This window comes from Mauremys reevesii, linkage group 21 (assembly GCF_016161935.1).
Source record: "Mauremys reevesii isolate NIE-2019 linkage group 21, ASM1616193v1, whole genome shotgun sequence".
Taxonomy (NCBI): Eukaryota; Metazoa; Chordata; order Testudines; family Geoemydidae; genus Mauremys; species Mauremys reevesii.
Window position 1 is genome coordinate 2,946,437 of NC_052643.1, and position 134,757 is coordinate 3,081,193.

The 134,757-nt window shown below is 52.7% G+C and overlaps 4 protein-coding genes across 7 annotated transcripts in view; all 4 read left to right on the forward strand.

Annotated features, from left to right (window-relative positions):
* The first annotated feature begins 5,371 nt into the window (after window positions 1–5,371).
* Window positions 5,372–61,624, forward strand: PLEKHM2 (pleckstrin homology and RUN domain containing M2). Of its 3 annotated transcripts, none has more exons than XM_039509289.1 (20): window positions 5,372–5,619; window positions 31,151–31,257; window positions 31,860–31,969; window positions 33,446–33,545; window positions 35,493–35,580; window positions 37,537–37,723; window positions 40,273–40,332; window positions 44,745–44,979; window positions 49,498–50,262; window positions 51,033–51,102; window positions 51,582–51,672; window positions 52,111–52,175; window positions 52,732–52,820; window positions 53,856–53,988; window positions 54,518–54,708; window positions 55,498–55,566; window positions 57,544–57,703; window positions 58,640–58,819; window positions 58,911–59,027; window positions 59,900–61,624. In XM_039509289.1, exons 1-20 carry the CDS (start codon window positions 5,560–5,562, stop codon window positions 60,035–60,037), a joined length of 3,015 nt encoding a protein of 1,004 aa, XP_039365223.1. In that variant the 5' UTR covers window positions 5,372–5,559; the 3' UTR covers window positions 60,038–61,624. The 3 variants fall into 3 exon arrangements, with proteins under 3 accessions (XP_039365223.1, XP_039365225.1, XP_039365224.1); XM_039509290.1 differs by having other exon boundaries at window positions 5,374–5,619; window positions 55,501–55,566; XM_039509291.1 differs by lacking the exon at window positions 40,273–40,332.
* A 9,377-nt stretch (window positions 61,625–71,001) lies between these two features.
* Window positions 71,002–87,225, forward strand: SLC25A34 (solute carrier family 25 member 34). Its single transcript, XM_039509276.1, has 5 exons — window positions 71,002–71,481; window positions 75,387–75,452; window positions 77,416–77,568; window positions 80,847–80,981; window positions 85,541–87,225. The coding sequence occupies exons 1-5, from the start codon at window positions 71,062–71,064 to the stop codon at window positions 85,721–85,723; spliced, it is 957 nt and encodes a 318-aa protein (XP_039365210.1). The 5' UTR covers window positions 71,002–71,061; the 3' UTR covers window positions 85,724–87,225.
* Window positions 87,226–92,019: 4,794 nt separating this feature from the next.
* Window positions 92,020–101,075, forward strand: TMEM82 (transmembrane protein 82). The gene is made up of 6 exons (XM_039509275.1): window positions 92,020–92,661; window positions 92,743–92,815; window positions 95,329–95,503; window positions 97,369–97,777; window positions 98,600–98,787; window positions 99,411–101,075. Exons 1-6 carry the CDS (start codon window positions 92,574–92,576, stop codon window positions 99,531–99,533), a joined length of 1,056 nt encoding a protein of 351 aa, XP_039365209.1. The 5' UTR covers window positions 92,020–92,573; the 3' UTR covers window positions 99,534–101,075.
* Window positions 101,076–123,080: 22,005 nt separating this feature from the next.
* Window positions 123,081–134,757, forward strand: part of FBLIM1 (filamin binding LIM protein 1) — a 25,773-nt gene continuing 14,096 nt past the window's right edge. Inside the window, exons 1-2 of one of the 2 annotated variants that reach the window (XM_039508567.1) lie at window positions 123,081–123,139; window positions 132,637–132,752. The gene's annotated coding sequence lies outside the window, so the exon portion shown is untranslated. Of the gene's footprint in view, window positions 123,140–123,221; window positions 123,356–132,636; window positions 132,753–134,757 lie in introns of those variants that run through there. The other variant, XM_039508566.1, reaches the window with a different exon arrangement.

A 134,757-nucleotide genomic window follows, 5' to 3' on the forward strand; every position in this document is an offset into this window, starting at 1 on the left:
TGTAGGGATAAAGTTAGAAAGCCCAAAAGCCATGTAGAGTTGGACCTTGCAAAGGGAATTAAAACCAATAGTAAAAGGTTCTATAGCTATATAAATAAGAAGAAAACAAAGAAAGAAGAAGTGGGACCGCTAAACACTGAGGATGGAGTGGAGGTTAAGGATAATCTATGCATGGCCCAATATCTAAACAAATACTTTGCCTCAGTCTTTAATGAGGAGCTTAGGGATAATGGTAGGATGACAAATAGGAATGAGGATATGGAGGTAGATATTATCACATCCACAAGGTAGAAGCCAAACTCGAACAGCTTAATGGGACAAAATCAGGGGGCCCAGATAATCTTCATCCAAGAATATTAAAGGAACTGGCACATGAAATTGCAAGCCCATTAGTAAGGATTTTTAATGAATCTGTAAACTCAGGGGTTGTACCGTATGACTGGAGAATTGCTAACATAGTTCCTATCTTTAAGAAAGGGAAAAAACGTGATCCAGGCAACTAAAGGCTTGTCATTTTGACATCTGTAGTATGCAAGGTCTTGGAAAAAAATTTGAAGGAAAAAGTAGTCAAGGACATTGAGGTCAATGGTAATTGGGACAAAATACAACATGGTTTTACAAAAGGTAGATTATGCCAAACCAACCTGATCTCCTTCTTTGAGAAGGTAACAGATTTTTTAGACACAGGAAATGCAGTGGATCTAATTTACCTCCATTTCAGTAGGCATTTAATCCGGTTCCACATGGGGAATTATTAGCTAAATTGGAAAAGATGGGGATCAATATGAAAATTGAAAGGTGGATAAGGAACTGGTTAAAGGGGAGACTACAACGGGTCATACTGAAAGATGAATTGTCAGGCTGGAGGGAGGTTACTAGTGGAGTTCCTCAGGGATCGGTTTTGGGACCAATCTTATTTAATCTCTTTATTACTGACCTTGGCACAAAAAATGGGAATGTGCTAATAAAGTCTGTGGATGACATAAAGCTGGGAGGTATTGCCAATACAGAGAAGGACCGGGATATAATACAGGAAGATCTGGATGACCTTGTAAACTGGAGTAAATAATAGGATGAAATTTAATAGTGAAAAGTGCAAGGTCATGCATTTAGGGATTAATAACAAGAACTATTGTTATAAGTGGGGGAGGCATCAGTTGGAAGTAACAGAGGAGGAGAAGGACCTCGGAGTATTGGTTGATCACAGGATGACTATGAGCCGCCAATGTGATATGGCCGTGAAAAAAGCTAATGCGGTTTTAGGATGCATCAGGCGAGGTATTTCCAGTAGAGATAAGGAGATGTTAGTACCGTTATACAAGGCACTGGTGAGACCTCATCTGGAATACTGTGTGCAATTCTGGTCTCCCATGTTTAAGAAGGATGAATTCAAACTGGAACAGGTACAGAGACGGGCTACTAGGATGATCCGAGGAATGGAAAACCTGTCTTATGAAAGGAGACTCAAAGAGCTTGGCTTGTTTAGCCTAACCAAAAGAAGGCTGAGGGGAGATATGATTGCTCTCTATAAATATATCAGAGGGATGAATACCAGGGAGGGAGAGGAATTATTTAAGATCAGTATCAATGTGGACACAAGAACAAATGGATATAAACTGACCATCAGGAAGTTTAGACTTGAAATTAGAAGAAGTTTTCTAACCATCAGAGGAGTAAAGTTCTGGAACAGCCTTCCAAGGGGAGTAGTGGGGGCAAAAGACATACCTGGCTTCAAGACTAAGCTTGATACATTTATGTCGGGGATGGTATGATGGGATAGCCTAATTTAAGCAATTAATTCGTCTTTGACTACTAGCGGTAAATATGCCCAATGGCTTGTGGTGGGATGTTAGATGGGATGGGATCTGAGTTACTACAGAGAATTCTTTCCTGGGTGTCTGGCTGGTGAGTCTTGCCCACATGCTCAGGGTTTAACCGATCACCATATTTGGGGTCAGGAAGGAATTTTCCTCCAGGGCAGATTGGCAGAAGCCCTGGGGGGTTTTCGCCTTCCTCTGCAGCGTGGGGCACGGGTCACTTGCTGGAGGATTCTCTGTACCTTGACGTCTTTAAACCATGATTTGAGGACTTCAATGGCTCAGACACAGGTTTGATACAGGTGTGGGTGGGTGAGAGTCTGTGGCCTGCATTGTGCAGGACAGACTAGATGATCATAATGGTCCCTTCTGACCTTAAAGTCTATGATTCTAAATTAGACTTAGTCTTGCAAGATAAAGGGGAACTGATCACAGAGCTAAAAATTAATGGTAGCCAAGGTACAAGTGATCATGACTTGATCACATTTGTAATGTGCAAACAGAATAAAGTCCAAACCAGTAATATGTATTGTGATGGGGCAAGGCTATAGGAAAGTAGCAAGAAACAGGTATGTTAGCCCCAGGCTAAACAAATCCCTGTTACCATGGTAACCAAATGGCAGTTGCTCCAGCTTAATCAAGACACCTGGGGCCAATTAAGATCCTTCCAGAAGGCAGTGGAGACAGCTAGGTTGATTGGGATACCTGAAGCCAATCAGGGGCTGGCTGAAACTAGTTAAAAGCCTCCGTTAGGCAGGGAAGTGTGCATGTCAGGAGCTGTGGGAGGAAGATGTGCTGTTGGAGAGACTGAGCAGTACACAAGGAAGGAGGCCCTGAGGTAAGAGGGGACTGCTGTGGGGAAGTAGCCAGGGAATTGTATGTGTCCTGTTTCTAAAAGGTCAGCTACCATAGCTGATACTATTAGGGTCCCTGGGCTGGAGCCTGGCATAGAGGGCGGGCCTGGGCTCCCCCCTGATTAATCACTGAGACTGGGAGATAACAGAGATGGTGTGAGGGAGGGTTGCTTCTCCTCACCTCCCTCGCTGGCTTATGATGAAAGTGGCTCAGTAGGCTGTGATCCTTGCCTCTAGAGAGAGTAGGGCTACGTGGAGGGTCACAGTGAGCCTCTGAGGCTAGAGAAATCTGCCAGGAAACACAGGACCCATGGAGACAAGGACAGAGCTTTGTCACAGTATACTTTGTGCTTTAAAAGGGGCCAATTTCACAAAGCTAAAAACAGATATCCTCCAAGTCAGCTGGGAGGAAGAAAGTAATCAGAAAAATGTGAATGATAATTGGGAATTATTTTTAAGAACATTTTACTAAATGACTCAAAAGCCACAATTGTGGAAGAAGGCCTTATTGGTTTAGAGGGGAAGTGAAAGTGTGTGTGTGTGTGTGTGTGTGAATAAAAACAACAAATGGAATAAAGGGAAAGTTGAAAGTAACAAATATATTTCAGAAGCTAGAAGTTGTATTCCTTTGCTTCCCTTCTCAATTTTCTACAATGAGAAATCTATGGTTGGCAGAGTTAAAGACAATAAGAAGGAGTTTTTAAAGTATATTAGGAACAAAACAGAATCCTGGCAGTGGTGTTGGTCCATTACCAGATGGAAATGGTAGAGTTATCAATAACAATGCAGAAAAGGCAGAGATGTCCAATGAATAGTAATGTTCTGTATTTTGGGGGAAAATGGATTATGTAGTCATCATATAATGATAACACTCTTTCCATTCCACTGGTATCTCAGGAGGTTGTTAAACAGCAGCCACTAAAGTTAAACACTTTTAAATCTGCAGGTCCAGATAACTTGCATCTAAGAGTCTTAAAAGAGCTGTCTGAGGTGCTCACTGAACTATTATTGTAGATTTTAAATAAACCTTTGAACACAGCGGAAGTTCCAGAAGACTAGATGAAAGCAAATGTTGTGCCCATACTTAAAAATGGTAAACGGGATGACCCATATAGGCTTATCAGTCTGACATGGCTCCTGCTCAAGATAATATAGCAGCTGATATGGGACTAAATTAATAAAGAATGAAAGGAGGGTAATTAATGCCCCATCAACATGGGTTTACGGAAAACAGAGCCTGTCAAAGGAATTGGAGATGTATAATTTTTTTTAATGAGATTACAAATTTGGTAAGGCATTTGACTTGGTACTGCATGACACTTTCATATCATTCTGGTTTTTTAAATAAAATTAACATTAAATGGATTGAAAGGTAACTACCCGAACGGTCTCAATGTAATTGTAAATGGGGAAACATGAGCGAGCAGGTGCGTTTCTCATAGGGTCCAGGAAGGATCTATTTAACATTCAATGACCTGGAAGAAAACACAAAATCATCACTAATAACATTTGTAGATGACCCAAAAATGGGGGAATAGTAAATAATGAAGAGCACAGATCACTAATACAGAATAATAAACTGGGTGCAAGCAAACAATATGCATTTTAATATACCTAAATGTATACATCCTAAGGAGCAAGAAGGTGGGCCATACTTACAGGACGGGGGGAAGCCATGATTCTGAAAGAGTTGGGGATTATGGTAGATAATCAGCTGAACATGAGCTCCCAGTGCCCCAAAGGGCCCAGGTTATCCTTGGATACATAACCAAGGGAATCTGAGGTAGAGAAGTTATTTTACCGCTGAATTTGGCACTGGTGCAACCACTGCTGGAATATTATGTCCAGTGCTGGTGTCAACAATTCAAGAAGGATGTTGATAAATGGGAAAGATGTGAGTTTCAGCGAAGAGCTATACTAATTATTAAAGGATTAGAACATATGCCTTATGTAAAATAACTGTGAAAATTTTTTAGCTTTAACTATAAGTCATGAACAGGTCACGGGCAATAAACAAAAATTGTGCGTTATTTTATTAAAAATGCCCACCAAGCCCAGGACAACACAGGGTGGGGCTGCCACGGGGCTGGGGCCCATGGCCCCCGCCAAGCCCGGGGCCCCACGGGGCTGGAGCGTATGGTCCCGGCTGCAGCCCCGCCAGGCCCAGGCTGTGCGCCCTCGCCAAGCCCGGGATGCTGTGGGGCTGGGCTGCGTAGCCCCAGCTGCAGCCCCCAGAAGAAGCCAAGGGGCTGGGGCGCAAGGTCTGGCCTCCTGCTCCTGAAGCCCGAGAAGTCCCCGAAGCGGTGACAGCCATGACCTCCCTGACGGGCCGGAGCTCCCGGGGTCCCTCTCTCGGGCTTACCAAAGGGCAGCGGGAGCCTCCCCCGTGACCCCCGAGGGTTTTTCTGAGCGAGGGGTGTAAGGGGCCGGGAGGGGAGCACGGGCCGAGCCAGGCGAACCACAGCCCAAACCAGAGACCGCGGAGAGCTCGGCCCGGGGGTCCCCGCGCCCCCACCCTGCCGAGCCGGGGCCCGGCCCGGGGAAGGGGCTCTCTGCGCCCCGGCAGGGGCCGGCTCTGGCTGGGAGAGGCCGCCGCCTGCCCCCGCCTCTGCCGCCGCGTCTCCCCGCCCTCCAGCTCCAGCCCCGTCACGAGTGCGGCCGCGGCGCTGCGCCGCCTCCCCTGCGCCGGGCCGGGCTCCCCGCACACGGCGGAGCGGGCCGAGGAGCCGGGCCTGCCATGAGCGCGCCGGGGCTCAGCTGAGGGCCGGGCGGGGCAGGGCCCCCCGAGCCGGCAGGACGGAGCCCCGGGCGGCTGGCGGGGAGGCGGCGAGCGGCTGAGGCCGCCGGGCCGGCGCGGGAGGAAGCGAGCGGCCGCCGGGGGCAGCGCCATGGAGCCCGGGGAGGTGAAGGACCGGATCCTGGAGAACATCTCCCTGTCCGTCAAGAAGGTGAGAGCGGCCGGGCCGGGCCGGGCCTCGCCTCCCGCAGCATCCCGGGCCGCTGGCCCCCGCCCTGCCCCCTCCCAGTACCGGCTGCCCCACAGCCGGTGGGGTCAGCTTCGCCCCCCATCGCTGGCCCCTCCCGGTACCGGCTGCCCCACAGCCGGTGGGGTCAGCTTCGCCCCCCATCGCTGGCCCCTCCCGGTACCGGCTGCCCCACAGCTGGTGGGGTCAGCTTCGCCCCCCATCGCTGGCCCCAGTCCCTGTCCCCTCCCGGTGCCGGCTGCCCCACAGCCGGTGGGGTCAGCTTCGCCCCCCATCGCTGGCCCTCGCCCCGGTCCCTGTCCCCTCCCGGTACCGGCTGCCCCACAGTCTGTGGGGTCAGCTTCGCCCCCATCGCTGGCCCCTGCCCCAGTCCCTGTCCCCTCCCGGTACCGGCTGCCCCACAGCCGGTGGGGTCAGCTTTGCCCCCCATTGCTGGCCCTCGCCATCCCCCAGCTCTTACCAAGCCATTTCCCTCCAGGCTGGGCTGGGCTTTGACAGTTCCCAAGTGGGCAGCTTCATCACTGGTGCCAGCAGTGGGGGCGCTGGTGTAGGCAGGACACCCCGGTCAGCCGTGTTTGTAATACCGCCTTGTCCGGCGCTGAGCGGGTGTTAAACGCAGACAAGTGCACTGGGACTCCAGCCCGCGGAGCTGCAGTGGGGTTGGCCGCAGTGGAAATAATTTCCAAACCAACCCCCGGTGTAGACCCAGCCTTGACGTGCACAAGTTATAACAACCCAACCACAGTCAAATAGCAAAAGTCCCAGCTTGGGCTACAACTCAGCCCTCTGGCCACTGCATATGGAGCTCTACTTCCTCCAAGGCATCACTCTCCTCTAGTTGTCAGGTGGCTGTTTTTACAGAGCTTCCTGAATTCGTTGGTGTCTGACTTGGGCCCTCAGTCTCCAGCCTTCCTGTTTTACTCCACAGTGTACGTTAGTGTGAGATCAGAACAGCTAGTTAATCCCCTGCCTGCTGGAAATCAGGTAGCACCCTTCTAGACCCTGACAAGGCCCAGACAGAGATCTGATAATTCACCTTAAGCCTGACCTCCATCATCCTCGGCTCTTCTCGTCCTGGTCTTTCCTGAGCAAGGCTGCTGATCATTCTGAATTGTCATACTGTGTAGCATGGATTTCAATATCAGTAAGAGAGTATTGGATCTCTGGTTTCAAAACAACTCTGAGCCCTCTAGCCATACAGAAAGCTTGCTTTAATATTTCCACCCGTTTGATTTATACAGAATAGCCAGGACTACACCCAGCATGCAAAGGCTGAAACAAATGATGAGTAGGAGTGAGGGAAAGCACCAGTGAAATCTAGGGCCAATAGCTCCAGTGCCTGACTCTGCTGCTCCTCATAACTTCCTAAGCAATAACTTGAAATTGACCTGATGCTTCTTAGTTTTACTGCTTCCTACAGGTTCTGAATAGCAACAGTGAAACCTGACCCGATTTTTGTCAGCTTCACATTGGGAAACCATGGGGCAAGGGCAGAGACACTGGGACGTTCTGCATCAGGGCACATTCAGGTTTCAGAGTAGCAGCCGTGTTAGTCTGTATCCGCAAAAAGAACAGGAGTACTTGTGGCACCTTAGAGACTGGATTGGTCTTGCTTTGAGCAGGGGGTTGGACTAGATACCTCCTGAGGTCCCTTCCAACCCTGATATTCTATGAAATTTATTTGAGCATAAGCTTTCATGGGCTACAGCCCACTTCATCGGATGCATGTAGTGGCTAATACAGTAGGAAGATATATATATATATACACACACAGAGAACATGAAACAATGGGTGTTACCATACACACTCTAACAAGAGTGATCACTTAAGGTGAGCTATTATCACATTCAGTGTGTTATCTTCACAACCATAAGGGCTAGAAAGACAGGGCTTGATTCAGATTTTATACTAGTGTTACTTGCTTGCCTTCAGTAGACTTTTGAGTTTCTCTGGTGTGAAGTCAGAACCAGGCCCTCAAGCTTTTTCAGAACGAAAGTAGCCAGTGAATTGTACAGAAATTGGTATTGGAGGTCCGTTCATTTACCTGGGAGAGCATCCCACTGGCAAGTGGATTTGTCAAGCCCTGGAAAGGAGGCAAGGATACTTCTTTATTCCCCTCCCGCTCAATGAAGTAATTGATGATCATGTGCCAAAGTATCATCAGTAGGTGAAAAATGTAAGGGAGTCAACTTGATTGGAAAGAGTAATTTACAAAGTTACAGCTCATTTAAGAAAAGTGACAGAACATAGACCAGTGGATCACAAGAAGGGCCTTGTTGAGCTCTCTTTTTCAAATCCTGGTGGAAGAATGTTAATTTGCCAAGAGAAGTTGTATCTTAGGTATGTAAAATGAGGGTGGAAATACCACAATGACACAATACCACACTTGTTTGAATGACCAAGCATGGCAATTGTTGGTGTATTTAGCCTGCCAATTCTGCATCATTAAAGGCCAGGAGAGTTTTGCTGTTGACTGCAATGGCACAGGTTCGAGCCCCAAACGTACAGAAGGATGGGCAGAAATTCAGAGTTAAAGAAATGTAAATTGTCGGCTTCATCCTGAGGAGTGCCAAGTGCCCTTGACTCCCACTGACTTGTTGAGAGGGCTCCGCACTGGCCGAATAGGCCCCCACTTGCTGTAACTGAGCAAGAATGCTGTATGTATGACCTTTCTCCTTAATTGGCGGTGTACGACGGGCATTGCCTTTGGGAGTATAGAATTGTCTACTGTTTCAAATCAGGTATCTGGGGGAATTGTGAGTGATGGGTTGATTTACTGTCTGTAGTTTGTCAGCTCTGTCTTCCCTATTAGGTTAATTTTCTGGAGATTATTTGGACATCTTAGTGATATGGATTTCATTGTTTCTCTTTAGCTGCTCCTGCTTCTCTCCCTAGCACCTGGCAGGCCCAAGCAGGCATATGCACCCTACTTCCAGCTTCGAGGGCCATGCTCAAGAAAGGAATTATGTTAATTGTGGCAATTTATGGATTATTGTTTGGTTTTTTTTTAAATGAACATAGGGCTTGCCAAAGCCACAAGGCCATCACTGCTGGGGTCTGAAGATCTCTGCCCAGCCACATGCAGTCAGTGACACCGTGGGCTTCCTCACTGGGTGCCTCAACCCTGGGATAGGTGGGGCACTTTTAGAGGTGACAGAGCAGAGCAGAAATTGCCACTCTGCCATGGTAATCGTATGTACTGGGGCACTGGGTACACACAATACAGTAACAAATGAACGCAGTACAAATGCCTAGATTTCATATATGCTCCTGACCAACCATCAGCTGGTAGCCACGTGCAATCAGTGATGACCTTGGTCACATTCAAACCAGTGATCCAAATGTGTCCCATTATCAGAGTTCTGTGCCATCCTGGTAGCTGTAGGCTCCATTGCAGAGGAGGAATTTGTTATCTGCCTGGCTCAAACTTGGTGGCAGGATGTGGATTCCCAGTGCTGCCACTTTCAAAAGTTAAGAAATCATGAGCAAGGCCCCAAATTGTGGTTTTTGATCCATCTCCAGGCGTGGTGTGACAATGGCAGTGTTGCCTACTTTTGCCGATCCATAACGTGGGTCTGGCCTGTGGTGCAGGAGCTCTCACTGAAAGACCCACCTGAGATCAGATCACACCACTGCCTGACTGGTGCAGGGGGCTTCCTGCTGCTCTCCAAGCTCCCAAGCTGCCCATTTTTAATTCTGTCCCCTCCAGCCCTCTGTCAATTCTCTGCCCCTCAGCCCTGCATCAGTTAAATCTCTGCCACACATCTGCCCTAGACCTACATCAACTGGGCACCCCCTCCAAGCCCCATATCTACCCCTTCCCCCCCAGCAGTCCTGCTTCCCCTGCAGCTGTGGAGACTTTTCACCCCCGGGGCTTGGGAGAAGGGTGAGTGGGGAGGGAGAAGGGCAGCCTCAGTGGTTCTTCACCCCTCCACCAGGCTTTGGGACCAGCTCCAGTGTGGTGTTCTCCTTCTCCCAGGCCTGGTGTTGAAGGGGCTGAGAGGAGGAGGAGGAGAGATCAGCTGACTCATTTCTCATGAGAGGAGTGGGGAGATGGTGGTAGATCTTCCTTCCTCTGCTGGAATCTATCCCTCCACCCCCATCCTGTGGACGTGGTATCTGCTGCTCCCTCTCCTTCCTCTGCCCCTACCCCAAAACTTCTCTCTGCTCCTGGAGGATGAGCTTTGCCTGGATCCTGCAGCTGCTCTGATTGCCTGTTCTTCCCCAGGAGAGAAGTGGTGAAGGCAGCTGTTCAGAGTGGATTTCCTCCTTGGCAGTCTGATGCTGCAGCTTCTGGCTTCAGTGGGAGGCTGCCTGCAGCGGCAGCCCAAGTCCGGGTACTCTGAGTAATATGATGAGAACTGGAACCCACCCTTGAAGGGAGGGCAGTGGGGTGAGATGGCTCAGCGTGCCAGCCTCCATGGCTTATGCTCTCTGGTCTACAGGGCCCGTTCCAGCACAGACTGATTCCTCCCAGTTACATGACATGATTGACTGAACTGACCACATGTACCGTACCATGTGGAGGTTAATGACTGCCTGGAATCTGCCTAGAATTGACATGGTTATCACCTTTATTTTGACAAATGCTGTCTCAGGAGTGGGTGGCAGAGGTTCTGTGGCCTGCAGCATGCAGGAGGTCAGACTGGATCAGTGGTTTTCGAATGCGGGTCGCGACCCAGTTCTGGGTTGCGGAATAGGAGGCAGTGGGTCATGGCAGCTCTGGTCAGCACTGTTGACCAGGCCATTAAAAGTCCCGTTGGCGGTGGGGCCTGGCTAAGTTAGGCTAGTCCCTAACTGTTGTGACACCGTGCTGTGCCCTGGAAGCGGCCAGCAGCAGGTCCAGCTCCTAGGCAGAGGGGCCATGGGGCCGGCTAATGGGAGCTGTGGGGCGCTGCCTGCGGGCAAGAGCTGCGCGGGGCCACTTGTGTGCCTCGGCCTAGGAGCCAGACCTGCTGCTGGCCACTTCCAGGGCACAGTGCAGTCCGCAGTGCCGGGACAGGCAGGAAGCCTGCCTTAGCACCCTGCTGTGCTGCTGACTGGGAGCTGCCCAAGGTAAGCCTGCGCCCCAACCCCATGCCCCAGCCCAGAGCCTGCACCCCCAGCCCAGAGCCCTGCACCCCAAACCCCTCATCCCTGAGCCCACCCCAAACCCAGGGCCCCCTCCTGTACCCCAAACCCCTCATCCCTGGCCCCACCCCAAAGCCTGCACCTCCAGCCCACAGCCCTGACCCCTGCCCTAGCCCAGAGCCCCCTCCCACACCCTGATCCCCTCACCCCGGCCCTGCAGCCCTCACCCCAACCCTCTGCCGCAGCCACACCCCAAATCCCTCATCCACAGCTCCATTGGGTCGCAGGCATCAACACTTTTCTTCAACTGGGTTGCCAGAAAAGAAGTTTGAAAACCCCTGGACTAGATGATTATGAATGTCCCTCCTGACCTTAAAGTCTGTGAGTCTTTGAATCCTCAGCACTTGCTATGTGTTTGCCTTTGTACTGACTATGGTGCGACTTCGCTGTGGCTTTTACTAGCCCTGCAAATGCCGAGCAGCCTCGGCAGCCCAGTGCATGATCTGTGCCTACAGGCCAGCTCAAAAAGGGCTGGGGCTTTTTATAACTTCTTCAGTTGAGACATTTTGTTGACTTACGGTAATAATCTATGGGTAGCAAAGTGCTCTGGTCCCTTCCACTCATGCTGTTGACCTTGGGAGCTAGTATTTTTGTGTATTGTACCAAGAATCCTCTACTGACAAGAGTCATTGAGTGATTTACGCCTCGTTATGACGTCCAGAAGGCTTCACTTGAAACCTCTTGACTTATGAAAAGACCTTACTCTCTTGTAGGCCCCTCACAAAAGGGGAGGTGACTCTAGAGAAAGTGTAGCTTCAAGATGTTTCCTGTACCTTCTGCTGCCCTTTGAAAGAATCACCACCTGGAGTCCATCATCTGTCTGAAGTTTTATTAATGTCAAGCTGCTGCCTACTTATTGTCCATGTTTCATCCATTCTATGTGCATTGTAGCCCAGTTCTTCAGCTGCACCCAAGGTGTGCACAGAGGGGTTGTGCACACGCAAATTCAATCTTCAGCCATTTTTCTGTTCCCCTGATCCTGCACCAGCTGTGTGTTGGCCCAGTCACCTGATGTTAGTTACAGCAGCTGCTAATTGTGCTGCTTGAAGGGAATGTAAATAGGATCACATCCCCTCTCTGCCGGTACTATCCCCTATGCTGGCTGCTAAACCAGCTATATGTCACCAGAGGGTCCTGCTGCACTGGGGTGATCCTCTCATAGCAAGATACACAGCCATTTTGTGCCAGTGGAGTGGTGTGAAACAGCTAAGGATCGGGGCCTCTGAGTCCATCATCAAGGATAACTTCTGCTGTATACAGTCATTAATGTTGTTAACGTTGTCTATCCAGCTAACCATGATGAATGTTGGAAAACAAGAAATAACACATTGTTCCCATCATTCGCAATAAATGTTGCGGAAGGAGAAATATTCCAGGAGAACCTCTTAGTGCAAGTGTAACCCAGGGGTTCTCATGCTTTCTGAAGCCAAAGGCAGCTTGTTAAAAAAACAGTTGGACAATAATTGATGATAAAGGTGCTTACAAATTAGCCATAAATATACCGGGACAGTTCAGATACTTTATATACTCCTTCTAGAAAGTCTCACCAACCCCTAGGAGTGGGAACATGCTCCCCACAGCTTGAGAACTTCTCTTCCAGTCATCCTCCAAGGACATTCACAGGCTTCTAATATTTGTTTGAAGGTTCAGTCGGAAAGACTCTCTGCTAATAATATAGTTCAACACAGATTGCTAAAAGCAAAACTCATCAAAGAATCGCCGCTTATTTCTTCCAAGTATATTTGTCATTTCAGGCGTTCTCTTTTGAAATATCTACTACCGTGTCCTACTGCAGAGGTGATCTTTCAGTCACAAGTGGGTTAAATTATACAGGCATCTAAAATGAAGCCTACTCACTGTATCTGTTAGAGAAAGTTGGGAAGCTCATGGGAACATCTGCGAGTGGAGAAAGCAGCAATGGTATTTTGAACATTTACATAGTTCTGAAGACTGCTGGTGCAAACCTTTTTCATGAAGAGGATGGCTTGTCAGGTGGAATTGTAACTGTATTGCTGTGAATCTGGTACAGTGAACGGTAACTGACATCCTTTGGTCTCACTGCCTCTGACCTACCATGGCTCCTACGCATGATGCCACCGGTCAGCAGTCTTCAGAGTAATCAGGAGAATGGAAACCCATTGTCTGGGATAAAGAAATCGCATTTGAACAGCAAGCTCTTGGCATTCCTTGGCTGTTTCATATTCATTTTAGCTTCAGTCCAGGATATCATATCACCAGACAGATTCAGACAAACGGGAGGGAATTCAGAGAAGAGCAACAAAAATAATCAAGAGGTCTGTAGAGACTGACCTGTGAGGTGACGTTAAGTGTTTAATCTGTATTGTTTGGCTAAGTGATGGCTAACAAGGTGAACTTTGAAGGAAGCAAACACCAAGACTGTAGAAGAATTACTACTTGGTGTGACTAGGAATAGTGGAATGAGAGAGAGAGAAAAACCATCTCTAGCTGCTGGGATTCTGTGAAAGATTCCTTCAGTGCTGATCAGTTTGATGAAAAATCAAAGGCTGCTTCTTTCTGTAAAGAGACATGTTAGTACCTACGTGATTTGCAGAAGCTTGATGTTTAGCCATCTTGATCCGATTTCTTTATTCTAGTTTTACTAGATAGCAGTAACAGACTCCTGAAAACCAATTAGTTTGTTCTAGCAGTGATTTCTGACCTTGCTTGTTTTCTCTCCTGTGGAATCTGTGCCTCTGTTGTGCTGAAGACCTTGTGACTCTGTAACATCGGGAATGCTCTCCATTGCAGTCATGTGCCACCCCTAACTCTTGATCATCTGTATCTGATAAACTGTACCAATGGCAGCTATTCAGACCTGGCTGTCAAGACTAGGGTGTTTTTCAGGCCTTATTTAAGATGCCAACCATGTGTGCGATGACCAGTTAAGAGGCTTCTGTCTAGTACATGCAAACAGGTGTCTCTAGCACAAGTTAAAACCAATCTCCAATTCATGTCTGTCTGCAACAGGGCTGTTTGTATAGATCCAGTGCAAACGATTGGTGCCTGGAGTCGAAGCCGTCTGCCAGAACTAGCATACCTAACCTAAATGAAGTCCCTTGGGTTTGAAAATCCACCTGTGTAGGACACCCTGGAACAGGACAGTTCTAACGGAAGAAAATGACATGGGTGGGGCTCAGGAGAGCTCCTAAGTAGTTGGAGCCTGGACATGAGTAATGAGACGGAGAAGCTGTAAGCTTCAGATTCCACTCTGTTGCTTGAATGCTTAAAAATGTAGGGGCTTTGTGTTCTGTTCCAAGCTGCACAGCTTCTACCCTCTGTGGCTTCAGCACCCTGTAATCAAGGCTCCTGTTCTGGTCCACCATGAACATGCATCTGTCTCTCTCCAGGCTGTTTTGACATCAGTGAAAATTGTTTCTCAGGTGGTAATAAGCTATTCAGGGAAAGCCTGCTAATATGAGAGCAGATATCTGGACAATAGCACTATTGATTAGAGCGCAAGTTGTGTTGGTTACCTCTGTTTCTGGGGTGAGAAATAGAATGCCGGGATCACGGCTTTGTCACATGCTTGTTCTAAGAAATGTTGGGTCCGCTCAGGTGCCCCTGCACCCGGATACCCCAACGTCTCCTGCCTCTGCAAAAGTAAAGGGACTTCAAGTTTTGCACATTTTTCATTTCACAGTCGTCTCTGTGACTCTTGCTGGGAGAAGCGAGTTTGGTTAGAACCCAGAAGATCAGTGGATTGATTGGCTAATTGTGTTGATCTTCAAGAGCAAAATGAGATTCTCCATCTCCCTAGTCAATTGAATCTACCTCAGGAACAGAGTTTCAATAAAACAGACCTGGAATAAGTAGTAACGACAGAGAGGGCATTGCTACAGGAGCTGTTCGCTGATAGAAATACTTGCTAGTCTCTTTGCTGCGGAGCTGGCCAGAGTCGCGTTGCTGCCCTTTGAAATTCACTTCATTTACTATAAAGCTTATTAATGAACATAAGACTGCAAAGAGTTACAAAGGGATCTCACAAAACTGGGTGACTGGGCAACAAAATGGCAGCTGAAATTCAGTGTTGATAAATGCAAAGTAATGCACATTGGAAAACAATCTCAACTATACATACAAAATGATGGGGTCTGAATTAGCTGTTACCACTCAAGAAAGATCTTGGAGTCATTGTGGATAGTTCTCTGAAAACATCCACTCAATGTGCAGCGGCAGGCAAAAAAGCGAACAGAATATTAGGAAAGGGATAGATAATAAGACAGAAAATATCATAATACCTCTGTACAAATCCTTAGCACGCCCACATCTTGAATATTGCGGGCAGTTCTGGGTGCCCCATCTTGGAAAAGATAGATGGGAATTGGAAAAGGTACAGAGAAGGGCAACAAAAATGATTAGGGCTATGGAACAGCTTCCATATGAGGAGAGATAAATAAGACTGGGACTTTTTAGCTTGGAAAAGAGACGACTAAGGGGGGATAGGATAGAGGTCTATAAAATCTTGACTGGTGTGGAGAAAGTAAATAAGGAAGTGTTATTTACTCCTTCACATAACACAAGAACCAGGGGTCACCCAATGAAATTACTAGGCAGCAGGTTTAAAACAAACAAAAGGAAGTGTTTCTTCACACAACGCGCAGTCAACCTGTGGAACTTGTTGCCAGGGGATGTTGTGAAGGCCAAAACTATAACGGGATCCCAAAAAAGAACTAGATACGTTCCTGGAGAATAGGTACATCAATGACTATTAGCAACCCCATGCTCTGACTGTCCCTAGGCTCTGTTTGCCAGAAGCTGGGAGTGGACGACAGGGGAAGGATCACTTTGATTCCGTGTTCTGTTTATTCCCTCTGGGGCACCTGGCATTGGTCGCTGTCCGAAGACGGGATACTGGGCTAGATGGACCTTTGATCTGACCCAGTCTAGCTGCTCTTATGTTTTTAAATTCTACGGCAGGCTGTGCCCACCCCCATTGCTCTGGTTCACCTTCTTCATTCTTCACCTCAACCCCCTCCCTCAGAGCTGCAATTGCTGGGCTTGGTCAATGACTGGGCAACTAACACTGATGCTGGGGCACTAGACGAGTTCTGTACCCCATACTTCATCCCTCATGGAGATCCAGGGTCACTCCTAAACCGTATTCTGCTGTGTTCTCACTGCCAGGGCTGGATTAAGGCAGGGGCTTTAGGGGGCTGCATCCCAGGGCCCCAGCTCAAGGGGGTTCCCGTTAAAATAAATCACAGGCAGCCATCTGCAACTCTGAGCCTCTAAAAGCCCCGCGGCGCAGCGGGGCTCAGGCAGGCTGCCTGCCTGCCATGGCCCCACGCCACTCCCACAAACAGCTGGCTGCTGGCACATCTCTGCGGCCCCTGGCAGGGTGGTGGCTCTTTACGCTGCCCCCGCCCCCCAGCACTTCCCTCATAGCTCCCATTGGCTGGAAACCAGCCAATGGGAGCTACGGGGGTGGCGCTTGGCGTGTGGGCAGCGCATGGAGACAACCCTGTCCCGCTCCCACCAGGGGCCACAGAGACGTGTTAGGAGCCAGCCGCTTCCGGGAGCAGCATGGGGCTATGGCAGGCAGGCAGCCTGGCTGAGCCCTGCTGCTGCGCTGCTGTCCGGGAGCTGCCTGTGATAAGGAAAAGTTATTTACTTATTCCCATAACACAAGAACTAGGGGTCACCAAATGAAATTAATAGGCAGCAGGTTTAAAAAAAAAAAAAAAGGAAGTTCTTCTCGCACAGCAGCAGTCAAACTGGTGGAACTTACCCTGAGGAGGTTGTGGGAGGGCTACTATAAATGTTTAAAAAGGGGACTGATATAAATTCATGGTGGCTAAGTCCATAAATGGCTATTAGCCAGAATGGAATGGTGGTCCTAGCCTCCTAGCCTCTGATGGAGAGGATGGGGATGGAGAGAGAGGAGAGAGATCTTGCCTGTCATTGCCTGTTAGGCACTCCTCAGGGCACCCGCACATGGGCCACTGACGATGGACAGATGCTGGGCTGATGGACCTGACCTTGGACCGTCTTCTTTTCTTCTTTTCTAAGCACCTCCTGGCCAGAGCCTGCACCTCACATCCCCTCCTCCACCTGAGCCCCAGATCAGAATCCCTCTCCTGCACTCCCTCCCACACCCTGCACCTGTTCCTGCACCCCAGTCCCCTGCCCCAGCCCTCTCCTGCACCAGATTCCCTCCCAGGAAAAAGAGTTGTATACCGTGGCCCCACAAAATCGAATAGCCCTGTGCCCACAGGAGAATTAATCCAGCCCTGCTCACTGCCAAGCCCCTGGGCCAGCTGTTAATTGTCATTTTGGTCACATTTGCTAGATTGAGCTTTTCAGACTCTGTTCATAGCAAACTACAGGCTTTAAAAACACATGGTTTCACTTCCACGGCAAAGGCTCCATACCAGTGTGGTCTAGCAGGTGACAGCCCTGCACGGGGTCAGTACATCTGTCACAGTGCTGAGTGAAAGAGCAGACTTGTGGATATGGTGCATCTTACCAATGGCTCACATGTGCCACCAACCTAATTCCCTGGTTATGCTCTTGCTAACGGTTGGAGTATTGTCTGTTCAGAGAAAGCTGCTGGCTCACTATCCTGCTAGCTTGGCTGAAGATGTTATGAGCCCCTCTGGAAGGGGCTGAGAGGTGGGAAATGGAGATAGAAAGAAGCCCAGTGCAATTAAAGTTACATGATCAGCCTCCACTTCCAGTCATTGCACTGATATAAGCGCTTGTTTTGCAATCTTGTTGCAGTAGAATGATTGCTAATCTGGCACATCCCCACTTCAAATCAATGGCCCTGCAAGAACACAGTGGTTAGGAGTAAGAGCTGGCCCAGAGGTGTGGATTGAGTAGCCCTGTCTAGCTGTTTTAATTTGCTTTTTCAGAGTGTTTGTCTTGCCAGAGGATATCTCTGAAGCAGTACTCAGGAATTTCAAACCCAGGTGAGCTGAGCATTCAGCAGCCAGTCAGAGCCAGAGACCACAGTTGAGTCATGAAGGTCTGTTCCACGTGTGGAAGAAATTTCCAAATTCCAGTTTGGTTCTCTTGCTTCCAGTGTGGTTTTTTGTTCTCCTCCCTTATTCCCCCCCCCCCCCCCCCGATCTCCCTGGGTCAGGAAAGTTTCAAAGCTTCTGTCTCTTACTCCTGGGAGAGAATGTGACCTAATGGTTAGAGAAGAGGAGTCTGATGGGAGTCAGAATTTCTGTCCCAAGCTCTGCTATTCATTTTCTGGGAGAGCTTGTACAAATTGCTTAACTTCTCTGAACCTCAGTTATTACATGTGTGAAATGGGAATAGTATTTACCTATCTCACGGGGGCTTCTGGAACTTTTTAACGCCTTAAAAAACATCTTCCGGGCTTGACCAAGACTGCAATGTCATCTGGAGCCGTCCCAAGGCCTGGTATTTATTCATCATCTGTTTTCTCCTGGGAGAGGTGGAAAACCTTCCTTCGTAAGCACCAGTGGTTTCTATGTCACTCAGTCGGTCTCAGGAATAGATGACATTGATGCTAAGGACAGCTACATGCCTTTTGTGGAGTACTTTGGTACCGATATTTCAGAAATTAGGAAGGCAAAAAATACCCATTGATCCTCACCTGCTTCTGTATTATCCATTCTCCATATGCTGCCCCACCTTCCAGCTGATCAGTCCCCAGAAAGGCTTTTGTTACTTCTCATTACAGCAGTTTCCGTGTCTCTCAGTCCTGAAGAGACGTTCTTCAAACTTGCCATTGTGGTCTGGAAGTAGTGAGCACAGCCCACAATCTTTTCTTACTTCTCCATTTGAGCAAAGGCTGCGCTGTATCCAGCTTTTGATGCCTTAAGTCCATGTTCTGTGTTGTTGCAGCCTGTAACATCTACATTCCAGACTTCTGAGGTGGGGGCAGCACCAAAGCTAACTTTGTAGCCAAGGCCAAAAGTTGGAAAGGAGGAGAAATCTTTATAGCTGGGCATCCAGCATTTCAACTCCTTCTGATCTCACCACATGGCAGACTTGGTTTTTCCCATAGGCCTTTTAAACTTTCTCCAGGGTGCTCTAGGCTATGATCTCTCCTGAGGAGCTTTTCCTCCAAAGACCTCGGAATGAAATGACTCATCAAACCAGTCCTCAGCATGAAGTAAACTGAAATGCAGTGCTTTATCCATGAGCTCTCTTGCCTTGCCAGAGGAATGGGGGTAGTGGGAATAGGGCCTCTTCCATTGTACTCAATTTTTGCTCTGTAGTAGAAGAGCAGTAAAAAAGTGGATTGAAAAGCTTCCCACCCACCAAGACTAGAGTTCAAAAGTCAATTTGTTTTTCAAGAGTTGGTGAAGTTACTATAAAACGGTGTAAGGAATGTCCCATCCTGCCCTGAGTCATGCTGAATCTGGCATTGGTGATTGCAGAAGGAATGCACAATCCTCAGCTCAATTCTTGGCTGGTAAATGAAAAATGATTTTCAGTGACATTAGCTCCCCTCTTCTCTGAAGTTGGGTTATGTATGTCCCATCTCCTCTGCACCCCCGTTTACTCAAACAAGTCCCCTATTCGCCATTGGACAAACATTTCTACTGTCCTTTGTTTACAAACGGATCTAAATTTATATCCATATAATTATTTGGAACCTTGAGGGTTTTTTTCTGTCTGGCTCCTCGCCTGGCTGGCAGGTGACATTGTTTTTGTTCGTAAGTGTCGCAGTGACAGCGATCCGACCCTGTTCAGATCACGCTGTGTCCCAGCGCGTGTGAAGCTGAGAAACACCCAGCTGGTAATTGCAGGGATGCCTTTCGGATGTGGACACCATTTACTTTGTCTATAGATAGCTTTGGCTCAGAGCTCATTTGAGCCAGCAGTCTGAACGGAGCGACATCCTGCTCCGTCTCCTGCTTCAGCGTTGCTTATCGTGCTATCAGAGCTGAAGTTACCGGGTTAATTCCGGCATCTGCAGTGTGAATGAACCCAGGGAATGATGAACTGAACTGACGAGCGTGTGTGGGGAGGAGAGAGGTGGCTAAGTGGAAAGGCCATTGAACAATATCTTTGAAGGAAATGCTACCACATTGTCAAAGCTTCCTGGCCTTCCTCCTTGTCCAACTGCTAGTGTCTATATTTAAGTTATCAGCTCAGCCCACAGCTACAGCCACAGGCAGGACATTACTTCACAGGAGCGTCACATGTGAAGGCGTAATTGATCACCACACTCCAAACAGTTTCTTTTGGCCAAGTGGCTAATTAGACTGAGAGGGGTTTGTTTTAAATTGTTCATTTGTGCTTTATAAGGATATTTGCAGGAGACAGCTCAACAGGGCATATAAAATGCACAGAGCTCTTTAAAGCAGGGGTGAGCAATACTGTGCGTCTCGTACAGCACGGAGCACATTGCTGAAGATCTGCAAGCGATAAGTGTCCAGGTTATAGGTGTGGTATTGGTAAGGGCAGGTACTTGGGGCTGGATTGTTGTAGGCTGGTTACACAGGGATGGCACAGAGTTGTTAGGGTTGTTCTGTTTATGTTTTTACGAGGTATACAGGCAGGTGTTTGGAGACACCTTGATGATCATTTTGCTAGCGCTCTTACAGAACCAGGGATGAGTGCTTATAATGATGATTTTCCACCCCGGGCTGTCTCTGGATAATTTTCAGCTGGTGGCGAGCCATGCCCAACCATTTCGTTATCTGATTAGAGCATCCATGTTTCAACCTCTGTTAGCCAAAACTACCTTTAAAGGGTTGTCACTAGCTTGGCTCCCCCCAATCAGTGTGGACATGAGCTAGGTATTAACTAGGTCATAATCCCAAACTAGAGATGACCTCCAGAGGTTGGTCTGTACTGCCATGGGTTGGGTACCATGAGTTTCAGCTAAAATCCTGTTCCACTCCACTTCCTTGATCCTACCACATCCTTTCCCTCAGCTGGCTCCCCCATGCTTTCCGAATTAAATCCACACTTCCCATCCTCCCTTTCAAGGTTCTGTTCAATCCCACCCCTGGCTGTGCCTTTGGTTTCCTTTCTTACTGCCCTCCGGTGCCTTCATTCATTCAAGCCTGCAGCCAAACAGCTTCCTTCACATCCTTTTCCCACTCCCATCTTCAGGCCACTTTCCATGTTGTCTCTGACTCTGGGAGCTCCCTCTTCTAACCCACTGCCCCTGGTGCCCCCCCGAAAACCCCGTGCTTCTGCAAGGCTCACTAGGATTGACCCCCCCTGAGCTAGCCGGGCAGCTGCCCAGCTGTTTGAAAAATAAAACCCTATAATAATCCTAGTAGCTCAGGCCTGTCCTGTCTTGTCTCTTCCTTTAGGCTGGAAGCCCCGTGGACTAGTGGCCACGTGTGCCTTGTGTAGCACCAAGCCCCCGGCTGTGCTTCACTAAGAACTCTGTTCGATGGCTTTTGTGTGCATAATAGATGCTGTCTCCCATCCATTGCACAGTGGTAGCACATTCTGCCGTGTGGAGGGCACCAGTTTTCGGGGGAGGGATAGCTCAGTGGTTTGAGCATTGGCCTGCTAAACCCAGGGTTGTGAGTTCAATCCTTGAGGGGGCCACTTAAGAATCTGGGGCAAAAATTGGTCCTGCTAGTGAAGGCAGGGGGCTGGACTCGATGACCTTTCAAGGTCCCTTCCAGTTCTAGGAGATTGGTATATCTCCAATTATTACCTTACCTTATTACCTTACCTCCAGCTTGACATGGCCTGGAACCGTTGTGGGCTTTGCAATCAGCCCCCAGGGGTGGCAGGGTAGCATCACATCCCTTTGATGATAGGCGTGTGGACTGTGCCCTCCCTCCCAAGTGACTTCTCGTTGCTTTATTTCCTCCTTTCTTAAACCCTCCCAGTGTTGGTCCCATCTCTCAGCTTAGATTGGAAACTCTCTGGGGAAGGAGTCTGGCATCCTTGCCAAGTGCCATGCACATCCATAGTGCTACACAAGTAGTAATCTGGTGACCGTCTCTGCAGCAGCAGCTCTGATGGCTTCTGCCCCATGCTGCCTGCTGGGAGAGGCTTCAGGAATGCAGGCCCAGTCCTCAGGTTGTTTGAAAGAGGGGATGTTCCCCGTTGTTTCTGCAAGATCCAGGTTCCACTAATGTCTAACGCTGAGCAGGTGTGTTCTTCTTGGGGGTTGGGCGGGTCACCCATCCCTTGATGTATCTATGCAGCTGAATTACAGGCACACAGTTCTGTGTCCATTGATCCACAGCGGTCGTGACCACTTCATGCAGTTCCCCGTTATTGACCCCGGAAGCTCTCTCTTGCGGGTCTCCTGCTGGATGTGGTTGGTGTGGAGTTTTTGTGTGCAAAGTTTGGGTTGCATCCCCAGTGCTAACAGCCCAGCAGGCCCTAATTAAAATGGTGTGATTCAGAGGCCCTGAGTCAGCCTTCGGAGGAATCACTGTGTTTGCATGTCTGCTGTGTACAGGCGCCCCACATTCACGGGGCTGGCTGCCGTCACATGACCGTGAGCCTTTCAGCAAAAACAAGTCACACGAGTGCGCCGCCCAGCTCCTGACATTACAGAGGAAAGACTCAGTGCATGCACATGAATTTGCACTAGACTCGCCCCTGACGTCGCTGTAGATTGGATGTGGGTGTGGCAGAATGGTAGCAAAGCAGGGCTTTGTACAGTACAGGGCTACACCCCCTGGACAGAGAGTTATTTTTCTCAGCTAAATATCACAGGCATATGTTTGTGCCCATTCAGTTTGTCGCTAATCCGAGGCTGCACGGGACCCCTTGGTTGTCTGTCAGTTGAGGAGTGCTGGCTTTCAGGGCAGTCTGGCAGATAAGGAAGGGGAGGCTGCATTAGGAATCCTGCTCATCAAAGACTCTTGAGGCACCCAGTGTCAGTTCAAATAGAAACTGCCTTGCTGACTTACTGCGTGGTGCCCATAGGAGCACCAGAAAGCCCAACGCTGTTTTAAGGTGTTGCCAATGGACCATGCTCTGCCACTGTGGTTCAGAAGGCAGGTTCCTCCTCAGTGCAGCTAAAGAAAATGCTGAAGCCCTGTGTCAGAGGATCCTTAAAGAATGCAGGAAGCATGTTGTGAAACTTCTGTTTCTGCTGACGTTACTTCCCCTAGTGGAAACGCTGCAGAAACTCCTTGGAGATGTGTAGAAATCCGGATGAAAAATGCTCAGTGGCCATCACAGTTCAGAGGCAGAAGAGATGATATAATCCTGGGGATTTGCTAGCTGTTTACAAGCAGCAGGACAGTGCGATACAGTTCCCTAAATAAAAAAAGGTTGAGTTCTTGGGACTGCTCTCCAGTGCCATCAACGTAGCAGTGTTGGAGAGTCTCAAGCAGGCTGTAAGCTACGAATGGCGTTGGCTCATTTCTAGCTGTGCAGAAGAAGAACAGGGACGGAAATGGGGAAGGAGGGGAAGAAAATGAGGAAATGCTTAAAATAGTTCAGCCATTTGCTGCTGAGACCTGGATTCCTTCCCAGACATGGGAAATTCCCATAATCGGGACAGTGAGGTGTTCAGGAGCTTTCAGCCAAGGATAATAAACCATCATGACCTTCCAGTGCTAGGTGTACGTACAGAGACTCATTGCAAGATGGGCAGGTGAGGTGAGATGGTCAAGGGAAGAGACATTCCCGACGAAGGTGAGATAAAGATCATCCTTGCCATATGATAGAACCTCTCTGCTGGTGATCTCAAAGCACGTTACAAGCATTGCTAGCTTAATTATACCTCGTGACAGCCCTGTGAGAGAAGCACAAAGTTACATATGTAACAAAACAAAAAATCATGAGTAAGATCCTCTGCTGGGGTAACTCAGCAAAGCTCCATCGATTTCAGTGGAGCGATGCTGATTTCCATCAACTTGTATGGCCTCTGACTCATAGTTGGCTGAAAAATCATATGATAAGACAGCAGAGGACCTGATTTTTTTTGGTTTGCTCAGCATCTGCTCCTTCCGCTTTCTCCAATCAGTAGCAGAGCCAAGAATAAGAGCAGCAGTCCTGGAGGGATATATGTTAGTGTCCTGGAAGGAGACCTGTCAGGACTCCTTGGATTCTACTCCAGCTCCCCCGTGTTGCATGAATTGTACATAGCTGGGATGAGCCACGAACTTCTGCTCTCTAATTATGGGTCTGGCACCAACTTACTCTGTGGCAGGCATTTAACCTCCTTGTGTCTCAGTTCCTCGTCTCTAAAATGGGGAAACGCTTGTACGTTGCGGGATGGAGTATTCCCTAAGCCTGTGCAGTGAGAGTCCCATACTCTGTGGGAGTGAAGTGTTGCTACTAGTGTAGTGGACCTGATAAAGGGAAGCCACTTTGGTAAAGGGAGCAAATGTCCATTTCATGCTTCCAGGGTGTGGCTTATAAATAAAGAGGGAAAACCCGAAGGTGGGGAGTGCGCAGAATCTCCCAGAACGGGGCCTTTTAGGGAGAAACAGCAGAGTCTCCTCCTGTATTCTGTTTAGTAGCAATATAATGAGTTTCCAGGTGGCTTAAATGCAGACTGGAATGAGTCCATAACACCACTTGTTTGGTCAGGAATCCAACACTTTTATTCCCTAAATCAATGAACTCTGTACGTTCTGCTTGTCCCATCCCTGAGCAACCACCTCCCTCAAAGCACGGAGCTGCCATGGATAAATTTGTAGGGCCTATCAGAACCCACCCTGCTTTACATCTGTTGCTAAATGGGACCGTGCCTTTAAATGTGACTTTATTTCTGGCCCTTAGGCCTCCTCACTGTGGGAACGTGTTAAAGCGTTGGCTGTAGATAATGTCTGTCATAGATGTTGAATAACTGAATATTACGCCGTTCATCCCCCACCTTGGAACTGCCTATTAATAGCATAATCTTCCAGAGTATTTTCATCCATCAAAAAGCTGAGAAAATAGGATTAGCTTTATGCCGGGGGGCGGGGGGGAAGGATTTGGAGAAATAAACTGGGATAAAGATTGAAGTGGAGTGTGAGTTCCAGGGGAGTTGAATGGTCTTTTTTCCAAACATGAACGGTGATAGCTTCTTACCACCGCTGTCCTGCTAACACAGACCAGAGCCTGCAGAATGGATCGCGCTTACTGTACAAACTTCCAGAGAAGCCAGCACCTCCTGATTACATTTAAAAGTAATTAAAAAGCTTTGATCCATGTCTCAGTGGCACAGCCTTGTACATGAGTCATTCTGGTGGGGTTGTGGAGCCAGTCCTGCCTGGAGAACTCGCTGCCTTGGAAGGAACAAAGAGAACGACAGCACTAAAAAGCATCTGATTCCACCTGGGATCGAGCCTGTGACTAATCTGAGAACCACACTGGTGGCTTTATGGTGGGTGTCTTAGAATGATTGCGGAGAGCTTTGCTCAGACTGTGCCCAGCTCAGTTGAGAGCACAGAGGACGATACGTTCCCTGCCTCTAGGAGTTTCCATCTAGATTATACAGGACAGACAGACATATGCTGTGTGGTCAGATGAGTCAAGTTTCACGCTTCCATCCTAGGTTGGACTGGCTGCTCCCGGGCACAGCAGGTCTTTCTCCTGCTTGGGGGTAGGATTCCCTGGGTGGGATCAGTTCTACACAGGAAGCCCTTGCTCTGCAGGGCTCTCTTCAGGCCTGGGATGTTGGCCTGAATTCTGTGATTTGTAAGGGAGTCTACAGTGCAGTGGGGTTTTTCCAACGTTGAGAGTCAAGACAGCCCTTCCCCTCCCCACCCCCCATCTACTTTGCTCTGTTACTCCAGCGTAAATCTGTACTAATTCCTGACATTATTTGAGTGAGGCTGGGTTTACACCACTTGGACTGAGAGCAGAATTTGGCCCTGAGTGGGAAGCAACTCCTAATTAATCCAGTAACCATTTTAGATCCTACCAGATTTAAAGCCTCAGCTAAGATCTCACGCTAGAAAAAGCACTTAGAGAGAATCCTGCCCCTTAATCCATACAACCAAGGGCTTGGCTCTAATTACCTGAGCCTGACACTTCACAGCTACTAGCCGCAGCCTGGTGTCTGTCTGTCTAGCTGAGAACAGTGAAGCAGGGGCCACCTTGGCGATAGATCGGAGGACTGCACATTAGATGGGTCTGATGCTGGGACTTGATAAAATTCAGTCCTGGGCCAGTGCTGGAAAGGGGCTGTGTGCCCGAGGGATCAAATGTGGGTTTATGGTCTGCTGTCTTGTAAGCTGTCAGAGCTAGAAACAAATGTTTTTGGCCACTGGAAAGCTGTGACCCGCGGCTATCGCATAAAGCAGCAGGGCCAGCACTTCTAAACCAGCTTCTCTGTTGTGCTCCTGTGGCACCGTTGGGATGGTTAGTGTCTGAAAAGCAGGGGCTTTGTCCGTGTAGAAAATTCTGAGCGCAAACAGGCTGCATTGAGGGCCCCTCAGAACCTTGTCTCAGCGTGTCTCCTGAACTGATAGCGAGGCTAACGGCTAAAATCACACCAGCATTGAAGCTGGGGGTAGAAGAAAGATGATAATCCAGCTGGTTTTTAGCGTTCATTATTAACTCCAAACTGCTACCATTGGTCTGGAAACAGGGATCAGAACGGGAAAGAACGTCAGTGGCTGTGATAGTCTCTCAGAATATGAGAGCTCCTTGTCTTCGGTCAAAGACTGCGTGGGAGGACTCTCCCTCTCTAGATATGACATTGGATGGGCTCCAGTGCTCTTCTGTTTGGGCAGAAGAAACAACATTTGCCATTTGTTGCACTTGATTTCGCAGACCCACAGCATGACCAATCATGTCTTCTGAATTCCAGTTGTCGGCTTCCTAGCCAAGCTAAGCAGGGAGACCTCACTTTAATTCTTCAGGGTCCCTCTTCTCTAGAAACTCTTCAGAGTCTGATGTGATGTAGCTCAGAGTTGGAAAAGGTCACTGCAAACACCTGTAACACATGTGATTCCTTCATTTGTTACCTAGAAATCGTGCTGGTGGGAGTCTGAGGTCGTAAGAATTAGAGGTGATCAAGGCCTATTAGATCATTTTGCCTCATTCCCTAGGAGCCTAGTTCAGGATCACATTGTGCAAATCCCATGGTTCCTCACTAACTACTCCTATAGAACATAGGTAGCATGGTAATGTGCGGCATGTGACTAAGATTAGAATGTAATCAGTAATCCTACTGTATGAATCCTGAGTATGTGTAAGAAATGGCCCCAGATAAGATGCTAAGCCATATGTATAATAGAAGGCTGGCAAGTCAGCGTGTGAGAGAATTAGGATTTAGAGCTAAGGGGATTTCTAGTGTCTCTCAGTATTTTTTGCAAAAACAGAAAAATAATTTACAGTGCACTGCAAGAAATAAAAGGTCTGGGCCCTCTGAGCCGTCAGCTGGGATTCCTTGGCTGGAGCATTCCCATACTGCGGCTGTAGCCTCTCTCCTCGTCTCTACGTTCCCATCCCAGTGAAAGGGCTGCCTGTGAAATTGCCTTCCTGCGTAAGTGCAACGGGAAAAGATAAAGATCCATTATCAGGCCATGAAATCGGATCTTAATGGAACGCGGGGGCTCTTGTTTTATAAGCCCAATTATACAGCACTGTCGGATACCAGTCCGGTGGGGTGATGTTTATCAGCAGCATTCTGTAGTCCAGGGGTTCTCAAACTATTGTCCTGGTGACCCCTTTCACACAGCAGCCTCTGAGTGTGCCCCCCCCATAAATTAAAAACCCTTGTTTATATATTTAACACCATTATAAATGCTGGAGGCAAAGTGGGGTTTGGGGTGGAGGCTGACAGCTCACAACGCCCTATGTAATAACCTCACAACCCCCTGAGGGGTCCCGATCCCCAGTTTGAGAACCCCGGCTGTAGTCCTAGCACGCCATGGGGGAATGCGTGGAGTTCAGCTCCTCGCTAGCGAAGAACCCTTTATCAATATCAAAGACAAACAAGCGTCTGACTTAAGCCAGTAGTAAGTAGTGAGGAAAGGGTTCCTGCCTCTCTCTGTCCTTAATCTCCTCCTGTGATTTTTTTTCATGTTGCTGAGGTCTCTGATCCGTGTCTAATCTTAAAGTACATAATGTGGTGCTGCAATAGCTAGGAACAGCCCTAGCTTTAATGGTCTTGTCTCTTCCCTGTTTACACCGATATCCTGTCTGATCCACTGGTCATTTAGATCCAGTGTGATTATCCAAATGGAGCTCAACTGGATTGGATGTAGTAAAAAGTGTTGATAGCCAATAATAAATAATGTTCTTGTCTAGTTCCTTTCATCTGGTAACCTCAGAATGTCTTTTATGCCTGAAAATGGAGCCTCACGACACGCCTGTGGAGTCGGTGATGATACTCCATTTTATACCTTGGGAAATTGAGACACAGAGTGGGAAGGGGACTTGCCCAAGGCCATATAGTGAGTCTGTGGCAGAGCCAGCAATAGCATCCAGACCCCTTGATTTCATCATTTCAAACTGGTTTTGTAAACTGTGAGCCATGTAAGCATGATTTGGTTTATAAACCCCCTGGAAAAACTGTGTCTAATGGAATCCCCAACATGCCTTTTAACTCCAGTGCAGAGATGTCCAGCAGCATGACTGTTGAGTAACATGTTGAGTTGCATTTTTCTGAAATGAGCGCATGCTTCTGTTTGTTCCTCCCAGTGCTTCAGGGTGCTCTTGAAAACAAGTTGCTGCACCTCTCTGAGCTAGATCTAGGTGTGACTTCTTAAACTGTGGTTTATTAATGCTTTTCTGTAGTGCTTGCTGAGTTTCAAAGGGTGTATTCTGTTGCCTACATGATTGCCAGTGGTGATAGTGTTTAGTGTATGTGAAGATTGGGGTAGAGATGGGCCATAAGCAACACCTTCGATCCAGACACGCAAACGGACTACGTCTGAGCTTTGCGACAGACCTGCTGCTAGGTTTGGAGAACACGCTGAGCAGCCTCCTATGTGTGTGTTTTAATGTGCGTGAGTGGAGGCTGTTGATATCACAGAAGGCGGCTCAGCACCATTCTTTAGCGAGGTGCTTACATCCGCAAGAACAGCGGCTGCTGGTGAGAAATGACAGGATAATCTTTGCTCTGGTAAAAGCTTACGTAGAACCCATCTGACTGTTCGTGTGGGCAGACTGAACTGGAGCTGGGCGCTTAAACCAGGCCGTGGCAGCTGCCATCTGAGTCTCTCTCTTTCCCAAGCCCAGGGCAGTTCTGTGACTAACCAGGAGGCATTGTGGGAGCAGTGCAAATGAGCCTGCCTTTTGAAACCTGTCAGTGCAGAGCCAGCCTCTTGAATCCGATTCTGTTCTTTGCCCGTCTAGCGCATTCGGTGTGGACGATCTCAGAGCACTTTACAGACCTTAAAAACTGAAGTCTCATTACCGCCCTGGGTGGCAGGACATTATCGCCACCCTTGTTTTAAAGATGAGGAAACTGAGGCACAGAGGCAAAATGACTCAACCAAAGTTGCACAGCGAGTCAATCACAAAGCTGGGGATGGAACCCAGATCTCCTGGCTCCTGCCAAAGTCACAAGACCATTCTCTATGCATGTAGGTCAGTCTGAGGCTCAGTACAGCCAATTAGCTGCAATTATACTTTATTTATTATAAAGATGCATGGCCATCTCGTTGCATCTGTGTAATAATAGTAATACTGTGCGCTTCTCCTGGGCCTGTAACTTGGGGGGCCCTGATTGCATCACAAACATTAATGAATTAAACTCCAGCCCCTCCCTGGGTATTATCCCCATTTTATAGATGGGGAAACTGAGGTGGTGATTTGCCAGTGGTCCCCCAGTAAGTCCGTCAGAGCCGGGAACTGAACTCCCAGTCCTGCGCCCTAACCCAAAAGCCCAGCTAGTTGTATAAAAAGGGAGAATTGGATTGATGTCATTACCCTTTGGAGAGATGCTTGGGGAGAGCACGTTACGTTTGAGCAGTTGTCCTAGTGAACGATGAATGTTCGTTTTATCGCACATGCCTGGCTGTGAGAACCGTTGCCTACACATCAGAGTTCCACACGCTGACTTTGTCCGGTGCTGAGCTCTGCTCACACCCCCGATTTCTTTAGTGACTGCCCGGGCAGAAAAGCAGAGGGGACTTCAGCATTGACCAGCAGAGACACGACATCCACACCCAGTGAAGTGCCTGTCTCGCTAGTGTCAGCGCAGCCATACGCGCCAACTCCGTGGGTGCTCCACCCACGGGGAAAAATTGGTGGGTGCAGACCCACCCCAGCTCAACTCTGCCTCCGCCTCCTCTCCTGAGCACGCCGCCGAGTCCTGCTTCTCCCCCCTTCCCTGCCAGCGCTTGTGCCGCGAAACCACTGCGGGGGAGGAGGAGGAACGCAGCGTGCTTGGGGAAGAGGCGGGGCTGGGGCGGGATTTGGGGAGGGGTCCAATAGGGACAGGGAGGGGGCGGAGTTGGGGTTGGGGCAGGGGGGCGCGAGCACCCACCGGCGCCAAGGAAAGTTGGCGCCTGTGAGTGCAGCTCTTGTGAATCCAGTGAAAATTGTTGCCATCTCTCGCTCATGCGCACATATGGCGTCTGCAGAGCAATGTTCTATAGATGCTGTTGTACGTCCATAAGCCATTTCAAGGCCTCCTTTGTGACATTGCGGATAACATCCAGTTCACCTCTGAAGCCATATTTGAGGCACTGCATTCTGATTTGTTGGGTAGTTCGGATGTTCTCACCACAGTCGCAGGAAGCAGAGTCTTTGATTTTCAACTTGTGCATCAAGTAGCCACATCATCCATGGTTGGGTCAGTAATAATATGCTTGTTTGGAACAGTAGATGAGGTCCAGACACTTTGCCATTCCCTGGCTGGATCCAGAGGCCTGGGGAGGTCATAGTGCCATCTCCAAAACCAGGCTGTTAAACAGGCTGTTTGTTCGGTACTTCTCATTAAAAATGTGTAAAGATTGGCCTGTGTTTCCAAGTGCTGATGACTCATAAAGCACTGAAGTGAATGGCTAGTATCCAAAGCATAAGGAATAAATATTTAGACACACATACATGCTGGAAACATGCAATGACAATAAAGAAATATGAATCCTGCTGAGAAATCCCCTTCCCTGTAAAAGCACAGCCCTGCTGGCTGACGTGTGGCACATGTCTCTGTGCCTCTTGGAAAATCGCCTGCCAAACATGTACACATGGGTGCAAGCTGGCGGGTTTTTCAATGTGCTCAGCAAGCCATGGCACAGACCGGAGGAGAGTCTTGCGGTCCATTCTGTCGGCTGTCTGGTAGGGCCCTAAGGCCGTGAGGAGATAGGTGGATGCAACCCCAGTGAAGTCTGATGGAATTGCACTTGTTTGCCCCAGGTCCGAATGTGGCCCTGAAACTGCATATGGGCGAGTTAAGGGCTCGGGGTTTCCTTACGTCAGGGTGGGTCACTGAAGGAATGTATGACTGTGGCCCTAGAGATTGTAATGTAATTGACTGAAATTTGGAGGGTTAGTCCCCTGCTCAGTAGCTGACACCGCCTCTTGTTTTCAGTTGCAGAGTTACTTTGCAGCCTGTGAGGATGAGACCCCAGCAATTAGGAATCATGACAAAGTCCTTCAGCGACTGTGTGAGCACCTGGACCACGCCCTGCTTTATGGGTAAGATCTACCATGCAGTGGGCTGATGCGTTCGGCCGACCTGTGCCCCACCCAAGTTACAGAGCTGGGCTTGAAGAAGGGATGGGTGTTCAGGAAGGGGAACAAATGATTTCATTATGCAGTATCCTAGTGGGATCCCTGGATGCATATTTTGACTACCTGCTTCTAAACCCCCGTGTCAGGGTCATCCTAGCTGGAAAAAAATACTGCAGGGCACCAAGATTAGGGCCCCAATACTTGTTTCCTCCTTTTCAATCTCTTCCTTCTTTTGTCTTTCCCTCACCATTTGAAAGGTCCTGTCCTCGCCTCCTCTCACCTCTCTGAATTTCCTCCCCTTCTCCTCTCTGGTGTTTTATTCAGAACCCGGTGCTTGGGTTTTGAAAAAGTCGTCCCAATTAGGAAACCCTCTGAAGCTCATCCTGTCCCAGCCTGACACTGAGACACCTTGAGTGGTGCTCCTGTGACATGACATTCAAAGTGAGGTGGTTTCCAATATGGACTATGGAGAGCACATCCCTCCCTCCACTCTTTCTAGGCAATAACTTACTTGCTTCAGGGTCTGAAAGCGATGAATTCTTTCCTTTCTGTTTCCATTCCCCCAGGCTGCAAGATCTCTCTTCAGGCTACTGGGTGCTGGTCGTTCACTTCACCCGCAGGGAAGCCATCAAGCAGATAGAAGTCCTGCAACATGTGGCCACCAATTTGGGGCGCAGTGAGTATTTTATTCTTCACCTTCTAGAGCCTTCTTCGCTCTCCATGGGCGAGTCCTAGTTCTGGGAAAGCTGGCATGAGATCCGAGTCGGCTTTAATTGCTGTGCGTGAGATTCTGGTCTGTGCAGGAAGTCAGTGAAGCAGTAGCCACACATGCAATCTCTGAAGCTGGCCCTGTGGTACAGTCAGCAGTCTCCTCCATGTTTGCCTTGTCCAGACCAGGACGTGGGGGGTCGTTGTGTGGTGACCATGGGTCGCACAGGCTGTTTGTTACAGAGCTGTGTAGATGACCTGGAATGAGACAATTTTAATAAGAAATACTGCAAGCCCAGTTACCAGCTGTTAGTGGAATGCCTCAATTCCCCATTTGGATGCTCACAGCTGGGCATAGAAGCCCAGAGATCACTTGGGTCCTAAGACCTGGTTGAAACATGCAAATACAGATTGAGGTATCCAAATGCAGGATTTGGACAGCACCAGCACTGGAAAAGTGGGCTGGGCATGGCAGTAAAGTGTCTCCTGATTGTCCCCTTTTGGGGTTTGCACACAGATCTCATAGTCAGGCTTTTCTGAATCAAAGGTCTGGATGTGACTCTAATGCATCTATGAAACAAACCAGCCAGCCAGGCTGTGGAATTGGCTTGTAGGGGAGATTTTGGCAGGATGGTCCTAGGTGATTTGGATAGGCCCCTCCCATTCTGTCCCAGAAGGTTACTGTGTAACTCCACAGGTACTGAAGCTCCTTTTCCTTTGAGACTGACAGAGGAAATACGATGTGAAATGTGCAGATGTTTTTTGCCCATTATTAAAAGTACATGGGACCTTTTTCACATCAAGGCCAGCTTTGAGCAGGAGTGCTGTCGAGAGCCCCACTGCTCTACCCGCTTAACCCTACTCCCTTCCCACCACTTCCTCCCTACCCCGAGGAGAGGAGAGCAGAGCGCATCCATCATCCTTCAGTGAAATTCACCTCTCTTTCCGCTCACACATTGTCCTCCAGTAGCTCCTGATTGTCTAGTATCCTGATCATTATTTGAAATGATTTAGGGGGTGATTCTTGGTCTGTTAATCCTGCCTGAGCAGTTCATTGTAATTATTCACCATTTGAAATAACAGCTGCTATAGCTTTTGATTGCACTTGTAGGGCACACGGAATTGTTTCTGTTTTGTGATTGGTTGAGCACAGCTCTTTAGATTGTGGCTTCCGCTGCAAACACTCATGATCATGAATCTGAAATTAATTTCCTGCTACTGCTTTCTTAAAATCCCTGCGTCCAGGAACATTCCTGCCAGTGAACTGATTCACTAGACTATTCGTGGCATGTGAATGCAGATGGGGCTTGAACAGCCTCAGCAAACTGGTTTAAGAATATGAATGAATATTTGTAGGTCCGTCCCGTCCCCCCCCCCTGCCCAGTATTTGCCCAGCTCTGGAAAGCAGGGTCTGCTGATAAATAACCTTTGATGCTTGTTTCAGGTCGAGCTTGGCTATACCTGGCCCTCAACGAGAACTCATTGGAGAGCTACTTAAGGCTGTTTCAGGAGAATCTAAGTCTGCTGCATAAGTACTATGTCAAGTGAGTAGTAGCACAGTCCTCCCAGCCCTGCCAGCTGTCTCCTGGGCTCCGCTGCTGGTTACATTTTCCTTTTAGGAAGCTAATCTCCATTTTGCTTGAAACAAACTTGCAGCAAATCAGGTTCCACTTCCTCCCCCAAGATCTTTGGAAATGCTGAGTGCTCGCAACTGGGTTTCTAGGGAAAGGCTTGGCCATAGACCTCAGTTGTGCGGGCACTGGATTGGCTAGTGCTGCAGACGGCATGCTGGGGCACTGTGCTGTCCCAGGCAAAGAGGAAGGTGTGACTGCTCTATGTAAATGTGTCTGCAGCCCTGCCTGGAGCCAGCCGGTGGACCTGCTCATGGACTTTCAGCTGTATGGAGCCAGTCTCTCATGGATGGTGGTGTATGGCTGCATGGCACTTGCTTGTCATGGCCAACTCATCCTTCTAAACATCAACAAAAATCTGAAATATGTTGGAACGTGATTGTCTTTAATAAACTAGGCGACCTATGGCACGCGTGCCGAAGGCGGCATGCCAGCTGATTTTCAGTGGCACTCACACACTGGTCCGGGGGGCTCTGCATTTTAATTTAATTTTAGATGAAGCTTCTTAAACATTTTTAAAACCTTATTTACTTTACATACAACAATAGTTTAGTTATATATTATAGACTTATAGAAAGAGACCTTCTAAAAACGTTAAAATGTATCACTGGCACGTGGAACCTTAAATCAGAGTGAATAAATGAAGACTCGGCACAGCACTTCTGAAAGGTTGCCGACCCCTGAACTAGACAGAGACCAGTAAGGCAGGAATAAGGCATATTCTCTTACTTCCTTTGTTGACATTTGGTAACATTTTTAAAGGTGCATAAGTGACCTTAGGAGGCGAAATCTCTCTGATTTTTCAGTGAGACTCCCAAGGGACTAAATCATTTTTGAAAATCAGACTTAGGCTCCTAAGTCACTCAGGCCCCTTTGAACATTTTACCCATAGCAATTATTACGTAGTTTATGATCCTTGCAGCCTCTCTGTATGTGTTCACAACTGTTTTGGCTACTGCAGGTACCTCCTGAATGTCACACCTGCCTTGTGTTACTGTACTTTGCCTTTCGCTGTCTTGAATGACTCTGACCCATTCTCCTGCCCCCCTCCATAGATGTGCAAAGGACCATAACTGGTTTTATTTTGCAGTGAGGGGCGCTAGAGGGCCTGCCACTTGACCAATGCTTGTGATGAATTTGGTGAGCATGTGGGCTACACATTTAAAAAAGAAAGCTCACCAGCTTCTTGGCTAGTTTGATGCCCTCACTGCAAGTCAAGTAGATGTCTCCTGATAAAAGGTAATAAAAAGGTAATAATTGGAGATATACCAATCTCCTAGAACTGGAAGGGACCTTGGAAGGTCATCTAGTCCAGCCCCCTGCCTTCACTAGCAGGACCAATTTTTGCCCCAGATCCCCCCCTCCCCCCCAATTGAACTCACAACCCTGGGTTTAGCAGGCCAATGCTCAAACCACTGAGCTATCCCTCCCCCCCGATCCTCAGGGTTTGCAAGGAGACTCCCTGTCTGCCTCTTTCATCCAGAGGACAGATGGTTATGGCATGTCCCGAAGGCTGATCTTAACTCAGGAAAGGGCAAATGTCTAAAGGAAGTGCAGCCGGCTGCCTCTCCTGAGCCTTGAGCCTGCAGGGGAAGCGTGCTGCCTTCACAGCCATTCAACCCTGGTTTGCCTCAAGCGCAGATACCAAAGAGAAACCTTGACGTGCTAAAAACAATGCGATCCCACTTCGGCTGTCTGAGTCTCAGGTTGTTTACAGGGTTAGCTCAGGGTCATGTCCTGGAAACCAGATGGGTGGAGAATGTGTTTTGATTTGTAAGATCATGTGCTCGGTGAGGACACTCGCAACGGTTTTGTCTCCATGCCAAAGCTGAACGTTCTTATATTTTATCTGTGTCACAGGAATGCCCTGGTCTGCAGTCATGATCACCTGACCTTGTTCCTGACGCTGGTATCTGGGTTGGAATTCATTCGCTTTGACTTGGATCTGGTGAGAATTACTGTCTTCGCTGATGGATAGAAAGACTGTAGAGCAGGAAAACCCCATGCACCATTTGAAGCTTGGGCCAGCATAATAGTTAATAAACTCTGCCCCTGGCTGTCCGCGGCGCCTGCCAGAGAGATGCACCCTCAGAGTTTCTCTGCTGCAGTAGCTCAGAGAGAGCCCTTGGTCAGAGGCATCATTCAGTTTCACAAGTCAGCACTTCTCCAGTTCTACAAAATACGACATTCTCCGCCCTGGGCACGGCCGGGAGAAGGCAGCATAGGGCTGTCATGTTGGGCAAGGAACAGGTGCTTCTACTAAGGGAAATTTTTGCCAAGCTCTGGCAAAGACTCAGGGCCAGTGCAAGGATGTTTCGCGCCCTAGGCCCTCCCTCCTCCCTGAGCCCTGCAGCAGCTCCCTACCCCACCCTGAGGCGCCCCCCCCCCTGCGGGGGATGCGTGATAGATAAACACGAGCATGAGGGCAGGATGGTAAAAGGCACAACGAATGGGAGAAAGAAATGAAGGGGGGGAGGGCGGAGGTGGATATTTGAATTGGGGGAGGGAGGGAGAGGAGAGATGCTGATGGCGATGAGTTGACATAGGGCCTTGCAGGTGGATCTCAGGTAGTAAAAGACCAATGAAAGTGAGTCCGTGAGGAATTTCCAGGTTGGGGGTTTCTAGGAACCAAACATGTAGGTTCCAAAATCCCTACTTGTGGGGAAAAGTGACTGTAGAACTAGAGGAGCTAGAGCCCATCATGTACATGGACGGAGAGGAAAGAATGGAGGTTGTTCCCCATGCTGTGCTGTTATCTAAGCAGCACTGAGTGTCTGTAGCCACTCAGCTGCCTGTCCACCCTAAAGCAAAGTGTAAAGAACACTAGCCCTGAGGAGAGGAAATGGTCATGATGGCAGATTGTCTATTGACCTGGCTGCGTATGCGTTTAGAATACCATGGCTGCGAAGGTTTCTGTTTCTGTTGTGAGCTTCAGACATGAAGCTACACTGAAGCTTTCACTGAAGTCCATTTGAGGTGTGACGTTTGGTTCACTTTCTCCACTGAGTCTATTTCCATCTGCTACTCTGTGGCTGGCACAGGTTTGCTTCCTGCTGCAGGTTCAATTTCCTGGTGGTGTCCTCTTCCTCCTCCAGTGTCCGGCCAGCGCAAGTGGCCTGCTGCTGGATCAGCAAGTCAGTTTTGTTTCCTTGGCATCTGTGTGCTATAAGAAAAGAGATTGTGTTAGCCAGTGTCAATGACTAGAGTTCCATGTATATGTGTGTGGAAATAGAAATGCGATTAAATCTAAGTCTGGCTTGTATTTCCTAAGGCTCCCTTTGTAGCTCTGCAGTGATGAGAACAAAATATTTGCTAACAGCCTGAGGGATAATGAAGTCATTCAAAGCCAGCAAGGCTTCCTTCTCAGTCAGGGGAGAACTTTTCCAAACAATGGTTCAGTCCCCAGCAGAGACTTAGTCAGATCACGAGCTACTGTACAACCCTAGTCCCCATGCAGGAGTCAAACATCAGGGATGCTTCAAAGGCCAGACCGAGGAGCACTGACAGAGCTGTGGGAAGGGCTGGGCTAGCAGGGGGGTCAGGACTGAGGGGCATTTGCCGACCTCGGTGGGGGAGCCCAGGAGAGGAACAAGAACTGGTCCTGCAGGGTCAGTATTGGTGTGCAATGGTACATCTGTGTGGTGGAAGCTTGCTTGGTGCCGTACACAATTTGCCTGCTACTGGCTAGTGCTTTCAGAGTGAAGTCAAAACAAGGCACTGGAATGTCGTCATCTCTGCTCATCCCTTCGTTTGTTAACCATGCGTAACCAGGTTATTTGCACATCTAATGTCATGTTTGTATTCCACACGGGCGGCCGTGTTAATAATGTCCTCGCTGGCTGAGTTGTCAGAGGAAAGGCTGCGTCTGACGCAGTGACTCTCCTCTCTGTGGCTCTGCTCTCAGGACGCCCCTTACTTGGACCTGGCACCATACATGCCCGATTACTACAAGCCTCAGTATCTGCTGGACTTTGAGGATCGCCTGCCAAGCTCCATCCATGGCTCAGACAGCCTGTCGCTCAACTCCTTCAACTCAGTCACCTCGACCAATCTGGAGTGGGACGACAGTGCCATTGCACCTTCAAGTGAGGGTAAGTGGCTACCCAGGGCAGAGGGGAGGGGTGCATGTGCAGCTTCTGTTTGCACAAGAACCTGAATGCTACAGAAGAATGAGAGAAAAGAGCAATACCCAACCCAGCAGAGGTCTGGTTGGCATCTCTTCTCGCTGGGACTATGATTAAAGCTTTGTAGCTGGGCAACACCCGTGCCTTCCCATATATCCAATAATGTGCTGTCCCATTTGCTGAGAATCCACTAACCCACTGGGCCAGATGAGACGAGCTATGGGAAGGGGTGATAAGGAGCCGACTGTAGTGGCCAGGAGCGGGCCCCTAGTTAGCACTCTGCGCCACCTCAGTCTTGCATGCGGAGGTGTGGCCAGTGGAGACTACAGGTCCCAGCATGCTTTGCTCCATCTTGATCCAAGCTGCCAGATCCTCCTGCCTAGACTGAAGATGTTTTTTTCAACCCACATTTGGCTTTGATGTTTTCTTTGCATCAGGGCACCTTCCAGTTCTTCAGCCTTAAAATTCTCCCAGTGCTACAGGGAGGGACACTCCTTTTTGCAGGAGCTTACTGTTGTTCAGTAGAATTCTCCAGCGGGAAAGGTGGGGCAGTAAGGCTCCGATTTGGTTCAAAGCCCAGAGGATGGACACCCGTCTCCTTGGTTTAATTGCTCCCATAGATCCACCTGACCTTGGGCACTGACTGCAGGGAGGCCAGGCTTGCTTCTCCCTCTTGCAGATTCAACAGCTACCTCTTTCAGGCCTGAAAAGCAAAAGCCAGAGTCTGCTTGAGCATAGGCCTCCTGCTTCAATGTGGCGTTTAGGTCATCGATCTACAGAGGTTCATGTATAACAGTTACACATGCATGGTGGGTTAAATGGACCTGCGAGGGCTGTTCCCAGCTAAGCAAGGGAACTAAAACTCCAAGCATTAGTCTCTTTTTTTTTTTTTTTTTTTTTTAAGCCCTGGGCTTTTTCTCTTGTTCACAAAACAAAATCAGCTGAAAAGCCCTGGGCAATAATTCAGCCAGCTGGCAGGGGACCTTGCCTCAGGCCCTGCGCTGTGGGGCTCTGGATACGGAGTCCGTGATTGGGCCAGCTTGACAGGACTGGGATGACCTTTTCAGTGGCATCTGCCAGTCCCTATTGTCAGTTTGCAAAATAGAAACAAGGGTATTTACAGATTTTAAGGGAGGAGGGTGGCCCAGTCGGGATAAATGTCTTCCAGCTACACACAGCAGTAAAGTTTGCAGCAATTTTAATGAAGTCTTTCCTCCGCTCTCCAGCAGCCTTCCCGACCTCCACAGTACAGCCAGCCTGTTGTTACTGTCGGAAGGCAGTCGGGAGCACTGCTGAAAGCCCCAGCCGGGCAGGGCAGAGGGCAGACTTAGCAGTAATCAGTCCATTCTGTATGGATCTCCAAGCCCTTGTTATACTGGAGACTTGGCCCAGACTGCTGGCTCACAGCGGTCAGGTCTCCACTGTAGGTGTAACCCACCCCCTGCTCTGTCGCCATCCGCAGAACATGGCTGGGTCCCGGGAATACTCTCTTATGGAATGTCCATTCATCTGATATTGCTGTTGTGTGGCCACAGTGGTTAATACGGTGCCCAAATAATCTTAAGGGTTAAATGCAGGAGAAACTCCCAAGAAGCTGGAAGTGTGGTTGAGAAATGGGAACTGGGAATCCCAGCTGCTAGGTGCCGGTTTTGGCTCTGGCACAAATTCACTGCGTGACCCTGGTTAGTGACCGCTCAGCTCTGTGCCTCAGTTTCCTCATCTCTAGACAGGGATAATACTGGCTGTCTCATCCCCCTCCCACAGTGATGTAGGGGACTCAGTAAAATAAAGTTTCCAAAGTGCTTTCAAACCGTTGGCTGGAACGTGCAATCAGCACACACTGTTATTTGCACGGGCTTGCTGCAGGATGTCAGGTGTTGGGTCCTGCGTTCTATATGAGCAGCCCCTATTCCTCTCAGTGGGTTGTTGACTCTGAAGCACAACAATGACAACTGGACATTAACTCACTAACTGTTTCACTGCTGATCATTGTAATAGGAACATCCAGCTACTCTGGGATTGTAGGTGGAGCTTGTTCAGAGGACCAGTTTTTCCCCTTCGTCTAGCCCCTGGCTTTGTAAATGTTACTGAATTAAACATCTCAATACCTCTGGGAGGCAAGTGTAAGTGGGGAAACTGAGGCACAGAGAGGGTAAGTAATCACCAAGCTGATCCCTCAAGTCATTGGTGGAGCTGGGGTTGGAATTCCTGGCCCCCAGCCCAGTGCACATGCCATTAGGCTATGCTACACCAATCATCCGTTTTCCAATTTTAACTTTACAACCCCTAGCGTAATGGGGCCCCGATCTCTGAGGGGGGCCGTAGAAGCTACTTTAATACAAACACCGGTGATTAGTAAGGGTGACTCCCTTTTACATACATGTTTCCTAACCAGTTTCTCATTCTTTTCAGATGATTATTTTGTTTACCCCTCACTGTTCACATGCTCCCCATGTCCCCCATCCCTCCTGACTACTTGTGTTTCTAATCCTCCGTTTTATCCCTCATTTTTGTAGATTATGATTTTGGAGATGTCTTTCCTGCAGTGCCGTCCATACCCAGCTCAGCCTGGGAAGGTGGGACATAGTCATCTGTTACCATGTTTCTCTCTTCTGCATCCTTTCCATACCAAGCTTGCTGCATGCAGTTGATTTTTGTAAAATAAGAACGAATATTCTAATCTTGATGGAATTCTGTAGCAGCAGAAACAAGCTCTGTGTTGAATGGATCTTCTGACCGCAGAGTTGGAGTCAGATATTGTGTCACCTACTCTGTATGCTTGTGTGTGAGGTTTCCCTCCAGTTAGCGAGTGCCCCACAGAGATTCTGACATTACTGTAAGTCAGAGAACGTTGTGACTGTTTCTCCTGAGTCTTGCACCTGGCGCATGTGTCTGACCGATGGTTTTAAGATACTCCGCTCAGGACACTTGGAGCTGAAGTTTCTATCAAGTGAAATTGAATTTGTTTAATAAAATGATTAATATATTATGGGAGCTGGATTAATAAGGGAATCTTTTTACCAGACTAATAACGAAACCTGTTAAATGAAACTGACACACAGATCAGGGAACATCCCAACTGTCTATCAGGTAGTTATAAACTAAAGTACCAAAGCATTCCTTCTCAGTATACAGCTGTATATTTCCTTCATGTGGTAAAGAGCAGATGTGTTGATGAGCAGGTGTGTTCCTGGATGTTGCAAGAGATCTACATTCATAAATTACCCAACAGGATATTGAAAATGGCTTCTGATGGAATTTTACTTTAAATAGAATTTTTGTTCATTTTTAAGTAAGGTTTTTTCCCCCCACCCTCCCCCTCCCCTTCACAGATCTTGACTTGGGCTTCCCTCCTGGGTTAAAATATCTATCAAAGCCATAACCTTCAGCTAATGGCCTTATTTCGTTTGGTCATTGTTCCCCTTTTTAACCCTGGCTGTCAGCAATCTCTAATTCTTAGAGTAAAGGGCACATCTCCATTTTATAGAAATCTGTTCTTCTTTCTCTGCATGGAATACATCATCTCCACTCACAGAAAGACACGACTAGACAGCTCTGTGTATTGTTCATATATAATTGGATTAGGAAATCTGTCTTCTTTACTCATGGAGGAAATATACGTATATATTTTCTATCATTTCTACCTAAAAGCTTGGTAGATTCCTTCAGCTGAAATTGTTTTGTATTATCATCATCAAACCGATACCTCATATAGCATTTTGGTAAAGATCTGCTTGAATTCCATTAGGATGGCTTTTGGTCTCTAACGTTCTCTCCTCTCTATAAACTTTCTCTCTCTCTCCAAGCACAAGAGACACTCTTTGGTTTTCAGAGCACACTAAGTAGCCGAAAACAAAAAAAACACTGAACCTTTTCCTGTTGCAGTCACATGTGGTTAACACCGGGACTGGCCTAGCTCTGGAGTTCTCTGCAGCCAGGGTACTAACAGCATCTGCTATTCTGACCATTCCTGGAAAGAGTGGAATGAAATAATCTGTATGTGTTTCCTCACAGCCACTGTTCCCTCCAGCACTTCCTACCGAGGGGTCCTGGACCTGTGATTTCCCCCTTCCCCCCCCACCCCAAGCCAATGTTCCCCCCCACCTCTACCCACAGCAGCTCCTGCTGGGAGAGGCTGTGAGCTTTCTTTAGCCATAATGTTTTGATTGGGCCCTTTGGTTACCATGGATGGAAGAAATTAGGTTTGATGCAGCTGTGGATTGCTGGACAGGGGATATTGGACAGCACCCCTGGTGGCTGGCTTTGGTGTTGGTGTGTATTAGGTGGGCCTGGTGCTGTACGTATTATCAATTATTATTGTCATGTCATCCCCCCTTTCCTCCCTACCCCCAGCCAGGCAGCATCCAGAGTGTCATTTTATGGCAAGCCTGATTGGCTGTTGAGAGGTTGTGATTAATTCTGGTGTTTCATACCAATATAACAATGGTGTTTGTTCCCTAAACTTGTAAATACACTTTGAAAATGCAGAGAATATTAATTTCATTTTAAAAATAAGAAACAATGGGCTACTTAGTAGTCTGTGTTGTTGCGTGGGCTGTGGTTTAATCCTCCTTACTGTGCGAGATCTGTGCTGCTTCTATGAGCAATTTCCATTCATGACACTATAACACAGCCCCAGCTGTGCAGTCTGATCCTTGGGGGCATGGCGCCACCCATGGGGGTCAGATTGCAAGGTTGGGCCCTATATCATAAGGATCCGATTTTGCAGTACTGATCAAACCTCACTGCAATAACTCTGCTTGCATCAAAAAGACCCTTCTCTCCTACCTTAGCTTACTAAATGGATTTCTAGCCATATACATAAAAATCAAACTGTTAAGAATTTGTACCCCTCCTTTCACCCTTCCTCATTTAAATGGACCCTGTTAGAATAAAACCCTGTATTTTAGACCAAACCAAATAACCTTATTGGTAACAAATTAGGTGGCTGAAATTGAAATAGAACTTAGTCATTTAATTTTTCTGTTTTACTCAATTTGGATGGTGAAAATTAGGGTGACCAGATAGCAAGTGTGAAAAATCGGGACGGGGGTGGGGGTAATAGGAACCAAAAATCGGGACTGTCCCTATAAAATTGGACATGTGGTGACCCTAGTGAAAATAGACCAGTCAGTTTTACTTTTGCATCTAGTCAGTTTCACTTTCACTGTGGTTTCATATCTGTCACTGATATGACAGGGCAATGCTTAAATTTAAACAAACACCGTTTCAAAATTAATATTCACAAACCATCTCTTAACATTGGATTTTATAAACACCTGTTTGTTTTCCTAATGCAAAACCTACCTGTCAAGTGTAAATTACTGGACAGAGTCTCTTAATTCTGTTAAGCGTAGCAGGCTATTGTTTCTGTTTCTTGATTTGCTGAGCCCAATGCTTTAGATTGTGGCTTCCACTGCAAACACTCGTGATCATGAATCTGAAATTAATTTCCTGCTAACATTTCCTTAAAATCCCTGCTTGCAGGAACATTGATAGATTCTTATCTGGCCTGAGACTATCTGTCTAAAGGGCATGGTAATGTTCCTTTACCTGACTCGATTTTGTGGACAGATAACCCTGAGCGAGAATTGCACGAGTCCACAAATCAGTATCTTCTGTCCATTACCACTAACATCGGCCCAGCCGGTTGTACTAAGACTTCTCTGTGTCATTTCTTCTCTCTTGCTGCTAGGTGAGTGATGTATTTCTCTGCCCACACCTCAGGCTCCTTTGTTTATTGTCTATCAGGAGGAAAGTAGAATCTGCTGTAACGGTCTATCCACTGCAATCTCAGAACTTCTCTTGCCAGGAGCTCTCTGCTTTGGAAAAGGGAGTCTGCGCATTAATGGAACCTGAGCTCCATAGGGAAACAGCAGCTAAATCCACCGCTACCCCTTAGTGGAGTACTGGGTGCCCCTGCTCGGATAGTTTTTCTGAACTATTTCTCTGATTTCTCATCAGAAACTTGGTGAAGTTAATGAAGCTCTTCTTTCTAGGGGTCTTTAAATCACCAGACCTATAAGAACAGAAGGATAATTTCTTTACTGGTTGGCCCTGGTTTGCAGTTACTGTGCTACCAGCATTGGTCACATCAGTCTTGGACCCAGTCAGTGTTGCTCCGTAAGCAGGGGTGGTGGTGGTGAACAATGCAAGATATTCAAACCACAGCAGCTCCTCTGGCCCCTGCCATCCCTGGGTTTTCTGCACGGCAGCTCAGAGAGCAGCTGTGGCTTGGTCCTGAAGAAGCCAGTGTAATTAATTGATGCTATTCAGGTCTTCCTCTCACACGTGCCCAGCTTACGAGGGAAGCTTTGCACTTCTCCAGCACTGCCTGTGTATGTTTGCATGACCCTCCTCCCACTGCACCCGCGTTCTGAGCCCATTGAGGCTAGAGGCAAATGGCACCTTGGTCAGGCAAAAACATCCTCTGATTCCAGTGTCTGCAGGTTGTTTCCCCCCGTGTCCAGTGGGTGTTTCTGAACCTCCTGCAGGCAGCTGCCATTTACTGAGGAGCACAATGGAACTGAGGCCTGATTTTTCTCTATTGCCTCGCCTGTGATGTACCAGTGCGGACAGGCCCTCCTGTACCAGGAGCTCCCATCAGACTGCAATCCTGTTCGACGGCTGCCTAGACAGGCACTGTCTGAACATTAAACTTCTGTTTTCAGGCATTACTTCCCATTTGCTGGGAAAGGCCGACTGACACTGGTTCCGTCTGTGGCACTGGGCTCTCTCCTGCCTGCCCCACGTATGCCCTCTCCCTACTGAGTGCCCGCTGCCTGCAGGAGACTCCCGAATGCTGATCCCAATGAGCAATTTGATTAGCAAGTCAGAGTGGTGCTCTGGGCCAGGACCTTTCAGAGTCTGCATTGCGCGCCATGCGTGCAGCCTCGCTCTATCCAGGTCCAGAAGCTCAGTGAGGAATTCCTGCTCCCGTAATAGCAGCTGACTGGGGTCCTGGTTTTTCCCCTCTCCTCTTTCCCAGACGGAGACCTAACAGACACTCTCAGCTGCCCGCACTCCGTGGCCTCTGATCTGAATGGCAGCAAGTCTTCCATGAAGAGTCCGACGCAGCGCTACAATCCCTTCAACGAGGAAAAGGCTGAAGCGCTGTCCTCCGCAGAAACCACCCCTGCGCACACCGCCTCCCTGGAGAGGATGGACACCACGACGGAAGGCACAGACCAGCTGGAGAGTGGCACGGAGCTGGAAGTCATCAGGTCGGTGCCATGCCTCCCAAACACAAGGAGAGGGTCTGCAAGCTAGTTGTGGGAGGGAGCCGGCATTTGCCATGTGCTCTCACTTGGACAACAGGGGGGTTATTGCTGGAACTGGGAGCCCGGCAGGCAGAGATTCTGGGTTCTTGTTTCATATCTCCGGGGCCAGACTTTCCAACGTGCTCAGCACCCATCAACGCCCATTGTTCTCAGTGGGGGACGAGGCAGCATTTCTCCATTGTTCTCAATGGGAACTGCCAGGTGCAGAGGCCTCTCTTGAAAATCTGGCCTTCGAATTTTAAAAAATGGATGCTATAGCGTGGGGAACAGAATGGAATATCGTCAAACGAGAGCCACAGTTGTGGTCCCCTGGGACTGACATTCCGATCCTTGAGCATGCAGGGCTGGCACTAAGAAAACAATCCTTTTCAGACTGATTTCATACGTATTAGCTGCTTTTTATTCTCGCTGCCCAGCTCAGGTACATCTCCCGTATTACCCTCAGCACAGCACCCTGCATTTAGCTTGGTGCATATCAGCTGTTTCCTGGTGCAGGATCTGAACCTTCTAGGTCTCCCCCATCCTCTTCCTGCTAATGGCATCAGTTGATTCATTCCTTCACTCAAGGCTGCCAGGCCTCTTCCCCGATGGCCTCGAGATGCCTGACCAGCCTAGAAACAAACCCCATGAAGGACATCAGTCGGTGGAGGCTGGTTATATGCCACCCCCTTGGTAGGCTGATGAAGATGCCGTGTGCAGGGTGGCCTTGGCACAGTCTGACCTGTGGCTAGGAAAGTCCATCTGGTGAGAACTGTAGATTTCTAGGCACAAGCTGATTTGCTGTAGATGCAGCAGATCTTGTTCCTCCAGCCCCGGGGCAGCTGGCTGACAATTTATCAGCAGCAGAGAAGCCACATGCCGTTTTAAACGTTTATCCTTTAAATCTGCACACCTGTATTGCGTTCTTGGCCTGTGAATGTCTGATGGGGGGGTTACTGTTTGATAGCGCCTCTCTCCAGAGCAACCCCCAAGTGATGCTCCTGGCACGCAGCGAGAGCCGCGGGCTCTCCAGTGATCACAGGACCTCGGTTTAGTTTCTCATCAGAAAGTCAGTACTTCCAAGAGCCCAGCGAGGGCATTGATTGAGAGCAGACTGAAGGGGAGGGTGCCCCTACTGAACCACTAACCCCCCCTTGCAGTAATACCCTGGGTTCTCCCCAGAAGTCTCTTGTCCCTGTTCAGCCTGCGGTGTCCCAACCTGGTGCATGTCCAGCTCCCTGATAGCTGGGGGAAAGGGCAGTGGTCTCACAGAAGCAAAGAAACAGCTGCTGCTTCTGACCTGCCAGGCTTTCTCCAACGCTGGGAGGCCAGTGAGAGGGTTCGGATTGCATTCTGCTTTCTCTGGGGAACCTCCCTACGCTCAGCACCCAGCCAATGGGAACAGGATAATAGGTGTTCTGGCCCTTACGAGCAGCAACCCTGACTTTGAGCCTGTTCATGTCTGTGGCAGGAGCACCCAGAACGCCACCTTCCACACTTGTATGGGAACCGCAGTGTCCAGAGTGTCTGGAACTAGAAAAAGGATCAGTGTGGTGGGTGTACTGCTCCCTCTACTGGCAGCTAGAGGCACTCCACATTTATGTTGAATTTCCTCCATAAACTGGCACCTTAGAGTAGAGGGGGGCAAACGACGGCCCGCAGGCCCCTTCCCTCTGGCCCCCGAGCTCCGGCCAGGGAGCGGGGTCAGGACAGGCTTGCGGTAGATCCAGCCCAGCGTGGTGAGTGGGGCCGAAGCTGGCCCCTGGACCTTCCCCGCCCGCTCCGTCACAGTTCCCCCAGCACCTGGGCAGCGCGGCTGCGGCTCTGACCGGGCGGCACAGCCATAGCGCTGCCGGACCTGGTGCTCCAGGGGGCGGGGAGCAGGGGAGGTTCCGTGGGGGGGCGAGGAACAGGGAGGATTGCAGGGGGGCAGTCAAGGGGCCTGGGCCCTGCTGCTGGGGACAGGGGCAGAGCAAGCCAGGGCCCCCCTCTACCCCCAGCATGTTTGGCCCATCCCCAGCAGCCAAGCCCAGACAGGGAGCGAGCCCTGCCCGACTGCCAGGGAGAGCAGCCAAACGAGCAGGGGAAACGCACAGGGAAAGGACTGAGCCCCTCTTTCCCCCACCCCACAGGTAACGTGGGGCCGGGAGAGCAGGGAGGGTTGGACAGGGGCGGGAGTCCCGGGGCAGTCGGGGCAGAGAGCAGGGATGTTTGGATAGGATGCGGGAGTCCTGGGGGGCAGTCAGGGGTGGGGAGCAGGGGGGTTGGATGGGGGTGGAGGTTCTGGGGGGCTGGATAGGGGGCAGGGGCCAGGCCATGCTTTGCTGTGTGGAAGTAGACAATAATGATCAACAACGGCATCTTGTTTATACATATTCCTTCTGATATCTTCCTTTTCTCAGCAGTTCCTGCTACAGTCTGTGTTCCATTCTTATCTAACCCAGGGTCGAAAAACAGCATCTCTTACAGCTTTTTCCCCACTCGCTTTCCACTTGCCCAGGCCCGGCCTTGAAATCTCGCGTTATTAGAGCTAGTGTTAGCTGACTCTTGCTCTGTTCCTAGAAACTAAGATGTCTGCATTCAAATTCCCTTTATCCTTTTCTCTACTTCCACAGCTGTTTGGGGAGGCATAACCTCCCCCGGCCTTCCCTACCCGGCCCTCCAGACAATTTCTGTACCCGATGTGGCCCACCCCTGCCTTAGAGACTAACACATTTATTTGGGCATAAGCTTTTGTGGGCTAAAACCCACTTCATCAGATGCAAGGAGTGAAAAATACAGTAGCAGGTATAAATACACAACATGTGAAAAGATGGGAGTTGCCTTACCAAGGTGGGGGGAGGGGGTCAGTGCTAATGAGGCCAATTAACTTAGGGTGGATGTGGCCCATTCCCAACAGTTGACAAGAAGCCACATCCACCATGATTGAATTGGCCTCGTTAGCATTACAAAAAGTAATTTTCCCTCTGTTGATATTCACCCCTTCTTGTCAACAGTTGGAACTCATAGAATATCAGGGTTGGAAAAGACCTCAGGAGGTATCTAGTCCAACCCCCTGCTCAAAGCAGGACCAATCCCCAACTAAATCATCCCAGCCAGGGCTTTGTCAAGCTGGGCCTTAAACCTCTAAGGATGGAGATTCTACCATCTCCCTAGGTAACCCATTCCAGTGCTTCACCATCCTCCTAGTGAAATAGTGTTTCCTAATATCCAGCCTAGACCTCCCCCACTGCAACTTGAGACCATTGCTCCTTGTTCTGTCATCTGCTACCACTGAGAACAGCCAAGCTCCATCCTCTTTGGAACCCCCCCTTCAGGTCATTGAAGGCTGCTATCAAATCCCCCCTCACTCTTCTGCAGACTAAATAACCCCAGTTCCCTCAGCCTCTCCTCGTAAGTCATGTGCTCCAGCCCCCTGATCATTTTCATTGCCCACTGCTGGAGTATCTCCAATTTGTCCACATCCTTCTTGTAGTGTGGGGACCAAAACGGGGCACAGTACTCTAGGTGTGGCCTTACCAGTGCTGAATAGAGGGGAATAATCACTTCCCTCGATCTGCTGGCAGTGCTCCTACTAATGCAGCCCAATATGCCATTGGCCTTCAGTTAGGGTGGAAGTGGCCTCGTTAGCACTGACCCCCCACGTGGTAAGGCAACTCCCATTTATACCTGCCATCTGTATTTTCCACTCCATGCACGGCTGCCCCTCTGAAACCTGATTCCACAAACTGGAAACCAGCTCTAATTGCCATGGTTTTGTCCAGTGGATTTGAGACCATTCAAAGTCCTTCTCAGTGTCAGCTCATGGTACCTCCTGCTCCCAGTGGAGGGCATGAAAGAAGCTGCTTTGAACTGGAGATGGCTCTTCACTTCCCGGCTCCCCATTTCAGATTGACGGGGAATTAAACCCTCTCCCTTGTCAGAACACTGGTCCCCACGAATGTCACATTTTCTGCCTTTCTCGAGAGGCCTGGCATGGAGACAGGGAATATTTTGAATGCAAGTAGAGAGGCTGCAACAAATCCGATGGGCTCGCCGGAGGCAGGGAAGTCCAGTGCTTAGAACAGGCCGAACGAGAGTCGGGAGACTTGGATTCTTTCTGCCACTGACTCTCACCTAGTGTCCTTGGACAAGTCACATAACCTTTTTGCCTCCGTTTCCCCATCTGTAGCAGGAACTAATACTTCCAAGCTGACAGGAGTGTTGTGCAGCTTCAGTTAATGGCAGCAGGGGGCAGTGTGGTTCTTGGGTGAAAGGTGCAGTGCGTGTGCATCTGAATCTGTATCCTGTTCAGCTCTGAAAATACACCCCTGGGCTTTTCTCCTCTAGCCCATTGTTTGTGCAGTAGAAAAACTACCCCGCTCATATGAGGAATTACCTGGTGCGCAAGAGGGAGACCCAGGGAGTCCAGGGTTCCCTCCCCTGGGCACAGAGGGCAAGGTTAGGCTCTGGTAACATCAGTGCAGGTTTCTCCCCTTGCAGATTAGCTAAAAAGAAGAAAACCGGCAAGAAAAAGAAGGTGAAATTGGAGGAAATGGCGAACCCCCCTGCCCCCAGTGCCACAGAGGCTGGCGGGGACAGTGGCCCGAATAGACTGAGCGAAGGAGCTGAGCTGAAGACAGACAGCAGGCCGCCCTCTCCAGCGGGCCAGGAGAGGCCAGGAGAGAGCAGCAAGCACTCGGCCCTGAGCCAGCTGGGCCTGCGGATCCCAGAGATGAAGGACACCTCCATGGAGAGCGTGGGGCAGCCACTGAGCAAAGTGATCGACAGACTGAACGGGCAGCTGGACCCCAGCGGCTGGAACTGCCCCGTCGAGCCCCCCGATCAGTCCTTTCGGCCTGGCATGCCAGGGGAGTCCCCGGATGGGCCGCCCTCTGGCAGCTATAGTGAGGGGATTTCCACCCCCATGGACTTCTACCGCTTTACCGTCGAGAGTCCAAACTCTCCTGTGCCAGGTGGTGGCAACCATGACTCTGCAGGGGCTGGCCAACCGCCACATGTTCCTGGTAGCCCTGAGACTGCTGGACAAGAGGAAGAAGGAGGAGAGGGAGAAACAGCTGGGGCGGTAGAGAACGCTCAGGAGGAGGCAGATAAAACCCAAGCCAGCGAAACGGAAACTGGCCACCCGGAGGCGCTCAGCAGGCTGAAAGGAGACCAGCCCAGTCCCTCTCTGAGCAGCGCTGATGACTCGGGGGTGGAGGAGGGGCAGGGCAGCCCGTCGGAAATGGCCCATCCATCGGAGTTCAGGTAAGGCGGAGGGGAAGGAGGTGTCTTTGCAGCAGCCCAGCTCCGACTCTGAGGAGCTCTGGGTGGGACCCGGAAAGCAGCAACATGGGGAATGGCTCTCGGGATAAAGGTTCCCCTCCATGGGCGAGGCGAGAAGAGAAGCTGTGGGTGACAGTTTCTCCCCTCCTTAGTCTGAAAGAGCTGGGAGTCGGGGGGGATTTTCGGGCAGGGTGGGGTCTGCCTTGTGGAATTGGGGGTTTCTGTCAGAGTTGGCTCCTTTTAGCTGGCGTTTGCCATTGGCTTTGTCTGGGTGCTGAGATTGGGGTGTTGAAATGATTGACTAGGGTGCCTAGGGCAGGGATAGAGGCCTTGATATGAACTGAACAGAGTAACCCATAAAGCAGGGGAGTCCCAGGTTTCCCCTCTGGGAAGGCAGGCCCTTATGGGGAGTGCAGGCTAGGCTGGGGGTGGGGCACAGGAGGTAGGACGGGGGTGGAGGGGGGGCAAGAATAGCTGCCTTACCCTGTATAGTCACTGCTCCAGTGGGTGGCCACCTGGCCACATCCCCTGCCGGCCCTTGGCACAGTGGCCACAGAAGCAGCTCGCAGGTGAGTGGCAGGTTCAGAGCTGAGCTCACCCCAGGACTCCAGAGCTTGTAGTGCGACCTCGTCATCCCACTGCATGCAGGGACCTGAGAGTGTCCACCACGGCATCTCTGGGCTGCACTCGGGGCCCCTGAGATTTGTCTCCCTGCATATCAAACCCTCCTTCCCACTTCTCTCCTCACTCAGGGTGGATAACAACCATCTATTGCTGCTGATGATCCATGTCTTCCGGGAGAATGAGGAACAGCTGTTCAGGGTAAGTCTGGCCACGTGGAGGCAAACCCTGGCAGCAGCTGTGGTGTCGAATGTGGGTTATTGAAGGCTGAGAAGGAGGCATTGGCATCTGGGAACTGGTGGGTTCCTCTCCGTACGTATTCCTTATCTGTCCGGCAGGTCCCATCTACACTAGGAAGGCTGCTGTGGTGCTGGGCTGAGTAATAATACCATTAGTGCATGGCCCAGTTATACCACGTCTGCCTTGTGGAGTAGGTGAGACCAGACCGGGGCATTTCAATGGCTGTGGCGCAGTCCGGGGGCACGGTTGTTACACGGGTTGGTCTCATCTGGGCTAGAGAACCAAAGTGCACGTTAGCCATGTTGGAGGCCACCGCATGCTGCCCAGATCCCGAAGCTCGTAGCTGTGCACAGTGGAGGTGGAATTGTGGCCCGGCTGCGTTGTGAGCCGCGAGCTGGGAGCTCTGTTCTTTATGAGGCGTCTCTCTCCTTTTCTCACAGATGATCCGAATGAGCACCGGGCACATGGAGGGGAATCTTCAGCTGCTCTATGTCCTGCTGACGGACTGTTACGTTTACCTGATCCGGAAAGGTATCCCATCCCAGGGGCCTCTCTAAATTACCTTCCTGGGAGGCACCGTGGAGGCTGGCAGGGGGCTTTGGGTTCAGCAGGGCGTTTACCTGTAGACGTATTGTGAGGGTGGCGTGTGGAGTACATGCCCCACAGGTTCATACACAACCAGCTGGCTCCAGGACAGTCGTAATGCTACTTCTCAGCTGTTGGGGGAACCAGAGAGGTGCAGACCTGCTTAGGTAACAGGCACTGTACCTCACCAGCTAGTCTGCCAGGGACAACCCTTCTGGCCCCTGGAAGTCCAGATCCCTCCTCCTCCTGCTCCTCAGAATCCCTGGGCTGCTAGCTCTGCAGACTGAGCTACTGCTGCTAGGCGGTGGGCGAGATCTGGGTGAATCTCTGTACTGCGTTTTGGGAGTGTCCTCCCCACCTGCTCATACACCTGTCCTGTGCTAGGAGCAGCAGAAAAGCCATACTTGGTGGAGGAGACCGTTTCGTACAATGAGCTAGACTACATCTCGGTGAGTCCAGGCTGCGCTCACAGCAGCTCAGCCAGGCCTGTCGCTCGCAGGGCGCAGCAATGCGCTGGGGAAAGCAGAGGAGATGTGCAGGAAAACGCCTCTTGCTTTGCTTGGCTTTTCCAGTCCCGGGGTCTGTCCCTCCTTCTCTCGCTGTTGGGACGTGAGAGCATCACAGAGGTACCAAGAGGGGCTTTGTGCCACTCGGAAGCAGCAATTCCCGATGGAGTCAGGAGCGGCTGGAGGATGCTGAAGAGCGAATCTTCCATGGCCGGGAGGTTTGCAGCCTCAATGCCAGCGACTTAACTGGGGGCGCAGAGGGAAGCGCCTTTGCCTCCTCAGCCCTCTGGTGCCACCTGTACCTGCCAACATCATCCCGTCCCAGCTGTTGCTCTGTCACTTGGGCTCCAACACAGCCCCCGCTGCTGGCTCCCCCTATGGCGTTTAGCCAGTAGTACATCGGCCTGTCCAGGGCGCGTTGGTGCCTTTCCAAAGCCTTGTCCCATCCTGCTCCTCAGCCTCCCTAATGAGCCTCCCTAATTGTGTGTTACCACGGCAGGTTGGCCTGGATCAGCAGACAGTGACGCTGGTCTGCACCAACCGTCGGAAGCAGTTCCTGCTGGACACCGCTGATGTGGCCCTTACAGAGTAAGCGAGACTGGAGAGCGCAGACGGGTTGCTCTTTCCATGTGCCTGGGGCTGTTTCTCGGCCACTTCCCTTAGATCTGTGAAATGACTTGTGCAGCAAATGCGAGTGATTCTAATGAAGGGCAGCGTTGGGGGCGGGGCTGGATCTCACAACCGCTCTCTCGTTGTTGTTTAAAAGTCCCAGGGCTCTTGCTCAGATTTGAGGGTTGGTTTAACTACAACAGTTTAGCCCCAGAAACGGTTTGACTTTGATTGCATTAAAAGTTGTGAAATGCTCCCAACGGCTCCCTCTGCTGGTTGACGTGGTGCTGTCTGCAGGGCCTGCTGCTTTAAATACCCCTCGATGCACTGCTTGCGTGTGTTTGGTTCCCAAGACCCACTGGGGCGACCGTGTTTTGCTGTGAATGGCTTTGCCTGTTCTTACTGCAGAAGGAAGGTTTGACATCAGCCTTCCCCCCCATGATCAGGCTGTGACTGACCGGCCCCAAACAGAACAGGGATGAGGACAAATTGTCGGGTTTTGAGTTCCCTGGCAAATCTGCAGCTCTGCTCTCAGTGTTGGGCCAGGGAGAAGGTGGCTTGTGCCCTCTTGGACTCTTTAGGCCCCATGTGACCTCTTAGGCAGCACTCTGGACTGCTCTCTCCTAAGCCAGCCGACATGTTCTCTGTTTTCCTTCCCAGTGGGTTACTTCAACAGGGCTTTGTAAGTTCCGGGCCCTGAGAGGAGCGTTGTCAGGCTCCTTCCCAGGGATCAGCGGCTTCAAAGCTTCCATTTCCTTGGACTCTTACTTTATATCAAGACCCTTTAGCGCCTTCGGGCCCCCATCCTGCAGTTGGAGCCATGTAGGTTGTACCTTGTGAGCCCCCTGTGATATCGGTAGGGGGCATGGGTCTGCCCCGGCGGACCTGATTGCAGGATTGAGTCTGCACTGTCCTTTCTGAGCTGACATCCCAGCCTTCCTTGTGAATTGTGCTCCAGAGGGGGGCGAGTCCGAGAGGTGACCTCAGCCAAGATCTCCGTTCCCCCTCCCCCAGGTTCTTCCTGGTCTCCTTGAAGTCAGCCATGGTCAAAGGGTGCCGAGAGCCACCGTACCCAAGTATCCTCACCGACGCCACCATGGAGAAGCTGGCGCTGGCCAAGTTTGTGGCCCAGGAGTCAAAGTGCGAGGTGAGGTGGGAATTAGGGGCGTCTGGAAATATTTTCTTCACTGACGTCTCTTCTTATCCACGCACCTTCTGCAGAGAGGGGCTTCTTATTGGGCTCCTGTGCTCTGCTCTGCAGTGCCCTCTTCTGCACAGTTCGGTTAATGCCTGTGGGATCAGTCCTCGCCGCCTGTCCCTGTTGTGGTCTGTTTGCTGCTCCACACCACCCCAGAGGTGGCTGCAGTTTCAGCAGCGGGGTCCTTCAGTGTCCCATCTGTCCCGCAGAGGGCTGGTCTGAGTTCAGTTGTTAGGAGCTGTATGGCGACGCTCCGCTGGAAGGTGCTCTGCCATGTGTGCCATGTAGTCCCTGGCAGGAGCGATTCTCTGACTTGCTGCCCAGTCCTTTTCTGACCAGGCCCTTAAGGCTCTCAGCCAGTCCTGGAGATGTGACTCCTGTGGTACGGGCTCCCCGCCGCTGCCCTGGGATTAGCCCTGTTGCTGTTAGGCCTGGGAGATTGGTAACACTTTGCTCGGTCTGCCTGTCTCTCTCCCAGGCTTCCAATGTGCTCGTGCGCTTCTATGGCCTCGTTCACTGGGAGGACCCCATGGATGAGGCATTGGGACCGGCCCCTTCCCTTTACACGTCTCCCGAGAACTCGGTCACTAAAGAAGGCATCCTGCATTACAAGGCTGGGACCTCGTACCTGGGGAAGGAGCACTGGAAGACCTGCTTTGTGGTGCTCAGGTGGGGGCTGGGACTACATTTACAGGTCTGGGGTGTGGAGTGCTGAGGGAAGGCAGTGCAGTGGGAAAGCCTCATTGCCTGGTACGAACGGCCTTGGCTAGGGGAGCCTGGACACCCTGGGGCGAGTTCAGGATGGAAAGACACCGACCGTCAGCCCTTATTGACCTTAGCAGATTGGCACCATAATACAGGGCTAACTTTTATCCAGGAGCAGGAGTGGGCCTTCTCCACACCCCTCACACCTTCAGATCTCCCCCGCAGCTGCTAGATCGGGTGTTGTTTGGAGCCCACTATTGTTTCTGCTCCAGTAAAGCCAAGTGACCCCTCGGGGCAGAGCCAGAGCTGGGACTTGAGTCCAGTCCTGGTCGCTCATAGCAGCAGCCCTGGGAGCTAAGCCCTGGGACCAGCCTGCACATGATGTAAATGATACTCTTCTTGCTGCCCTGTTAATGCTGTACCATGAGAGCTAGAGATAGAGAGGACCCCACAGATCATTGATCCTGAAGCCCAGGATAAAGTCCCCTCATGGAGACTGTATCCAGTATCCAGGTGCAGAGCTGACCTGTGCTTCCTTAGCTCAGGGACACGGCTACAGCTACAGCCAGCCTTTCGTAGCATCCGTGTGGCTCAGTCCCGTCCCAGCCTGTGCTGTGCTACCAGCAGGAATCCAGTGTCTAGCAGGGAGGGAAGTTTCTATGACAGCTGCTGGGCTAAAGCGTGGGCAGGTTTGTGGTGCTGGTCAGGCAGCGCTAGCTGAGTTATCTACTTTTGTCTTGTGTTTCCAATCAGCAGCAATGGGATCTTATACCAGTATCCAGACCGCACCGACATTCTCCCTCTGCTCTCCGTGAACATGGGGTAAGTGGGCATTAAGCATGTTCGCTGGGGTGCGGTACTGTAGCAACGTTCCTCTCCCTACTGAAGTTGTACTGCCGTAGGCAGCTGATCGTGTCACTTGGTCTCATTAGAACTGACCTGCAGAGCGAGCTAGCGTGTGCTTGTACTCAGCATACACATCCCTTCCAGTAGACACCTGTTACGCCTCGGCACCTCCCCGTCTCTCTCCCCAGGAGAAGGCAGCAGCCCACATTTAACCTGAAGCGGAGAGCGGTGGATGATCTTGGATGATTGGTAATGAGCCGGAGCCTTTCACCTGTACTTCACCGGTGGAGATCCCCCAGCAGCAGGGATAGAACGTCAGTGAGATCTGAGGGGCATTTGGCCCTGTGTGAAATGAGTTGGGAGGCAGATCTCAGGCCAGTCCCTAATGTGCAGGGGTCTGTGCTCCGCATCAGAGACCACCATTACAGACAGCCTCAGGCCGAAGGTTGGATGAGCCATGGAGACTGGACTCTCCCTCCTCCCCCCGAGGTCCCTGCAGGTTGGGGCTGAGGTACATAAGCTCGGCAAGATGAGGCCACTTGCACAGTACTGGAGATAAAGGACTCCATCCATTTCCCAGGACTGTTGATCCAGCGCGAAGATCGTTTGAAGCATACGTCTGCTGGGGATAACTAGACAGGAATTCCCCAGCCGTTGGCAGGCTGTTAGCAGTGATCCCAGGGTGCAGAGATCGGTCGCTCTCTGCTGAGACCTGGCTGAAATACAACACGGCAGAAACTTTTCCCTTTCTGTGTTAAGTCAAATTTGGTTGGGATCTGGGAGTCAGGACTCCTGGGTTCCATTCCTGGCTCTGCCACCGACTCCTTGTGTAACCTTGAACAAGTCACTTAGTGCCTCGGTTTCCCCATTAATCAAAAGTGGGTTATTGTTTGAAACTTTAGGCCTAAGCATGTGCACAGGTGCCTGTGAAATCCGGGGGAGCCGCAACCCGTATCTGAGAGCAGAGTATTCCCGTTAGCAACGCTGTGTGCTTTGAGGGCTGGTCAGGACAGGAATTCCATCCTCTGACAGCAGAGCATGTGACTGGAGGCTTGTTTATGTCCTGCCTGTTTTACATGCCCCAGTCCCTGGTGTCTGACCCAAATGAAATACACCAGACTGCCGCAGTGCACAGCAAACCCAGAATCCAGGTTCTAGACCATAGTGATTAGAACCAACACGCCGACTTGCACCTGGGAGAGCCAGTGCTGTTCACAGGGCCCGGGGGTGCTGGACTCACCGAGCACTGAGCTTGCATTCTGTGCCGCCTGAAGCCTTGCGCAGTCTTCACAGGCAGCCCTGACCAGAGAGTGTTGCGCTAACCCAACGGGAGGTGGCAAAGGTCTGGGGTGATGGTGAGACCAGCGACGCCACGGGATGCTGCAGACTCTGAGCTCCCTAGAGACCGGCCAAGGCAGGCCTGAGTCCTTGCTGCTAGCTGGGCGGCCGAGCTGTCAGAGGGTTATAATTACCCTGGGATTGGGAGCTTCTTGGGCAACAAGTGCTGCAATGGTACATCCACCCCGCCACCCCCAACCGACATTCCCTCCATCCACTCCAGTCCAAGCCTCAGCCAGCCCGTCATCAGCCTGGCCCCCGTTTTGGCCAGACACCGAGAAAGCCAGGAATCGACAAGGCCGAGATCAGGAGCCGTATGTCAGAGCTAAGAATCAGCACAGCCCCAACACCTCCCGGGCACTTCCAGTGGCTTCTCGTGTGCATTGGAGTGGGGGGAGGGGCAGAACAAAACCCAGAATCACCCCCACACGAGGGGTCCTCTGGCTGACGGAAGGTGAGGAGCCTCAGCCTGTGAGAGGAGCATCTGTAACACCTGGTGATGTTGGGGCACGTCCTGCCCTCCCTGGAGCAGTGTGCCCAGACGCATGGTGGATCTGGGCCCTTGGCTCTCCTACCTTGTGGTCGTCTCTGATCTCTGCTTTCTGATCTTTTCAGGGGGGAGCAGTGTGGCGGGTGCCGGCGATCGAACACCACAGATCGCCCCCACTCCTTCCAGGTGATCCTGACCGACCGCCCTTCCCTGGAGCTCAGCGCTGAGAACGAAGAGGAGATGGCAGACTGGATGCAGTACTTGTGCCAGGCCGTCTCCAAAGGGGTGAGCAGGTCCCCATGCGCTCGCTGATCGGTGTGCGGCACGAGGCCACTTTGCATCGTGCCAGGCCACGATCCATTTTCCTGACCCTGAATGGAAACCTGCCAGCCAATGAAACCTTTGTGTCGCACTCTGCAGTTAGCGTGCAAGGGGCGGGGGGGGGCGCTGCGGTCCAGGAGCATCATCCTCTCTAAACTACACACAGTTTTGTCCATCTGCTTCACATCCATCCCATGTGTAAAGGAGCCAGGCTCCCCGGCCCCCTCCCTGGGGGTTCGTTGGAACCCCCCTGATTGTAGTTGATAATTCTGAAGCAGAACCCTCTGGGGTCACTTTCCATATTGGCGCAGTGCATGGTCCTCGGTCCCAGGTTTGTAAAGTGACTCTGCCGGGAAGGAGACCGGGCTCAGGAGAGGCTGGGGGCTCAGTCTCTGGGGCAAGGAAGCAGCTGGTGAATCAACCACTGCTTCCCCCTCAGCCAACAGAGCGGCACTGGCGTCGAAGCTCATCTGTCTGCTCAGCCACTTGGCCAGCCCCTCCCCAGAGCAGCTGAGCACTGGCCTTTGTAGGGCCTCTGCGACTGGACCAAAGGGGCAGCTCGCAAGGAGCCTTAAGATAAATAATGAGGCAGGGCCTTGTGCACAGCCCAGGATTTGAAGCTGCAGAGGTGACCTGGAGTAGGATCTTGGAGAATGGGCCAATGGAGAGCAGGCAAGATCCTCCGCTGGCGTAGATCAGTGCGGCTCCAGTGAAGTCAGTGGAGCTGCACTCATTTAAACCAGTTGTGGCTCTGGGCCAGGCAGCGTCTTCTATCTCAGACGCACACAGCAGCGTCTGGAGAGAGACCTCTGCACGTACGTTGAGGCTGGATGAGAAGCAGAGAATTGTGTCCTGCAGCCAGCAGGGTGACTGGTTCTAATGGTTTACCCCCCCCCCCAGGTTATCCCCCAGGGCGTGGTCCCTACGCCCTGCATCCCCTGCTGCCTTGTCATAACCGACGAGAAGGCCTTCACCTGCCACGAGGACTGCCAGACGAGCTTCTTCCGCTCGCTCGCCACCGTGCAGCTGCCGGACGTGGCCGCCGTCTCTACGGAACCCGGCAAGGAGTACTGTATCATCGTGAGTGTGGGCGCGTGCCTGGGCCTGACTGCCATACGGGAGGGGAGCTTGCTCCAGTGAGTAACTGCTGTGCCTCTCTGTTGGCATTTAGGAGTTTGCTCGGGATCGCCACCAGTTCCTGCCCCCCTGGGTCCTGTACTTTAGTTGCACTACGGAGCTGGAGAGGTTCCTCGTGGCGCTGAGCACCGTGTGGAGAAATATCTACCAGGTAAACAAGCCCAAGGCAGCACCAGCTCGTTGTTCGCAGGGTGAGCTGCCTGCTCCGGCATCCCTAGCTGGGTTCGGAGGCCCGATTCAGGGACGGGGTGGGGCTGTCTGGCCTTGCAGAGGTTGGCCTGCCTCTGCCTACAGCTGGGTCAGGTTCAGACTCTCGGCCTCCGGGCTTAGGGCGGGAGAGCAGCAAAGATCCACTTAGCCTGCTGGATCGACACAGCCCCCATTCCTGCCTTCTGCGGGCCGGGTTTGGGGGCTGCGGGGAGAGCTGGGTGCCTGCTGAGGGGGCAGCAACCGAGTGGTGTGCCCAGGGGAGCAATGGGCAGTACCCACCGCTGGGGATGTCACATGGCTTTCCTCACTGGAGGCTGCAGCTCACAGCTGGCATTGGAGACAAATCAGCTGTGATGTGTGTCCCGGGTCCAGTGGGAATTGGACACTAATTTACACCATCTAGTGTCTGCTCAAAACAGGCTCTGTCCAGGGATAACAGTGGGGGCTGTGGGGACCCAGAACCGGAATGGCAGCGAGTGCCACAGGCCAAGAGTGAGGGGCATTGGGGTGAAGACTGGAATAGCAGGGAGGGCTGCAGGGCAGGCGGGAGAGGCGTCAGGAGAGTTTGGGAGGAAGCTAACCGTGACCTAACCCCTCCGCCACTCTGCCAGTGCTGTTAGTCCTGCTCTTTCACAGACACTAGTTCGTCTGTAGAGCCAGAGCGGTTCGTGGTGGTGGCAGGTTCCTCAAACGGCCATGTGCCGCCCACATCCTGGGCAGTAACCCCGGGGTTCCTCGAGCCTGACGCAGCCCCTCGCTGCGTTACAATCTCTGCCACTCCACTGCAGTGACCTGTGGCTCTGCGTGTTCCAGGTTGATCTCCAGCACAAGGCTATCCAAGAAGCCTCAGTCAAGAAGAAATGCGAGGATGCCTTGAGCCTGATCCACAGCACCTGGCAGCGCAGTGACAGCCTGTGCCGTGGCCGGGCCTCTCGGGACCCCTGGTGTTAACAGAGGGAAAGACACAACCTACCCACCCTGACACTAACTCTGCGGGGCAATCCTGTCCCTTTCCCGGTGCAGGCAAGCGGACTCTCTTTAGCACAAGCTTACGTTCTCCTTGGCAGTGTTTGAACTCGCTGCAAGCCCGGGGTTCCCAGTGCTGTCCCTCTAGCTGGGAACGTACGAGTGAATATCCTAGATCGGCCGAGCGCTGCCTCTCAGCGGTTGCAATGGCGGCGCTTGTGCTTGTTGAACGGAAGCCTTCACGCTGCACCGTGGTACGTCGCTTCTCTGCTGCGTCGCAGCGGGACCATACGGTACCAGGCCCACAGCGTGGGGACTGCACTGGAGATGCGGGAGCTTCATCTAGATCAAACACCATGCGTGGACACCTGCATCAGTGTTTTGTGCAGAGGGCCTTGCAGAGACTCTGGCCGGGTCACCCAGCTGCCTCCGGGCAAGTGACTCTCTCTTTAAAGGAATAATCACCTAATATTAATGAGGGCGGGGTGGGTCTGGGCAGGGTGTTCGCTCGTTGCATCATTGGACACCAGACTGGGTCCAAGCGCTTGTACTGACTAGTTGTTCATTTTAGAACACGTTAGGTTGTAAATGTGGTGAGACTGGAACACTAACTAGCTGCTGCGCATGTTTTATCCTTGCTAATACAATCGCAAACTAATGCACTGCTTCACCTCAAGGGGGGCTCACCCCCCCCCCCAACACCTCTCCTTGACCATGTGTGAGCTGCATGTGCTGGGTCTTCTCTGCCCAGGAGATCTCTCTGGTATTAATCCATCTCTGCCCAGGGCACATAACCTGTCCCATCACAGCCCTACCAAGCCGCAGCAAGAAACAAAGATGTAGCTCGGGTGGAAGAAGTTGCTAGCTCAGTTTTTGGGCTGCAGTCTTGGGTTCCTGGGTCTGATCTGATGTCTAAAAGGGGAGAGAACGGGAGAAGCTGGAGTGAAGGGTTGTGCTTGATCCAAAATTAACCCTCTTCTGGAAGCACAAGCAGCGTGTTCAGCATCAGAGATGTTGGCTGTTGGTATGTAGGCCCCTCTCTCTTCCCCCCCACTTGCCCACTGGCTGCTGCTGGAGTCGTTAGGAGATTTGACAAAGGTGAGGGGGAGTGTGGGAAATATTGAAGCAAATCCAGGCAACGTAATGTGGGAGGAGCAGAGAGATTTAGACACATGGGGATCGAGAATTTCAGAGTATTCTGGAGGATTTAGACAAATGCCTTCCATTCATTTAATTGAAACGTGTCTAAATCTCCTGGATTGCTTTGCAAATCTCAACTTTGAGAGAGGCGGTACAAATATTGGAGTGGCGGGGGGGGGGAGAAGAGGGATCTATTAACCCTTTGTGTGCAAAAGCAAATCCCTATGGTCTGGGGCCATGTAAGGTAACAGCAATTATCCACTATGGAGAGTGGTTTGGGGCTTTTATTTGTTTGGGGATTTTTTAAAAAAGTTGGGAGACCTAATGTAATATATATTCATGGGGCCTTTTTTCCAGGAGGTGAACTATGTGACTGAATGTACGTGTATATACATCTGCTTCCTCTGCCCCAGAATAAATACTCATTGGTAACTCGGTGTCTGCCCTGCTGACTTCTAGCGAGCTGGAATTCGCTCGTTGGCAGCTGGTTTTCCTCTGTGGCTCGCTCTAAACCATCATGGGTAATCTATGGGCCAAGATCCCAGTCAGTCTGGGGCCTGAGGCTGGTCCCGTTGCTGGGAGGAGTGAAGGGCTTTGAGAACCAAGCAGTGGGGTGTTGAAGACGGACAGTTTGCCGTGAAGGGCTCTGCCCACAGACTGAAACCGGAGACCCTGAGCCATACAAGGAATCGTGAAAAGAAAAATCCCTGCCTCCTGTTACTGTGCTTAGCTGGACTCCCCGGCGCGTGACCTAGGCTCTGTCTGCGCTGGATTGGTGCACGGCTTCCTAGACCTGACAGACCCTGGGGTGCATGCAGGTCTGTCAGGGTAAGGGTGCTTCCTACTGGCACAACGCAGAAAGGGGCACCCGCTGACCGGGTAGAACTAGGCACCTGTGTCTGCACGAGGGGTTGTGCTGGAAAAACAATCACACTCCTGACCGACGGGGAGAGCAGGCCTTGGACTAGACCTTCTGGGTGTTTGTAACGGTGCCAGTGGATTGACAGCTCACACAGCTGCTTCATCAGTGTTTGACCCTCGCTCGGCCTCAGGTGAAGCAAGCCCAAGAAATGGCTCCATTCGCATTCCTGGTCGTGTGAGTTAATGTGGTTTGGCGATTGGCTAACAAGCATCACAGCCTGGCCAGGAGCTATAGACTAGGTGCAGCGCTAGATACATCCAGCTGGCTGGGTGTGGGGAGAAATTCCCTTTTATTGGCTATTTTTCTCCTTCCCCCCTCCCCCATCCTATTTGTTGTGCCAATCTCTGGCCCAGCCCCTGAGTGAATCACTCTGTTGCGTTCGGGCCGCGGGCCAAGGGGTAACAGATTTTCCTGAATCCAGCCACGTGTTTTGCTTTGGGTGGTTTTATGAGACAGGCGTTTAACCTCTTCTCAGAGCACGAGCACTGGCAGCTCATTTCGGATCGCACAGACGTTGCAAATTGGCCCTCGCTCCCTCTCACGCTGCAGATTAACCTTCACCCAATTACACTCCCTCCGTCTGCCCAGATTCCTGCTTCATTTGGGCCTGGCTACAGCTCAGGGTCTGGACTGTCTCTCTTGGCATCTGCTCCAGTGACCGCTGGTTTGTGCTCCTGAGCTTGCTCTACTTCTCCTGGGGGGTCTCAGAGCTAAGGGCAGAGCAGGGTGGCCCTGGCTGGTGAGGACTTTGACCTGGGTTTGAGTCCCTACTCTGCCACAGACTCACTGTGTGGCCTTTGGCCAGTCACTTGGGCCCAGATCCTCAGACGTATTTAGGTACTGGTGATTTCAGTGGAAGTTAGGTACCTCAATACCTTTGATGACCTGGGCCTTAATAATAATTGCCCTGCCCTGCCTCCCAGGGGGCTGAGGGGATAAATACACTTGAGATTGTGAGGTGCCCACATACTGTGGTGATGGGGGAGATGTTCCCTCCCCCAGAGAGAGACGTATGCTCAGCAGAGACGTATTGACGAGACACGTGGCTCCCTCTGGCAAGAAGGGAAAGGGGAATTGATCTGGACCCTTTGATCACCCCCAGTCTGCCTGGTTAAGGGGTGTTTGGAGCTCCCAGTGTTCCCCTCCTGTCCTCTCCAGGAATGCAGGGAACTGGGCCATTGCTCCCCGCTGACCACCGGGGCACTACGGTAACATCCCGGATTAACCCTTTCCACCCTGACTCCTGGGAGGGCGGCTATGAAAGGTGGGAGAGTTTAGGGTTTCTAGCAGGAATGGCCCCCTCTCTGATTTTGGGGGGCAGGCCCCTGACCCCAGCCCTGATTCTGGGTTATGCAGTCACTGATGGTGTCTTTGAGGGGGCTCCATGTTTGTCTGCTCTGTGGGCCGTGTCCAGGATTCATTGGGGGCAGGAGTCTGGGAGGGATGGGGGAGGGGTGATATCAAGTCTGAATTGAAAGTCAGCTGGGTGAGGTAACAGACAAACATTCTCCTCCGCTGGGAGCTGGTGATCAATTTACCAGCTTGTACTATTAGTCACGTACCCACCCACGGGGCCTGGGAAGTGACCGGACTCAAATAAGGGACCATATGCACCTGCCGGCTAAGGCAGAGGCCTGGGAATTAGAACATCTGTGGGCTCCTCCTGGCTCTGCGCTGCTTTAGTGACCCATGGGCAGGTCTCTTCCCCTCGCTGTGCGTCAGTTTCCCCATCGGTATAATGAGGATGACACGGACCCCGCAGGCATGCTGAGAGGATTAAAGGGAGGTTCTGCTCTGTAAAGTGACTGCAGAAATGCGCAGGGCTTCAGCGAGCGCTGTGCGTGCAGCTTCCTGTGCTTAGCGGGTGGGAAACAACCGTATCGTTCCACCTGGCTGATCAGCCGTCCCCAGAAGATGACCCTCCCTTCCCTGAATTCTCTTCCGTCCCTGGACAGCTGGCATCTGAGCAATGACGGGATACATGGATGGAATCACATGTTGGTTCTGGCCTAGAATTGTCCTGTTCTTGGCATGCTAATCAGGTAACCGCAGCCCAGAGCCACAGCCGCAGTTAAGGTTCTAGGTCCCCTTGATTTCAAGGGAAGTTGGGAGCCCCAGAACCTTTGGGGATCTGGGCCCAAGCCTTTTCTCCTTCCGAAATGAGGCTGTTTTGCAAGAGTCCCTCAGCCATGGGACATGCTGCTTCCCAAATCCCCTCAAGTGGTTCCATCTTTTACTAGCCGATGTTCATCATGTCATAGTCCCGGCAGAGGAGCAGCCCAGCACGGGGGGAGATCGTGAAAGTTATAAATGGCCCTTAGCAGCCTGCCCCCTATTGACTCAGTGAGAATTAGGTGCCTACCTTTGATTAGCTTCCCTGCTGGTGTGGGCATGCTCAGGAGGAGGGACCCCCACCAGCTGGCATCTAAAAACAAGCGTGAGGCGCAGGATGGATACCAACCCCTGCCCTTTGGAGTTTGGGCCACTAGTCTTCAGAACCCCACCCTGGTTGGCAGCCCAGCTTCTCCCGTTAGATCGTAGGGAACATGGAATTGATCCAGACCAGAACCCCTCTTGAACTCGGATCAGAGCTCACCCTGTCACCAGCGGTGGGTGACTGGAGGCAGGGGCTGCTATTTTCATGCCATTTCTCTGCCCTTTGGAAGGTGCAGCCGACTCTGGAATGTGCCGGGTGTGGGGACAAGGGTATTACTAGAAACAGCTGCAGGGCAAAGCACAATCCAGCCTGCTGCTCCCTAGGAGTCTGCAGCTGTAACCCTGCAGGCGCTCACCTGGAAGGCAAAGCGCCTCGGAGCTGGATGAACTAATGCCCCGAACTCTCCTAAATGGCCACAGCACCAGGAGAATGCAGCGACTGAGCCACTCCTCCCGCGTCCCCATCTGTGATGTGAGGATTTAAAGCACAGATGGCGCCTGGGCGCAGGATCTGTGAAGTGTGGAATTCAAATTCCCAGCCAGTAAGAGATCCCCCAGGAGCCAGTGACCCTCTGCCCTGTTTTACTGTATTTCAGTGTCCTGGGGTGCACCACTGTAAGGAGAGGGCGGCTCTGTGTTTAGCAAACAGTTAAGGACCAGTTAAAGGGTCACCCCATGAAATTACTAGGCAGCAGGTTTAAAATAACAAAAGGCAGTATTTCTTAACACCACGCAGTCAGCCTGTGGAATTCCTTGCCAGGGGATCTTGTGAAGGCCAAAACTATATAGCAGGGTTCAAAAAAGAACTAGCTAAGTTCCTGGAGGCTGGGTGGGTCTATCAATAACTATTAGCCAAGATGCTATGGGACACAACCTCGTGCTCCAGGACCAGGTGCTCCTAAAACTCCAACTACCAGAAGTATCTGGTACCAATCACTGTCAGAAGATGGGATACTGGGTCAGATGGACCAATGGTCTGACCCACTGTGGTTGTTCCTATGTAAAATGGCTTTCCGGGGACACCCTCGTGTGGACTGAATGATATTCGCAACCACCACTGGGGTCTGCACTCACACCAGACTAACTTCACAGATGTCTGTGCATTCACGCCTGCGTTACACTGGTGCTTGTGAGAAGAGACTCAGGTCCCATGAGAGGTAGTGTGGCTTAGTGGATAGAGCCCTGGGCTGGGATATGGGGTCTAATCCCAGCTCTGGCACTGACCTGCTGCGTGACCTTAGGCAAGTCACTTCCCTGCTTGGTGCCTCGGTTTCTCCATCTGTGTAGTAGGGATAATGTTCCCGAGCACTGTAGAGCACTTTGAGAGCGACTGATGCAATGCAATAGATAAGAGTTAGGGGTTGTTATTAGAAGCCTGGAAACAGCACCTACTACAATGGGCCCTGACTGGGGTCTTTAGGTCAGTAGTTCTCAACCAGGGGTAGGTGTGCCCCTGGGGTACGCAGAGGTACATCAACTCATCTACAGATTTGCCTCATTTTACAACAGGCTACATAAAAAACTCTAGCGAAGTCCGTACAAACTAAAATTTCATGCAGACAAGGACTTGTTTATACTGCTCTGTATCCTGTACACTGAAATCTAAGTACAATATTTATATTCCAATTGATTTATTTTATAATTACATGGTTAAAAATGGAGAATGTAGGCAATTTTTCAGTCATAGTGTGCTGTGCCACTGTATTTTTGTCTGATTTTGTAAGCAAGTAGTTTTTAAGTGAGGTGAAACTTGGGGTACACAAGAGAAATCAGACTCCAGAAAGGGGTACAGTCGTCTGGAAAGGTTTAGTCACTGCATTAGGTGATAGGAACACTGGCTGCAGTGACAGGAGCCAGTCTGCGGCAGTAGCAGACATGGGGACCACTGGGCTTTAGTCGCACAGAGCTGGGCCTGGCTTCAAGGGGATCTGTCACCAGAGACAACAGGGCAAGCCCAGTAGAACTAGAGAGAGCCTGACTCTGGCGCTAAGGCCTTGAGCATGGAAGTCCATAAGGAGGTTGGTGATCTCTGGTGTCTGCGTCTTCTCCCAGGGAGTGCTGTATGTGTGGGGATGTCTTCCCCCCGCTGCCCATCACGCTCTGTCAGACATCAGCAAACGGACCCTCATGGAACAAAAGACCCGACTCGGCCTTGTGCATTCCTGGCTAGCAATGGGGAAGGAGCTGCCAGGGGCAGAGAGGCTGCCGCTCTCCCAGCTCAGGGCTGGGTTTGGGAGCTCATGTCCGGGCACAGCTCAGGGGCTGTGGTGTGTAGATTAATGTTCCTAATCGCCCCCAGCAATACTCACCCTGGACCCCTGCACTGCCCACAGGCCAAGTGCCAAGAGGGGCTCCGCCAGGACCAGGGCTCAGGCACAGATACAAAGGTAGCCACTAGCCAGGCAACACGATTGCTCAGGAGACCAAGGCTATTTCCCGGGAGTGTTGGCTTCCCTGCAGCTTGGCCTTTGCTTTCCCATGTCCTGTATTTGTTTCAAGGGCATTTGTCTATCAGGTGTCGCAGCCGCTGGCTCCCTGACGGGCACATCCAGCCAATAAAGCCCCATCAGCCATTGCCCTCGCAGGACGGATTCTGTTTGTTCAGTGCTTTGCGTTTATAAGTGCAAAGTATGATGAGGTAGATTCAAGTGATGGGGCTAAACACTACAGTGAGTGGGGCTATATCAATGCCTCAGGCAGAGCGAGCTGGAGGCTGCCGGAGGGGAGACGGGGTGAGCAGGACTTGCCGAACAAGCGCACGACAAACCAATCCGTTTCTGACTCACGCCTAGGGCCACGGGTCACGTGCTGTTTACTTCCCCAGTGCACGTTCCCTCCCCCCCGCCCGTGCCATTGTAAAGCTATTACAGGAGCGCTGGTGCATTGCTCAGCTCTGGTGGGGCAGAGCCTATTTGCTAACAGCTGGGGGGGGTCAAGGACCTGCTATCCCATGGGACAGACCATAGACCTGCGGGGCTGGTGGGGATCTTGAGCATGCACCAAGTCCAGCCCCCGGCACGGGTGCAGCTCTTGTTGTTTTTGCTTTGCTGGCCTGGCTGAGGTCGGGAAGGCTTGTTTGCCATGACAGCAACTTGTGTCTGGCAACCGCCACGTCCTGCATGTGCAGCAGCTGCTGTGTATGTGTTGGGGGGTGGGAGCCCAGCCAGGGACCTAGGTGCTAGCAAATGTTCCTCCAGCTGGGGGCCACACGTGGGAAAAGCCTTCGGCCTGACGGAGACCTGCCCCAAGGAGCTTTGGCCCTGTGTGCTCCAGGCAGCCGTTGTGCTACAGGGCAGCTGAGCAGCGAGCTGTAAACAGGGCTCTCAGGAAACACGGCCCCAAATCGAAAGCCCAGCCCGAGACTGAGCTCCAGCTGGGTTAGGTGACACAGGGGGGAGCAAGGGTGAGAAAGTGCCAAACCACCACCAGGACAGAGGCTAGGGACACCATTCCTTACGCATCCTGGCTAAGAGCCATTAATGGACTTGACCTCCATGAATTTATCTAGCTCTCTTTTAAACCCTATTCTAGTCCTAGCCTTCACAACCTCCTCAGGCAAGGAGTTCCACAGGTTGACTGTGCGCTGTGTGAAGAAGAACTTCCTTTTATTTGTTTTAAACCTGCTGCCCATTAATTTCATTTGGGGCCCCTAGTTCTTATATTATGGAAACAAGTAAATAATTTTTCCTTATTCACTTTCTGCACCCCACTCATGATTTTATAGACCTCTGTCATATCCCCCCATGTCTCCTCTTTTCCAAGCTGAAAAGTCCTAGCCTCTTTAATCTCTCCTCATATGGGACCCGTTCCAAACCCCTAATCATTTTAATTGCCCTTCTCTGAACCTTTTCTAATGCTAGTATATCTTTTTTGAGATGAGGAGACCACATCTGTATGCAGTATTCGAGATGTCGGCATACCATGGATTTATATAAGGGCAATAAAATATTCTCTGTCTTATTCTCTATCCCTTTTTTAATGATTCCTAACATCCTGTTTGCTTTTTTGACCGCCTCTGCACACTGCGTGGACGTCTTCAGAGAACTATCCAGGATGACTCCAAGATCTCTTTCCTGATTAGTTGTAGCTAAATTAGCCCCCATCATATTGTATGTATAGTTGGGGCTATTTTTTCCAATGTGCATTACTTTACATTTATCCACATTAAATTTCATTTGCCATTTTGTTGCCCAATCACTTAGTTTTGTGAGATCTTTTTGAAGTTCTTCACAGTCTGCTTTGGTCTTAACTATCTTGAGCAGTTTAGTATCATCTGCAAACTTTGCTACCTCACTGTTTACCCCTTTGTCCAGGTCATTTCTGAATAAGTTGAATAGGATTGGTCTGAGGACTGACCCTTGGGGAACACCACTAGTTACCCCTCTCCATTCTGAAAATTTACTATTTATTCCTACCCTTTGTTCCCTGTCCTTTAACCAGTTCTCAATCCATGAAAGGACCTTCCCTCTTATCCCATGACAACTTAATTTACATAAGAGCCTTTGGTGAGGGACCTTGTCAAAGGCTTTCTGGAAATCTAAGTACACTATGTCCACTGGATCCCCCTTGTCCACATGTTTGTTGACCCCTTCAAAGAACTCTAATAGATTAGTAAGACACTATTTCCCTTTACAGAAACCATGTTGACTTTTGCCCAACAAGTTATGTTCTTCTATGTGTCTGACAATTTTATTCTTGACTATCGTTTCAACTAATTTGCTTGGCACTGCCGTTAGACTTACCGGTCTCTAATTGCCAGGATCACCTCTAGAGCCCTTTTTAAATATTGGCATTACATTAGCTATCTTCCAGTCATTGGGTACAGAAGCTGATTTAAAGGACAGGTTACAAACCATAGTTAATAGTTCTGCAATTTCTTATTTGAATTCTTTCAGAACTCTTGGGTGAATGCCATCTGGTCCCGGTGACTTGTTAATGTTGAGTTTATCAATTAATTCCAAAACCACCTCTAGTGACACTTCCATCTGTGACAATTCCTCAGATTTGTCACCTACAAAGGATGGCTCAGGTTTGGGAATCTCCCTAACATCCTCAGCCATGAAGACTGCCCCGCCAGGGGCTTTGAAATATTTACCAGAGCTCAGCTTCAGCTGAATTAAATCCCTGCCATCACTACTCTCCTCCCACCACCCTTTGCTTCTCTATGTAGTACAGCCAGGCTGGGTGAGAGGGCTTCTCTTTTGCAGTCCCTACTGGCTGGATCAGCCTCGCCATGTGTCTCTGCCTGAGTAACACTCCAGCTCCTTTTGCATTTCACCTAAAACATTCTCCTGGTCTGACAGCTCATCCTCTTGCCAATGGACTGGGGGAGCGTTAGCAAGAAGTAAGCTCTGGTGAGGAACTGGCTCCTGGGAGGGATGGCTCAGTGGTTTGAGTATTGGCCTGTTAAACCCAGGGTTGTAAGTTCAATTCTTGAGGGGGCCATTTAGGGATCTAGGGCAAAAATCAGTACTTGGTCCTGCTAGTGAAGACAGGGGGCTAGACTCAATGACCTTCCAGCTCTATGAGATACCTATACCTCCATGTATTACTATTATAACCCTCTACAGCCCAAGTGAGTACCTAGGAGGTGACCAGGCAATTCCCAGGGCCAATCATAGCACGAATGCAGCATGTGCAGCCAGCATGAACAGTGAGGGTCAAAAATACCTTGCCAGGCAGCAGCTCAGATCCTCTTACTCAAGATCAGTTTACACCATGGATGCCAAGAATCGGGCCAGTGCTTTCTAAGGCAGCCTGGTTCCTGAATCACCGGCACTGGGTGGGCCTGCGTAGTATAAGGGGCCACCTGAGTGCCCACCTCAGCTGTGCCCATCATAGCAGGGTCACGCCCAGGAAACCTGCACCCCCATCATGCCCCAATAGACTGGGTCACCCCAGGGGAGCCTGAACTCTGACTGTCTCCCACACACCAGGTCACCTTGGAGGAGCCCACACACTGACTGTGCCCTGTTCAATGGGTCACCCTGCACTTTGCACTGCGAATGCCAAGTCACCTCAGGGGATCCCATACCCCAACTATCCCCATTCACTGTGTCACCCTGTACCTCGACTGTGCCACGTACACTGGGTCACCTCAGGGGATCCTGTACCCCAACTATCCCCATTCAGGGGGTCACCCCATTTCCCCCACACTCTGCGGGTGCCCCCTTCAATGGGTCACCCTGTACCCCCCGCAGCTGTGCCCCTGCACACAGGGTCACACCCGGCCTCCCCCCCCCCCGTAACCCCAGAGCAGCCCCCCGGCTGTGCCCCCTCCCGCGGCGGCTCCCACCCCCCCGTCCCGGCGGTGGGTGCCCTGGTGGAGGGAGGGAGCCCCCGGGCCGGCCGCGGGGCGTGTGCGGGGCAGGCCCGGCCCTGATTGGCCGGGGGCGGGGCCGGGCCGCAGCCGCGGGGGCCGGGGCAGTGCCAGGAGCGAGCCGCTCGCCCTGCGCGCCTGGGGCTGCTGCCCCGCGGGGCCGGGCTCGTAGCGGGGCCCCGGGTCTCGGCCATGGAGCGCGCCCGCCCGCCGCCCGCCGCCCCGGTCCCGATCCGGATCCCGATCCCGCCACACGTGGACCTGGTGCTGGGCGCCGCGAGCTGCTGCCTGGCCTGTGTCTTCACCAACCCGCTGGAGGTGGTGAAGACGCGGCTGCAGCTGCAGGGGGAGCTGCGGCCGCGGGGCACCTACCGCCGGCACTACCGCGGGGTGCTGCGGGCGCTGGGCGCGGTGCGCCGGGCCGACGGGCTGCGGGGGCTGCAGAAGGGGCTGGCGGCCGGGCTGCTCTACCAGGGGCTGATGAACGGGGTCCGCTTCTACTGCTACTCGCACGCCGAGGACCGCGGGCTCACGCAGCAGCCCGGCGGGACCGTCGCGGCCGGGGCCATCGCGGGGGCGCTGGGCGCGTTTGTGGGCAGCCCGGCTTATCTGGTGAGTACCCGCCGCAGGCAGCCCCGCCGGGCCCCCGGCCTCCCCCGCGGGCTGGGTGCGGGGCAGCCGCTCGCTGGTGCCGCCCGGCGCTCCTCGTTCCCTCCCGCACGGTCACCTGCAGGCAGGATCCCCTCCCGAGCACCTGTTGGGCTGCGAAACCAAAACCGCTGCCGCGGCCGGCTCCAGAGGGGGCTGCATGTCAGTGCTGGGGGAAGCGATACGCCTGCTGGCGTGTTTGGAGCCCTGGCCCTCTGCGCAGATGCTGTGGCAACCTCCGCTGCTGCGGTGTTTGCTGGAGGAATTCTGGCCCTGTGCCCCCCAGCCTGAGTTAGGGGGAAGGCAGGTGGCTGGTTGGGGCGAGGAGGGGACACGGCTCGGGGTCACTGCAGTGGCAGCTCCATGCATTGCCCCCTCAAAGCGGAAGAGTGGTGGGATTCTCCAGAAGGGCTGAGGTGGGGGCTGCACTGCAGGGGGTGGCTCTTGGGGGGGCAGCTGGGATGCGCTGGTCACACGGTACCAGGCTAGTACCAAGCTGATATCCCAGGAGACCAAACTAGATATCGGGCCACATCTCTTCAGGGAGCACTGTCACGCGTGGCCATTCAGCCGCAAGCTGGTAGCTCTGTCTGCCCCCCCTGGCTCTGGGTGGAGGATCACCCCCAAAACAGAGACTCTTGGTCTGGAATGTATCGGCCCCAGTTCCATTTTGCATGGAGATTCCGGGCTTGTTTGAACCCCAAGTGCAACCGTGGGTGAAACTGATGCAAATGCTCGCACAAACCCCGCCCTGCCAAAGCCCCAGAGCTGTGCGGGGGCAGCAGTGGCTCCCGGTCACACCAGCTGTCAACATTGGAGAAGGGCGGGAATCTCGCCAACGGGCCTAGAAACAAAACAAACCCCTCTGAGCCCACAGAACAGACCAGAAACAGAAGGGGGAGGGGAGGTTAATATTTGAGACTGACCCAGTACCTCAGTACGATGGTCTTTGAGAAAGTAGTACCACCCCGCCCCATAGATACACAAGGGAGGGCTAGAATTTAACAGGAGCTGGCTGGACCCGTTCTCCTGCAAAAAGGTTTTAACTGTATCCTTGTCTCTGCTGCTGGAAAAGCTCATATGCTTCCGGAGAGGAGCGTGGGGCCCCCCCTGCTTATGATTTCCCTTCGACAGAAGTGGCAGCTCCCATCCGGATAGCACCAGGGGCTCTAATGAGAGAAAGTGGGTCAGCGGAAGGGGGTGGGGGGAGACGAGGGCTCCTGCCACCTGTAAAAGTTGTTATGAACGTGCCTCGTGTGTCAGCGTCGTTCAGCGGGTGGCCTCCAGTGACATTTCTGGGTCATTACGGATCCTGTTCCCAGCCTGGCCTGGGGTCCCTGTGAAGCACCTGGTTTATGGCCCTCTTCCCAGCCTTGCCTGTATGAAGAATTCCCAGAGCGCCCCCCGCAGCAGTGCCAGAGTGACGGCTCACCCCACGGGGCCTGCAGGGGACTATAGCTGGGAGAGCAGCTGGCTGACTCTTCTGGCCCGCACCTGCCCGTCCCTGTCAGCCCATCTCTGTGCTGCTGGAGGGGCTGGAGTGTTCACAGAACAGTTTGGGTGGGGTGGGTTCCATGGGCCAATGAGTTCTGGAGGAGACTTGCAGCGCCCCGGACACCTGGGTTCGATCTTAATAAGGTCGGGGGAGGGTTGGTCGTGGCAAGTCCCTTTCCGTGCACCTCGCAAATCTGGTATGTTCTCTGCCGGGCAGACCTGGGAGTGAGCTAGGCTGAAGCACAGCAGGTCACAGCAGAGGGGCCTCTGTCGGACTGGGGGCAGACTAGGGAGACTGCGGGTCAGGATTGAGGGGCGTTAGTAGAACTGTAGGGGAGAACCCAAGACACAAGCAGAGGGGCTGTGGTAGGACTGAGGGGCTTGGTGTAGCTGCAGTGGACAGCTCAGGACTGGACCAGCCAGGGTTCTGTGGGTCAGGCCTGGGGACACTGGCAGAGTTAGGGTGTGTGGGGAAAACAGATAAGAGAAACCGTTCAGCCTGGGGGAAATGCTCTGGATGGGGATGGAAGGGTTATGAGAGTTGTGGCCCATGGGCACACAGCTGCTCAGTCTGGATGGTGGCTTGGGAACAGCGTCTGAGCTCAGCTGAGATGCTGCATTGGGGTGTCTGCCCTGGGGCTGCCACGGTCGCTCCCGTGAAGCCCGACCTTTATCCATCCCTCTAAAGTGGATGTTCGTTGGGCTCTGGAGAGGAGGAGAGACCGGGGCTTGACAGCTGGAAGGGAAGAAAACAACAGTGCTCAAAGTCTGAACGGGAGCCAGGCGGAGACTCATGCAACCCCGCCCCCAGCTCCTCTCTGCTGGGGTGAGTGCTGAGGGGCCAGGCAGGCTTACAAAGAGGCAAATTGTTCATTCTCCCCAGGTGCCTGAGCTCCCCCGGGACCCTTTCCCCCTAGCTCTATAGGATGCTTTGCAGCCCGCAAATCAGTCTCATTAGACACGAACCCAGGCAGGTGGAGGAAGGGTGAGTGCGGATGGTGGGGTTATATTTTTGCCCCTCCTCGGCTCTGATTTCGGAATCACATCTGCTGAGCTCACAGTAATTGTGAGGCAATCAAATGCCATCTGCTTTTGCCAAAAGAAAATCAAAGCTGGGAGTGGACAGAGCCCCACTCGCTGGCTTAGCAGAGGGAACGTGTGCTATCGGGTGAGTCTGGGGAAGTAAATTCCTTCCCTGGTAATAAACCCACGTGACCCTTCAGCGGTGCCAGTTGGTCACCAGTCAACTGATCCAAAAGCCACTTTAATATCACTAGATCACAAGCTCTTGGTTGGTTTTGAGCATGTCAGGAAGGGGGTCAGCTGAATGGGCATAAGGGTTTCTCTAGAGCGTTTCATCCTGGAGGATCCTAGGGGCATGTACAGGAATCGCTTCACCCACTACTGTAAATGCAGCCATCTCTGGGGTGGGCTGTGGTAGCTGTTTAACAGCGCACAGCAACGTGATACAGCTGCTGAGGAGAGGAAGTGAATGAAAGCACAGGGGTATTCAGGGAGGTGAAATGTACTTAACCAAAGCGGAATTTGGCCACAACACTGGGGCTCATACCTCCTAAGCTAACAGGTAGACACCTAAAGTTAGGCTCCCAAATCCATGTTTAGGTGCCAAATTAAGTGACCTGATTTTTAAAAGCGCTGATCCCCCAGCACCTCCCATTGATGCTGCTGGATGCTCAGTACTCGACAAGCACCATGCTGGGGCTTAAAGACTCTGAGGGAACAGCGCTGCCTACTGGAACCCCAACACCATTTCCAGCAGCTCCCCTGCTCCTCCTCAGAGGTCTGACCCGGCTCAGCGTAGGAGCCGAGGACCTGTGACATGGATCAGACCAGGGGTCCAGTTACTCTAATGTCCCTTCCCAGCACCAGCTGCTTCAGACGACGATGCAATAAACCCCGTAGTGGACCCGTGGAGGGTAAATTAGAGAAGAAACTTCCTGCCAGTCAAGTTATACTCTTGTGAGGGGAGCATAGGCAGCCCAGGGGTGGTCGGGGGGGAGGATGCTGGCTCCCAATGTGGGTCACAGCAGTAGTGGCACTTGGATCGTTGGCAGCAGAGAACTTCAATGGGAGGGTCTCCTGGACTTGATCTCCGTGATGAGGCTGGGTGGGGCCCATGGAGGGTGGGTGCCCGGTTTTTTCCCCCATCACTAGGACAGGTTGCAAGTTGGGGCCTGGATCTTCACTCCCTTGCACTGGAAGAGACTAGGAGGAGCAGGAGTGGGGTGACTCCTGCCGTCCACTGGGGCCTGAGCCAGCCCCACCACATGGGTATCTAACTTGCTATGAGGGGCTGGGTGCAGCCTGGCAACTTGCTCCTTTCTAACCTGGTGAATTCCCTTTAATCGTGACAGGTCAAAACGCATCTGCAAGCCCAGACGGTGGCAGCCATGGCTGTGGGGCATCAGCACAAGCACCAGGTGAGCAGAGGGTTCGGGGATCTGCCCCGTCTTCCCTGGAGCAGTGGTTAACGCTGGTGGTAGGATGAGGAGTGCTGTGTGCACAGGACACTGCGGGGACTGCGTGGCTGTGCTGGGTGTCGAGTGGGCGTTGTGTTTATGTCAGTGTTGGGATTCGAGGGTGAGCTGCAGCTGGGTCTCTCTCGGCCCCTCTTTTTAAATGGCTACAACACCCCCGCTTTACACATCATATTACCGCCCTGACCCCCCTGGCTCTGAGTCGGGGTATAGAATTCTCTCTGGATCTTGTGACCAGTGTGAACTTGTGGTGCCTCCGGGCAGCTTGATCAAAGTCAAGTTTGGTTTATTGGTTCACAGAAATTTAACAAGCAAAGAGAAACAGGTTTAAAATAATAACAGTCTAAACGCGTTCTGTCACCTGACCTGAGCCTCTCCTTGCCAGTAGGTTCCACGTAAGGCACCCAGCTGTGGGGAGACAGGTTGCATCTTATAATGGCTGCATCTTGGATAGTCTGTCACCCCATCAGTATCTCTGCCCCCTGAAATCACAGGTTGTCTTTTTATCCCTTCCACAACCCAGTCCCACCTGGTGATCCCCTGTGGTTTTGTGCTTGGCACCTGAACCTGGCCAGACTAGTTTCTGCATTTCTCCAGACTTTCTGCTCTTTGCACAGTAGCTTCTTGGTGGTGTCCCACTGAGCACCGGGGGATTGATTCTGTCTTCAGCCACTGTCCATGGGTTCTGCAGGATTTAACCCTTAGCTGCCTTTTAGCCAGCAACACCTCAGCATCCAAACCCACAGAGATTATGTGCAGATATATTAGAGTCGTAAACATTGATACAGAGAATTCCTATGTTCTCCACAGTAGGAGGATATGCAAAGGGGGTCTGAATGTATAGCACTATGGGGGCTGTGTGTGTGCGTGCATGTGAGATGAGTGTGTGCATGTGTGGTTTTTTGTGTAGTAAATCCAAGTGGGCCTGCATGGATGTGTAAGTTTGCCATGCCGTGCATATTGGGTCCCTGTGTGCACATCTAGTGGAAATGCCTGGGTGCCCATGAGAACGGCCAGGGCAGTGGATGTGTGCGCCTGAGTGTGATGTGTGGCAGATGGATACATGGATGTGACATGAACGGTGCATGTGTGTGCATGTGTCCATGACACATGTGGTGAATGTGTGACATGTAGCAGCACATGCTGTCTGGCCTGGGACATGAAGGACCCTCGCACCTGAGTGGAACAGGGAACCACTGGGTTTTCATGCCTGTTCCCCTGGAACGCACTGGTCCTGTTCCCTCCGGGGGGCCCCCTTTGTCGAGGCTCCTGCTGCTGCCTTGCTCTGTACACAGTGACTCACTCCCATTAATGCTCCTGCAGATGACGACACTGAGTGTTTTTCAACAAGAAAGTTGCTGAATGGGAGGAACGGGCCTGGGCGGGCGAGGTCGGCGGGGCGGATTGTTGTCATGGGCCATTTGCTGTTGGGGACTCTGGTGACGCTGGCTCCACCAGGCTGTTTGTGTTTCTCTGCGCGGCAGCCACACGGAGCAGGTTCCAAAGTCCTCGGCACTTTTACTGGCTCCACTCCTAGGGGCGGTGGAAGCAAAGGTCTCCTCACGGGCTGTAGGTCCAGGGTGGCCAGGACACTCTGTACGTGTCTGTCCCAGGCTGCGGGGCGTAGCCACGAACTATGTAAGGGGACTATGTATGTGGAATCCTGGGACTGCCCCGCTTATCTCAGGTACTAATTTACAGGCACATCCTCTGCCAGGCTGCGTTCTTGGCACAGGCTCGCTCAGGTGGCCGTTAGCTACATCAGAGCCGCTGACTGGATGCAGCAGGCCCTGCCCACTGGGGTACTGGATCGACCCAGAGGTTCCCCCCGTCCTCCCAGAGATCCCTAAATCCTCCTGTTTTGTGCCACTCTAATATCCCCTCACCTGTCTGATTCTCTGCCTAGGGCGTCTCCAATGCCTTTGAGACCATCTACAGGAAGCAGGGGCTCGTGGGCCTGTGGCGGGGTGTGAACGGCGCTGTGCCTCGCGTCATGGTGGGCTCTGCGGTGCAGTTGGCCACCTTTGCGTCAGCCAAAGAGTGGGTCGAGAAGCTCCAGGTGAGCAGTGGTGGGAGGGGCTGCTGGGCCCTAAGGGGTGAGAGATGGGCAGGGCCATGGGGCCTGGCTCTGGAGTAGTGTTGCCAACTTTCTAATTGCAGAAAACCGAACACCCTTCCCTTGCCCTGCCCCGCTCTGAGGCCCCGTCCCCACCCCACCCCTTCTCTCAGGCCTCGCCCACACTCACTCCATTCCACACCCCCCGCCCCCTCCGTCGCTCGCTCATTTTCACTGGGCTGGGTCAGGGGGTTGAGGTGCAGGCTCCATCTGGGGGTGCAGGCTCTGGGGTGGGGCCAGAAATGAGGGGTTCTGGGTGTGGGAGGGGGCTCCAGGCTCAGGCAGGGCGTTGGGATGCAGGAGGGAGAGAGGGCTCTGGGCTGGGGGTGCAGGCTTTGGGGTGGGGCCGGCAATGAGGGGTTCAGAGTGCAGGAGGGGGCTCAGGGCTGTGGCAGGGAGTCTGGGGTATGGGCTCCAGGCATCGCTCACCTCAGGCAGCCCTGGCATTTCCCGGGGACAGAGGAAGTCCACGCGGCTCCCGGGAAGCAGTGGCATGTCTCTCCAGCTCCTAGGCGGAGGGGCAGCCAGTGGGGTCTGTGTGCTGCCCCCACAGCTCCCATTGGCTGTGGTTCCCCCATCTGTCCCCCCGGCTGTCCCTCCACCTAGGAGCTGTGTGGAGCTGGGCATGTAGCCTGCCTTAGCCCTGCTGCAGCCAACCAGACTTTAAGCGGCCCAGTCAGGGGTGCTTATCAGAGCTGCCAGGGTCCCTTTTCAACCAGGCCCTCCGATCGAAAACCGGATGCCCCCTCTCTTGATTTATTAAATACAAAAATAGGATTTAAGTGGTTCCAAGTAATAACAGACAGAACAAAGTGAATTACCAAGCAAAATTAAAATAAAACACGCAAGTCTAAACCTAATACAGTAAGAAAGTGATTACAGATGAAATCTCACCCTCAGAGATGTTCCAGGAAGCTTCTTTTACAGACTAGCCTCCTTCTAGTCTGGGTCCAGCAATCACTCACACCCCCGTGGTTACTGTCCTTTGTTCCAGTTTCTTTCAGGTATCATTTGGGGGTGGAGAGGCTCTCTTGAGCCAGCTGAAGACAAAATGGAGGGGTCTCCCAGGGGTTTAAATAGACTTTCTCTTGTGGGTGGACACCCCTCCATCCCCCTGTGTAGAATCCAGCTACGAAATGGAGTTTTGGAGCCACATGGGCAAGTCACATGTCCATGCATGACTCAGAACGGACAGGTAGCAGCCATTGTTCACATGCTCCCTTGAACGTCCTCAAGTAGATTTCTTATGTGGATTGGAGCCTTCTAAGATCCATCGTCCGTTAAGTGTTTCTTGATTGGGCACCTAACTTGTAAATTCCTTTCTAAAGAAGTTGCCCAAATCTCTTACTAAGGCTACTTAAAATCAAACAGTACACAGCCAATATTCATAAGTTTGAATACAACAATGACACATGCATACAAATAGGATGAATAGATTCAGTAGATCATAACCTTTGCGGAGATATGTTACATGGCATATGTAGCATAAAACATATTCCAGTTATGTCATATTTACATTCATAAGCATATTTCCATAAGCGGTGTGGGGGGCAGCATCACAGTGGACCTCTAAGGCCTGTCATTTAAGACAAGCAGCCACGAAGCTGCAGCCTGGTTTCCGGGGCCATCTGTGTCCCAAGGTCCCTGGTCCAGTCACTTGCAGTATCTCTTCAGAGATGATGTTCATGCCGGGGCTCCCCACCCAGGGCTCCCCCTGCTTTAGATCCCCAAGACGGAATCTGTCCTTTGTGCGTGGATGCAGCCACCCCCGTGGAGTGACCCCACTCCTGGGAGGCAAACTCAGGGCTCCAGTGGGGCAGTGCAGAGCGCCACCTGCTGAGCCAGGCAGCTTCTTATTCATTCATCCAGGCTCTGCAGACAGTGGGGTTCAGGGAAGGAAAGGCAGCCGCCGGCAGGGGAAATCTCTGTTCTGGCTCCCTCTGTTGTAGGAACGCCACAGCTGTCTTCCTTGCAACCGATTCATTCTCGTGGTACACAGAAATAGCCCACGACACACACGAGCTCCCCTGCTGTGCACGCTCCAGGATGGACTGGTGGGAGCCAGGGCTGGTGTCAGTTTCACATCGGTCTTTGTTCCCTTAGAGACAGTGGTGCCTATTCCCCATATCAGGTCTGACTCAGGCCTTCATGACCAGCAAAGCAAGCAGCTGCTGGGCTGCCAGGAAGGCCAGGGGGCTGTCAGATTTAACCCCCCAGCCCCGCTCCAACTCCCCAGGAGTGGGGGTGGGTGGGTGAGGCTGTCTCATAGCCTGCCCTCCCCCCCGCTGGCCACTCAGGAGCCTCCCAGACTGACAGGCCGGCTCTGCTCCTAATGTAACTCAGAACAACACAGCGCTCCTGTCCTCGAGTCGATCCCTCCCCAGCCCTCGGCGCTGACTCCGTGCTTTCCCACCACGAGATCAACAGGGCTCTGGTGCGGGCGAACGTGCAGGGAGGCAAGCGGAACTGACGCGCCGCTTAAAACGTGCTTTATCCTGGCTGGCTTTTTGCCTGGATCATCAAAGCTAAAAATAACAGTGGGGCCGGGTGAGCGGGTGGGGGCAGGCCTGCTGCTCTCAGCCCACAGAAAGCTAAACAGCTGCCTGAAGAGGACACCTAGAGGGCTGGGCCATCTCCCCTCATGCTGTCAGTGCCAGTCGCTGCTTTAACGGGCCCGTCTGCTGCCCCCTAGGGGCTGGAAATTAATTGCACCTCTGTGTCTCTAGAGACGGGTTCTCAGGCACACGTGGATCAGCATTTCGTCATCCTTGTGGTTCAGGATTCGGATCCAGGGCTCCAGTTCAGCCCATTAGAGAGATGGGGGGAAACCAGCAAAGTTTGGGGCGGATCAGGCTCAGCTTTTGAACACCTCAAGGTTCAAAGGGGTGGGTGGAGCGTCAGATTCAAGGGTTTGGTTCGACCCATGGCACAGAAGGGAGCATTTGTGAAATTTGGAGCCAGCTTCATGTTTCTGGCCCTGCCCAGGAGCTCAGGGGTGTCTGGATTTGGGTTAGGGCCTGGGGCTTTCCCCACCCTCAGTGGGCATGGTGGGTCACCTCGAGGAGTGCTGGATCCCTAGACAGCCTCATCTTCCCCCCACGTTTACCTGGCCTCCTCCCTGCACACGCGCGTCATCTCCGTTGCTCTGGTGATGGTGACGTTCTCGTTCTCATGGCAACGCTGGTGCAGGGGATGAGTCTAACTGGTCCCCTGTCTGGCAGTGGTTCAAGGAGGGCAGCTGGATGGTGGCCTTGGCGGGAGGCATGATCAGCAGCGTGGCGGTGGCCGTGGCGATGACTCCCTTCGATGTGGTCAGCACCAGGCTCTATAACCAGCCCGTGGATGAGCGGGGCATGGTAAGTATGTCCCGCAGGTGGGAGGCCAGGTCCCCATTTACTGATGGCAGGGCTGTCCAGGCAGGCTGCCGAAGAGCTGGGCTTGGATCCCAGAGGTTCCCGGCTCGCCGCCCTGTGCTCAGTCCACTAGGCCGTGCTACCTGGAGCATCTTCATGTGCACCAGTCTACTGAACGCGCCCAACTTCACAGCATGGAAAAGCAAAATCCGCACCATGCTGCTCAAGGCCAGGCACAGGCAGCCAGCCCCGGACTAAACCAACACCCACCTCCTAGCTGCTATATGCCAGCCCCACAGCGAGTGACCAGCTGAGCCATGCACCCTCCTGAGCCCGGCTGGACTAATGGGGCAGTGAATCCCAGAACGGTGGGGCCTCCTTGGAGATCACCCTGCTGACAGCTCCCTGGGCTTCCAGTGCAGGGCTGCTCATTTGAGCATCTCTGCTCAGCTGACCTTTGCTGAGGTGGGGCCTGGCTGCTGGGAGACCCAACCCATAGAAGGGCTCCACAGATCAGAGTCGACAGTTTTCCACCCAGACGCCGGTGCAGACGGGGGAGAATAGTTGGGAAAGCCTCCTGAAGCTGGCTGCACCCACGTTCGGCACTAGCTGAGGAGCATGTGTCCGTGTATGTTGCAGTAGTCCAGCCTGAGAGCTCACAAGGACGTGAGAACCCTTGCGAGCTCCAGATACAGGGTGAACGGTTCCCAGTGGAGATGGAGGAGACCTGGTGGCATTTGGCCCCGTCTCGTCCACAAAAGTGCAACATCTCGCAGGTTTTCATTTGAAAAGAAAGGACCCAGATTCTGCCCTCAGTTACTCCGGCGCATCAATACTCCGGCGCAGGCTGGTCAGTCTCACTTTGGGGTAACTGGCAACACAGTCTGGCTCGTTAATGGCGCTGTTATTGAACCATGGTGTTTCAATACTTTATCTGTTTCAATGCAAAACCCACCCTTTTGTGAAAAAGGTGCGTCAAGCTGCCCTGGTGGCTCCAGAGAGTGAGTGCCAACCTCAGGGCAGACTGCTAAGAACCAGGGCACAAACTCCAAACTGGTTGTGAGTCCTATACCTACAATTCTCAAGCGTCAACTGCTCAGACACTGTAACAACCTGACCATGGAGTCACAGACAGTCCCCTTGGGTACGCTGATCTATCTTGCCACCCAAGTAAGCCTGCCTTTGTGATAGATGGCCCCCTACAGTGGATGATAGGGGTTACAGTGGACGAGAAGCTGGATATGAGTCAATAGTGCGCCCTTGTTGCCAAGAAGGCTAACGGCATTTTGGGCTGTATAAGTAGGGGCATTGCCAGCAGATCGAGGGATGTGATCATTCCCCTCTATTCGACATTGGTGAGGCCTCATCTGGAGTACTGTGTCCAGTTTTGGGCCCCACACTACAAGAAGGATGTGGAAAAATTGGAAAGAGTCCAGCGGAGGGCAATAAAAATGATTAGGGGGCTGGAGCACATGACTTATGAGGAGAGGCTGAGGGAACTGGGATTGTTTAGTCTGCAGAAGAGAAGAATGAGGGGGGATTTGATAGCTGCTTTCAACTACCTGAAGGGGAGGTTCAAAGAGGATGGATCTAGACTGTTCTCAGTGGTACCTGATGACAGAACAAGGAGTAATGGTCTCAAGTTGCAGTGGGGGAGGTCTAGGTTGGATATTAGGAAAAACTTTTTCACTCAGAGAGTGGTGAAGCACTGGAATGGGTTACCTAGGGAGGTGGTGGACTCTCCTTCCTTAGAGGTTTTTAAGGCCCGGCTTGACAAAGCCCTGGCTGGGATGATTTAGTTGGGAATTGGTCCTGCTTTGAGCAGGGGGTTGGACTAGATACCTCCTGAGGTCCCTTCCAACCCTGATATTCTATGATTCTACACCAAAAATCACTACAAGATTCAGGTTATTCCCAGTCCCAAAGGACCAGTCACTTACTCCAGGTCAGTTGCACCTTAGATCTCATACCAAAGACAACGCTTGTAGACAATCCTGTAATAAACAATCTGAGGATTTACTAACCTGGACAAGAAAATAGGAGAGTTACTTACAGGGTTAAAGCAGACACATACAAATGAGTTACAGTCTTAAGTTTCAAAAGGTAATAGAAGCTTCTATAATAAGCAGGCTTTGTGTGTCCGTTAGGGCTAACCCATGGCAAACACTGGGCATCTTTTGCTTATGCTTAGAATTCCTTGCTCCTTAGCATAAAAAACACAAGTTTCTCCTCGTTAGGGCTTTTTATTCCTTCCCCGCTTCTGCTCCAAGTTGCAAATTCAGCTGGTGGAAGGAATTCAGTTACAAGTCTCCTCCTCGGGAGCGGGAAGGGGCCTGGATCTTCACTCTCTTGCACTGGAAGAGACTAGGAGGAACGGGATGTCCTCTGATGTTCCACAATGCTTTGCCTGGCGTTGATGGGCCTCTTTCGTTGGGCAGGAGCCAACACCTGTTGGAAACTAGTATTTCACATTCGTTAATGCTTCTCTCCTGCCTGATGACTTACAGCTACACGGCAAACGTTCTAATGGGGGATACAGATATTGTGAGATGAATGCAGGCAACTACTTACAAGCATTTCATAAAGTCTAAAGACATTTCTATAACTCTAACACCTATTTTAACAATACTGGCACACAGAGGAACCAGACTGGTATGTGTTTGTCACTGTTCCATTGAGACCTAGGGGCCGTGCGCTGCAAGCGTCACGGGCTGTTATTTGGGAGTGGGGAGGCGGGGGGACTACAAAATAGAACCGCTTGTGCCTCAATTTTTCCATCAGTAAAATGGGGCTAAGTAGTGTTGGCTTCCCCCAAACCGACTAGTGTGAGGACTAATTAACCACTGTCTGCAGCACTTGGAGATCCTCACAGAAGGGGCTCAGAGCATTGTGAATTATTCTGTTTATTGAGCTCTTGGGGGAGGGAGGGGAAGTTTTCAGTAGTGCTCAGCATTAACATTAACAGTGCTCTTCTGAAAATCTGGCCTGGCTTGGATGTTAAAGCCGGAGAAAAGCAGGAGTAGGGAGGCAGGGTTACCTCTGATTACAGCATTTGACCATTCCTGGAGCCTCTGGCCGGTTCTGGTGTCCACACAGCGAAAAGGATGTTGACAAATTGCCGAGGGTCAGAAAGATGCCACAGGAATGCTCTGAAGTCTGGGAAACTAGTGAGAGATGAGAGAAGCTCTGGCGGTTTCATTTCACGAGAGACGGTGAAGAGGTGACTCGATCGCAGTCCGCGTGACTACGTGGGGAAGGGATTTAGAACATAAGAACATAAGAAAGGCCGTACCGGGTCAGACCAAAGGTCCATCTAGCCCAGTATCTGTCTACCGACAGTGGCCAATGCCAGGTGCCCCTGAGGGAGTGAACCTAACAGGCAATGATCAAGTGATCTCTCTCCTGCCATCCATCTCCATCCTCTGACGAACAGAGGCTAGGGACACCATTCTTACCCATCCTGGCTAATAGCCATTTATGGACTTAGCCACCATGAATTTATCCAGTCCCCTTTTAAACATTGTTATAGTCCTAGCCTTCACAACCTCCTCAGGTAAGGAGTTCCACAAGTTGACTGTGCGCTGCGTGAAGAAGAACTTCCTTTAATTTGTTTTAAACCTGCTGCCTATTAATTTCATTTGGTGACCCCTAGTTCTTGTATTATGGGAATAAGTAAATAACTTTTCCTTATCCACTTTCTCAACATCACTCATGATTTTATATACCTCTATCATGTCCCCCCTTAGTCTTCTCTTTTCCAAACTGAAGAGTCCTAGCCTCTTTAATCTTTCCTCATATGGGACCCTCTCTAAACCCCTAATCATTTTAGTTGCTCTTTTCTGAACCTTTTCTAGTCCTAGAATATCTTTTTTGAGGTGAGGAGACCACATCTGTACACAGTATTCGAGATGTGGGCGTACCATGGATTTATATAAGGGCAATAATATATTCTCAGTCTTATTCTCTATCCCCTTTTTAATGATTCCTAACATCCTGTTTGCTTTTTTGACCGCCTCTGCACACTGCGTGGACATCTTCAGAGAACTATCCACGATAACTCCAAGATCTTTTTCCTGACTCGTTGTAGCTAAATTAGCCCCCATCATGTTGTATGTATAGTTGGGGTTATTTTTTCCAATGTGCATTACTTTACATTTATCCACATTAAATTTCTGGCTCTTTTAATCTAGCAGAAAAAGACAATGAGATGCAGTGGCTGGAAGCTGAAGCTAGACAGACTAGAAATAAGGTGCTTGTTACTAACAGGGAGGAATTAATCCTTGGGAGTGGTGGAGTCTCCAGCACTCGGAGTCTGTCACTCAGCACTGGATGTCTTCCTAAATGAGAGGCTGTAGCTCAGCCAGAAGTTATGAGCTTGCTGCAGCCATTAGTGGCAGGTTCTCTGGCCTGTCTCAGACGGGAGCCTGATTAGATGGTCATTGTGGTCCTTGCTGGCCTTACAATCAGTGAGTGAGTTACCATAGCATGTATATTAAACGGGAGCGGAGTCGTGTGTGTGCTGGGGCAGGTTTTTGATGCCTCTCCGTGTCTCCTGTCCCCAGGGGCAGCACTACCGAGGGCTCCTCGACTGCTTTGTGCAGATCTCCAGGAAAGAGGGCGTCCTGGCTCTGTACAAAGGGATCGGTCCTGCCTACCTCCGCCTGGGGCCTCACACCATCCTCAGCCTGCTCTTCTGGGACGAGCTCAGGAAGCTCACCTACCGCCACCAGCAGCATGGAGTTTAAGCCCCTGCGGCCACGTGGGCAGATCCTGCCACGAGATCACCTGCGCGTGGACTCGGGGGTCTCTCCGCCAGCCTGATGGGACCAGAAGCGGGGGATGGGGGATACGGCAGTATAGGAACCCAGGCAGTCAGCTCAGGACTTTCAGGGGGTGCTGAAATCCCCCAGATTTGTAGGGTTTCAGGAGAGAGGAGCTCTGTCTCCAACTCCACTGCCTACAATGGGTTCCCACCTGCAGCCACCCTTCAGAGCGAGAGCGGGCTTCCATCCAGGAGCGCTGGCCAGCTGCTGTGGAGGGAGAGGGAGCTGTCCTCTGCGTGTGCCTGGGAGCCAGGAGGTCTGCGTTCTGATCCCAGCTCTGACACAGACTCCCTACTGGGGCCTTGGGCAAGCCCATGTCCCCGCTCTGTGCCTCAGTTTCCCCATCTGTGACATGGGGATCTTCCTAGGTGCCTCCTCAGAGGGCAGTTGTGAGGATTAAACGACCTGACATTCTGCAAAGTGCTTTGATGCTGTAAAGAGCTGGGTAGATACATGTGCCAGGTGGATTCTTGCCAGGTAAACTTGGCCTTCGAAGGACTTAAGGGACCCAGTGCCGTTCCTAAGCGTCGTTCAAGGAGGTGTTCCCCGGTGCAGGCCTTGGCCTTCTTCCCTGAGTAAATCGCATTTAACCCATTGTACCAGGAGCTGCTGCAGGGAAGGGTGGACTGTCACGGACAGAGTACAAAGATTTCAGCCTGGAGGCAAATCCTGCAGCAGAGCGGCGGTGCCGGAGCAGTCTGTCCTGCAGAGCACGTACCCAGCAACGCACAGTCCCAGCATGGTGCCAGCCTGGGTTGCCCATGCACTGTGCCCATCCCTGTCTCGCGAGAAGTTCCAGGCGCTCAGACACCAGGCACGGCACAGGCACCAAAATCAGCCGGAAGCAAAGTGGTGAGAGGCAAGGGTGGGAGGCAGGCCTGGGTTTCACGGTGAATTTGATTTGCTAGTTTGGGGTTAACTTTTGGCACTTGCTTCTCCTGCCCTTGTAAGGCAGGAACCGCCCCCGCACAAATCACCACCTCCCCCCAGCCCTGCTCAGCCAGGTTCCAGCGATGATTCCCCCCAGATTCCTCCCAGCTCTGCTCAGCCCGGCTGCACCCAGAGGTGCAGGCTGCGCTCGGTGTTCCAAGGTCCTTGCACGCAGCTGGGGGCAGATGCTGTGCCACAGACCGGGTCACTGGGGCCTGCTCCTGCCCTCCCCGGGGGCAAGCAGGAGAACATCTCCCTGAGCAGGGGGGACGTCTAAGTCCCGGGCTCTGACCGTTGGGGCCTGCCACATCTCTAAGCCTTAATCTCACCCTGCCCTAGTGCCCGGCAGGCGCTGGGTGCCACTGAGACAGTGCTGCCCGCTCTGGGCAGGGGTCACCAGCTCAGCATTCGCTTCTACTCAGCAGATGCTGGAACCTGAGCCCCAGCTCCGGGCCGCTTGCCGCAATCAAATAAAAGATTTTTTTCTACTTTCTTATTTTTACATCTCTCCAGCGGGTTTTTATTTTGCTGCTGAACCAGGTTCCTTCCCTCTTCCCCGTGCCAACCACCTGCTTCTGCTGGGAGTACGGTGCCCAAATCACCCCGCATCACCCCCACCTCAGTGTGCTGCCAGTGAACACGGTTGGGGGAGGGAGATTTGGGGATGGGCCTCCTGGCTGGACATTTCAGGTACCAGCAAGTTTGAACCGATGCAGGGGCAACTCTGGTTTTGCCACGGGAACGTGGCAGCAGTGGGCTCTCCCTGTACCCTCACACCCAGAAAAGGAGATGAGATCACTGCATCAGTAAGGAGCTGGGAGCTCTCGTGACAGATTTCGATTCCTCCCACCCTTGGGCCAGCACTGCCAAAAAAAACCCTCCCCAGATGGCACCAACCACCCCGGCTCAAACCGCCCCCCTCCCCAGACGATACCCACCCCCAAGATACCAGGGCTGCCCTCGCACTTGGCCTTCAGAGGGGCACTAGGATGGGGTGCAGGCTGGGAGCTGAGCTTTGGAGAATCTGGCCCTTAGCAGAGTCAACTTTAACAATCACCCCGAGACCTGCTCTGAGCAGGGGGAGCCGAGGGGCCGGTAAACTGCAGTCAGCCCGTGGGTCCTGCCTGCACAGCTTCCCCAGCCACTGTAGCTGCCCATGAACACAGTACGGCTCATTGCCCCCCTCTAGTGGCTAGACTTGTGCCTAGAGATTTATGGGGGTGCTACTACCTGGAAACAATCAGCTCAGGCAGTAAAGCTGTAGGCGTTCGCTGGGGGGCCCCAGGCTCAACCCCCGCTGGCAAAGCCCAGCCACGGGAGATTGTTAGAAATACGCCAGTGCGTACAAGGCTTAACGACTGCACCGGCACTAGAGAACTGAGCTGCACTGCAAGGCCCTGCGGCGCAGGGTTGGCAGTTAGCCAGGCAGGTCTGGGGACACTTTTGCTCCACCCCCCTGTACTTGCCCTGTATGGGAGCAGCAGGCACCCTGCCCTGTGGCCCGAGAGCAGACCCTGCTCATTCTGGCTCCTGCGGCGGCACCGGGAACAGGGATTCTGCAACTGGGATTTAGTGATCAGGTCCCCTGCATGAGCCAGACTTGAATCCAGCTCCCCCACTGCCGGGGTAAACAGCAGGAATGACAAGTATCTGGGGGTAGCCGTGTTAGTCTCTATCCACAAAACCAACAAGGAGTCTGGTGACAGATTTATTTGGGCATGAGCTTTCGTGGGTAAAAGGTTTTTTACCTGTGAAAGCTTATGCCCAAATAAATCTGTTAGTCTTTAAGGTGCCACCGGACTCCTTGTTTTAGCAGTAATGACGTATCTCTGGCTCTTGCTGTCCAGAAGGGACCCTAGCTGGCTGACTGTATATTTTTGCGGGGGGAGAAGGAGGTGATCAAATCCAGAGGGGTGCTCCAGAGGAAAGCACAAAAGAACCAGTGCAATGAACCGGGCCCATCAGAGCAAGGCCAGGCACTGAGCCCCTTGCTGGGGAAGTGGAAGGGCAGAGCCTGGACTTTGGTGTGTGAACAGGGCAGAGCCATGCAGACAGCACAGGAGTGCAAAGCCAGAGAGCAGCAGAACTGGGCAGGGAGCAGCCATCTGTGGGGCACGGAGATCGGTGCTGGAAACATGGTGCCCGCCAGGGGCCGCTTAAGATGTTCTGCCACCCACACCTTTAGAAATTAGCATCTCCCCGGCACCTCCCCTGCTGCCGCTACCACCGCTCCCAGACCTGGTGCTGCTGGGTTGGAGGCTGACAGGTCAGACCCTGGCCTGGGGCTGCACCGGCCACTGTGCCCCAGTGACAGATGCCGGGATGAACTGGGCCAGGCCAGGATGAAAACCCCCCTCGGCCTTATCCTAGGCCCTGCAAGCCACTGAGCCCTCTGGGTAGACAATACCCTCACCCAGGGCTGCCCTGCCCAATGGCCCTTTCCAGGCAAGTCGGCGCCAGCTGCCCAGGGCCCAAGAGGGGAGCGGGGGACCCCGCCTGTTGCAGATGAGCACCTCGCTGTCTGGTTCATAGCCAGGACACGGTGGCAGCGCCCCCAGAGCCCAGACACCATGGAGCTGAAGCAGGAGCTGGGGTGCCCAGGCAGCAGAGCCCATGGGGGCTGGGCACTGACATGGAGCCAGGTGGAGACCCAGCTGCACTCACGGTGCTGCCAGAAGCAGCCCTGAGCTGCTCAGCGCCTGAGCCCCGGCCTTACCTGTGCTGGGGGCGGGGAGCACCCGGGGAAGGGGCGGGGGGGGCTGCTTCCTGCTCCTCAGAGCCCCAGCTGGCAGCTGAACCTGCCCTCAGGCAGCCCCACCCTTCATCCCTTGCACCAAGCTGCTGCCCTAGGCACCTGCCAGTCGGCCTCAGGTGCCCGTGCCAGGCTGCACATGCAGCCGGCCAATGCCAGTAGTGGCAGCAGGGTAGGCACTGCCAGGCATTTGTAACCCACTGGGAGTGTGTTACGGGCCCCTCGGGGCAGACCCACAGGGGTTAGGCATCGCTCGCAGCCCCAGCTGTGGCTCACGTTGTAGACGCTTGTGCTTTCAGCTCTGGAGAGCCCTAGTTCAATCCCAGGCACGTCGGTGTGAGTGTTCACGCAGGGGCTGGGATCCCATTTCCAGCCCCGCGCGCCAGGCACTAAACCGGTTGCTGGCCCTGCGACCAGGCCTAGCTCACCTGGGTCCCTGTGGACTCCTGCTGCCACCTACTGGGGACATGCAGGAAATGTGACCAATGATACTTCATTGGCACCATCCCTCCATGTGCCCAGCTCCACTCGTATAGAGCCCAGCTCTGCAGGAAGGGGCATGGCCCATAGACTCACCCCCGGGTGCCCTGCCCTGACACCACCAGTGAGTGGTGCAGACCCCCCCCCAATTCAGTGCTGGGTTTCCCCTCTGAATGGGCCCTGGGGCTAGCCCTAGATGGGTTGCTGCTCTAGCCAGCCCCCCCTCCCCTCTGAAAGTTGGGGGAGGGGGAGTACTCTGAAAAGGCCAGGACCATCCCTGATTGGCCTCCAGCTAGTGGGAGGGGGCTGGGCTAGAGGTGCTTAAAATTATGATGCTTTAGGTGGCTGCTTATGTGGCCAACACCCATATCACGCCATGAGTAGCCCCATCCACTCCCTGCCCCGTCTGTCAAGCACCCAGCTTGTCCCGTCTAACCCCCCCACCCCCCAAAACACCCCATCCCTCCAAATGTATCCCCCTGCACCAGCAGGAAGTCTTGCAGGACAGACACCCTTCCAGGCATCCCAGGGGCAGCTGGGCTGTACGACCATGGATGTGGGCTGGAACAGACCAGGGCCAGTGCAAGGATGTTTCGCGCCCTAGGCGAAACTTCCACCTTGCGCCCTCCCCCATCCCCAAGCCCCCGCCCAGCGGTGCCCCCACAACAACTCCCCCTCCGCTCTGAGACGCCACCCCTTGCAGCAGCTCCCCACCCCCCACCCTGAGGCACCCCCTCAAGCCCAGCTCACCCCTGGCCCACCTCCTCCGAGCACGCCATCGCCGCTTCACTTCTCTCACCTCCCAGGCTTGCGGTACAAATCAGCTTAGGCGCCGTAAGCCTGGGAGGCGGGAGAAGTGAAGCAGCCACGGCGTGCTCGGGGAGGAGGCAGGGCAGGGTTGAGCTGGGGCGCGGAGCTCCCCTGTGTTCCCCCCCCTTACTTGCTGCAGGCGGCCGTCCCTGCGCTCCCCTGCCCCAGCTCCCTCCACCTAAATGCCAGCGGCGACCGGGGCAGCCAAAGATCCGGCTGCCGCGGTCGCTGCCGAAGAAAATGGCGCCCCCCAAATGCTAGCGCCCTAGGCGACCGCCTAGGTCGCCTAAATGGTTGCACCGGCCCTGGAGCAGACCTACCCAGCACCAAGAATAACTGACACAAACAATTAACCCTCCTGCCCCCAACAGCTCCATGTGCCATAAGGGATGGTGGGGCACTATCCAAGCTGCATGGAGCTGCAGGAAGAGATGACACCTGGCCTCTAGGTGCTCTCGAGGGTTTGCAGGCAGGACTGCGCCTGCCCTGCGAGCATTGGGGAGGGTTTCCAATAGCAGGGAGCGAGGTGGGGCAGATCTGGGCTCCTGCCCCCAAAGGTGCTCTGCTCTCCTAACCCTAAAACCCAGCTGACTATGATTTGAAGCATGTTCCACTCACGTGCTCTACCATTAGGCTCAGCCAGCAATGAGCCCTGCACGGTGCACGGCTGTTGGCATTGACCCACACAGAGCTAATCACAGGAGCGGGGCCTTCAGAGTGCAGCTCTGAAGGGGTTAAAGTCTCAGGGCATCACAGTAATCACTGGTTACTTTAACTAAGTACCAACAAGTCCCTTTCCCTCAGTGTCTGGCCACACTGCCCGAAAAAAAGGGGGGTTAATTCAAACACCCAAATGCCATTGTGACCAAAAACTGACTGAGAAATGTTATATTGGACCATTCACACCTTCCACCCTGTGGCGGGGACATGTAAACGGAGGGTGGTTCTTTGCCATCTTCTTCTCCACATAGATCCCACCTGGCTCCTTAGAAATACCCAGACAGAAGAGAGCTGAAGAAAGGGGATGAGGGAGACAGAGACCAGCTTTTCCTCTAGTTTCTCTCCCATGTATTGTCTGCCGCCCCCACGCTTACATTGATTAACTACACAGATGGGGGGCGGGGTCAGGCTTAAAATTACTTTAAGAAAAGAACCAGTATTTTGCCCCTAGGTGAGCACCAAAACCTGAGATGATACAACCCAAAAGGGGGGTTTTAAATCTGGTACTTTTCCATGTTTTGGCTCTTTCTGTTTCATGCTCAGAGTGGGGGTGGGTCAGTTTTCATGCACTAATAACAATATCAAGTACAAAAGGAGAGTTTTAATCAGAGGGTCCGGGAGCACTTTAGAAAGGAGGGCAAGCAGCATTTGCTGCATTTTACACATGGGGAAACTGAGGCACAAGCAGCAAAATAACTTGCCCACTATCACAGGCTTTGAATTGGTAGCAGAACCCAGCACAGAACCCAGCTTCTCCCCTCCATGTTGCCACTGGGCCAGGCTGCCTTAGGCTAGCAAAACACTGCTAGTTCTTTAGCTCAGCCGCAGAACTAACTTGCCTGGCTGGGTCCCTTTAACACAGGAATTCCAGGCACCCTTGTGAAGAGCCCTTCCCACTCCCCCAGCCCTCTCTGGCCAGCTGATTGCAGGCAGGGCACATGGAGAATGATTTACCAGCACCCTAGCCCCCTCCTGGTGCCTCTTATCAAACTCCTCTCTGCAGACCTTTGAGACTGACATCAGCCAGGCAGAGCCCAGCTCCCCACACCTGATTCCAAGCCCGCTCAGAGTTGGTGGAAAATGTTCTCCTTTGAGTTCCTGGCCTCCTGGCTCCCCAGCTTCCCCAGCTTGGCCTGGGGTTCCACCCTGCTGGACTCTCTCTTGCAAGGTGAGTTTAGCCCTTTACTAGCTGCCCCCTCTGGTCTCCTTGGCTTCCCCAGGACCCACCTGGCTCTTTTCTCCCCTGCAGGGCTGATAGGAGCCTGTGCTGTGTCTGTCCTCTGCACCCTGGTGAAGATTTATCTCTACATCCAGTGTCTGAAGTAAGTGGGGGAGGAATCGCTCCTCCCAACAAAAATGATTCCCTGAGCAGCTTTGATTTCCGCCAAGCCCTTTCTCCCTGCCCCCGGGTCCTGCTGCCCGGCGGGTTCAGTTGAGATGGGCACACGCGCTGCTTGAGTGCCACCTGGTGAAGAATGGACTCTGACGCCGGGCATTGAAATCCAGGCGGGTCGCAGCTCGCTGGCCGGCAGCGTGACCCTGCTGGGCTGTCTGGAATGGCAGGTTCTGGCCCCTGCTGGGCTCCTGCCAGTCTCCTGGGCCTGGCGGAGGAAAAGCTATTTGAGTCTCTAGCTCCTTTTCCTTGGGTAGAGCCTTGGATCTGATTGCAAAGATTAACGGGCATCTGGGGCTAGGCTGCCCCCTGGCCCTGTCCCTCCCTCCCCCCCCCCCGCTGTTTACTAGCCTATACAACAAGGGCGTGACACACTTCATGCCTTGTGTAGGCCCAGCTCAGTGCAAACATCCCTCTGCCCCCCCTCCCCTCCCCCGATCCCTGTGTGCTGCCCCGTCATCCCCTTCTACTACAGGGACTCCCTGCAATCCCCCTGCTCCTCCCTCATGCCAGGGGCACAGGGTGTCCCCCTCCCCCATAAAATTGTCTCTCTGCCCTGCATGCCAGGGGCTCCCTGTACCCACATTCCCTCTTCCCCATACCCATGGCTCTGTGGGCCTCCCTTCCCCCCTCCAGCCCATTATTAATTCCTTCTGTCTGGGCACTGAGGGGTCATTCTGGGGGTCAGCATGTTAGCCTCTATGGGGAGGATGGGCAGGGCTGGGCTGGGGTGACGCTGAATGGCATTAATGGCTGCCCCCCACCAGCTCTTTGAGCTGTAGAGGATTGCAAGCCTGGCTGAAGCTGCTGGCTCTGCCAACCATGTGCCAGGGTCTCCCCACTTCCCCCTTTTGGTTTTTCTGATCACACCCACCAATCAATAGCGTTCTGCCCAGTGATGCCTAGAACATTCCCTGGCTTTTGGAATTGATCAGACACGGCCTTCCAAAGTTACTGCGTTACAAACACATGTTCAGAACCTCTCTTGGCTCAGCCAATGTGTCAGATCAGGTGTATCCCAACGGATCAGCTCCCTGGCTGGCCCCGAAGGCTGCCTCTGGGGGCCAGCAGGGGCCAGCTACTAGTTACACTTGGGGAAGGGGGGGAAGATTGGCCAAAAAAGAAGTCTTTGTGCCCCACCCCGCAATGCACAGGCCACTCTTAAGGTTGCCAATTTTGGTTGGCGTTAATCCTGGAGGTTTCATTGCATGAAATGAATCCTGGCTGGTTGGCAACCTCTGCTGGTCGAGCTGCTCAGCCCTCTCTGAGAGGGACCCACTAGCGCCCCTGTGCTGGGAATTGGGTGTCTCTAGGTGTCTATGGGGGTGCACCCCAGAGCCTTTGCCTGCCACACAGGGAGGAGAAAGCACCAAGCTACCCTTGCACGGAGGGGCTGTAGCCTATTCAACCCAGCCCCAGCTGCTTGTGGAAGGGGTCCCTTCCCTTTCTCCTTGCTCCAGCCTACCCCAACGTCCTCCACCCCAACACTGCTCAGGGCAGACCTGCCACCTCAAAAGCCAAAGGGGAACACCCCCCTCCCTGGCCCTGAACCCACCACAGAGTGGACCTGCTCTCCCCCATGGCCAGAGCCCAGGAGATGATCTGTGAGGGACAGCTGCCAGGGGGGCTGGGACAGGGGACCCGGTGTAGGTTGAAGAGCTCTAGGAGAATGGGTGGGTAGCTGGGGTGGGGGAAAGGTCTGGAACTGGGTTTCTTCAGGATTATTATTTACTTTCTGGCTGAGGGGGCCTCTTGTGTGGCCAAAATTCTAGAGTCGCTGCCCGTCAGGTGGAGCCAACCCTGGGCAGCTTCGTGTGCCTGGATCTCTTGGGTCAGACCCGAAGACCCACGAGTCCCGCTGCTCTGTGAAGATCTCCTGCCCCTCGTTCAAAGTGTATGGCCGAGGCCTGGTGTCTTTGACTCAAGCTCCTCTCCCCAGAGTCAGCTGCATCTCGCTGGGGCTGGATGTGCATAGCTGGCCTTTGTGCATAAACTAGAGCAGACGGGTAACACTTTGGGATCCTGAGCTGCTGTGGTAGTTATTAGCTGCTTTGGATGGAGGACTTGGGGAGCAGGGGGCATCCTCCAGGCAGGAGAGGGGCCTGGATGGACCTAAGGAGAAAGCAAGAAAAGCTGCTCTTGGTTGGAGTAATGGGGGGAGTCGGGCCCCTTGGGGCTTGATCCTGCAGATGCTCTGTTTCCACTGAAACCAATGGACCTTCCCACACTCTGGCACTGCACGGAAGGGTGAGTTACCAGAATCTGGCTACAGGGCTGGGCCCTCAGTCCAGCTGCTCCATTTCTTTGAGGGTGAAGGTGGTTTAAGGTTAGCTGCCTGGGGCCCGGACTTCCCCTAATGCAGCAGGAGGGAGGGATTCCCCAGCACCCCGAGGACTGATCCTGAGCCAGCTGTGCCCTGAGCCTGTGTCTCTCTGTTCCCAGTGACCCGGACAGGCAGAAGGAGAAGGAGATCATCCGCTCCCAATGGTCCCTGCTGGATCACATCCACCTCCTTCTACTGACGTTGATCTTCACGGTGGTTGGGTATCGCGTGGCTGCTTTGGTGGTGCTGGAGTTTTCCCTCAGGGCTGTGTCTATGCTGCTGTCCCTGAATAAGGTGAGTTGCCACCTCTGGGTAAGGGCCTGTGTAATAATCTCCTGATACTCTCTGTAGTCATGTATGAGCCATTGTTGGGACCGGACCAGGAGGGTGGATTCCTGATGTATAGTCTAGTGCAGTGTAGTAATAACTCACAGCTCTGACAGGACACTTTCCTTCAGTAGATCTCAAAATGCTTAATAAAGGAGATCTGTGTCATTTATCCCCGTTTTACAGAAGGGGAGACTGAGGCAGAGTGGAGTAGGGACTTGCCCAAAGTCACACAGAGCCAGGAATAGAACCCAGGTCTCATGAGTACCAGTTTAGTGCGCTATTCACTAGGCCACACTGTGCATGGTTCTCTATCTTCCATTTGCCTGTAATATTCCTGCCCCAGGGAGTGTCCAGCCCTAGTTGATGACCTGATGAAGGCTGGAGTCTATGAACACCCCTGCGACTGGCCTGAGGGAGGTGCTGCAGAGCTGACTTCTCCAGACCTCGCTGGTCTGAGGACCAAGAGACTAGAGCCAGGAGTCAAACGTTGATCTGCTGAGTGGCAGCCCAAGGCAGCGGTTTTCAAACTGCGGAATGGAAGGCACTAGGTCCTGGCAGCTCTGGTCAGCACCGTCGACCGGGCCATTAAAAGGCCTGTGGTGCCTGGCTAAGGCAGGCTAGTCCCTACCTGTTGTGACACCGCGCTGCACCCTGGAAGCTGCCAGCAGCAGGTCCAGCTCCTAGGCGGTGGGGCCATGGGGCTCCGTGCGCTGCCCCCACCTCGAGCACTGGCTCCACATTCCCATTGGCTGGTTCCCAGAAGCTAGGGGGGCAGCACCTGCGCCTGCTGCTGGCTGCTTCCGGAGCGCAGTGCAGTCCGCAGTGCCAGGACAGGCGGGAAGCCTGCCTTTGCACCCCGGCTGCGCCACTGACCAGGAGCAGCTGGAGGTAACCCCACGCCCCAATCTCCTGCCCCAGCCCTATGCCCCTCCTGCACCCCAACCCCCTCATCCCTGGCTCCACCCTAGTCTTCACCCCCAGCCCAGAGCCCTGACCCCCCTCCTGCACCCCTGCCCCAGCCCTGAGCCGCCCCAAACCCAGAGACCCCTCCTGCACCCCAAACCCCAGCCCTGAGCCCCCCCCAAACCCAGAGATCCCTCCTGCACCCCAAACCCCTCATCCCCAGCTCCGTTGGGCTGTGGGCATCAACAATTTTCTTCAACAGGGTTGCCAGAAAAAAAAGGTTGAAAACCCCTGGCCTAGGGTCCTAGCTGCTGGACCACCCTTCCTGGGCAGAGTCAGATGACACGTGATTAGACGCATGTGTAGGCCCAGAGGTTTTGCTCATCAGACCGTCCTGTGTCTGGGCTGCTGTGGGATGGGAGAACCTACCGGGGTTGGGAGCTCCTCGTTTTTACCAGTGCTCCTCCGCCCGAGGGTCTGCAGCTCATGAAACCTCAAGGCAGAGGCCTACGAAGTCCTAACTTCTGGCCACAGGCCACGTGGGGTGTGGATGTGGAGGAGAGGACAGGCAAAGGGATGTTGTGCCAGACATTCGAGGGCAGCAGGGAAGGAGCTACCTGTCCTGGGGCAGTCCCTTAGCTCAGGTGGTAGGTGGGTAGCTGAAGGAGCAGCGCCCTGGTCCCAGCGCTGCACAATGTGAACCACACGCAGCTGTCTTGTTACACCACCATTATCTTAGCTGCAGTGTAACATTATCCGCCCCAAGTTGGCGGCTGCTCTCTGACGTCTTGAGTGGTTTCCATTTGCTGTGCCGGGGAATTAGACCAGCCGCTGAATTTTAGGCTCTGCCTCGAGCAACGTGTATCAATAGCCGTCCCACGGGCATGCAGCTAACGTGCTGCATCTCCAACGCTCTGCTTCCGCAGGGGGCCCACAGCAGCCAGTTGTACCTGCTGTGCCAGTACTCCCTGGGGTGCGGCATCTCCTGCAGCCTCAGCTACCTCCTGGAGGGAGCTCCCCACCGCAGCTGCAACCTGCTCCTCAGCTTGGGCCTGGCCGGCCTGATCACCTGCTACGTCTGGAGGCTGGCCCGGCACGTCTGCACCATGTACGAGCTGCACAGCAAGGAGCGCTACTGCGGGGTCTGCATCTTCCTGCTCACCACCTGGCACGGCATCCCCACCCTGCTCTGCAACGCCCTCAAGATCACCTTCGTGGTGGCTGACCTGGCCGCTGTCGCGCTGATCAACAGGGATTTCCTCACCACCTCGGAGGCCGTACGCTTCTGGACGCCGCTCACCATCTGCTACACCCTGCTGGTCATCTACATGCAAGGTGAGGTCCCCGTGGCAGCTCGGAAACCAGCTGATCTCCTTCCTGGCCAGATGCTCCCAAGGCCCCTAGGTTTCTTTGGCAAGGGGATTTGCTTTGTGCACTTCCAGGCAAGACGGAGGAACCCCCTGGTCTTATTCGTGGGGACTAACCGCTCAAAACGGGACCTTTAAACGGAGCCCTCCCAATGAGCAAGTCCAGCCGTTGGACGCAGGACACGGGGTCGAGCTGCCCACCAGCGTATGATCAGCCCATGGGAGCTTGTTCTGTTTTGCGCTTCGTTGGTGGAGCGAGTGTGGTGGGCGGGAATGTTTGGAACCAGAATGGGATCGAATTCTCTCCTGCTGCTCGTGTAGTTCTGGTAGCGCTCAGGCGTGTTTCTCATTGTCCTGGGAACTGTTCCCACCACCTCGAGCCACAGATTATAAATCCCGAAGTGACCGCTGTGATCCTCTCCTCTGACCTCCTGCCTAGCTCAGGTCATAGGCCTCCAATGCCTGCGATCCATTCTCCAATTTCTGCCAAGGGCGGAGATCTGGACTGTCCCGGGCAGCAGCTCAGGAACATGGCTTCCTGCAGCCCTGCCCTGGAGGCAGAACAGACGCTACTCTTCTGTTCTTAGCATGCTAGTTTGATCGAAGCTAGTGCAGATATGTCTGCCCAAGCTGGGAGTTACACCTCCAGCGCCAGTGTAGCTGTATCCAATGTCTTAGGAAGGGACCATTTTCCTGGCCATAGCAGCCACGTGATGTGGCCGAAGTTGCTGCCCAAGCCCAAAGGGAGGGTAGGAAATGGTTCATGCTGTGACCGTTTTGTTCCTGGCAGAGGAGCAGAGGCATAACCCCAGCGAGCAGATGGTCTATCAGACAGTGTTTGTGAGGATGGGAGGCTTGCTCATCCTCCTAATGACGGTGGGCCGGTGGATGGACATCGTGAACATCTTCATCTCGCTGGTGGGTGAGATCTGGTGCCTGGTTCGGGCAGGAATCATGCTGGACATCTGCCGGGCGCAGGTGAGACTGCCCACGTACCTTACGCGCATGCTGCACCTGGGGGAGTACGAGGGAGGCTATAATGGTCTCCTGTGTTCCTCGGGGCAAATCCAGCCCTGCCCTGTGCAATCTAACCTCCGAGGGACTGTGAGTCGGCTTGCAAGGGCAGAACTGTTCCACTGCCCTGGAAATCTCAGGAGAGTCTGCTTGGTGCTCACATGATGGGCTCTGGGCCTCACCGACTCTGAGTGGGAGAGGGAGGAATTGTGGAAGTGAGGGGAGAGGAGAAGGATGTTTAGCACAGCGGGTCGACGGGAACGAGGCTGGGTAGCTAAGGGGCTGCCATGGAGGCAGGAGGATGAAGCCGGCAAGGGCCCAGTTCTCTGGGGTGGAATGACACTGACTCCAGCAGAGACCTGGGCCCCGAGTGTCGGAGGGAGACAGGTGGCAGCTCCTCAGGGCACTCCTGTCCGGGGAGTGGGCAGCCCAGCGAGAGCCCGAGAGAGCTCCTGGCTATGGGCGCAGGTAGCTGCCCGTTGGCTTGTGCCTGATGCTGCTCGGGCAGGCCGTGAGTGCGGGCTCGTGGCTGGAGAGGCTGTTCGCTGTCTAATATTTGTGGGGGGGGGGGGGTTGCTTCTCCACAGGATTTTTCTCAAAGGTTCCCAGAACTCAGTTCCAGGCAGCCCCAGCCTAGGCCTGAGCCCCAAAGCAGAAAATTCAGCTCAGTGACCAAGTCCCCAAGTGGAGAGGCCGGAGCCGAGAGCTGAGGAGGAGGCTGCCGTGTTCCAGGATGGCGAGAAAGGCAAAGCCCCAGCGACCGGGACTGAACGGTGACATTTTAAGCTCCAGGCCATGCCGGCTGACGCGGCTTAATTCACAGGCCGTACGTCCTCCAGTAGCAAACCAGCCGCGGGGGCGATCTGCTGAGGACGTTCTCAATGGACAGTTGACTGCACAGTCCCAGGTTAACTGTCTAGATGACTCTTTGCTCCCCTCAACCCCCCACCCCAAACACACTGTGGTTGGTCGATGTAAACTGGTCCCTGGAAATGGGGAGGCCCCATATCGCCCTCCGGGCTGCATCACATACTGGAGAATGGGAAACCCTTCCCCCACCGCCCCTGGATTTTAAAGGTTTCACTTTCCCTGCTGGCTCTTTCCAGATCGTCTCTAGCTTGCCCCGACCAGCAGCTCCCGGGTGCTAGTGATCCCAGCCTCTCCCGGCGCCTGAGCTTGCAGTGCTCGTGTCAGGAGCCAGCTGTCCCTGGATCAACCCCAAAGCCAAGTGTCTTGCCCACTGAACTGCTGCATAAGGCCAGTTATGGAGGTGGGTGGCGGGAGGAGCTTGGTCAAAGCCAGACGGGGTTGCTGCTGTCTGAGGTTTTGGTGGCCTAGTGGAATGAGTTGGTGGCCAGCTGGATCCATGCACAGGTGTCCCCACTGCCTGACTCACAATCCCCATCGGCCCCCTGCTCACAGCCGCCAGAGAGTGAATGGGCATGGGCCTTGCTGTCCTCCTGATTGTCCCTTCAAGTCAGGGCTGAGGCCACTTGGCAGGGGAGACAAGCTGGGGGATGGAGGGCCAGGGCTGTTAATCCAGCACCTACTGTAAAGAATTCACTCTTACTTCATTGCCAAGGAAATACCCCTCCTCACGGGGGGTTGGTGCAGTGGGGGCTCCCTCTCATCTCACAGCAGCAGGCAAGGCCTCCCCTCCATGTGCACTTCCTCAGCGTCCCTGGGGGCCAGGGGCTGGGGTGTCACTCAGTGCCCCTTAGCATCTAGCTGTCCCGGGGGCACAGAGCCATTCCCCTGTAGCCTGTTCCTCCAGGGCTCTGAAGAGGACGAGCCTGCAGCTGGGCTGGATGTTTGGTAGCAGGAGCTGGCTCAGCTGGACGGGATCACTGAATTGCTGCCTTCGTGTGAGGCTGGAGCCGACCTTGAAATCGAGCAGCCCATGATGGGACAGTCCGGACCTCCTGCTCCAGATCTGCCTCATCCCCCTGGGCCATGGGTTTGCTCTGTCCCATTCAGGCTCCCTCTGACCTTGCACTAGCCTCTCCTTCAGAACCCTTCGGCCACATGCTCTGGGGCTGTGACTGCAATGAGCGCCTGGGTTGGGCTCCGGACACCATCCCAGAATGAGATGAGAGGCGCGGTGCCCGTCAGCTTCCCTGTCTAGTGAGTTAGGTGGAAGAAGGGAATCCATGGACTTTTGTACTGTCAATTGTGTGGCCATACGTGAGAATAAAGTGTTTAAAACACACTGAGCTGGAGGGTGCGTGGCTAGAGCCCCGTCCCTCATTACTGCGCTTCTGACTGTTTATCGCTGTCCTTGGGGAGGGTCCTGACCTGATCAGTGGCAACTGAAGTGACAGGAAATGTTTGGAGCTACGTGGCCTGATGTGCTTCAATCTTCTCTTCACTCCCCACCAGCCTGCTCTGCCCCTGCCCTCCTCCCACCCAACTGAGTGGAAGGGATGGCTCAGTGGTTTGAGCATTGGCCTGCTAAACCCAGGGTTGTGAGTTCAGTCCTTGAGGGGGCCACTTAATGATCTGGGGCAAAATCAGTACTTGGTCCTGCTAGTGAAGGCAGGGGGCTGGACTCGATGACCCTTCGGGGTCCCTTCCAGTTCTGAGATACAAATATATATGGAGATATGCCTATCTCACTAGCTTTGGTCTATCCAGCCAAGTAAGATGATGGGTAAAGGTAACATCAGGGGCCAGAACAACACACCAGTTCTTGGGCTCCTGCCTTCCACATCAGGTGAGGGTGCTGCAGAACTATTTCCACTGCTGCTGCCACCTGCTGTAAACCAGGACTGGAGAGGGAACAGACTCCAGGAGCAGGCGGCTGAGTAGATAGTGCTGGCAAGCCTGGCCCTGACTGATGGGCCTCATGGGGGCTGTGAAATTTTGTGGGGAGTTAATGTCTTGGCTGGGAGAGAAGCTTAAATAAAAAATCGTCTTCTCTTAAGTGGTGCTGGAGGGCTCCCGCTCCCTGTCTGGAAGGGTTATGGGGGTGATTTTATTTTAACCCAAGACAGCTTGATTTGCTCATTTTACACATGCACGCCCCGCCCCAGTCCAAAGCCCGGCCGCATCATGTTTCTCCAGCAGGGATCAGCAACGGGGAGATTTTGGCCCTAAAACCTTCGGGCTGGGATCTCCCTGCTCTTCACCAGCCCGTGGGAGCAGGTGCTACTGGCCTCGTTGCACATGGGGACGCTGAGGAACAGAGAGTTTGTGACCTTACCAAGAGTTGGGGGCGGAGCTTGGAACTGGCCTCAGGCTCCTGCCTCCTACGACTGTACCCTGCCCCCCTGCCCCCTTGCTGTCCCCGGGAGGGTACTGTCCCAACGACTAAGGAATGGGTCAATTCAAGGGCCTGAACTACAAGGAACAGCCCCACTCAGCCTCTCGAGCCTGTGAAATCCAGGGTGAAAACTTACCTCCCTCTGTGCTCACTGCACCACCCAGCGCTGTGAAGTTCGGCTGGGTGCAGGGCCAGCCACGGCAGGGTCCCACGATGCAGGGCCCACGTTCCCGCAGAATCACAACCTGCATCTTACAGCTGGAGCAGCGGCTTGCCGCAGGCCGCACAAGGCAAAGGCAGCCGTGGAACCCAGAGGCCTATTACAGGCTTTAGCTGCAGGGACCATCTTCCCCTTCAAAGCCCCCTGCTCCTGGAACAACTTGCCCTGCTGTGGATCCATGCCCTGCCGATGGCTCTGCGCCCCCAGTTCCCCCCTCCTTTGTGCCCGTGGCCAGGTAGAAGGAGGAGAGGGAGGATGACGATGAGCCCATGGGCACAGGCAGGTGTTCCCAGACTGAGGGGAGCTGAGGAGGGGCTGGGGGAGCAGTAGCTAGGGGGCTTGTAACAGGGAGGGGAGCTTGTGGGTTGTAAAGTGCTATCACCACCTGGTATCAGCGCCACCCCAGTCACTACTGCATCCCCCGGCCCACTTCCTGCAGCCACCCTGCTACTGAGGCCCCCACCAGTGACTGTATCTCTGGTGGGCATCACCCTTCCAGTGGGGTTCTGAGCACTGGCTGGCCAGGATGTAGCCCCTGGCTCTGAGTGCTGGGATCAGCTGGTTCTCCCGCAAATGCAGAGCAGGGATCTAGGCCAACCAGCCGGCCACAGGGTGTCACTGTTGCTATTCACATGTCCCAGCAAAGGGCTGCGTCAGCAGCTGCTGGCTGGGAATGAACCTGGGCACGAACAGATCCAAGCTGGACTTGCTGTCGAGTGATGCCAATGCAGAGTGGCAGCGCAGGCCCTGGGGGGGCTCCCCCACAGGTCTATGGTGCTGTCAGCCCAGCCCCCCTCTGCTGCTGATTCCCCTCAGCCTGCATCAACTTGTCACATCTGCTCCTCTGACAGCAGCATGTGCAGCTTGCGGGGCTGGCAGCACAGCTGGCCAGCTGCAGAGGGGGTGGGCTGAGGATCCCCCTCATCACGATGAAGAGCAGCGTTTGCAGCAATTCCCACTCAGCCTTAGAAAGCCATGGGGGGACCTTGGGAAATTTGGGAATTGTGCCCAGCTCTCTTCATGGGCACTGACAGCTCTCCCCGTGTCCCCCGGGGGCTGGCAGGAATCCCTGCTCTAACACCGAACAGCGGGCATCCCAGGCTCGCCTCCAGGGCCTGTAGCTACCCGCTGCAGAACAGCGCCCTGCCAGCGTAATACTGACGGCAACATTCCTTCCCCAACCCGCACCCTGCCCGGACTTGTGCCTACACACGAAGGCGCGGGCTGGTGGGTGAAAGGCCTTAAAGGAGGCTGCAGTCATTATGACGGAAATGGCTTTGCTTTTCTGTTCCTGTCAATGTTTGACTTTATATCCCCTGCCAGCTCACCTAGTCCTGTGCACATGCACGGCTTCTCGCATCTGAGGAGCTCAAAGCATTTTTATCCCTGTCTTACTGATGGGGAAATTGAGGCACAATGTAATGACATGACTTGCCCAAGTTCACCCAGGGAGCCTGTGGCATAGCTGAGGCTAGAATCCAGGTCTCCTATATGCCAGTCTGTTCTGGCGCCTAGACTGATCCAGCCCATACGTCACTGGTAACATACAATGTCTTTCTTCTAACAGCCCTGGACTCAGGAGGTGTGTTTGGATCTGGCCCAGACTCCAGGAGTGGACTAACGCTGAATCAGGGTGAGAGGTCTGCATTGAGATCCAAAGGAGCCAAAAAGCTCGCAAGCGCATCTCATGAAATTTCAGCTCAGACAGGTGGAAAATGTCCTAAGAGGCACTGAAGAAAATATTGCAAGATTTGCCAGCCTGAATGGTGGGGCTCTTGGGAGCTCCACTGTCCTACTGGGATTTCTGCCACCTTGGGACAAAGGTACCGAGAACGACAGCACCTGACCTGTAGCTGTAAAACAGGCCCCTTCTGCTGCTGGTTCAAACCTGAATTCAATGCCGTAGGAGCAGGTTCAGATCCAGGGACTTGATTCCATAAACGCCAGCATATCCTGACATGCCACGTGGTTTGGAGTGAAGGGTCCGGTCCACTACTGCTTTTTTAAAGGCAAGATTAGAGATGTTTGGTAACCCACTGTCTCTTTAAGAAGTGCAAGGGTCATGTGATTGCCAGTAGACACACGCCCCTTTGAGGCCCATAAAAACCGAGACCCTGTGTAGCTACTTTAAGAGGAGTGCTGGGCCTGCAGTGTAGAAACGCTGCAATTGCTCTGGTGTGGAGAGGTGAGAAATGCTGCTTTACCTAGCAGCATGGTTAGTGGAGCCGGATGGAAAATGGGGGTGGATAAGTTGATTAGTGGCAGGAAGTTGAATACCAAAAATTCTGGCCAAAATCCAAAATATTTTGGTTTTTAGAAATGTTGCCCCATGGGAAACATTGTTGTAGGTCAGGTGCCTAATACTCCTATCCCCCTCTGTAGGCTACGTTCCCTGGTTGGACTATGTTTCCCATGATACACCCTGGTCTCCCCTCTTGGAGAAGTCACCTAGTGTGTCATGGAGAGTCCCTGGCTATGGTGCAACATGGGAGATGTAGTTCATCCAGGAGCCTGGCCCATAGTGGAAAATGGAGACATGAGGCAACTGAACTACAATTCCCATGAGGCACTGGGATAGCATTGTCCAATTGAAATATTTCTGGGTTTATACAAAATATTTTGGTATTGGGGTGATCAGGGGTTTGTTTGTTTTTTTTCCAAAATAAATTTGTTTTGTGGAAAACAGACACCTATTGTGAAAAATGCATTTGTTGAAATCCCAGTTTTCTGTCAAAATAACCATTTAGGTGGTAAAATTTTCAAACAGCCCTAATGGTTGGTTTTTGATGTGCATTCACCATAAGCAAAAATGATGTGTTTGCTGTTTAGCAGAAGCTAAATGAATCATAGAATCATAGAATTTATGATCAGAAGGGACCATTATGATCATCTAGTCTGACCTCCCGCAAGATGCAGGCCACAAAAGCTGAGCCACCCACGCCTGAAATAATTCTCTCCCTTGACTCAGCTGTTGAAGTCCCCAAATCCTGATTTAAAGACTTCAAGTAGCAGATAATCCTCCAGCAAGCGACCTCTGCCCCATGCTGCGGAGGAAGGCGAAAAACCTCCAGGGCCACTGCCAATCTACCCTGGAGGAAAATTCCTTCCCAACCCCAAATATAGCGATCAGCTGAACCCTGAGCATGCGGGCAAGACTCTCGAGCCAGACACTCAGGAAAAAGACTTTCAATATCCCAACATTGACCCTCGGTACTAATTACCAGTGGTGGCACGTTATTGACCTATTGACTAAATCACGTTATCCTATCAAACCATTCCCTCCATAAACTTATCAAGCTTAATCTTAAAGCCAGAGAGGTCCTTCGCCCCCACTGTTTCCCTCGGTAGGCTGTTCCAGAATTTCACTCCCCTAATGGTTAGAAACCTTCGTCTAATTTCAAGCCTAAACTTCCCGACTGCCAATTTATATCCATTTGTTCTCGTGTCCACATTAGTACTGAGCTGAAATAATTCCTCTCCCTCCCTGGTATTTATCCCTCCGATATATTTAAAGAGAGCAATCATATCTCCTCTCAACCTTCGTTTGGTTAAGGAAAACAAACCAAGCTCCTCAAGTCTCCTTTCATACGACAGGCTTTCCATTCCTCGGATCATTCTAGTGGCCCTTCTTTGTACCCGTTCCAGTTTGAATTCATCCTTCTTAAACATGGGAGACCAAAACTGCACACAGTACTCCAAATGAGGTCTCACCAACGCCTTGTATAACGGGACTAGCACCTCCTTATCTCTACTAGAAATATCTCGCCTAATGCATCCCAAGACCGCATTAGCTTTTTTAACGGCCACATCACATTGCCGACTCATAGTCATCCTACGATCAACCAGGACTCCTAGGTCCTTCTCCTCTTTCGTTACTTCCAACTGGTGTGTCCCCAGCTTATAACTAAAATTCCTGTTAGTCATCCCTAAATGCACTTCTCACTATTGAATTTCATCCTATTACTAATACTCCAGTTTACAAGGTCATCCAAATCTCCCTGGAGGATATCCCGATCCTTTTCCGAATTGGCAATACCTCCCAACTTGGTGTCATCCGCAAACTTTATCAGCCCACTCCTACTTTTGGTTCCGAGGTCAGTGATAAATAGATTGAATAAAATCGGACCCAAAACCGAACCTTGAGGAACTCCACTGGTAACCCCCCTCCAACCCGACAGATCACCTTTCAATACGACCCGCTGCAGTCTCCCCTTTAACCAGTTCCTTATCCACCTCTGGATTTTCATTTCGATCTCCATCTTTTCCAATTTAACCAGTAATTCTTCATGCGGTACCATATCAAACGCCTTACTGAAATCAAGATATATTAGATCCACCGCATTTCCCTTGTCTAAAAAATCTGTTACTTTCTCAAAGAAGGAGATCAGGTTGGTTTGGCACGATCTACCTTTCGTAAAACCATGTTGTAATTTGTCCCAATTGCCATTGACCTCAAGGTCCATAACTACTCTCTCCTTTAATATTTTTTCCATGACTTTACATACTACAGATGTTAAACTAACAGGCCTGTAGTTACCCGGGTCACTTTTTTTCCCCTTCTTGAAAATAGGAACTATATTAGCTAATCTCCAGTCAAACGGTACAACCCCCGAGTTTAGAGATTCATTAAAAATTATCGCTAACGGGCTTGCAATTTCACTCGCCAATTCCTTTAATATTCTAGGATGAAGATTATCCGGCCGCCTGATTTACTACCGTTAAGCTGTTCAAGTTTGGCTTCTACCTCGGATACTGTAATTTCCAACCCCGCACCTTCATTCCCATCAGTCACTCTGCCACTATTCCTAAGCCCTTCATTAGCCTCATTAAAGACTGAGGCAAAATATTCGTTTAGATATTGTGCCATGCCTGGCTTATCCTTAATCTCCACTCCGTTTACAGTTTTAAGCAGTCCCACTTCTTCTTTCTTGGTTTTCTTCCTATTTATATGGCTAAAAAACCTTTTACTATTGGTTTTAATTCCCTTCGCAAGGTCCATCTCTACCTGGCTTTTGGCCTTTCTCACTGCATCCCTACACCCTCTGACCTCAATAAGATAGGTTTCTTTGCTGATCCCTCCCATCTTCCACTCCTTGTACGCTTTCTGTTTCTGTTAACGGCTGGGGCCTCAGCTGCTGCATTCGTAGGGAGGTGATAATACTTGTCCCCCTGTGAGATCCATAGATGGATTGCACTGGAGAAGTGCTAAGGACTTAGGGTAACCAGAGAGCAGATGTGGAAAATAAGAAAAAGACCCAAAAATCGTGACTGTCCCTATAAAATCAGGACATCTGGTCACCCTATAAGGACTTGACTCTGGCTGGAGCCCTAGACAGCAGGTCAAGTTAGTTCCTGTTTTTAGTGGCCCGTGTGTTTCCTGTGCCCCTGAGCGTGACCTCTCTGCTTCCCAAGCCAAGAGCAGCGAGCGGATGCTGACACCACAGCCCTTTCTTCCGGTGCAGCGAAAGCTTTGGCACGGGTGCAAGTAAACTCCACTCCTGTAGCGGCAGCGCAGGAAGCGCCTGCTATTGTAGCCACTTACCAGAAGTGCCACTGAGTTAACTTGCAGAAGGCTCTGAAATGGAAACGTCGTAAACCACCAGAGCGGTGACTGTGCTGTGGAAACAGATTTACGCCAGGGATGGCTTGGGCTCCTGGTGTCAGGTTTTTTTATTATTAATAATAATCCCTTGCTCTCGTATAGCTCTCAAAGCGCTTTACAAAGGAAGAAAGGATCATTATCCCCATTATACAGATGAAGAAACTGAGGCATAGAGGGGCAGTGACTCGCCCAACGTCACCTAGCAGGCCAGTGGCAGAGGTGGGAATAAAACCCAGCTCTCCTGAGTCCCAGGGCAGTGCTCTAACCACTAGCACACACAGTCACTGTCTAAAAAGTTTTAAATCTATGAGAGCACTTTTTAAAATGTAAGCTGAGCTTTGCAGCTCATAACCTGATTCCAGCAGTCGGAGCTTTACAAAAACCGCTATATCTCAGGAGAGCTAGCTCCACTGTGTTTTCATCCCTCATGTGGATGTCATAACTGTTAAATAAAAGCCTCCTGCATAAACCCAAAATAACCCGACTCCTCAACAGTACAACACTTCTCACCCCAAGACCACAAGAAGGGAGATGGTAAAGATTACTTGATGATAATGCCTGCAGCTGTAATTTTCACTCCATGCAGCTGAAGAAGTGAGGTTTTTTTACCCATGGAAGCTTATGCCCAAATAAATCCATTTAAGGTGCCACTGGACTCCTCATTTTTGTGGATACAGACTAAGACAGCCACCCCCCGATTCCTGATTACTTGATTTGAGCCTGGGCTAGGAATAGCAGTTGAAAGAGAGAGAGAGGGAATTGAGCTGTGCCTGCAAGATCCTCAAAAGCCTCGATACAGAGACACGCTTCCCTCGGGAAATGTCAGCTTGCCCTGGGCAGTCCGAGAGCGCAGACTCATTCACGTGCAATTGGATGGCGCACGTAGCCAGAGCAGACTTACTCAGGATAGTCGGAGATAGCAGCTTTGGGTCACACATGGTCCATCCTCGCACGCCTCCTCGTGCAATGTCATGTTGGTGTGAACTCAGGCCTCCTCTGCTGTAAGGGGCATTGGGACTGTGAACGGCAGGTGGTGTGATCACGCCACCTGCTGGTGGAGGCCCATTGGTGTGGAAAGATGGTGGGAGAAACCTACAGGCTGGCAAGTTACTGCATAAAAAAGTAGTTCTTACTCCAGTGATCTGTTCCTTGCCTATACTCGGATGCATAACTCCCCGTTTTATTTCTGTGAGCCCTGCAGAAGCCAGCGCACTGCTGGGAAAGTGGCCTTTCAGTTCCTATCATTTATCCCTGTGCTAACAGGCTGGTGGTAATGGGATTGCAGGGGTGTCATTGTTGGGGGTTTTACCCTCATGCATCCACTGTGTCCCGTGTTTGTTCATTAGCATCCTCGGCTGCAGCTAGTCCACCCACTGCAATGGCTAGTCCCAAAGATACTGTACACCAGAAATCAGGGATCAAAGACATGGGGAAATTCTAGCAAAGCAAATCCGGGCTCTGCAGCAGCATTTGCGAAGCAGGTAGTAAAGATACTGCGTTACCACTGTATGGGAGTGGGACAGAGGAGTGAAATAAGCCAGCAAATGAAGGAGCGAAATACCAGGCTGTCGGGGAGAATCACGCCCAAGGGGGGATGAAGACGCGGTAACTGCGCCGGTGGAAATACCAGCAGGCCCGCATGGCGTGCCCTCTCCAAAGCAGGAATGTACAGGAGCCAGCCCTTTCTGCCAGTGTAATCCATGCTAACAGAGCGGCTGTTCACCCCTCTAGTGGCTGGGCCATGCATAGGGGTTTACGGGTCTGCTACTGCCCCTGAGCTAAAGGGCCTGTTCCTTTGAGCCCAAGCAGTAAAGGTTTGCGGTTTGAAATATCGGGCTCTCTGCAGGGCTAACTGTGGGGAGGGTTGTCTGGTCTGTGCCTTGCAGGAAGTCAGATAAGAGAATCTAATGGTTCCTTCCGGCCTTGAAATCTGTGACTCTAAAACAGGATGTCCTGGGTTCACAACCTGCGGATGACCTGAGCGTGGGGAAGGGAGCAGTGCAGGCTTCACTGCATGTCCCTGAGCCATCCAGCCAGTGCAGGGAGGTGCTGTGTACTGCATCTTACTGTTGCTTTGAAAAGGATATGGGCTCACTGCCCACCAGTGCTTGCTAATGGCTCTGTCAATGCAGGGAGCCTGGCCAGAACCTCTCCATGATGCTTAGCAGGTGCTCCAGGCTTCGGAGCCGGCGATCCGCATTCTGGGGGCGGACCCTCCTTTCACTCTTCTGCCACTCCTGCACTTTTTGATTTTCATTACTTGAATGCTGCATTACTGGTCTCCCATGTTTAAGAAGGATGAGTTCAAACTGGAACAGGTTCAGGGAAGGGCTACTAGGAGATCCGAGGAATGGAAAACCTGTCTTATGAAAGGAGACTCAAAGAGCTTGGCTTGTTTAGCCCTAACCAAAAGAAGGCTGAGGGGAGATATGATTGCTCTCTATAAATATATCAGACGAATAGATACCAGGGAGAGAGAGGAATTATTTAAGCTCAGTACCAATGTGGACACAAGAACAAATGGATATAAACTGACCATCAGGAAGTTTAGACTTGAAATTAGATGAAGGTTTCTAACCATCAGAGAAGTAAAGTTCTGGAACAGCCTCCCAAGGGGAGCAGTGGGGGCAAAAGACATATCTGGCTTCAAGACTAAACTTGATAAGTTGAGGGGATGGTATCATTGGATAGCCTAATTTTGGCAATTAATTCATCTTTGACTACTAGCAGTAAATATGCCCAATGGCTTGTGATGGGATGTTAGATGGGGTGAGATCTGAGTTACTACAGAGAATTCTTTCCTGGGTGCTGGCTGGTGAGTCTTGCCCACATGCTCAGGGTTTAACTGATCGCCATATTTGGGGTCAGGAAGGAATTTTCCTCTAGGGCAGATTGGCAGAAGCCCTGGGGGGGTTTCGCCTTCCTCTGCAGCGTGGGGCACGGGTCACTTGCTGGAAGGTTCTCTGCACCTTGAAGTCTTTAAACCATGATTTGAGGACTTCAGTGGCTCAGACACAGGTTTGATACAGGAGTTAGTGGGTGAGATTCTGTGGCCTGCGTTGTGCAGGAGGTCAGACTAGATGATCATAGTGGTCCCTTCTGATCTTAAAGTCTATGATTCTATGATTTAGCAGATCTCCCTCCTAGAGCTATGCCAGGAAAACATCCTGCTGCACAGCTGTCTGGGGAGAGGGAGATTGCACAGGCCTGCATCTTCCTCTGAGCATCTCAGACCTTGCTTTGCATCTCAGCAGAAAGGCGGTGGCTCCATAGCGCAGCGCTGCCCTGTGCTCAGGCAGTGGCTCGGAGGGCGAGTGCCCCCTCTTGACCTTCTGCTTCACACAGATTCTCAGAGGACATCTCCCATCCAAGCGCTGGCCCTGTTCAGTACAGCAGATCCAATGGCCTCATGGCACCAGAGGTGAAAGTAAGCTGGTACGCGCTGGTACGGAGGACCGGTAAGAAAAGGAGACTGACTGAGAGAGGGAAAGAGAAGCCTGCTCCCTGCATAAGAATAGTTTAAACTCAGCTGTTCCCTGATGGTTCAGCCCCCAGGGCTTGGTTTCTGGCCTCCTTGTTAATTTCACTCACAGTAGCTGGGGGGAGGGGGTCGAGGGGACGGTGTGTTTGACCATGGCAGGGGCAGTCCCTGTCTGCCCCCGGGATGAGGGGATCTCTCCTACTAATATACACAACAAATACAAGCTTTTGGCTGCACAGCTTAAATCCTGAGCTAATAAAAGCAGGTGGAAGGGGAAAACTCACTGTCACATTGGTTTCTCGTCTCCTCCCTCCCCCTCCTCCAGCCAGGCTGCAGACAAGGCTCTGAATTCCTCCCTATTCTCCCCAGCAGGGGTTTTCCTCTAGGCTCTAGCTTGCAGTAGACTGGCTGAGATGCCTGCTATTGCTGCCTGCAAAAGAACAGTTTAAACTCAGCTGTTCCCTGTGCAGTTCAGTGTCCAGAGTTAGGAGCTGTTTCTGGCATCCTTGTTAATTTCACTCCCAGTTGTTGTTGGGTGTGTGTGACCATGGCAGGGGCAGTTCTTTTCTGCCCCCAGGATGAGGGGATCTCCTAAACACAATCAAAATCAGGAGCCGTTTCCAAGTTCAAATCTATCCCATTCCCTCCCCAGCAGAGGATCATGGTTGTGATGTCCAAACTGCTTGCAGATCCTCTTTGAAATGTTATTGTTTAAAAAACAACACAAAAAACATGGAGAACATGGTGGAAAGATGTGTCATGATGATTAGGGTTTATTTTGGGCAAAGCAATTTTGCTAAAGCAACTAAAGATTTACAGGGAAAGCAAATAGCCCCCAGAGACAAAACCACAAAGGGATTGGAGGAGAAAACTGAATATTCAGCAAAATTATTGTGCCTCCTTTGAAAGAAATAGTAGTTTTCATTCCAATCCACCCTCTTTCTATATTGATTTAAACACCTGAAATGTCCTTAGGACAGCGGGTGGAATCTCCGATCTCTTTTTGTTTTGTCCTGCCTGCAGAGTGCACAGGCTGAAATTGATAAAACTTTCTTTAAATATCTTGTATATTTCATGAAGGCTATTCCAGTTGTCCTTCATTCACCCCTGACTTTCCCTTCCTCTCCTCCTCCCCGGCTCCCTCCCTGGCTGGCTGGCTGTGGTTTTTGCCTTGGTTACTTACTCCTTGGCAGACCCAGCCCAGCAGCACCTGCTGGCTCTCTGCAGGCAGCAGCCCACAGGGGCCGATTGCTGGGGTCGCTGCTGGTCGGTGGCAGGCTGCAGCTGCATTGTTTGTGACACATTCATACACATACACATACATACAGTCACAAACAATGCAGCTGCAGCCTGCTGCCGACTGCCCCGACCCCAGCAACCGGCCCCTACTATTGTATTTTAATAGTATTGGAGATCCCCTCATCCAGGGGGCAGAAAAGAACTGCCCCTGCCATGGTCACACACAGCTTCCCCCCCCTCCCCCTCAACACCTGGGAGTGAAATTAACAAAGATGCCAGAAACCTCTCTTAACCCTGGGGGCTGAACCATCAGGGAACAACTGAGTTTAAACTGTTCTTATACAGGAGGCAGTCTCCCTGCTGCAAGCTAGAGGGAAGCCTCTGCAGCAGTTGCTGAGTGCCAGGCAGGGAGAAAGCACAGAGCCTAGCATCGGCAGCCTGACTGGAGGAGAGGGAGGGAAGACACAGAGAAAAATGTGACAGTGAGTTTTCACTTTTTCAGGCTTATTCCAATAGTAAAGTTTTATTACAGACAGTCCTGGTAGTAGTAATAGTAGCTTTATTTTCTCTCTCTATGTCATGCAATGGGAGGGATCCATGAAGTACGTAGGAGAGGTGGGTGGATTGCCAGCGATTGGACCATATGGTTAAGAAATGTAAATTACTTTCACCCCTGCCCAAACCCCAGGGTTCCCAGCCGCCTCTGCAGCTGGTAGCTCCGGGGTTATTTAAAGGGTCTGGCTCCTAGCTTCAGCCGAATCCCTGAGCCCTTTAAATCCTGATTTAAAAGCCCCAGGATTTAAAGGCCCCACCTCTTCCAATAGAGGCCACGCCTCTTCCAGTTGAGGCCCCTCCCCCTCCACAGGACTCTGGAGTACCGGTAAGTCCTTTAAGTTACTTTCACCCCTGCACGGCACCACCTACCCCTGGGGAGAACTGGGGAAAACTCTTCAACCAAAACTTTTTCAGCCAAAAGTGCAGATTTGGTGACCCCAAAACACTTAACAAATTCACATCTGTTTTGACTGGGGGGGAAAAAGAAACATCCCCCCCCCATCCCCAAATTCCAGAATCAATCAAATTTTAAAAATTTCAATTCAAAGTGTCTGCTTTGAAATGCTCATTGTTTCTTTAAAGTTTAAAACCTGCTCAACATCTAAACAAAACGTTTTGTTCAACTCAAACAATTTTTTTTTTTTAACTTTTGACTTGCCAAAAAAATCTACATTTTTCTTTTTGGTTTTGAGTAGCCAGTGAACCAAGAAGTCCATGACGTGCCCAGTCCTACCTGCAGTGCCTTCTTTCCTTATGGGCTCCGGACCTGCCGCAGAACCAAACTTTTGGCTTCCCTTGACCTCATCACTGTCACCAGAGACAAGAATCGAGCCCCATGGGAACTGGCTGCTCCTAACCAGACCGAGTTGATTCTGGCAGCCATAGAGGTGACTAATCTAGTGTCAACAGCTGACACAGTTCAGCTCCCCTCCAGCTGCATCCTGTCAAAACCCCGGCAAAGAAAACCAATCGGCAGCCGCTGCAGGAACAATGCAAAGTCGGGCAGGAGGAAGCGGGGGCCCAGGCTGGGTCCAGTTCAGTTACCACAGTGTAAACCAACAGCCAAGGAGACTGTGCTCTGAGCTGGCCCCAGCAGGCGTGAGAGCAGATTAGGGTGCCCCTTGCACAGCGCAGAGCTCACCAGGGGATTTGTCAGAGACCAAAGGTTTTGGTGGTGTCGTAACTTGAGCTGCAACCGGGAGGGCGGCCCCTTCACAAACTTGCCCTAGGAGAGGAAGGTTTCTTCCTGGGTGTGGTTTGGAACCCCCTGCATTAGCACTCGCAGCCCCGTTAGTTCTATCTGACCCCCCTTGCCATGGATCTGAGTGCCCCGATCTGTATCCTGCGAGCCAGGGCGGGACTATTATCCCCAGGGGGAACTGAGGCACACAGACTAAGTGACTTGCCCAGGGTCATACAGGAAGTCTGTGGCAAAGCAGGGACTTGCACCTGGCTGTGACCACTGACCCATCCTTCCTTGTGAACTGACGTTAAGCAGCAACGTGAGACGTGGTGTTACAACAGCCAAAAGCCCCGACTCAGCCCTGAGCTGTTAGTGAATGAAACCAGGGTCCGTTCACTGGCTGGGGAAAATAAACCTTCCTCTGGCTCAGCTGCTTCCTTTGCTGGGCACAGACCGAGCCGGGGAGCGGTAGAAATAACACTTCATGAGCCTGTATTTCAAAACACCATCTATGGCCTTTGTTTCCCCATGTTAATTCCGCCAGCCCGCACTCAGCTACGCTCACTGCAGTTACTGCTGGGGCAGGACCCTGTGGTCAGGAGAGAAAAGGGAAACCTAGACGCTTCGGAGCAGGAAATCCAGCACCTTTAGCTTGACTCGGCTTCCGCCGCTCGTGCCTGCGGCTAGCGCTGCAGGGCCCTGCGCTGATGCCTGTCGCCGAGGGCTCCACGCGTCACGCCTGCTCTCCTTGTGTCCCTCAGGCATACAAACCCATCCCGGCCACGTTCACGTCCCCTGCCGCTGCCTCCTCCTCGGGGATCTTGCCTCTCGGAAGAGCAGGCTGGGGTGCCGTGGTCTCAGCCTCTGGCAGCAGAAAGGGTTAATCTGTCCCTGCCAGTATCCACCAGGGCCCACAGGGAGGCAGGGCAGGGAACAGCCTGTTTTCCTGCCGGAAGCATAAGCTCCTTGGCCAGATGGCAGAGCTCCGACCCCAGACTCGCCGCACTACACTGGAGTAGCTTCAGCTCCCTCTCAAGCACGTTCACCTGGGCAGGCTGCAGGGGACCCAGCTCCCGGCCAAACCAAGGCCCGGAGCAAGCGAGAGGTCCAGGCCTGCCCAGCTGGGAGGTGCAGCCGGAGGGAGGCTCCTGGCTGGCTGAACGCCCGGCCGGGATCACTGGATTAGAGAGGTGAGGAAGAGGAGGGCTGCTGCAGCTCTGTGGGTCAGACGAGGCTTTAGTCATTGAGTGCATTGTCCTGGCCTCCTAGCATGACCTCCCCGTCCCACTCCCAACCCGTGGTAACGCAGTGTCTTTACTACCTGCTTCACGAATGCCGCTGCTGAGCATGGAATCCCCATTTCAGTGGGGGTGAAATCCTGGCCCCTGCGACGCCAGTGGCCCAGGGGCCGCCCAGGCAGTGGGGCCGGGGGGGGTGCAGGGGCAGACATGGCATGGGGAGTGACGCACCATGGAGCGACAGCCCTCACGTGAGCATGGGCCGGAGCAGGGCTGGCCTTGGCGCCCATCCCGAAGGAGCAGGTCTGTAGCCAGGTGGGCAGAGCGATCCAGTGCGGGCTCTCACCCCCAGTGAGGGGGCAGGGGGAGCTGAGGGCTGGACTTCGGGGCCCAGCTGCACCGGCTCGCAGGGTGGGGCCAGCTACTGGCAGAGGCTGAGGGAGCCCAGAACTCACCTTTTGTTTTACCCTTTCCCTGCTCGCTGGAGCAGGCGCGTTCTCCCCCCTGCCCCGGCTCCCTCCGCCGCTCCTGCTCCGGGGGGAGCCCAGGCCCAGGGATGCAGGCAGCGTGCTGGGTCTTGCAGGAACCTCCAGCAGCTCAGAGGAAACCAGCGTCTCCTCAAAGGAGACAAAGAAACTGACCGTGCACAGGAACCAGACGCCTGAGTTCCCGGCTCAGGAGCGCTAACCCCAGGGGTGTCTGAGCACAGCACAGCACAGCAGGCACTTACTGCTTGTGCGTTGACATGGACACAGGTAGTGATTCTGGGCATGGAGCGCTCTCCTGATCTCTTCCCCCCATGCACAGGCTTAGACGGGGCTGCTGGGTTTCCCCTCTGCCTTGCATGTGGTTGTGGCTTAGCTGTTAGCAGGGCTGTCTGAGAACAGATGCAAACACTCAATCAGCTGCCCCAGTCATCCTGCCGGGGAAGCCCTCTGCCCACTCCCTCCCCCCTCAATTACAACTGGTTCTTAAAGGGAGGCTGCTGCAGGAGGGGGAGGGGCACTACAATTTGCACTCCCTTTAAATGCTCCTGTGGTCCGTTTGGAATGATCCCACCCCCTCGTGTCTAACCAGCAGCCCAGACTGTCTCTCCCATTAGCATCCGCTTCGGAGAGGCTATTGCAAATATGGAGCCAAATCCAGCATGTGAGTCTCGAGCAAATCTCCCGGTGCTGTCAGGAGGAAGCGTGACGCTGAGTGAGGACTGAAGGGTTTGGCCTTTGAGGGTAAAAAAATCTCCTGGCAGCACAAGAATGAGCTGGCGGGACGCGCCTAGCTGGGGGGATGCGCCTTTGACTTCGAGAGCTGTTGTTTCTCACCAGTCAGTGCGATTGCTGGCTGCAGACGGGGGCTCTGACGGGCGGCTGCTCACAGGGCAGCCCGGGGTGAGGGACGGCGGATGGGCTTTTAGCCTACACGCATTCGCCAACACGCTGCAGAGACGGTCCCCGAGCCCGTCCGGTCAGACCAGAGAAGTGTTGATGGGAAATCGGCAGCTCTGCAGGGGACATGCTGATGCCATGTTGGATTTGTATTTAGGGAACCTAATCTAAATTTCCAAGAGCCCCAAGTGCTGCCTGCAGCCAGCCTTGTCCCAGCAGACAGGACTGGAATTGCCCCATTACCCATCAGTCCCCTCATCCTCAGCCACCTGCTCTGGCTTTCTAGACATCTCTCCCCCTGCTCCCTCCCCTCCTGTTCTGTTCTGGGAGGTTACACCACACTCCTCCCCAAAATGCTGTACTCCGGGGAGCGCTCAGACTCAACCTCCGCATTATCCCAGCTTACGCTGCTTTATAAGTACCCTGTTCTGGCCAGTGGCACCCCTGGAGCACCCATCCTCTGACCCCTTTACTGGCTTCCTGCTTAGTCACCCTCCATTACCTTCCCTGGCTTTCTGTCCATCCCCTCCCCATCATCCTCTGTCACCTTCCCTGGCTTCCGGTCCATCCCTAGCCACCTCCTGCGCCACCTTCTCTTGGCTTCCTGCAGATCTCCTTTAAAGCTGTCCCTCTCTGTGGACTCGCTCAGCTGTCCCATGACTGTCTGCAGCTGGGTCGCTCTCCCTTGGGCTACTCCTATCTGGAATGGCCTCACACACACCGCCCCTGCCTCCTCACTGAGTCACTTCCTTCGGGCTGCCTCTCACTGCGAAGCATTTTGCGGTGCTGCGTGTTACTGATGTGAGGATAACGTCTTGTACGGCACTGGGTACGCTTGCTAATCCAGCCCCGTTAGAGCTGCCAATTCCAGATCAGAACCATGGTCCCTTGAGACCAATATCTCCCCTGCAAGCGTGGCTGAGACCTGATGCTGCACAGCAGAGCAGGGCAAAGAGTAAACAGCCAAACCTTCCTGCCTCACGCATATTTTTGCTAAACCAATATGCTTAGCTCAGCTGGGGCTCTGCACTGTGGCTGTCCACCTGGGTGCCCATCACCTGAGCTATCTCGGCAGTGAATGCATTGCTATAGTCAGCCCACTCCCAGCCCCAAACAGGTTACAGCCAAAACCCACAAGCCAGAGAATGGGCAGGAGAGGAAACTAGTGAAGTGACTCACCCAAGGTCACACAGCAGGTCAGTAGCAGAGCTGGGATTAGGCTTTAGGTTTTCTAAAGGCCAGGCCAGGACCCTATTGACTGGCCCACACCCCTTCCTAAACAAGCTTGTTATCCCACTGTGATGGGTTGGGTCACAGAAACCCCCTTGGGACTGTCACCTGATGTGCTGGGACTACCTCTGAGCCCGTTTTCCCTGGCAGCTTGGGACTCCAGTACGTTGGCTTGTTTGAGCCAGACATGCCAGCCTGCTGCAAACACAGACCCAGGTCTGAACCACGTCTCTCACGAACTGCAGGCTTAACTGAAAGCAGCTTAAGAAGTGCCCCTGTCTCCAACATCCAGATACCCAGCTCCGAATGGGATCCAAACCCCAAATAAATCCATTTTACTCTGTATTAAGCTTATACAGGGTACACTCATAAATTGTTCACCTTCTATAACACTGATAGAGAGAGATGCACAGCTGTTTGCTCCCTCAGGAATTAATACTTGCTCTGGGTTAATTAATAAGTAAAAGGTGATTTTATTAAATATAAAAAGTAGGATTTAAGTGGGTCCAAGTAATAACAGACGGAACAAAGTGAATTACCAAGCAAAATAAAATAAAACATGCAAGTCTAAGCCTAATACAGCAAGAAACTAAATGCAGGTAAATCTCACCCTCAGAGATGTTCCACTAAGCTTCTTTGACAGACTAGACTCCTTCCTAGTCCGGGTCCAGCAATCACTCACCCCCCTGTAGTTACTGTCCTTTGTTCCAGTTTCTTTCAGGCATCTCTTTGGGGTGAAGAGGCCATCTCTTGAGGCAGCTGAAAACCCAAATGGAGGGATTTCCAGGGGGTTATATAGTCTCTCTCTTGTGGAGTTTTGGAGTCACATGGGCAAGTCACATCTGCATGCATGACTCAGTTCCCTACAGGCCAAGTCATTGCCCGCATATCAGCCCGAAGGTTCCCAGGAAAGCTCAGCTGTGGATTGGCGTCTATCAATGTCCATTGTTAGCCAAGTACTTCCATTGACTTGCATAACTCCTTCACACTATGTTGACCAAATCTGCCTTATGTGCTTTCTACAGCAAACACTTTAAATACAAGCATAGAGCCAACACTCATAACTTCAGATATAAAAATGATACATGCCTACGAATAGGATGAATACATGCAGTAGAACATAACCTAGCATAAAACATATCCCAGTTACGCCATATTTACAATGATAGGCATATTTCTATAAAGCATTATGGGGTGCAACATCACACCCACCCAGTCTGTTTGCATGGAAGGACCATGCTGACCCTCAGCTGGAGGACAGACTAACTCAAAGCCTTTTTCAGGCACTCATTAATGAATGAACCCTCCTGACAGGTGCACCAGGGTAGAGCTGGCCCAGCCGCCCAGCACTCCAGGGCTGGTCCCCGCGGCCACACCACTCAGTGATTACTTCAGTGGGAACCACTGCAGCACACAGACTAGCAGCATGTGAACCCGGGCGGCACCCTGACGCCTGCAGGAGCTGATCCGTTCAGCCTCCGTTATCTCACTCCTGAGGATATTAGTTAAAATCACCAGCACCTGTTGAAAACAGTGCCAGTATTCGGTTCAATTGCCCTGTACACACATGCCCCTGAGCTATCCCCGCTCATTTCCCCGACTCACCACCTGCCCCAGGGCCGTACTCACCAGGGCTGGCGCTGGTTGGTCCCAAGGAGACGTGAGCGCGTAGTGCTTACAACTTGTGTGGATCAAAGGGGGTGAGTTCAGGATCTTAAGTTTCTACTTGTCGTGAATACACTGACAACGGTACCTCTGTGTAGTGTATCTTCAGCAGCTGGAAATGCGGATGGAAACCCACCCGCCCTCCATGGCCACCCCAGCAGAATGGCTGAGCCAGCTAAGGAGAAGAAGGAAGAGGACTAGAGAAGACATGTCCCAAGAGATCCTGCAAGTCTCCACTGCTTCACATAACGAGCACAGGGCTGGGAGGTTCACCCTTGCAGACAACATGGACGGGGCAGAGCGGAGAGGAGAAAGGAGAAGGAGAGGGATGTGCAGCAGGCACTACTTGCGCTTCTCAGGCAGCAGACAGACATGCTGCTGACTCTGGTGGACCTGCAAGTTCAACAGTCCTGTGCCCACCTCCCTCTGCCGCCCATGGGCTGGTGACCCGGCTGTTGGGGGAGGCTACCCCCGACCCTTCCCCCTGTGCCCACGGCCCCAACCCTCCCCATCTGCCCCCTCCCCTGCAGGAGCCCAGAGCACCCCCACTGCAGCCCCTGGCCCCAGCCAGGCTGCATGGCCGCGGGGACCAGTCCTGGAGTGCTGGGCGGCTGGGCCATCTCCAGCCCCAGTGTGCCGGGTAGCGCGGCCCCAGCACCATCTGCCAAGTCCCTGCGGGAGGCAGGCCAGCCAGCCTGGGCCAGCCAGGGCAGAGCGCTGGGAACTGCAGGAGGGGGCCTGGCCTGGGGGCAGAGCATGGGCAGGGCCATGCTAGGCTGTTTGGAGAGGCACAGCCTCTCGCTGCCTACGATGCCCACCTGCCATGCTGCAGCCCCTAGAGACCTGCATATCGGGACCTCCCCTACATTCCATGGGACGTCCAGGGCTGCTGCACAACTCCTACCACTCCGCCCTGGGGGGGAGTACAGACAGTCACAGCCGCACATATGCCAACCGTGTCTTTCACAGTTCAGCATATGTGCATCTGAAATAGAAATGACTAGTTTTTCCCCTTAATTTATTACGTTATAAATGTTTTTCTATCCACATTGTTATGCAATAAAAACGTGGTTTTGGAAACATAATTCATCTTTATTAGTTCACAGCCTATGCTGGCTGGCACTGATGTCATTCACAGACAGCATCGATTGGCAATGTTATATTACTGCACACACAGCACTCACCCAAGGGGTCAAGGCCAAGCAGAGCACACAACAGCAACACACACCACTCTGACTCCCTGCACCGAATAGCTCTGCACTGAGCTCTTCTTTGTGCCTGGCTGGTCAAAATCAGCAGGCAGCCACTTCACCGCCACCTTCCACCCTGGTGGAAACTTTTCTCCCTTTCCTTCACAGCTATTATGCAGGATCCAGCAGGCAGCTACAACCATTGGACCTTTTTTTTCCCACTGACGTCAATCTCATAAGTAGACAGCACCAGCAACCCTTCAGCCAACCAGAGGCACATTCAACTCTCACTCTGCTCTCACCCGCTCCGCCTGTAGTTGAATCTCTCCTTGGTGCTGTTGAGGTAGCTGGTATGAGCTGTGGGAGCAAGGGGTAGGCTGGGTTTCCCGGGATCACCATTGGCATTTCAGCCTTGCCAGTGGTAATCCTCCAGTCAGGAAAGAAAGTCCCTGCGTGCAGCTTTCTGAACAGTCTTGTGTTCTTAAAGCAGGCACATCACTCACCTTCCCTGACCAGCCCCCATTGGTGTTAGTAAAGCCTCCCTGGTGATCCAGCAGCCCTTTCTGTTGATGCACTCTGTGGCAAGGTGCTCTGGTGCTAAAATAGGGATATGCATGCCAGCTATCGCCCCACTGCAGTTTGGGAACCTCACTGCTGCAAAGCCAACCATGTCCTGCACAGTGCCCAGAGTCACACTCCTGCGCAGCAGGAGGCAATTCATGGCCCTGCACACTTGCACCGCAACAGCCCCTGCGGTGGATTTCCTGACTCCAGTCGGTAATCTGGCATTGCAAGTTTCCACAGTGCGATTGCAGCTCTCATTTTGGCATTGCTGTGGCTGGGGCAAATCTGCACGCAGATCCAGGAATGAGACCTTGCACATCTGCAAGTTCTGCAGCCATCGCTCGTCATTCTGTACGACAATGTGATCCCACCAGTCAGTGCTTGTTTCTCGGGACGGGAACCAGCACTCCACCAACGGAAGCTGCTCCGTGAACACCGCAAACAACCGTGAATTGTTTCTTTCTATGTCCCACAGCAATCTAGCCTCCAGGAAATCATCGTGTTCCTGCAGCTTCCCTTGCAGCTCTGCAAATACTGCAGGATCAGGCACCCTGGGCTCGCAATGCTCAGCACAACAGTGAAGAGTTGTGTGGGATCCATGGTTCTGTCGCAGATGGTGGATAGCAAGAAGGACACACGGGTTTGTATGGGTGATTTTGAACAGAGGTGCAAAACATTATGGAATGCAGATGAAATTATGGGATGGAGAACACTGCATTATGGGAAATTGAGCCCATGTTCCCAGTCACCCCTGGGTGACTTGTTTCGGCCCCATGAGGCATAGTAAAACCTTCTCAAAACACCCTGTGCTACAGTGGTGATGAATTACCCAGTGGGATAGCCACCCCCAGTGCACCGCTCTCTGCATCAGTACCAACGCTCCTAGCGAGGACGTGCACTGCAGACACAAGGAGTGCAGTGTGGATGTGCACAAGTGATGTAATAACTGCAGAGACTGTATGTCACTTAGCTGGACATAATTTCAAACTCTAGAACTGTCAAATCAATTAGGAATTGACGTAGAAGACAAACTGACATCAGCCTGCTGAAAACTGAAATACCTGTCCAGGAGCCTCTGGCACTAACTTAATGGAAGTGGTTTAAAATCACACCTTTGTGCAACTTTCTCATGTAGATCTCTCCTTAGATCTTGGGTGGGGGGAAGGGAGGGGATTAATGCCCCTCTCCCTTCCCCCCAGCTCTGCCCCAATGAATCACCCTTGGTGCCTGCATGGAGCCTTTTCTTTGCCAGCCCCTGTCCAGCCCAGCCCCCTAAACCCCCAAACCTCCGGGATTGAAAATGAAACGGATCCAAAGAGCGAAACAAAGGAACCAGGTGGCGAGCGCGTCTGGGGAGCGGCGGGAGGGAAGGAGCCCGCTGGGGGGGTGGCGCCGCGGTGCAGGGGGCGTGGGGCGCGGGGGGACGCGCCGCGGGTGGGCAGGTGAAGGACGGGCCGGCCGGTTTCCTGCGCAATTCCCCACGCAGCCGATCACCTTTTATGGTAAAGCGGCGGGCGAGGAAGGGGGCGGGGGTAGGCTGCGGGGAAGGGGCGATGATGTCAGTGGGGCGGCTCTGCCTTGGCTCCCCGACCCCCCGCGGGAGGCGCGGCCGGGCAGGAGCGCCAGGGGCCGCGGGCAGCCGTGCGCCGCGCAGCGCCAGGGACCGGCCCCGGCGCACGCAGCCTGGAGGGAGCCCGGGCAGCCGCCCGCCGGCCCAGGTGAGGGGGACAATGGGAGCCGGGCTGGGGCGGGGCTTGGCCCCCCTCGGCCGCCTCCCGGCCTTGGCAGGGGCCGCAGGGCACCCGGCCAGGGACCCACCCGAGCGGGGACCCACCCGGCGCGCCAGGGCGCAGCGCGGGCAGATGGAGAGGCCGCGGGTGGGGCTGATCGGAGCGGGGCAGCGCCGGGGGGGGGCGAGCGCTCCCGTCTAGACTCTAGGAAAGCGGCCGGGAGTTGGGGGGGCGGTTACTCGCCAGGGGGCTGGGCAGGACCCCCCCGGGCTGTGTTTATTGTAGGACCCCTTTGTCTAACCCTTTGTTTTTCAGATCTGCGCATTGCCCCAGCCAGGGGATATTGCTGGAGTGCCTGGCGGGGTGGCAGGCTCCTGTCTCAGCGCCCCCGGATTGGGGGGGGAGGCTGTGTGGCACAGGGTGGGGGGCGGTCTCTAGGTGGCTGTCCTCACCCAGCGGGAGGCACTGGAGGTGATATTATGGCGTCACTGCCACCAGGGGTGGCTCTAGCCATTTCGCCGCCCCAAGCAGGGCGGCATGCCGCGGGAGACGCTCTGCCGGTCGCCGGTCCCGCGGCTCCGGTGGACCTTCCGCAGGCACCCCGGGGGGAGGTCCACCCGAGCCGCCTGCCGCCCTCCCGGCGACCGGCAGAGCGCCCCCCGCGGCATGCCGCCCCAAGCACGCGCTTGGCGTACTGGGGTCTGGAGCCGCCCCTGGTCACTGCTTGGGTGCAGCTCAAAGATCATCTAGTCCATTCCCCCCCAGCACACACACTGGTGAGGCAGAGGTAGGAGCCGTCTGTAATCCCCATCCAGTGCCTGGGGAGTGCGGGGCTAGGGGACAGCTGCTTTACATGGGCTGTTGGATTAACTAGATGCTGTGTCTGGGGGGCTCAGCTGTCCCATTCCAGCCCGCACTGGAGGGGCTGCTGAAGACGCTGGACATGCTGCTGCGACTGTCGTGAAGCGTGCGCCGGAGGCAGGTGTTAGCTCCCCGGGCTCTTGGGGCCTGTGCACCTGAGCACGGCTGTCCGTGCTAGGAGCTGATCACTGGGCAGGCTGAACGCGCCCACTGTGCTGTAATAACTGCTCCCGGGGCACAGCGGGCACTGACCAGTGGCAGGAGACAGGCTTCCTTCCCAGGCTAGGAGGACCCCAGCAGAGCCAGCACAGCCTCCTAAGATACCCCTTGGTTGTTGGTCCGGAGTCCCTGTTGGGTTGGAGACCTATAACACGTCCAATCACTGCATTAGACCCCATCTAAACAGCAGCTGTAGGGAGCTAATAGGCTGGGCTCTGTGGGCTCCCTCCCTCCTTTAGGGGGGCTGGTAACCTTCTGACCCGCCTGCCTGCTTGGTATCTGATTCCCCCAGGAAGGAGGGGACGTTTGAGCTCTGCAATGAGGAATGTAACCAGCACATGGTTCATATTCGTCCCTCGGTGCCCTGCATGCGCTGTCCCGCCAGCCTAGCCGTTCAGTAGCCAAGGGCCAGCTTGGCTTGTTAGGGAGAAATCTGATGGCTGCCAAGGCGAGGGTTTAAGCAGTTGGGTGGAGGCTGGCCATGAGATAGTCTTCAATAACCTTAGTTTGCTTTCAGGGACTCTCCCGGAGGTAAGAGCCTCACCCTTCTTTCCCCACCTTAATCAGGTGCTTAGTCACAGGAGCCTTTAACACACAATCACTGTGTAACTAATCTCTAGATAAGATACATATCTGGTACCATTGCCTTGGTATCTGAGCACCTCCCCCTCTCCAGGGGATTTAGCCTCACACACCCCTGCAAGGCCAGGCAGGGCTGTTATCCCTGTTGTACAGAGAGGAAACTGAGGCACAGCTCCACCAAGGGATTTAGATGCTTACCTCCCACTGGCTTGCCCAAGGTCCCACAGGCAGTCTGTAGCAGAGCAGGAAATTGAACATTGGTCTCTCAAGTCCCAGGCTAGTACCCAAGCTGCTGGGCCATCCTTCCCAAGTTATTGGGGGTTTGTGTGATAAATTGTGGGAGGGCCCCACCTCTCCTGTGAATGCTGGTATTCCAGCAGCAGGGCACGTTGCATGGGGGTTGGAGGGGAGGGATTCAGGATAAGGACTCTGTGGGAAGGGAGGTCTGTTTCCAGCCACACACAGACGCTTAGGCGCCCTGATGCAATGTGATGGGTGCCAGTATGAGAACATGGGCAGACGGACTGTGGGTGGAGGGGGGCAGTGGCTGGTTTTTAATGCTAGGGATCACGAGCACACGGGCCCTGCCTTGGCCTAGGATGTCGAGTTGTATTGACTGACTCCCCTCTGAGGCTGAGCACAAGTATTTATCCCCGGTACCGATGGGGACGAGTACAGGCTCTTTCTGCTCTAGCTGCAGGGGCTATTCCAGTATTATTGGAGCAGCCGACCGCAGCCAGGCAAAATCATCAGTGGCAGGAGACTCCACTTTTCTTGTGCCTTGTTTATTCCTGAAAGGCAAAGCAGAAAAGTCTGGGGAGGCCCGAGTGTTTTGTTCCATTCCTCTCTCGGTTTCCTTTGAGAATAAATGCCAGATGCAGTTTTTGCCCCTGGGGGCTGGGCTGGGCACCGTATAAACATGGTTCCAGATGAAGTGGTTTCCAGCCTAGCTTGGCCAGTCACTAAGGGAGGAGCTGTACAATCCAGCGCTCCATCCCGTGCCCTCGGCGCCAGAACTGATTGGTGTGCAGAACCGTTGTTATGACATGAAGGTGCTGCAAATGGTGGTTGGGGCAGGCAGGCACCGGAATGTCGGGTACTCTGGGAATGCGTGAGTGGCCACCTAGTGCTAGGCCCTACAGGATAGGTGCTTCAAGACTCCCAGAATGCACTGGTTCAGCCATGGTTGCAAAGGTGTGGACGCACCAAAAGGGTTATGTCAAGCAGGAACCTGCTAGACCATCGGAAGGACCAGCGGCACCACCAGCTGCTTCCTGCGTCTGATGCCCCTGCTATGGTTTCTGGCCTTAGCATAGGCTCACCCTGCGACGGAGCATAGTGGCTTGTAAGGGTTAACCAGCTAGGTTTGCTCGGTGGGTGGAGGGCAGTTAGGAATTCTGTAACCAGCTGCACTCGGCCTTGGGAGTGCCAGTGGCCAGGTTTAGTTGCAGCTCCTGGGTCGATCCCTGAATAACATGAAAAAAATCCCTTTTTATAGTTGCTGCAATTTCCAGCCCTTGGATGCTGCTGCCAGCCGCTGCAATCGTCCCTCCGCAGCCGGCTCCGTGCACCTCTGCTCCTGCCGACGAGCAGTGTGACCTCATGAGCCCGGTTGCAACGCCGCTCACTCAGATTTGGCCCAATTTGCGTGAGTGGCATTGTCACCTAGTGCCTCAGGTCACAACGCCAGGGCACCCTTTCCAGGCTGTTCTTGTCGGTGGGGAACAGGTGCCTGGAGCTGGCTGTGGATCGGCTGGTCCCTGCTAGTGGCATCAGCATCCAAGGGCTGGAGGTTGGCCTGGTAGTGAGCTGGATGGGGGCCGGGGGAGCCTGTGCCACCACCGCTGGGACAGGAGTGCCCGGTCCATGCACTCCTGCCCCCTCCAGGCTGCAATGACAACTCCCTCCTGGGGAACCCTGGGGGCAGGGAGCAGGGCTGGATGTGGGGCAGAAAGAGGAGAGCAGGGCAGGGCATAGGGATTTCTATTCTGTCATTTGAGGTATTTTTTTAACATAAATGTACTAAAAAGAAATAAAAGCACATATTTCACGGGTAACATGAAATAACCTGAAATTCTCCCCCCAAAACTGAAAATTTACAAAAGATAGAAGGAATTTCCGGGGGGTCACTGCTTGTCTCTCCCAAGCAGCCAGCCTGAGACCCCCGACAGTGGAGCCCGAGGTTGGTCAGGTCTGGTAAGAGCCTAAATGAAACCCAGCGGCCAGGAAGAGGGGAGATGTGGGCCTGTACCTCTTTTATTGAGCTGGAAGCCTGGGTGCGGTTACAGGAACGTGGTTGTTGTCAGACTGGATCACAACCAAGGTCCATCTAGCCCAGTGTGCTGCTTCCAACAGTGGCCAGCAGCCAAGGTGGGACAATCCACCCCTCACTTAGTCTCATCCTGGTCTCCAATAGCTAGATTGGTTTGGAGCTCTGTCCACACAGCCAGATGGCACTATGGAGCGGGAGCGGTGCAGGCCCTGCATCCCATGCTAGTTCCCCATCTCACGGGGCTGGCTCTCTGAGGGGAATGTGATTCCTGGGGACTGGCCCAGCCAGAAAGGACCCTAGGACCCTGCTCCAGCCTGAGCCAAGATGTCTACACAGCAATGGAACAGCCCTGCAAGCCCGAGTTGGCCAGCACGGGCCAGCCACGGGTGTCTAGTTGCTGTGTAGACAGACCCTCTGTGTCTCAGTCCTCCTCTTAGTAAATGGGGGGAATCCCTCCTGCGGAGGGTGATGGGCGTATTAAGCAGCGCACCGTGCATGTCGGATGCACTCGGTGAGACCCCCGGCGGAAGGCAGAGCAGGGGCTTGCACCTGGGTTTGCTATATCCCAGATGAGGGCCTTAAACATGGGGCTGTTGGCTATTCTGGGGTGTCTCGCTCTTGTTTTGTGCCCCAAAACTTGGAAGATCTCATTTTCGTTCCCAAGCAAAACACAAACAAGTTTGGAAACCTCAGCAGGTTTTGTAAGCTGGGTGGTTGCTGTTTATTTTCCAGCGAACCCTAGCATCAGTTCTCGTCACTTTCAGCGGTGCTGTGGGCAGCCAGGGTGGGGCCCACACAAAGGTGAAGGCCCCAGCTTTAAACAGAGCCAATGGCTCTTGGTGCTTCACTGCTGGGGTGTCTGACTTGAGGCTCCTGAGGGCTGGTGAGATCCCAGCACTCCAGGTGCGAGCCTCTGAAAAACCCGCCCCAAGGTGTCTCCTATTGGACACCAGGAATCAGTGGCTACCCTAGAAAATGTGGTTGACCCAAAGCTGCAGCGACACAGCTGGGATTAGAACTCAGAGTTCCTGTCTCCCAGGCCTGTGCGCGGGCTAGTCAGATGGGAGACAGCAGAACGGTCATGAGGTGAAACATCATCTCCCCAGGGTCTGGGCTCAGACCTGAGTCAGCGCCCAGGCTTACGATGCAGCGTAGGTGTGCTCTGAGTGTAGCGCTCACCCATTGGACGGAGATCTAGCTGACCCTGAAGAAAAGCTTGGCTTGCTGTGCTAGGATCAAAGTCCCTGGCAGCCTCCATGCGGCGCAGAGGTTGAGCTGTCTGCACAGCTGTCAACATCTGCCAAGCAGCGAATCTCTCTCTAGCGTTTAAGGAAATGTGTGTGTATCCTTCTTAAGAAACTCAATTTAATCATTTCCCCCAAGAGAAATTCCTGTGGCATGTGAATAAAAACAAACTGGCCTGAATTCCCTTCCCACCCATTCCGACTGCAGGGACTAGAGGAGATGATGTGTTGGCTTCAAGGGGGCAGGAGTGCAGTGGGCACGTTTGCCTCTTTGCTTTAAACAGGGGCATTAAAATCTCTGGATTATGTTGTGTGTAAAAACATACGCGTGTGTGTGTCTGTGTGTGCACACGCACGTTGTGGATATCTTCAAACAAATCTGAAAAAGCCTTTGTCATCTCTGGATCATTTGCTAAATTCGGGGAGGCTGGTAATCTTTCCACAGCACCCCCTTTGCAAGCAGCCTTTAAGTAGGAGTGGAACATATGTCCAGTTTTAGGCCCCTTTACTGGAGTCAAGCAGTGTAAGGTGTCTTAGATTGGGGTGCCCAGCGTGAGACACCTAGGTCCTGACTTTCATAGGTGTTCACCATCCGCGGCGCCCAATGACTCAGGTGTTGGTCCTCGCGCTCTGGAAATTGGGTCAGGACTGTCTGAAGTTGGACGACCGAAATTGGAGGGACCCTTGAAAATTCAGGCCTCTAAAACTAGCGATGAACCAAATCTGGAACCTTGCACCCCTTTGGAATTTCAGTGTGTGTGTTTGGAGGCAAATCCTTGGATCCACGCCCACTCTTATCATCTGGTGTCCAGGTTGGACCCAGAGACCCGTTTTCTAGTTCTGGGACTGCAATGCGTCTGGGAAGGATTTCACCCAGGCAGCCAGTTCAGGCTGAGTTGCATCAGCTGCTGAGAAGGTCTGTGCCACTGAACATGAACCTGACCCCTAGCCTTGACTGGGCCTCAGGCCCTGAACTGGAGTCCAGTGCTAGCATGGGTCTGGACACTGTCTCTTCGGCCCCTCACTGATCCTATACAATGGCCATCTAATTCAGTAACTGTAACGAGCTTTGGGCTGACGGGGAATACATCAACCTGTCCTCTCCATGATGCTGCTTGGTAAAGGCCAGACAGACCTTTCCCCGTCTTTTTATTAATTTGTGATCCCACGGTGGGACTTGCTACAGACCAGCAGAGATGACTAGCTGTCTGATCAAAGATAATCCCGTGAGTTCGAACGAACCACCCTCCCTCCCTGCCATCCATCCCCCTGCAGCTAAAGGATCCTGGCATCAGAACAAAGTGCTGATGGATTTTATCGCATGTAGCTGTATCACTGGTTCAAGTCCAGCCCGGGTGGGTAGTGACTGAAAGTCTTCACCGTCTGATGGCTCCACACAGGTGAACCAGGGAATCCATGGAGAGGTGGCCAGGACGGATGCCAGCGTGTGGGCTTGGCTCACGCCCCATCCAGGGAAGGAGCCAGAGCCAGGGCCCCCCAGGCGGCTGGGTAAGGGAGCTAACAGCCTGACGTTCCCCTAATCCCTAACTCTGGGCCGGAAGGCTGTACAGACCCCGAGCCTTTCATCTTTCCCACCACAGCCGCAGGGGGATCGTAAGTGGGGAGGTTTCTGCCCTGTTCTCTCTACCTGGAAAATGACTTCCTGGCCTGGGAACAGCCCCGGGCTTATTGGGAATGTTCCTGGGAATGTTTTAAGGAGGCTTGTCCACCAGTGCCCCTGTGGGATCGCAGGCAAGCGGCTTCCTCTCTCTGCCGGTGTCCACGGGTGGTGCCGTTTGCCTCTCTCCCGGGGGCATGTGTCCACGCGTGCTGTGAGTTGCATGGATGGAAGCTGCTAGAGGTGGGCAGGGGAGTCTAAGGGCAGCACCAAGGGCTCTGGATCTTTCCTGTTAAGGCTGCACAATGGGGCAGTTCCCTCTTCTGTGGGCCTGGTCCCATGGCTGCCCCCAACCCCCACAGTCTGCTCCTCCCAGCTCTCCTGGCGGGGCTGGGAGTTCAGGTATAGGAGGGTGTGTGGTCTAGTGGTTAGAGCAGGGGCCTGGCAGTGAGACGTCCTGAGTTTCACTCCCAGCCTTGCTGCTGACTGGCAGTGTGATCTTGCCCAAGTCGCATCCGCCTCTCTGGGCTTCAGTTTCCCCATTTGTCAAAGGTAAAAAATACATTCTGACTTCACCGAGTTGGGCGGGAGGGAGGCCTAATTAATTACTGTTTTGTGAAAGGCTCTGAGATTCTCCTGTGCGAGATGCCAAGAAAGTCCAGATCATTCTCCGTTTCATCGCACCTTGATCCCGCAGCCACAGATTAATGCGCATGTTCACAAGTGTCCAGTTACTCAGGGGCGTAAGGATTTGCAGGATCGGTGCCCTAGTTTCTCCAGAAAGGGCTGGTAGGCTCTGTGGTCCCAATCCGCCCATCCTAATTCCAGTTCATCCTGCTCACTGAAATGAATCTGCCAAACCGAGCCCCGTCTCAACAGCTCTTCAGTACGCGCAGGAAAGGGCAGGGGGATTATGTTGTCTTGGGGTTTTTTCTTTTGAGTGAAAATAAAGGAAAGGAAACATGAGAGGTGATATTAAAATATAACACGCTGATGGACAAAGGGCTTGTTTAAAGCCCATGAAAGGAGCCAAGTGCAGAGCTAGGGACCTCCTCCCATGGCCCGGTGTGACACACGGCTTGCACACGCGTGGCTCCGCAGCACGTATGGTCTGTATAGTCACCAGCTGCTCAGAGGTGAAGAGGGGGAGGGGGATTCTGCCTTAAAGAGACATGATCCAGATAAACAGTCAAAGGTTTAAAACAACTTGGACAATGCCTGAGATGGCTCAGACTAGAATCAGCCCCCCGTGTCCCGCCCTGAGCGCCACGCCATGGAACCAACACTTCCCAGTTTCCGTTCCATCCGGGACGCTGGTGGGCTGCTCTTCTGCGCTTGGCTCTGCTTGGAACCGTGCGTGAGCCGTGCCCGCCGAGTGGAGCACCCGTCCGACGGCCTCTGGTGGGGGCTGGGCCTCCTGCAGATTAACGAGCCTGGCTCCGGGAGTCCTCCTGCTGCTGATCCATTGAGGGGCATCACGTTACAAGTGAGATTAGACTGTCCATCTCTCCTGGGCTGCCCTTTCTCCTGCTCAGCTCCAGTTGTTTTGGGTCCCTGTTCTAACGGGGAAGGTTTACATTTGAATGTGACTTGCAAAGGGCTTGTGCCTATCCGCTGCTTCTTTACAGGGGATGAAGAAACCCCGACAGGGTTTTATTTAAGGCCCCAGCACCCCCATTTGAGTTTAACATTAGAAAGTCTATTCATGTTTAGCCTAGAAGTCTCCATGGTGGCTGGAGTACAGGGGGACCCAATGTCCCGATTTTATAGGGACAGACCTGATATTTGGGGCTTTTTTTTTATATAGGCACCTACTACCCTGCACCCCCTGTCCCGATTGTTCCCACTTGCTGTCTGGTGACCCTACTGGAGTAGGAGTGAAATGAGGACATTGTAAGAGCGAAGAAAGCGAAAGCTGAGCTCTTGAGAAGAGAGGACTTTTCATCAGACCCTTGAAAACTCTGTTTTCGCTAACGTCTGTTTCATGTATATGACCAATTAGCACTTTGGAGAAAGGAAGCCGTGGTTAAAGATGTGATCCCTCTACTCGAATTAAAGTCCAGCCTTTGAGATGGCCAACAGATTCTCCAGAACAAAACTGTTCCAGGCTTTCTATTTCTTTTTCCATAATAAAGGCAAAAATTCCAATTAAAAACTATTTCCGTAAGTCATCTACAAGTCCCACCCACTCCCCTTTTTATTGAAATAAATAAAATTAAATAAATCCTGAAACTATTATAACTCTCTTTATACAGAACTGAATGTCCCTTTAGTTCTGCATGTCCCAGCTACCGATGGTTTACATCAAGGGGTGTCATCCATTTTGAAATAGGATTCTAGAGGAAACCTGTCTCTTTAACATTAGGTCCATCTCTTCTGAGGAAGTTTATATGGTTCATAAGCATCAGGGCTGGGATTTCTGTTCACATCTGCCCAGCACTGATTATAACTGGCTGTGCCTTTTCCCCAACAGGCTCTGTTCTGGACTGACCACAGCCGCTACTGACATCACTGCGCCTAGTGCATGCTGGGAAGGCAGCTGCTTCAGGAGAGGAATTTTGCCAACTTGTCAGAGGAAAATAAAACCTGGTAAGAAACTAAAAATGTATTTCAAATTCCTGCTCCGTGTGGTTAGCAGAACGTCCGTCTGGGCTGGCTAAGGCGTCTGGCTGTATTTTTGAAATACGTGGGCCAGGTTCTGGCCCCGACTCTGGCTGTCTTCGGCCACTCCAGCCATGCAAAGCAGAGGGAAAACCAGCAGAAGCAGGTACCTAGGCATTCACTCTGACTACTGGCAAGTCACTGACTCTCTGTCTTGCGTCTCCATGTTAATAATGCCATATGAGAGGTACAAGGCAGTCTTACTGCATTTCCCTAGTGCTCTTCACTGGGGATCTCAAAGCACTATCCAAAAAAACACTAGTGAATTGAGCCTCACAGATCTCTCGCCAGGAGACGGGTAAGTATCATTCCCCCATTTTACAGATGGGGAAACTGAGGCATAGATGGGTGGGGGCAGGGAGAAGGGACTTGCCCAAGGTCACACACAGAGTCCAGAGCTGGGAAGAGAGTCCAGCTCTCTTGACATCTTGGCTTTTAGCCCTTGGCCTCTGCTGCCTCCCTCTTGTGAATCATGTTTTGCTCAGGTGAAAGGTGCTCTAGAGATGCAAAGTCTCCAGCTACCTGTTCCAGCGCTCAGCGCTTGGGGCCACCCATGTGCTCCTGAAGATCACCGGAAGAGGAGGCTTGTGTGGGTCAAAGAGCTCCTACTGTAACCAAGCTATCAGCCCAGTCAACAAAGGAGCCTTTCATCACATCGCCTGCTCACTGTTTGATCTTCCGAGGGCCGAATTTCCTTTGGAGAGCTCAAAGGAAAATTCCCCCGCCCTTTCTGTGCACTTTACCGTATCAGTGCACTGAATTAACCTGGCCGAGAAACTGGTTTACATAAGCGCGGGCCTCCCCATGCTCTCATGGCTCTGTCTCCCCCTCCATCACACAGCCTCGCTGCTTTCAGTTGCCCCCGATTAGATGCAATGGCTTATCCTCTCGTTAACTCATGGGGATCGATTTCCAGCACGGCATACAAGGGGGGTTTAGCCCAACGGCTTCTGACGATGGTGGTGGCTTTATCCCCAAAGATTGTGCTGAAAAGCTCACCCTGTAAGTTTCTTCCGCAGCTCCTGCCGAGTGAGGGGGATGCTGGGTCTCACGGTAATTTACAACAATGCGGATTAGTCTAATTGAAGAGCCATCTGCTGCCCCACCTCTCACCAGGGACACTGAGACCGGCAGGACTGGAGCTGCTGGCTCCAGCAGCATGATCCCAAGGGTGGGCTGCTCGTGTCAAGGCCCCACTGCTTTAGAATGCTCCCCTTGTCAGTGGGAGCCAGGGCCCTCAGTACCACCCTTCTGAGCAAGGTTAAGAACTTGTGTCCCTTTTGGGATGGCAGCATGGTTCAGGAGACCTGGGTTCTGTTCCTTGCTCTGACACTGACCTGCTGGGTGAACTTGGGCAAGTCACTTCCCTGCTCTGTGCCTCAGTTTCCCCACCTGGAAAGCAGGGGTAATGATACTTGCCCTCCTTTGTAACATGCCCTCTTGCACAATGTAACTACTAAGTGTAGTTATCATTCCTTACATAAATCTACATTAAAAGAACATTAAGATTGCAAAGTGAAGCACTTATAAGTCAAGAAATGCCAATGTGAAGGTTGCCCACATAACCTTAACTCTGCCCCTTGTGCATATGCATCATGCTACAGCTTCTAGTATTATATATTTATTTCCGCAGGACACTTGACTCATTTAGGGCCTGATCCAAGCCCGTTGGAGTAAGAGAGGGCAGGAGGGACAATGCACAGTGAATGAGGGCGCTGCTCAATATTTCATTTTTACTCTCAACAGGCAGCCCACTGTATCATTTGGGTCCAACGTGCATATCTTATGTTACTAATTTCGGATCAATACTGAGCTCAGCTGGCTTTGAACTAGTGACTTTGCAGTACAAAAACACCCCCACACTGGGACGTAGTACAAATGCCCTGAGCCATTCACTCCCCTTGCTTATGAGCGTCTGTGGTCTCAGTGCCTG

Excerpts from the sequence above, each read along its gene's own strand:
- PLEKHM2 (XM_039509289.1), top strand. The coding sequence starts at position 5,560 with ATGGAGCCCGGGGAGGTGAAGGACCGGATCCTGGAGAACATCTCCCTG. Across the intron at positions 31,970-33,445 it reads GGCCACCAATTTGGGGCGCA|GTCGAGCTTGGCTATACCTG; the intron begins GTGAGTATTTTA and ends TGCTTGTTTCAG. Across the intron at positions 37,724-40,272 it reads CATTGCACCTTCAAGTGAGG|ATTATGATTTTGGAGATGTC; the intron begins GTAAGTGGCTAC and ends TCATTTTTGTAG.
- SLC25A34 (XM_039509276.1), top strand. The coding sequence starts at position 71,062 with ATGGAGCGCGCCCGCCCGCCGCCCGCCGCCCCGGTCCCGATCCGGATC. Across the intron at positions 71,482-75,386 it reads TGGGCAGCCCGGCTTATCTG|GTCAAAACGCATCTGCAAGC; the intron begins GTGAGTACCCGC and ends TAATCGTGACAG. Across the intron at positions 77,569-80,846 it reads AGTGGGTCGAGAAGCTCCAG|TGGTTCAAGGAGGGCAGCTG; the intron begins GTGAGCAGTGGT and ends CCTGTCTGGCAG.
- TMEM82 (XM_039509275.1), top strand. The coding sequence starts at position 92,574 with ATGTTCTCCTTTGAGTTCCTGGCCTCCTGGCTCCCCAGCTTCCCCAGC. Across the intron at positions 92,662-92,742 it reads GCTGGACTCTCTCTTGCAAG|GGCTGATAGGAGCCTGTGCT; the intron begins GTGAGTTTAGCC and ends TCTCCCCTGCAG. Across the intron at positions 97,778-98,599 it reads GCTGGTCATCTACATGCAAG|AGGAGCAGAGGCATAACCCC; the intron begins GTGAGGTCCCCG and ends TGTTCCTGGCAG.